General features: G+C 40.2%; 1 protein-coding gene across 4 annotated transcripts; it reads left to right on the top strand.

Moving 5' to 3' along the window:
• The first annotated feature begins 30699 nt into the window (after window positions 1-30699).
• LPIN1 (lipin 1) lies at window positions 30700-79855 on the top strand. 4 transcript variants are annotated; one of them, XM_071440677.1, is made up of 22 exons: window positions 30700-30932; window positions 40461-40661; window positions 41969-42064; window positions 43260-43597; window positions 43955-44074; window positions 45189-45296; window positions 49529-49658; window positions 52032-52341; window positions 53784-53877; window positions 55215-55402; window positions 56309-56402; window positions 58727-58796; window positions 61372-61449; window positions 61571-61663; window positions 62960-63033; window positions 65009-65153; window positions 67836-67984; window positions 69628-69714; window positions 71107-71259; window positions 73112-73226; window positions 75337-75440; window positions 76290-79855. In XM_071440677.1, the coding sequence occupies exons 2-22, from the start codon at window positions 40470-40472 to the stop codon at window positions 76447-76449; spliced, it is 2898 nt and encodes a 965-aa protein (XP_071296778.1). In that variant the 5' UTR covers window positions 30700-30932; window positions 40461-40469; the 3' UTR covers window positions 76450-79855. The 4 variants fall into 4 exon arrangements, with proteins under 4 accessions (XP_071296778.1, XP_071296787.1, XP_071296759.1 ...); XM_071440686.1 differs by lacking the exon at window positions 45189-45296 and having other exon boundaries at window positions 30701-30932; XM_071440658.1 differs by lacking the exon at window positions 61372-61449 and having other exon boundaries at window positions 30803-30932.
• Window positions 79856-144179: the final 64324 nt, after the last annotated feature.

The following is a 144179-nucleotide window of genomic DNA, read 5'->3' as shown; positions in this document are numbered from 1 at the left end:
TTGCAAGGAAAGTGTTCTCTGGTTTACTGAGCTCGGGTTTCTTGCTCTGACTGTGCTTCCAAGAACTTCAGCAGGTAAAATTAGCAAGAGCATGATCACTGCGAAATTATATTCTCTGGAGCTTTGTTGTCTACAGCTAAAATCTGAAGGCAGCTTTTTTTTTGTATATGGCAGAAACCAGCAGTGGCTTCAGCAGTGTATGTGAAGAACAGGGAAAAACTACCAGCTCAGGATGTCATCTGAGGAGGAGGAACATCCAGAGACCCCCATTGGCTCCCCTTGGTCTTGGGTAAGAGATTCTGCCCTAAGGTGGCATAAATAACACTTAAAGCTTTAGAAAGAAGTAACAAGTTGTGCTGTGTGACCCTCAGTAGTACTGAGTATCAGCATTTTTAGTCTCCTGTTAAAGTCTGTGTTTGATCAATGTTTTGGTTATCTCTTCTAGTTCAGCTTGTGGACTTAAAAAAAAAAGAACTGAATGGGGAAAACCTTATTTTGCTTCTACTGTGTATGTCAGGTTCTACAAGAAAACCTGACTGATTCTGTACTGTCTGCCTTGCTGTCTCACTGGCTGTGCAAAGATACACTGTTGAAAGGCAGCTTTTAGGTATAATGGAGGGAAAAGGATATAAAGAACAGTGTTAACGTTTGCTCTGGAGGTCTGCATTAAAAAAAGAGCCAGTGAAATACAAATTTTTTTCTCAGTAAGACTAAAGCTGCCTTAATGAAATACAATCTGCACTGATGCCCCCCTAATAGTGGCTTCATGGTCCTGTGTTTTAAGGTCTGGGCTGATGCCTAATGCTGCTGGAGAGGATGTGGGTCAGTAGAGGTTTCTGGCAGAAAGACAGAGGATGAGTTCCCTCTGAAGAGACTTTGGGTAGAAATAGGAACAGCTCTACTGAATCTCCTGGCACTTGACTAAGTTTCAGGAAAAGGCAGGATGGGTTATAACCAAGGCTTTAAATTACTTTTGAAAAAGCATTAAAGTGGTTTAAAAACAATTATATGCTTTGAAATTAATATTTATGGTTTCATATATGGTTTTCATATATTTTTATAGGCACACACATCTATAATTTTTCAGGGAATGACAATATTTGAAATGGTTTCTAAACATGGCCAGGCATGAATGTGTGTCCAGAACTAATATGTCCTGCAGGTACCCAAGGATTATCTGAGACTTTTGCTTGTTGAAGGTAGAATACATAGAATAAATTGCTTAAGCTAATGATAGAAACATTCATTTAAAGTAGTCTCATATTTGGAGGAACATGTAGGGAAGGTGAAAATGAGCACCAGTTGTTCTCACTATCAGGACACAGCTTTCCTGGTATTTGTGTGTTGGTAGATGCCTGTTTTTTTTGATAGATAGGAAGATAGTTTATAGGTGTTGATTTCTAAATTAAACATAGGTGGTAACTTTCTATTTCCACAGAAAATTCCCTACAGACTGAGCAGAATGGAAGCTGGGTGGGAGAGATGGGACTGATTAGTTCAGTGATGGTTGGAGCACTAAGGAACATCAAGACTATGTTCAATATAAACCAAACTGAGAAGGAACAAAGAAGGCAGGGATTTTATTTTTTTCTTTAAACTTCAAATACCATTAAACTCCTGGCTTTCACCTGTATTAAAAATTAAGATATCCTACACAACACTTTAACTATTGCATTTGTATGATGTGCACTTTAGCTTTAGTTTCCTTCTAGAAATTTCCTTCACATATAAGTCTCTCAAATTGCCAAGTGGGATCCAAATTGCATGGATCCCACTGCTCCTTTGAACAATCTGCTTCACAGTGAATGTGTAAGTTTCATTACAAGCTAAATAAACAGTGTTATTCAGCATGTAAAGAATATCAGATTTCTGATAGAAATAGATGTGCTAAATATCATTTGAAACTGTTGCTATTGGCCTTTAGGAGCTGCTGACTCTGGGCTTCTGCTGAGGACATCAGAAAAAAAGAGCCACTTACCTCTATAGATTTACTGAAGTGCTTCTGCCTATCACTATAGGAGAGTACAGAAAACATTTTGGTCCTTGGAGACGATGGCAGAATACATATATTAGAGAATATTAAAAGCTCATCACAGAGAGCCCCTTCATAAAAGGATTCCCTAGGTACACAAATAAAAACATATGAGCCCCAGGCTTTGAAATGCAGCATGTGATTAAAAATTTATCTGCTTCCAGCAAAAATTTGTTTTTGTAAGCATTTAGACTTCAAACTTCCTCTGATTTATCATGATGTTGCAAGAGGACCAAACAAATATGATGTCATACAGACATTTGCTTTCCCTAGGGTTAGGAATGAGGTTGTACACTTACGTCCTTTCCAGAGGAGGAATAAATAAAAATAACAAATAAATTAAGCATCACTGAGAGTACCTGATATAACATGTGGGGATATTGGTCAAAACTGGGCCTATCAAAACCTAGCAGACATCAAGGAGAACTCTGCAAATTCCTGCCTCAAATACAAGCTTCCTATACTGCCCAAGGCTAAATTCATGTTTTATTTGCTAGGGTTTCAAATTATTAGGTAGCTGTGCTCTAAGATCTCTGCTCAAGACCTTCATGTTCAGAAGAATTTCTACAACTTTCACTGTACCACAAGGAGCATTTGTAAAAACACTCCCTGAGCCACTTGCACTGGGTACCCAAATTAAACAGGCACACTAGAAAATTGTAACTTTCATTTTCTTACTCTACATAAAATTTTTAGGTTCATTTAACCTGAATCTTTTGTTGTGTTTTGAGACCTTTGGGAGAAGCCTTCCAGAAATGCAACACCTTGCTGCAGTCACTGTCTGCTGCCAGTGCTGCTGCTGCAGTTGATGCTGCTGTGGGAGAGGGACTGGAGAGGGACTCCTCAGGGCAAGTTTCCATCATTCTCTTCCCAGTTCCCAGTCCCAGTGACAAACCACTGGTCATGACAAAGCACTGGCACTTCTCTGGGGCTGCAGGCAGTCCTAGATTTACCAGAATTCCAGTGGGGGTAGCAATTTAAGTAGCATCAATTTCTTTGGAAATGGAAGAACTGTATGTTTCTCACTGTGAGGCTTTTACTGCACTAGACAGCTTGAACAGCTGTCCTGGGTATGGCAGAAGGAGCAGGGTTGGTCAGAGGTGCTCTCACCCCACCAGAGCTGTGCTGGCCCAGAGCAGCCAGAGGCAGAGCCCACTTGCCCAGGGGCTGCAGTCCTGCACTTTACAGCCAGGACACCCACAGCTACTCCAACAGCAGGGCTGTTCCCAGCTGTCCCTGCAAATGGCAATGCCCTGGGCTCTGGGACTGCTCCATCCCATGGACCTTTGCTGGGGAAGGATCTCCTCCCATGGGGCCTGATTCCTCCCCTATGGCTGATCTGTACCACTTTGGGCACAGGGATCAACTGTACCTATGCACCCTATGCACAGGGGCCACGCTGTTGACTCTCCTTTTGTTTTATTTTGGTGGCCTTTTTGCAGCCATCTCCTGCATAGACTCCAGACTTTCCAGGGGCAGGAGCATCTTTCCCCACAGTGGCCTTTCCCTGCCATGCCTGGCAGGTTGGCAGCAGCAGCAGGGGGAGCAGGTGCCACTCCTTGCTCCCATTTTGGAGGGCTGACCCTTCAGAGAGTAGAGGATGTATTTTTGCAAGGGTAAATAAGTCTCAACTTCACTGCAGATCTGCTTTCCTCCAGTATCAAGCACGTGTGCTGCCTTCCCACCTACAGAAAAACAAACAGTAATTGAACCCGGACCCTTCCGTGTGGTTCACTCTGGGGGAGCTGACTGCAGGCCAAGTCCTTTTGCATTTTATTTAGGGCAGGTTGTGGGAGGTCATTCTGTATCTGGAGATCATGTCTCAGAGATCATGCCCTGTCTTAATATAGATCTGAAAGTTCAGCTTGGTCCATGGGGATGAAAGGCAGTGAGGGCCATGAGTGGCTGTCAGCTGCTTCACCCTCCAGCTCCTGTCACCTCACTGCCTTTGCACCATAACAATGTGCATGATGAGTAATGCTTTAATAACACTTATTTATCTCATGCTGCCATAAATGCAAACAGAGTGTCAAGCTCTCTGTTTCTGAGTCCCCTACTCTTTGAAGTGGTCTGTGACAACTCAGTCCCACCTGGGTAGGAGTCTGCACCTTGTCAAGGCCACAGTCCAAGGACTGGTCAGCCCAAGTTGAGCTTCAGCAGCTCCAACTGAGCAGCTAAACAAAACCTACTGAGGTCTAGGCTGCAAATGTAAAACACTTTGAAAAGTGGAGCAGATTAGGAAAAACCCAATCCAAACAGACAGAAAGCACAAACACATCTCCAAGAACCAGAGCTGTGTTAAACCCTGAGATTTTTGAAAGCAGTGATAGATATTTGTTTCTTGCTATGGGCTTTTAGATGTCTGCATTAAAAAAATTATCAAGCTGTTACCAGTCATGGCAAAGGTTAAAACTATTTTCAATTTAAAGTCCCCTATCTCTGGGAGGTAAGAAAAAGCTTCATGAAAGCCAGCATAAGTCTGACACTTCATCTTCCCAAAGAGCTTCTGCTCCAAATAAATGAGCAGATAAGGGCTGGGCTGTCATCAGCTGAGCATTTCCCACAGACATCACAACAAGGGGCCATCGTGTTGGTACCTCAGAATGTGTCCCCTCTGTTTTTAATGCACACAAGCTGGGGAGATCATTGAAAAGCCTGCATGGCAAAATGGTTCAGAAAATACAGAACTGTCTTCTACTTCACTTGAAATTACATATTTGAGGTGGGGAATACATTCAGGAAATAGGATCAAGCGAGCTTGGGGATCTCATCACTTTTAAAGAGTTAGAAATAATTTAGAAATTGCAAATGGAGCTGCATATAGAGAAGCCCTGAAGAGACAGGAGCAGAAAGCAAAGCTGTGCTTGCCTGTGGAGCAAAGGAGCAATGAGAAGAGAAGGACATGTTTTACTCAAAGCCTCATGCATGGCCATCCTGTCAGAGCACACTGCCTCACTCCGCCCCATGCTCCTGGTTCAGATGCCCTGTATATTAGAACTGAGGTAAATGCCACCTGGGATTGCAGTTCCTGAAATGAGGAATAGAAGTGACCCCAAGACCTTCCTCAGAATCAATTTTCTCTCTTTTGGTACCAGTAGCCACACTCTTAGGAAATCAGCCACTAATTTTATGAGAATTTACCAGTATAATATCATATATATTAATGCAGAGAGAAAAAGAAGTTCCTGAAACTGTTTTGCCTTTGATCTATGATTTGTATTGTCCCAAATTAAGCTGACAGTTTCTGCTGGGACTTAATCACCATCCCTGAGTTCTTTACATCTGTGCTGGTGCCTGCCAGTGCTGTACTGGGAGGGTTTCCCTGCAAAGCTGACAGCAAAGGAGAGCCTTCACTCAGCTTTGCAGAGCCTCTTTGTGTTCCATCTTGTAGGGATGAATTTTGTGGGCTTCAGTGTGAGTTTTGTTCAGTTTCAGTTTCTCGTGATGCTGCCATGGTGCTCAAGGGCAGGAGGCAAAAGCCTGTTTATCCCTCAGTAGTACCATTTGGAAGTTACAGCTCTTTAAATCTTCACCAAGTACTAAACTGTGATTTTTATCTTTACAGTCCCTCAGGAAGTTCATCATCAGAACCACAGACCACAGCACAAACAGGCAATCATTTACTCTATATTACAGGCACTGTTACCAGGCAATGGAGACATGCCTGCTCACAATAAATTCTTCATCCTCCATTCAGAAAAGCCAAGAAGAGAGAACCTGATGGAGGCATTTATGCATTTTTCATTTTTTCTTGTCCTCTTTTCCTTTTTTTCCTTTTTGTCCTTCTGTCTTCTGAACTTCACAAAAGCTTTGGTCTGATCTTGTAGAAATGCTGGTTTTGTGGCTTTGCAGAGAAATGCTCTGCTATAATAGAAGAGCAAATTGTTCTTTGCCCAACCAGAATGGGGAACAAGGAATTGCATGGCTGCTTCCAAGCAAGGGAGGCCAGGCAGGAAGCAGCCCCCTTTCATGAAGGTCTAAGTCAACAAGGGAAAAAACTGCAAAAGGACAGACTGCACACTGGCAGCTGGTCTGATAAATCTTTTTTTTATTCAGGCCCACTCTCTCTCTGAGTGAACTGTATCAATCATCTAAGAAAGTCTGCTGAGAGGAGAAAGTTTGCAGGATTAGTCTAGAAATTAATCCAGTACACCAAGAATTGCTACTTTTCTTTGCTCCTTCTTTACTCCTTCAGTAAACTTGGAGCCTTTGAACCAAGTGGCAGATATTTGATCCATGGATCAGGTGAATAGTTTTAGCATATTCTTTTTTAAATGCAGAGCTAGCAATGTGTCTACATAGCAACACAGATAAAAAATACAATCTTTTTTATTCTAACCCAATCTATAGTAGTTATTTCAATTAAGTGATTCATTAATGTTATGTGATCTAGGCCAAAACAGTCACATTGTAAAAATATGTAATAAGGAAAAAAAAATTAGTGAGAATAGATGTTTCATAAAGGTTATTTGTAAGAATTTCCTCAAGCTCTTCTGGGCTACAAAATATCCTAAAATTAAAGAAGTATTTTCCTATAAATTTTCATGAACAAGTGATAAGCCCCAGTTCTGCTCTCTCCTGCATTTGCAGGAGTTGTATTTCTGCCAAAAGACTTTTAAAGTGAGGGATTTTTAAATCAAAAGTGCCCTCCAGTGGTCCCACATATTATTTTTGGCTGACACCTGATATGTATCTTCCCCTTCTTAGAAATGAGGCCATATGATATTTAACAGCTTGTAACAAGTAAAACAGATTAAATTGGATATACCCTTTAAAAAAAGGTCAGATAATTTGGATGCATCCTTATATTGAGATATTTTGTATACCTTCTAACCAGTTTGAAAGCTTATAACTTACTCACTTTTAATTTTTTTAATTTCAGGAGTGTTTTTTCCTGCATTGTGCGGGGGTTTTCTCTCTGCTCACCCTCTGCACGTGGTACAGCTTTGACTCTAACACCATCCATATTGCAATCTGCTACAGGACAGAGGTGACCTTTGAAAAGCAAACAATATATCATCAGGCAACTCAAGGGTAATTTTTACTTACACAAGCAATAAGGAATTCAGCATAGCTTTGCTAATAAAATAATTAATTTTCCTTTAAAATCTGGAAATTATGATGGATTACCCTATCTTTTTCTAAGTATTTTAGGATTCCATGGACTCATTATTTCTTGGATATTTTAAGGCAGAGAAGGATCAGGGAGAGGTATAAACTGAGGCTTTGTGGGATTTCCACCTCAGTAAATATCTCTGAGAAATCCTTGGAGTTCAAGGATTTTTTTTCATTATAAGTTTCTGAGCCCCTCCACTCTGCCAGTTTTGCTTAGAGGTTTTTATGAGTCAAAAGCATCTGAGGGGCAGCATTCCTTCAGAGGGACACTTTGGAAATTCAATGGAAAAATACTTTTTAATTAAATAATTTGCAATAAATATTTTATTTGAAAACTCCTTTCCAAAACAATAGTTTTCTTAATCTGTTTTAACCTTATTAAACAAAAACAAATACAAAAACCAAAACCAAAACAAAACAAAAAAATCCCAAACCAAAACAAAACAAAAAACCCCCAAAAACCCAATAAAAAGCCAGATTAAACCTGCAGGAGAGTTTCCCCAGTGGGTATTTAAATGTCCTTCATCATTAATTCCTTATTGGATTCACTGTATGAGTCCTGGTGCTTTTGGAAGGTCAGTGGAAATGCGACAGTCATTGTAAGTGAGCTAACTTAAAGCAGTTACAGACATGACCTTGGATAGAAAAAGTTTGGGCGCTCCTAAATCCCTTCTCCTGGAAATCTAATGTTGTCTGTGCAACAGAGGCCAAAACTTGAATATAAGTGAAGGCAGACTTGACTCTCAGCTAAGACTGAGAAATGAGCCGTGGCTCTTGCCCTGGTCAGAGCAGTGCTGGCCCCAGACAGGATGACAAAGCTGTTTTGCCTCATGCTGCTGGATGAGTTTCAATACCCCTCTGCAACTTTCTCAGCTGCTCCATCTGTTGCAAAGGGATTATGCTAATAACATCTTTTGCAATATATTGCAATATTCACCAGGCTGTGCTGTGTGTGAGCAGGGTAATGCAGTTTATAAATAAACACAATCATACCTTTTTCCCCTTCTATGTGAAAAGTAACACTAAGTGAAAGGAATTTAAATGAAAGAAGATGTTAGCCCTATTTTTCATCAATTTCCCTTCCTGCTTCCCTCCAGCAGCTGTATTAGACTTGTAAAGGACAAGCCCATGAAGATGGGCACAGACCACAGCAACACCTGTGTATAAAACCCATGCTAGAAGGTTAATGTTTTCTTCAAAATTAATACACTTTCTCTCTTTTTCCCCAATAGGACAGCAGGTTATAAATAGTCAGGACCTAATGGTAAAACTGAGAACCAGATAGTTTTCTTTAACTCCTGCTTATGTGACTAACTCACTAGTTTTTTCTTCCTCCCTTGGTCAGTACTGCACAAATCCCAATAGATCAGGAAATAGTACAGAAAAGAGAGCTCTGCCAGGACCTGTGAAACAAAAAGAAGATGGATGGTGGAAGGAATGGCATTTTATCTTGGCATAACTCTGTGACAGTCAAAAAGGTGGCTTATTAATAGTGGTTTGGCAGACATACTATACCAACACTTCATGACTGCAAGAAGACCAAAGCAGGTGTCTAATTTCCTGCAGGCAGCCTGTGCCTGAGGGGTGGCAGCTTTTTGCAGCAGGAGAGGCAATAGTCAAGTTTCCTCAGTTTTCTTGGCAGTTCTGGGCAGCTGGGTAGGAGAAGGAAGCTTCTGCAATAGATGCAGAACTATGAGGATGTTCTGGACTGAGAATTAACCCAGCTCTTACTGCAGGATCCAGACACTTGGCTTTTGCTTGGCCTGGGCACTTGTAGCCTGTAAGCAGGAAAGGACAAGCAAGCAGGACAGCCTGTGGGGATGCAGCCAGCTTTGACAGAAAGGCTGGGAACAGAGGGGGTTAATGGTGAGGGTGAAGCAGAGTTGGAGGGTGAGGGTAGACAGATCCAGGGCCATGGAGACACTGGCTGATGGGGAAAAGGCCTCCCTTCCACACAGCACCCACACAAGCTGTAGGCGAGAGCTGGGCTGCTTTCAGCCCAGCAATGCTTTTCCTCAGCTTTTGGCAGGAACTGGAAGGAGCCTTTGCCCTTCACTGCCAAACACCAGAGACATCAGCATCTAGCCCTCCCTCACATGGCATCTGGGGAAGAAACTTCAATCTCCAGGGATTCCCATAGGTTCCCCGGGGCTCTCACCTCCCATTTTCCAGTGGATTCATTTGATCTCCACCCACAGTGGAGGAAAAGAAAAAAAAGGAACAAAATAGGATGCTGTAGGTTTGTTACATCATTTCAGTGGAAAGATAGATTTGTTTTGAATCCACTGAAGGATTTATTGCTACAGTCCAAAGGGAACAATCCTGTTGGAGTAACTCAGTCCTTGGAATTGTCTCTGTCTGCACTCCCTACAGAGGGAAGTGTGAGCTCACTTAGGTTTCCTCTAAGGTTTGGGAAGGTGTGCAACATGTACACATGGGAGAGGCAGTTCCTCACTTTAACTGGCTTTTCTCAGTTCAGAGCCTTTGAACAGTGGTCTTAATTGCTTGGCAACACCAGTAGTTTATTTTCTGCTTTGTAAATCCTCAGACAAGCATTCCTGAAACCAGGCTGGAGCAAACATACCTCCTGACAACTTGCTGGCCTTATGGTAGCTGTGCATTATGTTCCTGACCCTGACATACATGTCAAACAAACCCCTCAGCTCATCCTAGGCTGCCTACATTAATGATGACTTGTTCCTTATTATATGAATAAAGTTGGTGGCAAGTAGCAGAGAGTGAATGACTGTCCAGACTTTTGAATGGTAAGATTTGGGAAAACTTCACTTAAATGAAAGAGTATTTCACAAAAGAGGCATCCTGTCACAACCTTTTCATTTTGTCCCTGTACAGTGTGTGACAAGTGAGCCCCAATTAAAGCTTCAAAGCACTGTTGAAGGCCAAGAAACAGCAGTATAGAATGTGAGTCTTAGTGAATCTTCTTTTTCTTTATAAAGCCTAGGGTAATTTGATATTTCTTTATAAACTCTGTGATAATTTAATGCTGCAACAAAGGAAGCTCCTTTGACTGCTAAACTGTTTTTCAGGGTGTATTTGCACTTGCTTTCACTTTTTCAATGACTATGAGAGCTTTGCTCGAAGAGAAGTTGATTTTGATGGAAGTGGTATGCTCTAGGTGAGATACAAAAGTAGATCTATCCTGTGAGGAAAAAGGATGGAAAATGTAATGGGAAAGAATAGCAAGCAGTTATGAAAATGATCTTTCCAAGGCAGGTCAGAGTTACATTTAGAGAAGAAAAGTTTGTATTTAAATGCTCTGTGTCATGCCATGCTAAGGAAGCTAAAATGGATCATGCTCTAATGGTGCAACACTCTCTGTGGATTAATTAGAAAGGGAATCCAGGCAATACCATCTTTTCTTAGGACTGTTTAAGGTAAAAAGGGCAGCTCCAGGATCTAATCCCACTTAAAGTGGCCTTGAAGTTAAGGGGAACTATTCTCCCACCTTAAAGTGAGACAGGTACATCTGGGTTGAATATAGTAGGATTCTTACATTAAATATCTTTGAATTAGATACCATGGAGACTCCAAATCCAGTGCTATCTCACAAACACATGCACTATAATACAGCCCAGAGAAAGGATATTTTTCTATTCAACTAATGCCACATGATGAAGGCTGTGGCCTGGGTGAAAAAGGCTCTGAAAAGGTAAAGTCTTGTGTTGGCACCTCAAGTGAAATAAGAACAGCTGGACCCATGTGCTTGCCCTCTGCAGGAATCCCTTCACATAGGAATAATTACATTATGGGCACTGCATAATGAAGTGAAAACAAGGAAATATGCAGGAGCCTGCTACAGTGAAGAGAATATTCTTGCCACCATCTTTCTTTTTGCTGACTACTTAATCTGTGAAGTTAGTTTAAAAATGAATCCTGCCAGTCTGGAGTACCAGGAGGTGTTAATTTCTCACAGAACAATTAACAATCCTTCACCCACTGAAGTCAGGAGAACCTTTAAAGTCCAAAGTAGTCAATAAAAGATTATTCACAAAATGGAGCTTTGAATGTTCCTGTGATATAACTTCTGGGAAAATCATTCCAGTGTAGGTAACAGAAACAGCACTTGGGATCCTCCACTGACTCTGGTGGTTCTCTGATGGCCTTGAATGTGTTGCTAGATGCTGGGGGAGGTTTGGAGGTGGAGGTCTTGTAACCTGTCTCTCCATAGTGTCCTTAAACAATAAAGGCAAAAAAGACAGTCCCAAAGCATTCCAAAGGGCAGCTGGTTGTGCTCTATCAATCCAGCACTGCTTCACCATCAGCATAGCTGCAGTGGCAGCTTCAGGAGTGTAAAATAAACACTTGGGGTTGCTCTACTCTTGAACCAGCCAGCCCTTTGTGGAGCATCCACTGATTACAAACTTCATTCTCTGCAGCCAGGGATCTGTAAAACTTCACCCATAGTACTGCCCTGCCTGGAGAAAAACTGTATGACATTTAACAAAGAGACTGATGGCTGCCAGGCCACTGAGCCTTGTTTAGGCAAAACACTGAAGAAAGTAGGAGGAGAGGCAGAAAACTTCTAAAAGTGTGACATTGTGACATGGCAAAAGAATTTCAAAGCCAATGCTATTATTTTAGTATTAATTCAAGCCCAGTCAAGCCCAAGGGATTATTAACATTTAAAAAACATTTCTAAATACTTTTAAAGCTTTCTGTGTGAACAAGTACTAAATGTGCACCACAGAAAAAATGTTCCTGGCCCACTGCGTTCTGAGATGCTTCTTTCCAAGAATTTTATTCAAACACTTCCTCTTGTTCTGCACATGGTGTTTTTCTTCTAGTCAGCAATGTTGCAGCATATATTGATTGGATTTTATGACTGCCTTCTTCCTAGAAACAGTCCTGAACAATTTGTAGCATTAGTGAGAAAAACAAATCACTTGCAATGAAGAGGCACGCTCCCCTCTTCTTTATTTTCTGCCCTTCTGGACAAGAGCCAGCAGGGAGCTGCTTCCAAAGTCTATTTATGAACATGTGTTTACTTTTGCATACACGCAGTCTTTACTACATGTGAGCCCTGTGTACTGAACCAATGAAGTCAGGAACTGTGAAAATTGAGAAATTCGCTTTCATAACAGTAGTCTGAGTTGATAATGTTTCTCTATTTTATATTAAAAAAACAGAAGCAGAGTGAGGTTAGCTGGGTTGTGCAGCAGAGCACAGACAGCCTGCAATAGTGCCAGGCACAATGGAAGTTTCCAAACTTCCTGACCTACCCCTCAGATGCAGGATTGTTTTTCCTCTTCTGTTCCACTCCAGAAATCTGATCTTGGGACACAAGGTCTCTTCATATTACAAACATACCTATGTTCCACAAAATGACATAAACTTTCTCCCTAAAAAGCTGTGACTAGCAAATCCCTTAAAAAACCCCTACAAAACCTACCCACAATACAGTTTTTTCTGCTGTTAGGAATTTGCATGTGAGGCTTTAATATGTGAATGCTTGAAGGGCTTCAAAGAACAGCAAGCCTACCTTTTTTTTCCCCCTAGATGGACAAAGTGGAAAAAAACCCATGTATATTTTAATTCAATCACACTTGAATGGAGGCTTGTTATGACCCTATCAAGCCTGTCATGAAGCCATACATTAAAACCTGTTTTGCCCATCACTGTTGGTGCCCTTGATGACTCTGGACAGTGACTAATGTGCAAGTACTTACATACCGGTACTGACTTGATGGAACTTCCCTCTGTGGCAAAATTTAATATTCTTTGAATGAATTGCATTCTGATGGGAGGCTTCCCACAAATCAATGGACAGGGGGATGGGAAGCATCACTGGCAGCCTAAAATAGCTATGATACCCATAGGGAAGACCTCTGAGTAAGTCTACAAGCAAACAAAATAAATAAACAGAGAGAATAAAAAGCCCAGCTAGGTTTTACAGGTCAGGCCCAGATGTGGCCATTACCTCCCACCTGCCATGACTTTTATGCCTATGGAAGGAGCTACTGTAGGCAAATGGACAAAGGGTTCAATCATAACATGAAAAGCTCATGCAGCTTTTCAGTGTACAGCACAGTTTTTTGCTGTCATCTTCCTAACCCCATCACCACTCTTGAAATTCATGCCTAAAATTGCACAGAAAACAAATGGCATCAGGGAAATGCCCCTTTGTGAAGGCTCCCCACAAGCTTCTATAAGGTATTTGTACAAGGTGTTTGTATGTGACCCATGGCAAAGTTTGCTAGCAAGCAAAAACACAGTCTGTGCCTGGTACTATTTGAAGAGCAGGCACAGCACAGCAGCAGCAGCTTTGCTCTGTGTACTGCTGGGTGCTGGGAGCCTGGGGATCCAGCGGGTGGCACAAACCCAGTTCCCTCAAGTCTTTAAACAAGCCTGCTGCCAGTTCAGCTCTGCTGCCATACCTGTTTGACCAGAATCCCTCTGAACTAAATCAGGAACTTCTTGATAGTTCCTTCCTTTTTTTCTCTTCAGAGAGTCCTCTGTTTACATGACTGAGCACGTATCTGTGTCTCAGACTGAACATCAGTGGGCTAGGTGAGTTTTGTTTGCTCTGTATCATGAAAACCCAAAATGAACAGATTCTCTGTGGTTACAGATCCTACATTCAGCCAGATCTAGCTCTGAACTCCTTTGCCTTGCAATTAACAATGAGGATCGGGATGACCCAAAGCCCCACCAAGCCTAAGCCATGGTGGAGCGTCAATACTGCAGTTGTGGAGCTCGACCACCCACCAGCTTTCTGCCCCTGGCTGTGAGGAGGAGCAGCCATTTTCACCCTTCTCTGGTGAAGGGCATGTATTGTCCTTCTCTGTGCTCTGGGGAAAGCCGTGGGTAGCAGCTGCCATGTCCAGGGCTGATGGAGAAGCTGCTCAGGGAGGCCTCTGGCTCTGGAAAGGCTGATGCCATGAGGGAGGGTGGGGTGAACATCAGGTGATGTGAATACATCACCTCATGAAACACCTTTTGGTAGCCTAGGGTGGTTCCTAAGAGAAACATTCCCAGGTGCAGTGTTAACGGCAGCCTTTAAAACATCCGACAAAATCAAGTGCCGGGGGGGTGGTGGGGCCACCCCCTCTGCCAATGGCGGTGGCAGCCAAACAGGCCCTGCCCTGCTGAACGGTCTGCGGGAGGTGACAAAACAGCCTTTATCAGCATGCCTTGCAAGATGTTAGATAAACAGCTGATAATTCTCTCTGTGAGCCACTAGGGTGAGGTTAAGAAAAGGGAGGAGCTCAGCAGAAAAAATACAGACCTGGCGTGAGGCTCTTTCAGGGTGTATTTCAAAGACCAGGGTTCCCTCTGTTAACCCAGCCCTGGGATGTTCTCAGTGAGGTTTCTGGCTAAATGAGCAGCTTCATAGTGTCTTACTTGCAGTCCTTAGTTTTATCTTTATTTCAAAGTCACTTCACAGTGTGGTGAGCAAACCAGCATGCCTGAGCTCTCCTGCAGTTTGCAGCAGCTTCAGGACAGAGATGCCATGGATATTCTCACTTTTTTTTTTTTTTTCCTTTAATTTATAGGCTGGATTATTACAAAGCATTCAGTTTACATCTGGATTTCAAAATCATTTAGGAAGTTGATGTAGTACACTGGGAGATGAACTCATTGAGAGCAGCCCTGCAGAGAAGGACTTGGGGGTTCTGGTGGATGAAGAGCTGCACAGGAACTGGCAATGTGCACTTTCAGCCCTGAAAACCAAATGTATCCTGGGCTCTGTCAAAAGGAGCTGTGGTGAGACCGTGCCTTCAGTGCTGCATCCAGATCTGGGGTCCTCAGTGAAGGAAAGACACGGACCTCTTTTTGCAGCAAGTCTAGAGGAGGGACACAAAAATGCTGGAACACCTCTCCTACGAAGACTGGCTGAGAGGGTTGAGATTGTTCAGCCTGGAGAAGAAGAGGTTTTGAGGAAATCTTAGATTTGCCTTCCAGTACTTGAAAGGAACTATAAAAAAAGAGGGAGAACAACTTTTTGCATGAGCAGGCAGTGATCAGATAAGGGGGAACAGTTTTAAACTAGAAGTAGAGAGATTTATATTATATTTTAGGAAAAAAAAATCTGTATTGTGAGGAGTGAGGCACTGGCACAGGTTCCCAGAGAAGCTGTTAATGCTCTGTCCTTGGAAGCATACAAGGCCAGGTTGGATGGGAATTTGAACAATCTGGTGTAGTGTGTGACATCCCTCCCCATGGTGGTGGGCAATTGGAACTAGATGGTCTTTAAGGTCCCTTCCAAGCCAAGCCCTTCTATGATTACAATGCAGGTATCCATGTTTTCAGCAAGGAAAGGACAGGGAGAACACTGCTCACGCTGCAAGAGCTGCCCTGGCACCCATGCTATCTCCAGAGAAATAGAGGCTGTGAGGGCTGGGCAAGCAAGAAGACTCCAAATTGCCATGATCTTCCCACCCTACACCTGTTCCTCTGTCTCCATGTATGCCTTGGGACCCTCGAGCTACCAGAGTGCTTGAGCATAATGGCTCCTTTGACTTTGGACCAGGTTTGAGTGAGGCAGTTAAACAGAACTGGTTCCTTGTTATGCTTCCTCTGCTTCATATGATAAAACTTGACTCTGGCTTCCATATTCTTAAAGTTCTTAAACTGTTCGGTGGTCATCTCCATGGGCAGCAGCTCCCATGTTGTCTCCTACAGACCAGTGGCTTAATTTTGGTAACCTTCTTATAGAAGATAAATATAGACAAGGGTGTTTTTGTTTGGAGTGTTAGAACATCAAGCCATTTAACTAGGACCTCACTACTGAAGTTTCTGACAGAACTCTTGCTAGTTACATTTTTTTTCCCACATTATTTACTGATGTCCCAAGCTTTGTCTGACTAGTTACAACCTCTCCAGGAAAATTAAAGTTGTCAGTGAAATCTGACTTATTTGAGAAGCTAGGAAATGGTTTTCTTACTTTAGGTCACTTAGAAAGGCATTATGATCATGTGGCAATTGGATTGTCATCTTACCTTGAAAGAAGGTGGCCCTCCTTCCTCTTTGTTCCTAAAAATTACTCTGTGGTGGAGATAGCATCTCCTCCCAAAAGGTACCTACTCTGGTTCTCTGTGAAAGAACAGACCAGCTGCTTTGCACTAGACACCCATACTGCAGGGAAAATATAACTCACTTTGGGCATCTCAGAGGCTCCTCAAGGGAAGTAATAGGATGTTTCTATCTGGTACTAGCGGAAATATAGCACTCAATGTGTACTTAACTACATTTAGAGGTGTGATTACTGTAGGAACCTGATTTAAATTACTTGAGTAATTCACAAATTACTAACTTTGTTTACAACACCTGTTGCATCAGTGTGATGAGCTAAGTACCAGTCAGGTGATGTTGTGAGACTGAGTCAGAAGTTTGAGACAGAAGAGCTGCTTAGGTCACCCTGCCCATCCCTTTGCTACTCTGCTGTGCTTCCCTATAACTTGTCTCTGCACTACTTTTTTAAATTCAAAGCATTTCATGTAACAGGGTTTTCATCACCAGTTTCTGTATTTTTTCCCACTGTGAGATTTCCTTGCCCGGAAAGAACTCCTGAAAATGGATTCTCGTTCTGCCTTTATCATAGACTAACAGAATACAAGGCTGCAAGAGACTCAGAGATCATCTGGTCCATCTCTATGCCTAGAGGCAAATGCAACTCTAATTAAAACATTTCTGTCAAATGTGTGTTCAGCCAGCTCTGAAAGATCTCAGCTTCTTCCGGCAAGCCATACCAGAGCTTGGGTGCTCCTACTATTATAAAGTTTTCCTAATGCCTAAATATTTCCTGTTTCTTTTCATACTCACTGCATTTCCATATCTCTCCCAAGGGGGCATGGATTACAGTTACTAGTGCTATTTTTTGCTTGCAATATTTTTATATAAGATGTATATCTTCTCTCTAAGTGAGAGTATGAAATATAGAGTAATCTGTTCTTCTGCAAATATCAGGCCATATCTGTTATCTCTGAGTATTCTGTTTTACTTCACCTTCTATCAGCTAAGAGAAATATCTTCATTTTTAAACATTCCATAATTATTTGGGAAAAGTACAGTTTGGCTTAATGCTAACAGACTGGGCAATATAGGGTCATAAAGACTCTCTTTAGGGGTCAAAGGGCAAATTTTGCTTTGCACCACAAATTAAAGTTTTCTTATAAATATTATTGAATTTCCCCTGACAGTTTAGGAGCATATTATTTATTTTAGACATCAGGAGAGCTGTGCAATAATGTCCACACTCCCAGAAGCAAAAAAAACTCAGGTAGCTTCCCAGGAGATCTGGATCTCTTGGCTACACTGGTGATAGTAAACTAAACAGTGACAGTGCCCATTCTCTGGCTTTGATGCTACCTGGTGTGATCCAGTCACCTCCTGCTATTATTGTTATTAAGCTCCATCAACACTAAAGACCAGTTGGGCTCCTTGAGAGGCCTGTTGGAAATGCTCTATGCTCGTTCCCAAGCTGGGAGCTGCCAGCTGGCTGTGGCAGCACCTGTGCCAAGTGCTGTTTTTCCAGCATCAGGGCACAGGCCAGAGTGTCCCAGTGCCTCCACCTGTGCCTTGACTCTGATTGTCTTGTACAGGAATAGCACTTGTGTCCTATTTCACTAGCTTAAGTGCAAGGTCATCTTTTCCCCACATTAGCTTGTTCTCTAAGGTCAGCAGGGTGCCTTCTGAGGCTAGTACAACTAAAGGAAAGATTTAATGCATTGTGTCTGCTTTGAAATCGTTATTGCTCATATCAGTTTGCCTTTCCAAGACTACTAAATAGGAAAGGCAGTCGATTTACAACAGTCACTCAAAAGAATGGACAAAACATAATTCATTAAATTCTAAATTTTTCCATTAATTGCAGGTCTGAATGAAAGCTCCTTAGGGTTGTTTTTCAAATGTGAGCAGGAACAAGAGATTAGACAACTAAAAACATCAAATACTTAACTGCAACATTAACTGTACTTTCAAAATGTTGGCAGAGATCCTGGAGAGTCGCGTGGTTGTTGCACCAGTACACAAAGAATGTTTTACAGGACTGTCTCTGATCATTGTTTTTCAGAGGAACTGAATGCACAGGCAGCAGCACTCTTGTAAAACTACCAGCTCTGTTGCAACACACTGTTGACTTTTCTGCTAATGAAATGTACTGTTTGCCTGTGGCAGTTCCTATTACGATGTTTCTGAGATTTATTTTTTGGATCATGGAATTTTGATTGTTTTTAAGAAAGAAAGAAAAAGAAAGAAAGAATGTGTATTTGCAGCTATGAAAGCCTGTGTCCTGGGCTGCATCCAAAGCAGTGTGGGCAGCAGGTGAGGGAGGTGATTCTGCCCCTCTGCTCTGTTCTCAGGAGACCTCATGGGGGCTGGTGCACCCAACTCTGGGGCCTTCAGCACAGGAAAGATGTGGAACTGCTGGAGCAAGCGTAGAGGAAGCCACAAAGGTGATCAGAGGGCTGAAGCACCCATACTCTGCAGACAGGCTGAGAGAGCTGGGGTTGTTCAGCTTGGAGAAGAGAAAGCTCTGGGGAGACCTTATGGCACCTTCCAGTACCAGAAGGGACAACAAGAGAGCTGGAGAGGGACTTTTTATGAGGGCTTGTAGGACAAAGGTGAACATTTTTAGTTAAAAAGCAGTTTCAGTTTCAGTTATTCAGTTACATATTAGGAAGAAATTCTTTACTGTGGGGATGGTGAGGCACTGGAACAGGTTGGCCAGAGAAGTTGTGGGTGCTTCAACCCTGGAAGTGTTCAAGGCCAGGCTGGATGGGGCTTTGAGCACTTTAGTCTCATAAAGGTGTCCCTGCCCATGGCAGATGGTCTTTCAGGTTCTTTCCAACCCAAACCACTCTATGATACCTCTTAAACACAAACAGGCACATGCAGCAGGAAAATGCAGTTATATTGAATACAGCATTTGCATACAGCATGCATCTGTATTTCAATTATTAATTTAGCCTGGAAGAGTATTTCTGATCATTTAATTATTGGGGCAACAGTGCCAGTATTTTTATTCTGCTTCTGAGAATAGAAAAGATAGACCACTTGTTAAAATAATGGGCCATGTGGAAAGAGGTCTATTCCTAATTCAGATGCTAAAGTCCTTTGTAATGCCAAGTAATTCAATCAGTGTGTATTTCAATTTCCTAATTTGATAAATGGAATTTATAGTATCTTCTGGTCCATAAGGTTGTTGAGAGACTTGGTAAACTCTGTTTGAACACTGTGGTGCAATCCTTAGTGGAATGTTCCAAGTGCAAGACATTGTCATGAACAGAGAAGGCCTATGTGCCAGACCTCTGTCTTCCTCTGATGGTGCCACCTCAAACTTACTTGTCACATCCCCCACATGAAATTATATCCTAATTACACATGTACCAGAGTGTGTGAGTGTAATTACCAGTGTAATTAACAGTAATGGAACCCTTAAGAACTGGACGTACCAGAACTAGGTGAATTTATTTCTGTAGTGCTTGTTTGCTATTTCTGATTGCTCCCTATTTGTAATGGTTTCATAGTCTTTATTCAAATTGAAGAAAATTCAGAAAAAGTATCATTTTGTACGTTTTCTATTTGCTCAGTAGAATTCCACAGAGTATTCTGGGTGCCATATAACTTGAGAATTATATAGAGCAGAATGTTTTTCCTTTTTTCCTGATAAGCATTTTTGTTTGAAAAATGTTGAGATTTGAATATGAAGGAATATAGGTGTTCTGAGAACACACCACCAGCAAATCTGGCCATAACTTTTCTAGGCAAGAAAAAGAAATCTTTCAAATTATTTGTTCATATCATCATCATCACCACCACTATGTTTATTGATATTGTAGAGTTAGTCCTTACAGTATGAAATTTCACTATAGAATAAGAAGTATTATAAAATGCACTTCAGAATTTTTCTTGAATAACTTTTCCTTTTGTTATTTATTATATGTGTACCTTCATCTCCAGCAACACTGAAAGCTCCTACTTATTGGGTATTAATTAATGTCAATATGTCTTGCAACTGTGGCTTCTTTAAAAATGAAATCACCGTTCACTCCTACTTCTGTGCATTCATAAAGAGGTTGTCACAGCAATTGTCACCTCAGCTGTGGGCTCTGTCTCTGAAAGTCACAGCAGTCACACTGCTGAGGCCCTTGTGCTGCCTGTCTGCAGAGGAATTACTCATGGGATATACTCATGCCTCTGCTATGCAGACCCTGAGCACCAGGCTGCTTCAAAGGGGCTGAAGTGTGCTCCTCTTGTTCTACAGAACTGCTTTTCCTGTCCTACTGGGTACTAGAGGTCTTCCTGTACCATGAAGACATCTAGGGATGATGCCATATGAAAAGACCTTTGGCATCCCCATCCTGCAAAAGAATAAACAGACACTGTTGTGATCTGTGCTTTTTCAGAGCTCACAGAATTTCCGAGTTCTCTCCAGCTCTACTAGCAGAGGACTAAAACCTTCTGCAAAACCCCTGAAAGCTGAGATGGTGGAAAAAAAAATTGAGAAAATTTCTCAGTCGAGATAAAAAGTGAGGATGACACAAAGGCTAACAAAGAAATCTTAGGAGAGATATTAATTGAAGCTGGGTTTCAAGGACCATGATTGAGGCCTGTATATATTAACTTCTGTGCATGGTTAATGAACTACATTATTTTTCATTTTGTTTTGTTTCTTTCAGATTCCGTTGATGAAAGATCCTGGTTGGATTCGAAATGTCTGGACACGCAATCTAAATGTAGGAATTTAATTGTTCATTTGCTTTTTAACTCCTGTGCCTTAGAGCAGGCCCAACTTGAAGCCCAGTGGTCTTTGGTAAAGCAGGATGAGTGTTAATTCTTACCAACTTCCTGGTACCCAGTGCAGAGTGTCCAAGTGTCACTCTTTGGACACTGTGTCACCACTATAATGTGACGTTATTATTCCTGTGAAAGGCTGGGTATCTAGCATAATAATTTGGAAATTTGGCACTTGACCTGGACAATAAGTGCAGAGTGATCAAACCTGTGGCAAATGTGAGATGCAAGACATGTCCCAAGCCAGGGAAAAAATGCCCAGACATCCCTGTAGCTAATCTCCTGGAAGGCAGAGAGCACATCTGTGAGGTGGTGGTCTTGGGACACAGCCATGGATTGACTGAAGAACCACTCAGGAGAAGGAGTGAGAGGGGGAGAACAGCGCTTCCCATACCAGTTATAGAACTGCCACTGCTGAATGATTGGCTGAGGAGGCAAAAGAGGCAGATCCAGGGAACAACCTGATGCTTGTCTAAGTGACTCAGGACTCTATTCCTCAGAGTGACCTACTCTTACGGTGATGGTGGGACAGAGTATTTAGAGGCTGACTTGATGAAATCACAGGTAAGTCCACAGCATTTCTACCCAGCACCAAGCAGAGCTGTGCAATCACATCCGCCTAGCTGAGCTATTGGAGCCACTGTCCAGCTCTGCGTAGGCTTCACTGAGGTATTAGCCTGGGTGGAGTGTGATGTTAGCATAGCTACACTGCTAGCTCATGTAAATCCCACCTGGGGCTTCCAGACAACCTACACAGTGTAGTGTAGGAGATTCTCTGTGCTTTCCAGAGGAATCTTCCTGATCCAGGAGCCTGTGGAGACTTGCTTGTAGCTTGTTGGTGTGGGAGCTGGTTGGCAGAGCCTGGCAGCCTTTCAGTTGGGTCTGGCAGATGTAGGAAGGTATGTCAGCTTCAACAAACTGAGGATCTAACCTTGATATTAGCAATGTCACGTAAACTGGACAGCTAGATAAGCCAAACAGGCAGTCTGAAATTAGGATGGGGTTGGTTGCTGTTGGCAGGAATTGGGTTTGGACATGCAATTCAGTAGCTGTGCTTTGCAGACAGAAAGGTATTTGGGAATTCAAAATGCCAGTAAAATAAACAGAGAAGGAACTCCAGTTAGCAAAGGACAGCATAAAATGTGAAAATTGAACACATGTGAAGCAATACTACAGATGTGATCTTTTCATTCCAAACTTTGGGAACATTCAGATCTGCATTCAGGTGAGATTCTGAAATTTACAAGAACATCTGCTGAGTAACCAAAACATGCCATGCGAACTTGTGATGCAACTTTGAAAGAATGGAGGATAATACATACCTGCAGTAAGATTATACTTTAAGAAGGATCAGGTTATGGGTTATTTGGGCAAAATTTTTAATTTTTAAAAATGTATCAGTACTATGTTTTTTGTCCTAAATTTCTCATAAGCTAGTACATAAATACATTAAGAAGAGGAGGAGGAAGAATTTTGTAATTCTAACCACTAATGATAAAAAAAAAATCTTAGAGATTGTGCAAATAAAAGAGGTGTTTGCACTAAGCTGTGCCAATATCTACAGAGAGAAGTCAGCAGTATGAAACAAAAAGTGAGAAATACATATCAGGCTGAATTTGCCACAGGAAGCAGAATTACACAGAACAAATAACAACTGACCTGGATAAGGTAGATAAGCAATAAGCATGATCCCACGCAAGCAACATGAAAAACATGCAGGGTGAATGAACTGGGCTGTCATCTAGGGCTGCAGGGGAGTGACATCTGATATCACTGGGATGACTGCACAGCAAGGCTTTTTGTTAGTGCCCAATTGCAGTGTGGGGGTTGGAATGGGGAAAACGGTGTCTGAAGAGTTCACATCAGAAGCAGACATGTACCTTGACATGACTCTGACCTACCTGTGGGTATGACTTTGTTTTTTATTCTATTAAATAGGATTATTTTCTTTGTTTTCTGACCAGTCCTTTGTCTCTTCTTGTACTATGGCAGAGCTTGATAAAAGCCACTGCTTTCCTGTTCCTAGCCTTGCTTTTTAAAAAAAAAATCTTCACCTGTTTGGAACAATGAGCAAACCCTTTGCTTGTGTAATACAGAGTTCACTGGCTTGAAGGGGATTATATTGCTCTGTCTGAACTGAGCACCAGGACTGATACTTTCAGACTCTAAACTCACTGGGATGGGAATTCTCTTTGTGCATGATACAACCAACACAATGTGGCTGATGTGTGAGTAATAAAACAAGCTGATGTTGTTTTTGTGGGCAGAAGCTGCTGGCTTTGAGAGACTGTGCATGGTATGTAGATTTGTCTGAAGTAGATATGAAATGAGGGTAGCAGGAATGAGGGAAAGTACCCGATGAATTCTCACATTTGCATACTGGAATATGGAAAGCATACAGGCCACCAGGACAAAGGTCTTCTGTTCCAGGATGTGCTGTAATGAAATGAAATGGAATGAAATGGATTTCCCTAATTTCACCAAAGTATATTATTTCCATAGATTTACACAAAGTCCTTGTTTTAACACACACTTCTACTGTATTTATGGAACAAGGCTAAATTATTTTCACAGTGTGTTAATTCTTGAATGCACCTATTTTCTCAAAACAACTCTGAAACATAATTTTTTAAACAATTCTTGCATGTACGCACAAGAGCTGGTAAGCTTTATTCAAACAGTGAAGAGGGATACATGGAGACAGAATTGACCCATTTATGTAAGGGCAGGATCTAAAGAGCTACATGTAGAGCAGGCAGGCTTGATAATACATTCATTTAAACTATCTTTATACTGGAATAACTAAAATTGGTTCAACTTTCTCAGTTCAGCAGTGAATTACATTTCCTTCTGATGGATTGTTGTCTCTTGAAAGCCATTCAAAACACATCATACTTTGTGACCAGATTACACAGAAATAATAAACACCCCTTTAAGACAGGTGTGTTTCACTTGCAAAAACTGTTGTGCATTTTATACTTTAAGACTCTCTTATACTGATGTTTTCATTAGACTAAAATTTTAATTTTTTCCTCAGCTTTCAACATACTGGCAGAAATCAGGGAAAAAAACTTTCTTTCAAACCACAGACTACAGTTCCTCCATTAGTTAATATACCCTTTGTCACAGCAAATCTAAATTTAATTTTCCAAGTAATTATTTTTAGACTGATGGAGATGAAATGTTGTTTAATTATAGTTCTAAAATAACATTCACTACTCTGTTCAGGGATTTTAGTGCTATAACACTTCTGGAGAGACTACACTCATTTTGACACTGTGAATATTTTGAGGGAAGGATTTACTGAATTACCTGGGACACTTCTACTGCTCATAGAAATTTGAACATGAAACTGACATAAAGTATCATTTTCATGATTTTGCAAGCTAAAAACCAGAAATAAATTACAAAGTGCCTGCTTTAACATAACTGACTTACAGGTTCCAGCTAGAGTTTTATACAAGTTCTCAGCCTAAATAAGGAGAATGATGTGCTCAGATAAAAGAAAGAATACAATATTTACTGATGAATTACCTAGGCTTGATGCAAATAATTAAAGAGAATTTATTGTCTTGTGATGTGCAGGATTTAATTCTGTGCCTCAGCTTGTTCCTTGGATTTTCACACAATTTTGATTATTAAATTTATATATAACAATATATTTTTAAGAACAAAAGAGACAACAACAATAAGATTGCCAGCTGTTACAGCAACCAAGACTGAAAAGATTATTTGCTTAAGCAAAATGTGTTTTTAAACATTGCGATTGTTCCATTTAGCTCAGATTTTGCCTGATAAAAATTTATCAAAAGAATTCAATGGATGATTGTACTTTTAATTCAAAACAAGAACAGTGGCTCAAACTGTAATCACTAAAGTCCTCAATAATGGAATTAAAAGGAAAACACTTCTAAGGCAGATTATCCCAATCCAGAATCTCACCTCTCCCCCCGATTCACCCAATTCAGAGCCTTGAGGTTAAAGATCAGAGAGATCTGAAATCTATGCTGCCAAATTAAAGTGTCTTCAAGTTTGGCACAGAAGAAGGAATGAGGGGACAGGGTGGAAAGATCTTAGGGCCAGAGCTCCCTCATACCTCACTGTTACAGAAAGCTGTGAGAAGAGAAAGGAGGAGCCCTACAGGTGGAGGCACAGGACTCACACTTGCTGCAGAGACTGAACTGGGAAAAGTACCTTTTTAAATGTTACACACAGTTGTTTTTAAAAAAAACCAAAAAACTGCTCTAACCTGGTTATATTGTCACTTCAAATGTTCAAGAAAATTGAGCATTAGTGAGAGAGGAAAACACTAAGTAGCATGGGATTGCATTATCTCACTTTTTTTTACAGCAGAAGTAATAAACCTTTCTTTACTCTGGATGAAGGGATGAAGATGTGAACTTTTGGGCAGTACCTGCAGAAGCCTTCCCCATCAGTTCACTGGTGAGGGAGACAATAGCCATAGTCTTCCTCTCCTCCTGACAGGCTGCTCACAATCCTCCATCTGCCTCTTTCTTGAGGGGAGAGTAAAACCCTTTTCACCCAGTTTATATGACAGCCAGAACTAATTACAGTACCTGGGAGAGTACAGAATTATCTCACTTCAAAGCCAAGCAAATCTTGTAATGCCAAGGCAGGGACAGAGAGCCCCTGCATTCACCAGGAGCCACAGACAGCACAGTCCCCCCTCTACCCTGGTCTGCACAGAAGTGAAGAATTTTTCTCTCACAGAGAAATGTCTAATATGGCTACTTGTATTATAAAACACATTTTAGATACTTCACTTTCTCTGTGGAGTTATAGAATGAACTTCAAGCTGACCTTTATTAGCACTTAATTCTTAGTCCACCAGAAGAAAAAGCTTTATACACAATATGTATTAATTCTCTTATTATCATAAGTGCAGCTGTTACATCTTTGCTACCTACAGTTTCCCAGTAAGGTGGAAACAACACAGTGTACTAACCAAGATGTCCAGTTTTACAATCCCCAAGTGATAGCTTTCAGAACCTATTTGCAAGGATAATTTGATATTGGTAGGCACTGTGGTCTGGAAATTTCAGACATGAGGCTGAGAGAAAAGCAACAAACTTCTCAACAGAAGGAGTTGGTTTCCAAATATCTTTCTCCTCTTTGGGATTAAGATTGCCATTTTAGTTTCTAAGCATTGCAGGTACTGTGAAGAAAAGATTACATCCTGGGAAACAGACCAGCTTTGTTTGAAGTTCTCAAAGTATGTTTTGTACTATTTTGTTCTGAACAAATAATACCAATGATTTTGGTTTGCTGTGCTTTGAAAACAGTATTCTGAGCAGAAGCTTTGCTGGTCATGCACAGATATATTGGACTGATGAAAAGCTAGATTTTGGGCTGGAAAGAATTTTGTCCATGAGAGGATGGACGAGCTTTTTTATGATCTCTCATTTCTTGTATGCATGTGCACTTAGACACCAGTATGTATTTTACCTGAGCAGGATAGAGGTCTCTGTTTGAACAAGCATATGCAGGAATTGTGGTCTTGGCTGAAGAAAGAACATGTTGATGATTTCACTGTTATATCCTTAACCTCACATTGCAATTGCTTTGCTTTATCAGGGCTCAAGCTTTTCTAAGCTTTTTAAGATTATATTTAGAGAGCTCAACTGTGGCTGTTTACAGATTTGGAGCTAAATTGCTTTCTGATGAGATTGGACTGGTACAAGTGTTGCTCCAGCAGGGTTGATATATTTAGCCTCTCTTGTTCCTAATTTAAATACTCCTACACTCTTCTGCTTTGATGATATTTGGATCACAGGACTCAACAGAAGTTTCTGTTTCTCAGTAGCCAAGTATTTTGTAGCAGAGAAATGACTTTTGACTGGGGAAGAGCTGCTAGAAAATAAAGGAAGCATTGAGGTTCTCATGGGTTTGCATGGTTGGATATGGATCTAGAGGAAAAAGAAAGGCTCTTCTGAGAACCTTCATCATCAAGACTTGTTATATTCTGAGAAGCAAAAAAAGACTTGCCAGTGATTCATTTGCTAGAGATCCCCTTTTTTTTTCAGTGAGGGGGAGGAAAGGGCGTATCTGTCACAAAACCAAGTCCAAAAGTACTTGGTTCAAAATCAAGTTTGGTTATGCAATGCACACACTGATGGCACGAGAGATGTTATCACTACAGATGAGCATTTTGGTACATGATCAATGCTTCCTGCCCTGCCTCTAATTCCAGCTGCAACAGTTCCTGGGCAATTGCAATCCCACATTTGATCATTTGACAAAATAATCCTCTCAGTTTTGCTTTTCACTGGTCACTGCCGTGCCTCATTATTGACTGAAACATTATTCTACTTCTGATGACATCACAGTCCTCCTGAGGATGATGTCATCATCTCACCTCTTAACACAGAGGTCAAAGAAGAAAGGTAGGAAATTATGTCAGAAGTGTATTCATTGTGCAACTGTCAGCAAATTATTACAATACTCAGGAACTGTGATGATACAGAAACCAAAATCCCAAAGTTAAAGCTGTCAAACTGCAAGGACCTCAGGGGGACAGATACAAAGCAAAAGCATCAGAACAGTCAAATCTGGCAGCACGTCAAAGTCAAAGGGAGGAGGGAGGGAATGTTTTAGAAATCTCTGCAACTAAGTAAAATCTACATATACTTTTAAAAATTGGTATCCAATCAAGCACTTAGAGGCAGATTAAATGCCAGTATTTACAAGCTGTGACAGCCTGCACTACTGTGCCTTCAAATGAAGGATAAATTGAAGTAGTAGATAATTCAACTTGAACGAAAAAGGAAGAGAAAAAAAAAGGGGGGGAAGAATTCAGTAGCTTATCATAGGCAGCTGTAGGTACTGTATAAAATATCTACTCATGTTAGGACAGAAATTCCTTTGTTAGGATGGTGAGATGTTTAATCAGGTAATTACAGAGTCAGTCAAGCTGCTTTTTTGATGTTTACACTGGAATAAAACTAGATCAACTCTTAATTTACATTATGTGAGCTACTCTGAGTTTATTACCTATGTAAATAATGTCAGCACAACTCCAGAGCCATCTTTGCTTATGAATTAATTATAAATTAAAAGCTAAAAGCTCATCTTTTCTATTTACTGAATGATTTTTACATGCACATTGGGCATTCATCAACAGTTGCAGTCATTCATAACCCAGGTCTTCTGTGCCTGAACATCAACCCTAGTTTTAGTGGGGGAAAAGCCAGACATTACTGCTAATGCACAATGGTTTGAATGGTTACTTTGCTCACTGGCACCATCTTTGCTAGTAAAATCTAGCATCCTAAGATAGAATTGAAGGCTTTTTTCTCCCTTGTGTGGACTTAGATAATTTTTTCTAGGAATCTGTTCTTGGATTTTATTAAACTCTTCTGTGCTTGTCAACTCTTTTTAAACCCAGTTTTATTAATTTAGAAGACTACACAACTCAACTTTCTTCATAAGTGTCTTTTCATGGTAACTATGAGCCCAGATCATAGGCTAGAACTCCACTGTGCCAGAACTGTAAAAACACAGAGTGAATGTGTAACTTATAAGATCTTTGAAACAAGAATCAGAGTTAGGTAATAATGAATTAATGTACATTGACCATCAAAGGAACGGAAAGAAAAATGTCCATGAGCAGGTCCTTCAAAATTTAATGGACAGTTTTACATCAAACCTTGGTAAACAAACATCTGTTGATCAACACAATGCCTCCAGAAAGAAACCTGTCAAAGGTGAAACCTTTCAGGAAGAAAACAATAATACCTCAGAACTTCATCATTCCTGAGTGTGTTTTGGAAATTACACTGTCAGGGACTTTGCTCTTTCTGGGGCTATACTCCCTCTGCCACCTAGTCTGTGGGTAACTCCAGATTATTTTTTAGGAACCATCCCTGACCATACTATCCTCCAAACTCTGAACTGAGTCAAATCCAGAGCCATGACCATGCTAAGGCCTGGACAATATCAAACTACTGGTTATGTCCCAGTGCTTGGTCCTCTAGATAGGACTAATTGAGAACAGTTATGAGCTGAAGTGAGGATTTCAGAATGAGTTGGCAGAGGTTGTTCCAGGGAAGTAATCTGAGGAATACCACTCTGTACACTGGTCACACCATGAATAAGAATAGAGTGAAAAAGCACAGAAGGATGGTGCCCTGTTGTTAAAGGAAGTTCACTGTTGCTGTGCAAGCATTTGGCACTTCCCACATCTTGTGTGTATTGTGGCTGTATTTACTCTGCTCTGTCGGAAGAGAAAACATGACCTTGCACATGGAATCATTTTAAACATAGAGCATTATTCTGTGGGCTATTTTACATCAAGCAGCAGATGGTTGGACATAAGTAGCTAAACACAATACAGTACTTCCAAAAATGAGAACCTAGCTTCTGGATTTCTGAAAGAAGCATGGAAGGGTGGGTGTTGTTGAGACTGTGGAAAGACAGTGTTTTTGATTCAGTATGTTATGATCATATTTTGACTTTAGCAGAGTAGCAGAAGACCATAGTGGACCAATACGTTAGAGGAGTCCTCCCACCTAACATGGATGGTGATGGCTGGAGATTTCCACTCCCTCAGAGGGAACACAATATGGGATTGTATTCTGCACAAATGTGGTGGGCAGAGCACTAGTAGGATCCACAGTCAACACAGATAAAGCTTCTTGTATTAACAGGCATGGGATTATTTGCCAACATTTCTCATTGCCTACTGACTGCCCGCTGGCAGGAGATTAGATATGAAATGCCTGGGAAATGAAACTGCAGTTGTGTATTACTTTCTCTTTGGGAGTGTGTACACCTTTCCTTGTCATGCCTGGGCAGGAACTGTCTTCACTGACTTTTCTGGTCTAAACTGAAGTGTACTCATTAGTGAAGCTGTGCAACCAGGAATGGAGGAGAGAACAAGAGGTTGGGATTGGAGTCTGTGAGTTTGCACCGGGTCCTGTAACTCGTAGCTCTATCTTAGCTGTACAACGACTGGCCAACATGGAGAGAGAGCTAGGAGAGCTATAGAAGGAAGATGTGTCACAGAAAAACTATTTGAAGGATTACGATCTGGTGATAACCTAGAGAAGATTCCACTAAGATTGCTTTGGAGTGTAAACAAAAATTTAACAGAAATGGAAGGCTTAATTACTCTAATTACTAATTATTCTTCCCAAACTTCAGCTGCATGTACATTTTGAGGACTACAACATGGAGATGCTGGAAATCCACCTCTCAAAAACTTTTTTCAGGCCTAAAACTAGCAGAGTGCTTCAATAATGACCTTTTGATGTCTTTTTTTTTTTTTTTGTGGTGTGTGTAATCTTTGTCATCTTTTATTCCTCCGTGTTACTCCGTTTCCTGTTTATTTGTAATAAGCATGGCACCACCCTCTCCTGAGTTCTGTAAACAAGATTTCAAAAAGGCCTGAAGATTCCTTCATCAGTTTGTTTTTAACATGACATCCACTTCCCTTTTTAGCTGTGTAAGGCGGTCAGTGCAAAGAGAGGTTACAATACGGTTTACATACAAGGAAATCACTATCAGGTGGAAAAGCTTTAATTCCTCGCATTTATTTAAAGCGATAAAGCGTCTGACCCTGGCAGACGTGTTCCCGATGGCGATGAATGCCAGGCTCTGGCAGCCCAAGCGACGCCTATCGCGGCCGTGCCTTTGCTCAGCCTGGCCCGAGCGATTCCCTTTCCCGCTCTCCGTTTTTCCCAGCTAGGAACCTGACTCGCCGGGATCACCCCACACCACGGCACCTCGGCCGCGGGATCACCCCACACGAGCACGCCACACGAGCACGCCACGGCCCCGCCCCGGCCCGCGGCGGCTGCGGCAGCTCCGGCCCCGGCGGGCGGGCGGGGCTGGCCGGGCCGCGCTGTGCCCCCGCTCCGCCGCGCCTTCCCCGGGCCCCGCGCTGCCTCCTCCCGGCCCCTCCTCCGGGGCGGCACCACCGGGCGACCCCAGCGGCCCCGCAGCGTCCCGCGGTCGCGGCGCGCACAGAGGCGGCGGCGAGCGGAGCTGCGGGAGCCGGCCCGAGGCAGAGGTGGGTGCCGGGGCTCTGGCGGCCTCTGCGGGAGGAGGGAGGCCCTTCCTCCTCCGGCTGCCCGCGGGCAGGGCAAGCAAGGCCGGGAGCCGCTGAAGGCTGCGGGTCCGTCCGGCCTGGGCATCCTGGCGGGGCTCCGGGCGGCTGCCCGCATCCCCTGCCCGCAGCCCCTGCCCGCCTTTCCTTGCGGAGCCGCCTGGCTCTGGGCAGTGACAGCTGCCCCGGGTTGCTGGGCGCATCGTGGCTGGACACTGCTTTGTGCACGGGGTTAGAGGGAAGATGCGATGCTTTCCAGGTGTCCCTTCAGAGGGAGGTACCCTGCGTCTCGTCCCCCGCCGAGCTGTGTGAGCTGGCCAGTGCCCTTCTATGTGCTGCTGCTGCTGCTGCTGCTTCCCCTTTGGCTCTAGGAATTTTGCTTCTCTTTGCCTGGCAGCTGCTGATGCAAATCGCTGCATTGTGCCCCTGCTTCACTAATACTTTCCCTAAGCCTGAATAACGACAGCAGTAACAGGACAGAGGGATTTAATGTCATAGCAGAGCCCGGCTAGCAGCAATGCAATGGCTACATGGGAAACTAAAGTTTCAGATATTTTGTATTTTTTTGATGTTACCCCCCCCCCCCCCCCCAACAGTTTTTATTTTTCTGTTGATTACAATATCTCCTCTACCTTCAAGAAGCAAGGCTGAAAGCAAGTGTGTCTTGCGGGGAGGAGACAAAACACTGCAATATTGTTACCCCTGTCAAATAGAATTGTGTAGAGGTAGTATCCCAGTCTTGATATTGCAGACCATCTAGCAGATCATTTGTCTTTTCACACATAAAGTCGTAAGCCTTGATACATCTTTTGACATCTTATTTGGCTCCTAGTCTGGAGGGTGTTTAGAAATGGTTTATTTTCTGTGTAGCTTCATCTTTGTCTCTGCCTCTGCTGTCTCAGGAAGCAAACACTGGTAAATGCTTAGTGTACATACATAAGGTTTTGTTGCCATCAGTGCACTGTTAGAAGTTAGATAGGAGAACTCCTATTGCAGTAAAATGAACTTGCTTCCATGAAGAGAACTGGGAAAAAAGTGGGGAGACAGTGAAGGCAATCAGAAGGAAAATGCTCAATATAAATATGTTATGATTTTAGGCATGGAAAGTCATGGAAATAGCTTCTAATGGTTTTAGATGATTTCTGCTTTTCTTATAGCTCCAGGTCAGTAACCTACCTGATAATACCTGCTTACCTAATGCACTGGGGCCTATTTGTAAGGGAGTTCGGCAAGTTTTAGTCTTTGACCCTTTTCCATACCTGAGCATGTGCAGATGCACAGATTTGTTTATCTGTGAGCATATATATACACATAGCAGTCATCAAAACCAGTTGAAATACAGTAAAAGCTTACTTTAAACTCTAAAAATGCAGAAAATATAGATTAGATATAGAGTCTAATGAACAAATTTGTTTTCCAGTCCTGTTGAGAGAAAGCATGCCAAGTCATGTGAAGTGTCTGTATAGAGTAGAACTACTGCTGTTTTTCCACTCTGATTTATGTTCCCTCACTGACATCAGAAACAGTAGCACAGGACAGCACAATACATGACTTACCATATTTTCTCAGCTACTTCAAAAGTTCTTGGTTTCAAGCATCAGTTTGTACTTTTAAATTTGTTGTAAAGTTTGAACTCCTTTATGCAGGGTCAGTCCAAAGGGGTCCAGTCCTTCTGTACATTCTCTCAAAGTGTCTCCATGAGCAGGGAAGCACTGTACAGTTGGGAAGTTAAGGTACCTTGGTAAGTGAGACCAAGGGAAATGTGGAAGGTATCCCAAGAAGTCTCTGGGAAAGAAGTAGACAAGTCTTGAGATACGATTTCAGGACTGCCTGGAATTTCAAGAGGCGCCCCTTGTACTGTGCACTACTGACTCTTAGTTTCTCTCTTTGTTTGGTAGGAGCAATCCTATGGGTGTGTGGTGAGTCAGATCATCCCATTGGTCTAGCTAGAAATTATTTTTTCTGGCTTTAGTGGTGTTACTTTTCAGTGCTGACAGAAGGGCAAGATTTAGGAGAGTGGGGAGGTTGGTGTGGGGACTCTGGTTGTACCCTTCAGCTGGCCTTGAAAGAATTTTTCCTGGACTCTTGGGTACCAGTTTGATACCCTGACTGTGGGGTTTTGGGCCAGTTCGTTTGTTTGAACGTGGGGATTCATTGCAGACAAGTTTTGAGTCTTCAGTTTGAATTTTTGATTTTAGCTGCGCTCAAGAAAATACTCTGTCCTTTACAGGGACTTAATGAAGAATTGCACCAAGCAAAGTTTTAACTATTTGAAATACAGTGCAATACCAGAACCTGAGGAATAGTCATGTCATATTCAAAGTCCATGTCTGTGAGTGGGTGGTTGGAGGGACAGGCAGCTTGGAAGATAAGTTTGACATTTGATCCATTTGACTCTCTGGCTGCTGTAAGAAGTCACAATTTTTGGCACTGGCCTTTGGTAACTTGGAATAGAAGTCAAATAGTTCCTAATAGAATTAAACCCAGAATAATCCCAACCCTGAAATATTCTGGAGATTTGACTGGCAGGAAGCATAATGCTCTTTACTCTGGTGTAGAGCCAGCCACATTCTAAATTTTGCTTTCTGAAGTGGGACATACAAGTGAGCTGCACCTGTCTCCCAACTGACCAGATGTACTGTCAGATCACCTGCAGGAATGTGGTCTGCCCCATGCAGCTGGGACTATGGGGAAGTTTGGAACAGATGTGAGTATAATTGGACTTGGACAGAGTTTGCCCTCCTATTTACAGAACAACCAAAGTCACACTGCTCGGCAGAGTGCTCTGGAGTTCTCCCTCAGCAGCTTGTCCAAACTGGGGTCATGACTGCTTATGGCTCCCTTTCAGGTCATGTGTCCAGGTTTCCTTTCCCAGGAGAAAAGAATATGCAAGGAGAGTGTTTGTCTGTGTCTCACTTGGGTGAGCTTGGCCTGCTGCAGTTGGGATATACCAACAGTGGTAGACCTGCTTGCAACCAATGGGAGCTACACCCTCTGAGATAAAAGCCTCAGTAACTTGCCCAAAGTTACGAGGGGATCTTAGGAAAGTGAAGCTCTAAACTGAAGTCTCCCAAAGTCCTATGCAATGTCTTCATGGCTCCTCTAGAGAAAGTAAACCCAGGCTCTGATTTTACTCTGGAAAATGTACATCTTTGGGGTTCTGCCTGGGCACTCACTCAGAAAGGTAGGGTGGGAATTCGTGGCAGTGACTTTAGGTTGGATTGATAAAGGAACTCACAAATAGTTAAGAAAAGGGCTTTTGAGAGTTCTTAATGATTTTCAGTTTCCTATCTGAAATGGCTTAAAATACTAAGGGATTTGATTGTGGATGATCAATCAGCATTAGTGACTTTACTGTGTGTTGACAGCTTACTAATAAACAAAAGTACATATTTTTAAAAAAATAGAATGATAGTTATTAACAGCTTTTATAGTTAAGAAGTCAACATTACTATGGTTGTTGCACAGACATGAAGGGCTAAGCTTAATTTTGAAAATATTCATCTAGAGAATCTTCATCTGAAATATTTTCTTATCTTCCCTACATTTTTATCATGAATCTTTTTTAGAACATAACCTCTGAAACTGTTTTTCATGGTAAAGAATATGTCAATAGTAAAATTCCATTAGTTGCAGTAGATTAAGTGTTCAGTACTGCAGACAAAACTGAATTGTTTCAGAGTCAAGAATAGAAATACTTGATATGCAGTAAAAGAGTGTTCATAAGCACTGACTTTGAAGTATTATAATTTACTTACTATTTTTTGTAAATGAATAATTTTCTTGAAGGGACCACAGTCTGATTCCCAAATATAGTACAGTCTCTCAAGCTTTATATCTTCAAAACAGAAACCAAGGGCAGGTCAGGGGACCAGATGGACCAGGTTTGTAAAATTGTCATAGTTTCAGTGTCAGCAGCAGAGGTGCAGTGATGTATTTTAACTCAACACTGGCCCATCGATTTTTATCTTCCCTTCACCATTTCACAACATGTATGGAAGTTCTTAGGAGGAAAGTTGATTTGTTTTGTGCTTATGCCCATCACTTCAGCCATGGACCATGGTCTCATCATCATATCAGGTATTAAAAGTGTAACTGAACTATGTGTCTGTATTTTTTGTGGGTTTTTTGTTTGTGCTATGTTTACCATTGCTGCAAATCTTCCTCTCCTGGCCTACAAAGCCAGTCCACAATCATAACCATAGAGCCTTAGAAAAGGGGCTGAAGGAGACCTAAATGTTGCCAAAGCTCATTCTTGGTGACCATCAGCTAGCACCATGTATTCTCCAAAGCTCTGTAAAGCTTTAAAAGAAGGTGACTGCTTCTCAACTGGCCATGGGTGTAATGCCCAGTCCATCTTAGCTCCTTAGCTGTGCCTTGGAATTGCTAGGAGAGTGCTTATTGGCCTGTGTCTAAAAGAAGCAGATTTTGAAATTTACCAGAAGCAGATTTTGAAGTTTGAATAGATTCAGTAGAGATGTCCAGATTGTAATGGTCAGGTCTGTGATGGGATATGCGTTGATTTGCTGCCTTGGGCACAGGCAGAGCAACAGTGTCTTTCCCAAGGGTTGCAGTTGCTTGTTCTTAAACCAGTCCCAGCAAAAGTTTGTCCTGTTTTCAAAATGTTCTGCATTGGAAATTTCCTATCTTCTGGAGGAAGTGTGGTTTACTTTTTAATTACCCTTGCAGCATGCCACCTCAATCCATTGTCTGTTTTTAGAGCATGTTGAGTAGCACTTGCATCCCTTCATAATTTGGATATGCGTGGATATCTAATCTATTATTCATTAATGTTGTGGCACCTGATGAGACACCAGGTATTGCAAAAGGAAAAAGGGGCATTTAGTTCCTATGATTTTCAGTGTTTTATTTTGAAAATTGCAGTAAAGAAAGATGACATTGTAAGGGGAGGAGCTGAGCTATGAAAAAATCCCCAGAAAAACAAGCAACCAAATCCATGCCACAAGGAGTACAATTACTGGTTTTTCCAGTGGAATTAGGACATAGTCTGGTGTACCTGTATGAAAGAAGTGGATTATCTAGATGACAGTGTGTTTGATCTTACTGTGGCATCCATCAGAGTGGGACTTTAAAGAATTATTTATTTTGTTAAGTCAATCTTTGCTAAGTGAATAAATCAGTTAATAATAAGGGAGATCACCAGCTATTTATTTTTTACTTATTTTTCCACATGATGATAAATTCTGAAAAATGGCTGCTTGTCTTTAACAATCAAAAGGGTTGGAAATTTTCTAGGCTTTCTGGGAGGTGATGCTAGTTAGATTTACATTTAAAATTATACTAGAAAATACCTTTAATTTTATAATAGATGCAAAATGTAGAGCTGTGAAACGTCTTCTGGCAAAGAACAAAACTCAAACCATTCGAGAATCCTGACAGAAGCAGTACAGACTGTTCTCACTTGCAAGCTTAGATCAAAGGATTCTGAATTTTCCCAACACGAAAAAATATTCTGTGCCGTGTCCACTAGCACTGAGTATAATGAACAGGCAGGCACTGGGGGTGTAACCCATGATGTAAACTCCTGTTTACTGCTGAAGTTGCTGCTGCCTGGTCAGTAAGTGAAAGACTTCTTGGAATGGCCAGAGTGAAGTATTGCTCCAAAACCACATCCAGTCCCTCTGGGGTTTGAGGAGTGTTGGTTTCCTGGAGTGCTGACATGGCACGGATCAACTTTATATTCAGAGTACAAACTCAGAAACCTCAGACTCCAAGCAATCTCAGCTTTGGTTGGCATGTATAAAAGGTAGGATAGAGGGCCTACAGCCATCAGAGTCTAATTTCTGAACTCTTCCCCATTTTAACTACCGCATCTTTTATTTCCTCTTCCCTACATATGAAAAATAAACCCATTTTTGTAGGTTTCTTGGGGAACTGGGGTTTGTGTGATCAGTCTCCCAGTCTGCCTTTGAATTCCACAATGACTTTGTTGCACATGCCAGGTCCAGCCCAGCTTGAGAGGAATGTCCACTACCAGCTCACAGGTGGAATGTGACACTTTTTTGAAGTGTAGGGGATAAGAGATTTCCACTGTATGGAAGGAAGCTGTGCTGAGCTATTTGGCCTCAGAGCTTGTGGATGGTGTCCAACTTTTCTAATTTGTGGGTATGAAAATAATCTTTGTGTCCAACGACAGGGCAGGCAGAGTAGCTAAGACTTGCTGTGAGCAAGAATAGTTGCAAAATTCTCTGTTTAGGATTTTAGGAGCCCAGCTGGTGTAACTTGTAAAGAGGATGTGTGAGTCCTCATGTTTGGATTGTCTGCCCAGAACTCTCCCAAACAGTGGGGGTTTATAGACTGTCCCAGCAGCTCCTTCTCCGCCAAGGGAGTCATGGCTGTTTTGCACCTAGAAGTTTTGTTACTTCAGCAGACCAAGCATTAACTGGGGTGAGCTATACTGTGTAATTTTGACCTCAACTGTAGCTGTATTTGCATTTAATTTAGCTCCATAAGAAATGTGTTTGTTTTTGTGCTTTACGTTGGAAAAATCACCAGTAAAAACGGAAGTATTTTTCCACAGCAAAGGGGTAATTTTAAAAGTTTGCTTATGTCTGTCACCCTGGAGGCTGAATTTGTGCCTGTGTCATACCAACTTTTTTAAGAGTTTACATGGTGGCCCCCAAGAGAGTTAGGGGGCTAAGACCTTATGACTTAGAAGAGGCCAAGAAAACTAGTTTTATTTATTTTTCAGAACACTCAGTTACTTTTTGAGGGGTATAGAGGAAACAGCGGGGATATTACAAGTCCACAGTGGTAGGACAAGAGGCAGTGGCACAAGCTACTACAAGGGAAATTCAGGTTAGGTATGATGAAGAAAAGGGATACATAGGATCAGGAGAGCAGAAAGGTTGAGAAATCTCCATCCTGAAGACACTGAGGACTCTGCAGGACCAAGGTTGTGGGCAGCCTTGGGCAGATGTTTGGACCAGGTGACCTTTAGAGGTCTGTTCCAGCCTGTCGTTCTGTGACACAGCGTAGGGTGTGGCGTGAGTTTCAAGTGCTGTTCCCTGTGAAACAGCTTGCCACTAGATTTGTATTCAGGAAGGTGATGTTTCTAGTGTATAACAGGAGCCCAGAAGTGCTGATACCAGTTCAGTGCTGGAGAAAGGAATATAATTGCCATGAAGTTTTTGTGTATTGGTTTTTCAGTAGGTGGCACTTTCTGGATGCCTGAATTGAGGGCTGTGCAGAAACAGCCCTCACTTCTCCAAACACTATTTAGGGATTATTCTTCCATTAGTAAACATCTGTCCTGGTTTTGGCTGAGATAGGGGTTTCTTTCTAGTAGCTGGTATAGTGCTATGTTTGGGATTTAGGATGAGAATAATGTTGGTTACACACTGCTGGTTTAGGTGTTGCTGAGCAGTGCTTACAGTATTTCAAGGATTTTTGGTGGCTTGTGCCCTGCCAGTGACAGAGCTGGAGGAGCCAGCCTGAGAAATTGTGAGGGGACACAGCCAGGGCAGGTGATCCCAGCTGGCCAAAGTGATATTCCATACTGTAGACCATCATACCCAGAATATAAACTGGAGGAGGAAACTGGTCATGGGCTGTTGCTTGTGGAATGGCTGGGAGCTGATCAGTGGGTGGTGAGTAATTACGTTGGACATCACTTGTTCTAAATGTTGAAATTCCTTTATTCTTTTTATTATAATTTATTATTACAATTTCTATTACTTTCTCCCCTTTCTGTCCCATTAAACTGTCTTTATTTCAGCCCATGAATTTTATCACTTTCACTTTTCTGGTTCCCTCACCCATCCTGCTCAGGATGGGGAATTGTTGTGAGCGAGTGGCTGTGCAGTGCTTTGTTGCTGCCTGGGGTTAAACCATGACAGCATCTTGTACACTGAATACTTAGAAAATCAGAAAAAAAAAGAATTTAATAAACCAGATTTTTTTAAAGTTAGTGCCTAGTTTTAGTCTTAATCTTTTTGTGGTTTCATTCCCCAGTTGTCAGATGGGGAAACCGTGATTGCTTTTCAGGGACAATGTAGTGATGACTACCATAAATATAGTTCTTCCTTCAGAGCACAGTTTGTATCCTGACCCATGTATTGCAACAGAAGCAGAGAAGAAAGCAAAGCCTCAGTACACACGAAGTAGATGGACTTTTGAAAAAAAACAGAGGTGAACATTAGTTAATTAGAACAGCAATGCATGGAAGAAAACTGCCTTAATTGTAGCATTTCCTAAATTTCTGATTTTTTTTTTACTCTAGTGCTTTCATGGTATTCTCTAAATGGTCTTGTTTATCACTGTAAATCAGTTACATTTGGAGCCATTTTACAGCATCTCATACATCTTTTTTGTTGTTTATGAAGGGACACAGCTGAAAGAGTCTCTATTGTAGCAGATGCTGCTGCTGTGCAGTGACTGTCTCAGGCTCTGAGCTCAGTTCTGTTCTCATCACCATCAATAGGAGGGAGTTTGGGCATTGCCTGCCCTGCAACTGTTACTTTTGTTGATGTCCAGGTGCTGTAGTACAGCCTAGCAAAGAACTTGTGTGTGAGTCTTATGCTCTATCCTGTGTGCACAAGGACTTTGATGAAACTAGTGTCTTGGAATCTGCAAGAGGGGCTGGAAAAATAGTGAAAACAATAGACACTGGAAGTGTTTAAAACCTATGCTGTTCAGGAAGGTATCTGCTTAAATTCACCCATATTTTGAGAGCCATTGAAAGACTTTCTTATCTTTTAAACATGTCTAAATATGCATCTTAGTCATTTCTGGGGGACTAAATATATTGAACAGGACATGTATTAATAATGTGGAAGCAGCAGACTAAATGCTAAATAAATGTAGGAGCAGGGGAAATAAAGCAAAGCACTTCAACCATCAACATAAGTGTAATTTTTAATAAAACTGCAGATACTGTTTGAAAAGGCTGTTTGAAACAAGAACAGTAAAGGTGAATTAGGAAACAGTGTTCAACCTTAATGCATAACTAATGTCTGAAAGCATTATAATAACCTTTTAATGGGAGAAATTGCTGTAAGATGAGAAAATAGACTTTGCCTTTAGTGTGGTACAAAATTGGATACGCTCAAAGCTATTCACTTGCCCTGCCTTAAAAGCCTGTGGAAATACACAAAAAAAGTATTTCTGGTGTTGAGGGCACAATAAATGTTAGGAGGAGATGTTATTCTGGAAGTAATGGATTTCTCCGCAGAAATAATTGGAGTCATTTGAGCTTCAGAGTCTCAAAGTTTGACAGTGGTTTTGAATTGAACTGATTTTAATGAACTTTTGAAAGTTGTTACAATTTTCTGACTTAAGAGGTCCCTTTTGTTTTCAATAGCTCTCTACAAACGTGCTGTGAATAAATTAGGTGGGAAATTCTGATTCTGTGCAAAATTTTTAATTTGTGAAACAGGAGAATACCCCACTGTGGGATTCTCTATCTCTTAAATATCTCCAAAATACAAAGCAGAGATTAAAATCCAATTTGTTCCACCTTTTGCCTTTCAGGTCCAAACCATGAATTACGTTGGACAGTTAGCAGGACAAGTGTTTGTGACTGTGAAGGAGCTCTATAAGGGTCTAAACCCAGCCACACTGTCAGGATGTATAGATATAATTGTTGTACGTCAGCCAGATGGAAATCTGCAGTGTTCCCCTTTCCACGTTCGCTTTGGGAAAATGGGAGTTCTACGTTCCAGGGAGAAAGTGGTAAGAAAATGTGACAATTTTTATATGTCCTGTCTGTGAGTTAACTGTAATAGCATGGAAGTTACTGAAGTTCTTTGTTCTCCTAGTTGAGGTTTTCTTTAGACAACCTTTATAAAGAGTCTGAATTAAGACAAGCTTCAGTTAAAATGGTTGTTACTGATTCTTGCAGTTCAGAGCATAATTTGTAAGACATTGACTATAATAAAAACTAGAACTAGCCATGAAATTTGTAATATTTGTGTTTAGTAAAGCAAAATTTCAAATGTACTAATTTGAAACTATACTAGATTTCATTAGTGACTCACTAAAACCCCTTTCTTTGTTCAATGACATGTTCAATGATAGTTCTGAAAAGGGAGATATTAGTGAAGTAGTATTTTCAGATAATAGAACCTTGAGGTTAATTGAAGCCAGAAAAAAACAGTGAGGATCTTGAAATAAATGTAACTAGGCTGAGTGACCTGGTAGTGTATCAGATGTGAAGTTACCAGTGTGACAGATTATTTTAGAAAGTAATTTTTCACTCAATAGAGTCCAGGTTCTAATGTAGCTAGAATTTTCAGCAGAAAGATCCTAAAGTCAGCATGGACATTGTTCAATTCTTACTTAGATCAGAAAGAAATTCCAATATTTAGAATTGGTAAATGTTAAAAGATATTACTGTGCCAGTGATGTACTGTGTCCTGAAATAGACTTGTAGACTTGTGCAAGTCTCCAAAAAATTTACAGTGAAAATGGAGTTAGTGGCAAGCATGGTTATAATCAAAGAGAGAGATCTTCATGAGAAGAAATGGAGATAGTTAGGGCTGTACAGTGATATGATAAATGTGTGGAAGGAATTTTACATTCAGGAATTGAATGTAGAATTATTTTTCTCATTTGTGCTTCTCATCATGTAAAGAGAAGTCTCTTTAATGAATTTGAAAGACAACATATTAAGACAACATATTAACATAATAATTTGCATTTGGAAATACTTCTAGCACAATTAAAAAATAGGCTATGAATTAAAGGGGCAAATAGATTTGTGTGGCAAGTGAAGCATTCAGAATTGCATTTCAAAAGATTCAGAACTTTATGTAGACTATAAACCTTTCTGAGTAGAGGAGCAAGATATCAATGAGCTGAGCAAGTTAGAATAACATTTTTTAAATTGATTGCTTTGTGAATGGGTAATGAAAGAAAAAGAGTAGGTCAATATTTTCTGTTTATTGTAATGTTTCCTACACGTCTCTGAGAAGCATTTGCCCAGTGCCAGCAGCAGGACTATCTTTCTTTCATATAGGAATATATTTATTTCCTTCCAGGTTGACATAGAAATTAACGGAGAGGCTGTAGATTTGCACATGAAACTGGGAGACAATGGGGAGGCCTTTTTTGTGCAGGAAACAGATAATGATCAGGTAAGAGTCAAAATGACTTTTAATTTATTAAAAATCTGATGCTGGCTCTTCAGAGTCACTTTTGAGTTTAGGAATCTTGTTGGAAAATATGCTTCAATCCATTTTATAGTTTTGAAAGTTTCTGGACAATTTTCTGCTATGGAAATTTAATTCTATGGTGTTACTTTAGGGGTTTTTTTTAATTGCTGAGATTTGAAAAAGCTGAAGATAATCATATAAGTGAAATATGCCAGTGTGTGAACAGAAAAATGCAACTACAGAGTTCATGTGCTTCAAAGTTGTGTGCAAGAGATTAATGTTCAGGGACCTGTTTATTGCAGAAATCTTTAATTTGAACATATGCACCAGACTGCCTGTAAAAGTGCACATGCTCTGTACACATCTGTGCCCACATTAATTCTGGTGCTCCTCATAAACATGATCTCACAACTATTATTCATGTGGGGCTGTATTTAAATGAGGATGTCTGCTGTTGAACTGTGGTTAAATACTGGTCCAAATAAATTATGGTCATGGTAACTTTGAGTAGTTCACATGTAATGTAATATAAAAAAACCTTTGCAGGCATTTCTCTTCATACATCCCCAATAATTTTTTTCACTATCTGGAGTAGGATGAGTGTTCAAATTTCTGTGCTTAGTATGATATTACCAGTTTCAGGTGAGAGTTTGTGAATGTGCATCTCTATACCTTTTTTTTTAAATTTTTATGTGGTAACAGTTATTTGGTGACTGAAAACTGCTGGAACTATTTCCATGAATGTCTAGAGATGTATATATGATTGAATAGTAGGGTGTTTGTGTGACCTAATTATAAACCATTGACCTATCTCACTACTGTCTGTCATCTGTGTTGTGAAGGGGAATTTTATTTTACAGAACGTTCAGGTTCTAAACTAAGATTTTGTTTTTGCTCTGTGTCTTACATGAGATGGACAGAAATGTATGCCGTAACCTGGCCATATTAGATGCCCAGATGATGCTGTATTAAGAATATTGTCCCTGGTTTGTCTAAGGAGATGCAGCTATGGAAAAATTTCCATATGCCATAGGAGAGTAATGAGCATCCAATGTCAAATCCTTGTTATCTTTCTGAGGAGTAACTAACTAAAATTTTGGTAATTTGCGTAGGTTGCTGGTTGTATGACTGGTGAAAGAGCTAACATGTTTTATGATTTGAATTTTTTCTTTTTCAGGAGGTGATTCCTTATCATCTCTCCACATCTCCCATTCTGTCTGAGGGAACTGCCTTAATGGAATCCCAGCTGAAGAGGAATTCCGTAGACAGGATACGAAACCTGGACACCAATGCATCCTCACAAGTCCCACCCCAAGCCCATGGATCCCAGCCTTCAACTGAAACATCTCCAGTCTCTAGCTCTGTGAAAAAAAGGAGGAAGAAGAGGAGGAAGTCAACTCATAAAATAGACAGCTTAAAAAGAGAAGACACACATGGAGACACGTCAGAAGATGAAGACATGTTTCCCATAGAGATTAGCTCAGAGGAAGAAAAAGAGCCATTGGACAATTCAAGGTATCGTCGTGGAATTGAGATATGTAATGAAAACCTGGGTTAATGTTCCAGTCCATGCCTTCTAGCAGTAATTTCTAAGTCAGAACATATGGCTGATGAAGGTGTTACTTGAAAAATAAAGCTTTAGGCTAGAAAGCTATTGGGAATGTTAGTAATTAAAGTAATGAAAATGACATTAAAAACATAAGAATTCTCTGTGGTGTTGTGAACTAGATGGTTTGAATCAGGTAGCATTTCTTTATTTCCTTTTAGTTCAGATTATGTTAATTCTTCTCTGCTATAGGGTTTGTTAGCTGAGGTATATGAAAATTCATTAAGCAAATGTTTTTTAAATGTCACTTCTTTCCCCCGATTTAGGATCCCTGTTCCAGATGTATTTGTTGATGATGTATCTGACATAAAGGCTCCTGCAGTTTCTGTGCTTTCTCAGTCTGCACCTTATGCTCATTCAGATGGAGAATGGTCACCTCTTCAAAGGTACTTTTTTCTGATAGTACAGTTCTAGATAGTACCCTTCTTTTAATTTTTCCATTAGTGTCTTCTATGCGAGTACTATATGAAGTCTCACTAAAGATTTGGATATCAAACATAGTCAGTGACCATTATTAGATGAATACTTTTATATTTTCAATAAGATAGTCTACCAAAACATCAGGTTGGCTTTGTCCTTGATACAGCAAATGCATAGATAAAAATGCAGGTCCATAAATTCTGAAGAATGTTTTTATCTGCTAATGTCACTGTTTGCATATAAATACTATAGAGAGGAATTATGTTTTATGCCATCTGAATGTTTGCCTGATGCACACACCCTGTAAGGGCTTTAGTGAATGTAGGTTTATAAGTCTTCAGTATTTCAAGTGTAATCCTTTTAAAAATTTCCCAGGATAGGAGTTAAATATATTTTTTTAAATGAATATGAGCTTTTCATGTTGCTTTTCACATAGATTTGATATATTTACTGTGTGAAAAGAACACATACAGTAATTTGCTTACTTTTTCCTGTATGTGTATTTATGTGCATGTGAATACCTTTCATGTCAAAACAGAGCAGTTTGGACCTCCCTTTTTGTGTCTGTCACAAAGGGACAAGTTTTTTCTCAATGCATTGCACTATAGTTCCACTTAGGTCTGTGTGTGTGTGCCCCATGCACATGTGCTCCACATCCCCCATGCAGACTGCTGGAGTGCAGCAATATTCACAAGACCTTGTCCTAACAAGTCTTACCTCAATATCCTGCCTCTGTAGTTGAGGGGCAGAGGAAGGGAGTGTGAGGAGATTATTTCAGGGCAATGGCTAAATGGAACTGTTTTGAATTGCATTCTGGAAGAAACATTGTTCAGTGCCTGTAAAGCTTAATGTGACTGGCTTCACCAGGCTGCTGATAGCATTTGTCAATACCCTGCCCTTTCGATGGCTTTTGGAACTGTGTGTTCTGTTTGTTTCTTGATTGCAGTATCCTGGGTTTTGAAAACTCTCAATGTAAAGTCAGCATTTGTGTAACTAATACACAAAGAGTTTATGTTAATCAGCCCTCGTGAATATAATGACACCCTGTCTTTCTTTCTCCCCACATGCTCTGCTGCCCAGTAAGGCTATAGATTGTAAAGGGCAAACCACTCTCCTCACTGTTCCAGCAGACGGAGGCCTATCTAACTCTTGTCCTCAACAATCTTCTCACTTTTCTCTTCCAGACAGGTAGAACAGTTGTCCTCCCTCTTTTCTGGACTGCTTTTTAATCCTTTTAACACCTTATTGCATTTTTACCACACTAAGACTATGTGAACTGCTGTTGTATTTATAGCTGTACTTATTGCTAACCCAGACATTTGAAAGTGACATTGGAAAGCACTTTCTCTGCTTGCTTCTTTGTGTGCATTGAGTAGCAGTAATGATGAACCATGTAGTACCTTGATGAACCATCCATTGAAAGAGAATGGCTGAAACAAAATTATGTCAGTGAAAGCCTGGGTTAAAAATTAAGTTTATTAAGATGATAAAACCCCCCAAAAGGAAGAACTTAGTGAATTCATTCCTCTGAAGACTGACATTTCCATATATCTTTTTACAATCAGTGTATATTTTGATGACATTTTTATCCCATGGTTTTCCTGAGTTGATTGCTTGTGCATAGATTGCTGAAAGCAAAACAAAAACCTCAGAGAATACGTGAGCAATAAAAAATGCAAACCTTGTAATGGTAGGAGCCCTGTGCCAAAACAAAACTCTCTCTAGGCCTTTGCAGTAGTGTAGGATTTCTCTTTTCCATAGATCTAAAAGTGGATACAGAGACTTTCTGTGTTGTCTTAAATTCAAGAAGTCTCAAGATTCTGCAGTCAAGCTCTTTCACTCCATTAAGTCAGTGGAGAGAGGTCACAACAACAAGTAGTAGAATGTGACCTCTGCAATTCTCCATTAATGCTGGGAAAGCTTTGAGTAATTCATCAGCCTAAATTATCTTATTTGCTTATATCAACATAGTTGCCATACTAGATGCCTAAAGCTGTATCAAAATTGATAATCTTGAGGTTTTCCCAGCTTCTAGGTCAGCCTTCTTTAACCTGACCATGTTGCAGCACCAAGTCAAAGTGAGATCCTGGGATGTTCAAAAGTGTTCTCCTTAGTATGCTCTCATGCCAAGGAAGGGCAGGAACACAGGTTAGGATGGAGCAGTGCTGTGCTCTAGGTGGCTTCATGAACTTGTTCTGGAATTCAACTGTCTTACAGACTAGGCAGACATTTAAAGTGCTGTAGCAACTTGTCTGATTGAGGTTCTGTGTTTGCAGCTGTTGAAATAAGAAATGTTTGGTGGGTCTTTCAGCAGTTTTTTTTCCCTCTGTGTAGTAAGGAATGCTATTATGGCCACCTAAGAGGTGCTTCACAGGCTCTCAGTCATTGCTGTGACGTGTGCATGATGTAGGCCTCTTTCCTTCTGATCATCTTTTGTCACAGTTACCTTTTGTCACACAAGACTGGGCTTTTTCTCAGTCATATTGCTGCTTTTTCAGGTATCTCTTTGCTTCCAGTGCAAAACACTGCAAAGATCACTGTAGTCTGTTACTGCAGAACTGCCAACTACAGGCCATGTTCCTTGTTCTTTGTTAGATTAGATTAAGTGCAATCATAGCTGTTAAAGAATATATAGGACTGTGATACAAATATTCAGCATCTGTGGGATGTGAATCAGAGATGCTGATCTAAATACCTGAAGTTTCCCTTCCTTCTTGTGTACCGTTGACAGGATGGGTGGCTCTGGTTTGATTTGCAATATCTCAGCAATCTGTGCAAGGCAAGGCAATTTCAGCTGGGCTGAGTCAGTGCATAACTTAAGGACACAGGAATTACAAGACACAGTTCAGCCCAAGGCAAGCCCAGACCATTGGGCAGCAGTTGCAGCAAGAACCTTCACAGAGCAGAGCTCTGCTGCTTTAACATACCCACATGTGTGAGTGCTTTAAATATCTAAGTGCATTTCTGTACTTTCATTGTGTCTCTGAGAATAGAAATCATAGTGCTGAGTAACAGCTCGGGCTCTTTCCCACTCAGCTGTGTGTATAAGGGAACTGTATTTTCAGGGAAAATTATGGAGAAGACCATGTTTCCTTCCACCTCAAATCTGTTTTCTTACTGCAAAGTGCAGAGGTTCTACCCAAGCTGAAGCAATAGCTCTGTTCTCTCAGGGTGTTTGAATAAGTGAGCTTGGGCTGAGCAAAGACAGATTGGAGTTTTTTCTAGAGAAATAATATGTATCTTGGAGGTTAAAATGTCTGTAGTGCACAGGTTAAGAAAGACATGAAGTGACAAGGCTTCCTTAAATCTAGATATTTTAGGCTTAAAGCAGCAGTAGGAGCATTATTACCTACTGAGATTTTCTGAAGTGCTCAGGCTACTGATTTCCCAGGTTTCAATGGCCTCCAAATATGGAACATACTGCAAATCCTACAAAATTTTCAGTGGAAGATTTAGAAGTTGCTTAAAAACCCACTAGGCAATTTTTTAATCCTTTGAGCTTGAAAATACTTCTAAAATTACACTGTATTGATTCCTTCATCTGTCAAATTATAGGTTATACCCTGAGGACAGATAAAGAATCGAAATTTTTAGGCCCTAAAAAGATGGCTTATAAATTTTATAATTTAATTAGGTAACATAAATATCTCTAGCTAAAAGTGTCCTAGTGTCTGTTCATATTCAATGTGTATTTTACTGCATAGTTGAAAACAGTGAATACTGTAGATAATTAAGTTGCTGTTATTTCAGATGTGAATGTGAAGTAATTATTTTGGTGTGAACAGTGAATTCCCTACCAGCTGGCTCTACAGAACATTGAAAAAGGGAGACTTCATAACACCTCTTTTCACTCGGGCATGTAGGGACAGGACAAGGAGCAATGGCTTTGAGCTGAAAGCTTGGACTTTTGGCAAGAAATTCTTCACTGTGAAGGTGCTGAGGCGCTGGAACAAGTTGCCATGAAAATTTGTGGATACCCCATCCCTGGAAGTGTTCAAGGCCAGGCTGGATGGGGCTTTGAGCTACCTGGTTTCATGGCAAGGTGATTGGACTAGATATAATGAAGACATTACAAACCATTCTATGATTTTACCTTTACATAAATTCCTCATGTTTGATTTATTCTTTATCTTTATCTGAATATACTGAATATCCAGACAAGTTTGGCTCTTTCATAGAACTGTAGAATCACAGAATGATTTAGGTTGGAAGGGACCTTAAAGATTATCTCGTTCCAACCCTCCTGCTATGGGCAGGGATATCTTCCGCTAGGCCAGGTTGTTCAGAGCCCCATTCAGTCTGGTCTTCAGGGATGGGAAGTTCATACCTTCTCTGGACAACCTGTGCCAGTTCCTCACCACCCTCTCAGCTTTTTGTCCGCAAACACCCTCAAGTAATTCTTCCCAGGGCTGCTCTCAGTCCATTCTCTGCCCAGCCTGTGTTGGGATTGCCTCGTCTCAGGCATAGCACCATGCACTTGGCCTTGTTGAACTTCATGGAATTAGGCACTTCATGAGATGGAAGCCTTTTGTTTTTAAGAATGAAAGTAACTCAGTTTGCACCTTTGATTTAGGAATGTTGTGGATTCTTTTGTTGCTTTTAGTTTTTTAATCAGGATTGGATGAGTATACTGAGACAGGTTACGGCTCAGATAAAAAATGCAGGCTTTGTTCAGGAGGTTCTGGGGGAGATTCTATGACCTGTGTTATTCAGAAAGGCAGAGAAGATAATCTGAATTTTTCCTTCTGTTCTTGAAATCAGTGATTCATTATTTGTTAATGACTGACTTGACATCACATTCTTGACTTCACCACATTAAGAATATGCTATAAGCTGATAATTCACTAATTAATTTCTATATATTTATTATCAAGTAATTATCAAAACAAAGAGTTGAACATGTTTCAACTGAAAGGACTCAAATTCTTTGTGTAGCTCTCCTGCTTTTTTCCTTATAAACATCCATCCAATCAATGGTTGAGCTGAACAAGTTAGAAAGGAGTCAACTGGATTTCTTAGATTAAAGTATTACTTAGTCAGGATAAGGTGTCTTGTTGACGTGAGTAATTTCTGCACTTTGCATACATTATTCATCTGCTGCTGGTACCATCCCTATTCTTTTTACCATGCAGAAGACCACAAACCTCCTGAAATCAGGTCCAGTGTTCTTGTTTTATCTCTTTCAGCCTCTTAAATACTACTTCTCTGACAGCACTTACTGAAAAGGGGATGAGACCTCTGAATGCCAGTATAAGAGGATCCTGAACTTTTCAACTATTTTTCTATGCTTTCATACCATCAGTTGGTTCTTGATTATTTCAGTCTTCAATTCCTTGTATTGGTGGACATTAGTTTGGAAAGCATTCAGTGCTTTGTGGTTACTTTTGCTTTTGTAACATTTTTTGTTTGTTTTTCTTTAGCCCATCAGACTCACGTCCTCCTACTCCTCAAAGTGACTCAGAATTAGTCAGTAAACCTACAGACAGAAGTGGACTGAAGGATAATCCCCACATGCACTGGGCATGGGGAGAGCTACCCCAGGCTGCAAAGGTATCCAACATAAGTTCTTTAATTCCTGCTAGCATCTCTTGTGCTTTAATAGGGCATGTGTGCTAAATCTACTGCAGACTGATGAAGAGGAAATGGATCCTGGTTTTATCTAAAATTGCAGTGTTTTATGTAAAATAATTTAATCCTTCTCCATAGGAGGTATAGGAAAGTACCTTATGGCATGGATATTCTCAATACTGATGATATACAGTAGAAAATGAAGAAGTAACTGAGACCCAGTCTTGTAAATGTTAGTAGCTTAAAAAACAGAAAAAATCAAACCCAATATCCTTTGGTAAATCACTCAAATTCATAAATTACCTTAAATGGAAATTAGGTGCCTGGTGTTAGCAGTCAGATTCACAGAAATGAAAATGGTCTGCTTCAGTACAAAAGTATCCAGAGGCACCTGCAGTTCTGTATCTGTGGATGTGCAGACATGCTGTTCTCTTGGCTGATAGGACTGGCTTGGTGCCTGTCTCCTCCTGGAGCCATTTGTCCCAGTTAGGTGAGGGATCTGTAGCCAGCAGCCTTATTTCCAGTGCTGCACAGAAACTGTGGGCAGCTGCCCACACTGCAGGCTGGTCAGGTGCTGGCTGGCTCCTTGTGACAGCTCCTGAGGAGTGACAGCTTTCACATTAGAGTATGCATGTGCACCAGGGTATGAGAGGTAGAGGTCAGGTTTCAGTGGAGTGCTGCAACTATGGGGGCTGGGATAGTGCAGAGTTTGGCACCTCCTGCTGAAGGCTGGCTTCTCTGCAGAAAGAGCTGCAGGAGAGATGGGTTTACATACAGTATTAAGAGGAAAAATTGCTGCTTTGCAGGCCAGGGAAGTGGGCATCCTGTTCAGAAAGAATTCTATGTTCTGGTGGTGGTACCAGAATTATAATGGCGCAATTGTAATTTTTTGTAATTAATTGTCTGTTGGTAATTAGTGAAAAAAGCAGGGGTGGGAATCCAGAATTCTTAATTTCTTTAAAGGAGCTCTGGCCTCTTCTTTTAATATGTCAGTGGTGAGCTGTTTCATCACCTCTGCACCGGTCTCTTCCCTGTGTACATTACAATAAATTTGGGGGCTATTTTCTGTTGTATTGCACTAAGTAGTTTATTTAGTTGTTTTGCACTGGGTTCTTATGTTTTTCTTATGTATTATTGCACTGATAAGTATGTTTGAATCCTCATGGGATTCTCCTCTGATATCACATGGTGTTTCCTCTCCCCTAAAAAAGCCCTGGTGGAAATGGTTTGTCCCAGATTTATTCCTCCCCTCACCCCCTCTTCACTTGTATCCCATTGGCTGTGGCCCCCTTCCTCCTCCCCCCTTCCCCTGAGCTTAAAATCCCCTGGGAGGAGATCCCTGCTCTCTTCTCACCTGTGAAGTCACCTGGACCACCTGGTATCTCCTATCTAGGAAATAAAATAGGACTTTGTTCCCCAGAGGAAAAGAGCACTTTCATCTTCTGCTTTTGTCCTGTGTAGGATTGTAAGGGCTAAGGTCCATTAAGCAAGCTGGATTGGACCTGAACAGCCCACCAGGATCAATCTTAGGATTTTCTGCTCGAAGAGAGCTGATATAAGTGCCTGGGTCCATGCAGGAGTTCCAAATTGGCAGTTGCAGTCTAGAATGGAGGGTTTCCTGCTAGGAAATTTAGCTGTATCTTTCATATAGCAGTCACACACCCTGGTGTGTATTGCAAATCTTACTTCCAGAGGCTTTTCTCTCTGCAGTCCCTGTCTATGTCCCAAGCTATTCTGATCTTGCCATACCTGAACTGAGAGTCATACTTTGGCTGCTGTTGAACTTCATGTAAGAGTTGTTTGTTTGCTATGACATGAAGGTTATAGCAGCTGTGCTGCTGCTGCTGTAGTTCAGCTCCTCTCTGTCCCTCTGTAAGGACACTTCCTGTCCCACACTCAGAGAAGATCTGGAATTGTTCCTATAAAGTGATTTAAATTCTAAATCTGGGGATTAGACAGTGTCCTGGTGCCTGAGACCATCTTGATTGTGCAAGGACTCCAGTCTGCACCCCCTTCTTTTGTTTGTCAGGTTTGCCTTTTGAGGGAAAGCCAGGATCTTCACAGAAAGAGAGGAAGGCAGGGTGAGAGGTGGGATTTGCGGGTAAATGGAAAATGAAGACTGTAGAGCACATTGCAGAACAAATTATTCCTGGCCTCGAAATGCAAATGAATTTTGCACAAACACAGCAGAGAGGTCTTTTGCATATTGCAGTCTCTGTCTCAGTGGTGGCTTTCTGCTGTAGTTGGTCATCCTGACAGTCTGATCTCATTGGAGCGAACAGAACAGGTTAAACTCTGGCTGTTGTGTTTTTTAAGGGCTTTTCTTTGTAGTGATCTGTTAATTTTTCCTCACAGGCCAGTTCTCTGCTCAAAGCAAAGGAACCCAGCATGGCAGATGTAAATCCTTCTGAAAACACTCACTTTCGGGTCATCCAGAGTTCTCCTGTTGAGGAGTTTAACACAGTATCTCCTCTGCCTGCCCTTGGACAAGCAGATGCAGCAATTGCTGGTGAAAGTGAGCCCTTACCAGCTGAGACAAATAAGCCAGAGACAGATCTGCCAGGAGCAGCTGAACCCCCATTGCCTGCAAATGAAGAAATAAAGCAAGCTGCAGCTTGCTCAGCCCAACCGACTGGCAAGATGGATTCCCCTTCCAGAAAGAAAGGTAAAGGTGTTGATCCTGCACTTTTATATGCATGACTTTATCTTCAAATTTCCTGGTGATAAAGCATCTTATTGCCATATAAATTAATCCATGGCCTGAAGGCATTTTCAGATCAGAAAAGGAATAAGCCTTCAAAACCCGAGTTGTGCATCAAGCTGTTCGCATGAGATATGTATTAGAAGATTCTGAAGGTCTGAAGTTGTTGGCAGCTCCGTGCATATGAGCAAGACTACAAAACTTGCTCCATTTGACAGATTCTGGGATTTCACTTCTGTGTATTAGCAGACTGTAGATCTGCTGGTTCACCCAAGTGATGTGTGGCTGGTCATTGTGGAAACTCTGCTGTAGTGCAAAGTAGTAGTATGTCTTTTGCACAATGAGCAGATTTGCCATAAAATAAGGTGCTTTTGTTTTACATGCTTTTCAGTTCTATGTAGTACATATCCTGTCCTGAATATGTGAAATACAACTTCATCTATCCTAATTTCTGGGCTCTATTTCCATGGTATTTTATAACAAGTGAACAAATGTTACAGTCTTCACATGAAATTTATTTGCTTACAAATGTTCTGTTATAGAGCACTGATTATAATTATTCCATAATTATGTAAGCTCTGTATAAGCCTAGTTTGTGCAGCTGCTTTTTAATCAGTAAACATACAAATTTCTTGGCCTCTTCCCCATGCATTCCACTGTCTTTGAAAACAAAAAATGATGTGTTTCTCTGCTTACTATTCAGTGCTTGTGTAGATTTTCTGATTGCTTTTGTGATGTTTAGTGTTGGAAATTGAGACAGTGAGAAGTTGTGGGTTTGAGAATGAATCCAAATTAGTTTTTGACCTTACAGTGGTTACTTATCTAGGTCTACTGGCAACAAGAGGACGGTGGTTGGTCCTAGTGACAGGCCTAGAAGGGGTGTGTTGTCCCCTACAGTGGTGCATGTGCACACACAGCACATCAGCTGTATGTGCTTAAAAGTGAGTTATCTCCATAAGGAGCCAGTTATAGCATGTTAGTGACTATATTTTAGTCTGTTGTTTCCCTTTTTCAAGGAGAGGTGTAAGATTAGTTAATCAAATATTAAAAGTTCTGACTGCCATACTGTGATAATGGGACTATGTAAATACTTAGTAGGTTTTCCTTTTGCTGTTTTCCTCTGCTGACTTCTGATTCACAGTGGTTTTGTCTGGGATTGGGAGTCTTTGGCATGTCTCAAAACTAGTCCTCTGCCGTCCCATTTTGTTAATTCATAGTTTGAACAGTGTATATAAATTACTTGTTTTGAGATTTTTGGCAGTATCATTTTGCACAAATACAGTTCACAAACTGTTATAACTTTCTGGTTTCTTAGTTTTAAAATGAATAGCTGAACAGTAATAACAGCTCTGTATTGTTACTCAGAAAATATGAATTAATAGGTTTATTTCTTCTGTCCCTTACAGACAAACGGAGCCGGCATCTTGGTGCTGATGGTGTCTATTTAGATGACCTCACTGACATGGATCCAGAAGTTGCTGCACTTTATTTCCCCAAAAAGTATAAGTCTTTTTCTTATATTTTTACTTCTTAAAGAGCTCTTTTCATCTTCCATATTTAGATCAAACTCTTCATTGCCAGCCAGATAAGATGCCTTTTTCAGGGTTCAAGCAGAAATGAAGGTAGAAGGAAAGTAAAATTTTCTCGAGAGGAATATTAAAACTTTTGGAAGGTGCTGCATTTTAGCCTGAGAAAAGTGCTTGCAGATGGTTTTCTGTTTTGGTCAATTAAGCATCATATATTGATTGTGGATGGTTATGTAATATACACTGATGTTTGTGAGTGTTAACTCACATGTCCTAGGAGAGTAATTGGCCTTGGGATATATTTATCCCCTGTCCTGACTTATTACCATAAAGAACATATCTTACTGTTAACAGTATTAGCAGAAAATTATTGCTCTAATGTGGCTTTACTGTGGTTGATTCACCTATAAATATGAATGTGAGAAAATAATTTTTGGAAGATGAATGACAGAGTTATATATGAAAAAAACTGCACCCTGAACATACAACTTCCAACTTGTTCTGATCTTTATTGGAGCCTCTTGCAGCATTTATAGTTCTCTTTCAATGTATACTCTAGTCACTTGATGAAAGTCATTGAGCAACAACTAAAGCAGCTTGTGTAATTTACTTTTCTTTTTTTGCTTGCTTAAACTCAGCTGCTGTAATATTAGCATTTCAATAAAGCTGAGAAGGATTAGTTATATGGGGAAAATGTTGGATTGAAAATTTCTTTCTCAAATGCATTCATATAATTCTGAAGTGGAAAGCAGAGTTTGATGAGCTTGAACTTCGTAAGATTGATCTCATCAGATTTTAAGTAGGTATAATAATTTATTGTTTCTGAAAATTTTAATCCTAGTAGTTTACATGTGGAGTGTTTTATTTATATATACATGACACATAAATACACAAACATACACATTGTTTGTGTTTAACTATCAGTTTATATAGTTAGTATAAATATAATAACAAACTTACATGCTTGTTCTTGTTCCTGTGTGGGAATAGTTCTACTAGTATAAACTCTGCTTATTATATAATTATTTTGTCTATTAAGATTATACAGTTTATTGTCTTATTTTCTTAGCTCTTATAAATAAGTGGGCTGAGTTAATTGCAGTTAATTATAAACATGCCTAGTTTAGACAAGTAAGTAGAAGCAATCTAATATTGGACCAAGACCTATATTACTTTGTTTTGTTTTGCTGTAAAACTTAAACAAAAGTTTTTCTTTTTTTTTCCTTTTTTATTCCCTAAGCTTTACTTGTTAAATGGAGTGAATTTGGGAATGAACACATGAAGACTGAATTGCTGATTTTTTTGTTCCAGTGGGGATAATGCCCAAAGCAGGAGCACGGCCGACGTGGGGCCGCGGCCGGCCAGCCACTCTCCGCAGTCTGTCGGGAGCTCGGGTGTTGACAGCGGGGCTGAGAGCATCTCGGATGGAATCCGGGATTTGCCCTCCATTGCCATTTCTCTCTGCGGAGGTCTGACTGAGAACAAAGAGATAACCAAAGGTACGGGATGACCGTGTGAATTGCAGACGTGTGCTGGCAGCTGGGTTTGAGCTTCCCAGCCTGAGGCTGCAGAGCCCTCCTGTGGCTGTGCTCAGCACTGGCTTGAGAAAATAAATACTGGCCATGTAATGATAAACTTCCTAGAACCTCTCATGATTTTTAACACATTTGAACAATCCACTATATATGAAAATTTTTGGAAGTATTTCATTGGTATTTTTACTTCCTGATAGTGCTATGTTTTGTATCACAGTAGTCTTAGTGATACTTTTGCCACTTAGTACAGCATATAGCTAGGAAATTCACAGCTCTTAGAGTCAGGAGTGAAAAAGGTGGTCCATAAATGGGGACATAAGGAGAAGGAGTTGAAAAGTTCAACCTGATTCCTACCCTACCTCCAGTTTCTTGTGTAACATTTAGATAAATCACAATACTTTGTGCCTTAAACTTCTAGTGGCATAATGTGAAAATAAATGTGTTAACACTTGCACTTTCTGCAGTAATGTGGTATCATAAAATCATATGAGCCTGATGCCACACAGACTGCTGCTCACAAGCTACTTATTAAAATGTTTCAAATATCCTGTGATTTATTTGAGTCATACTGTCATCTGAATCACTTGTAAATGACATAATTTTTCTAAAAGGAGATTTTCCTCCCTCGCAGTTCAGTCCCTGAGCTTTCACTTTAGCTTGTATTTTGAAAGGAAAAACACCCAGAAACGAAGAAACCCTCATCTTCTAAGATTGAGAGTCTCTGAACAACTTCCATATTGCAGTTAAATCTCAGTACCCTTGTAATGAAGGTGTAACCAATGTGTGTAAGAGGTGCTGAGAGGTTTAGGTTGGCCCATCCGAGGCATCTATAAATGCATGCTTTACAAATGCAACTTCTTTCCCCCACAGAAGAGTTCTTAGAACATGCAGTAACATATCAGCAGTTTGTGGACAATCCTGCTATCATTGATGACCCTAACCTTGTGGTTAAGATTGGAAATAAGTAAGTATATTTCATATTACTGTTGTAACAAAGACACTTCTTTGTCACTTCAGTGCATTACATCAGTATAACTATAGCTGAAAACCAGGTTTTGAATGTTTGTAGCTTGGATTCATCTAGAAAGAGTCAACTCCCTAGTAAATTGAGGTTCTTCTAGTTACCTTTCCTCCTTTGAATTGAAAGTGAAGAGCAGTTTCAGATGACCTGTTACTGACACAATTTGAATTTCAAGAAGCTGTTATTAAATGCTAATAGTATTCACATTCAATTGACAGAGTAAAAATGAAATACGATGTGAACTTGCTAAGGCTCGCCCTGAGCCAGTTTGAATTACTAATATTTACAGGGATACATCAGTCGGCTTCCAGTCACTCAGTACCAAGCAATTTTTTTGTACATACTGAATATTTTGCTAATATGCCTTTGTGGAGGCATTGCTTTTCAAGATTTGTCAAACTTCACCCAATGAGTATGAGGCTTCCATTTCTGCAAGGCTAAGACATTTTTTTGTATGTTTGTATTGTTGGCAGTGGGACAGTGCTGTGATCTAAGCCAGATGCAGCTTTTTGGGGTTTCTTTAACTTGAGAGTTCCTTGCACCTTGCGAACAGAGGAGAGATCATGGCTTTGTGCTGCTCCAGGAGAGCTTTGGCTACCCTTGGTCACAGCCATGGGTCATGCAAGGCTAATGTACCAGGTGATAGTTTTTATTGTGGTCAGCCTCATACCTGACCTCAGCTCTCTGTGGTCTGAGGTGAGCCACTCATTGCTTCCCTGACACTGTATTTATCTGCCTGCTGAATTTATTGGGAAGAGAGGTGACCTTAGTGAGGACCTTAAATATCATATTCTCTTAATGTCTTGTGAACTTCATCTTCCCTAGACAATGGATACTCTAATTGTCTTACTGTCTGCAACAAGGGTTGAGCCATGTTCAGTGTATAATAACAGGAGCTTGACATCCTACAGACTACAGCCCCTAAGTTTTATGTGGCTCCTTGATGGAAAAACAGTGAAAAAAGCTTGCAGAAGTATGGCTTATGCTGTGATAAAGAGGAATATAATAAGGACTGTAGCTGGATGGATGCAGCCAGAGTGTTGTGGTCAACAGCTCTGTCCAGATGGAAGCTGATGTCCCTGAGGGCTCTGTCCTGAGGACTGATGCTCTTCAATATCTTTGTTAGTGACACAGACAGTGGGACCGAGTGCACCCTCAGCACATTTGCAGATGACACAAAGCTGAGTGGTGCAGTGGAATCAACAGAAGGAAGTGATACTATCCAGAGGGACCTGGACAAAATTGAGGAAAGGGCCCACAAGAAACTCATGAAATTCAAGAAGTTAAAATGCAAACCAGCTGCAGCTGGTTTGGAGCAATCCCAGATATGAGTACAGGCGGGGAGATAACTCATTGAGAGCAGCTCTGTACAGACTAACTTGGGGGTTCTGGTGAATGAAAATCTGGACATGGGCCAAGAGTGTGTTTGCAGCCCAGAAAGGCAAACATGTCCTGGGCTGCATCCAAAGCAGCAGGGACAGGTCAAGGGAGGGGATTCTGCCCCTCTGCTTGCTGAGACCTCACCTGCAGTGCTGCATCCAGCCCTGGGGTCTCCAGCACAGGACAGACAGGGACCTGTTGGAGCGAGTTCAGAGGAGGGACATTAAAGGTGATCAGAGGGCTGGAGTGCCTCTCCTGTGAGGACAGGCTGAGAGAGTTGGGGTTCAGCCTGGAAAAGAGAAGGCTCTGGGGAGACTTCATTGCAGCTTTTTAGTACTTAAAGGGGACTTAGAAAAAAGAGGGAGAGCAACCTTTTATGTAGTAAAAGTGATACGATACTGGGGAACAGTTTTAGATGAAAAATTCTTTATTACTGTAAGGATGGTGAGTTACTGAAACAGGTTGTCCAGGGAAGTGGTGGATGTCCCTGGAAGTGCTTAAGCCCAGATTGAATGGGGCCCTGAGCAGCCTGATTTAGTGGAAGGTGTCCCTGCCCAAGGCAGGTGAGTTGGAATTAGATGATCTTTAAGGTCCCTTCCAACCCAACCATTCTGTGATTCTATGATGACTTGAGTAATGTGTGACAAACACCCTTTCTGCTCAAGGCCTAGCTTCTCTTGCATACCCTGAAAAATGGTAAATAAAATAAAAGTGGTAAATACCTGTGAGCATTCTGTGAAATAAGATGGGTCTGTTATTACTAGTGCAGGTCAGAGTTTGATCTGTGCTTCATGGCTTTAACCTGCCAGGTGGTGAATACCAGGTAGATTGTGAATTGGGGCTTTTGGGGTTACAAAATGCTGTAATTGTCTCCCTTGCATGCCCAGGTACTACAACTGGACGACAGCTGGTCCCCTTCTGCTGGCAATGCAGGCATTCCAGAAACCTTTGCCAAAGGTGAGATTGAACATGAAGGCTGGTAAGAGGAGGAGTTTTAAAAAGTACCACTGATTAAGGGAGGGAAATGGGTTGTACAAGAGAATCTGCACATCAGTAAAATCTACCCACATATAACCATTTGTCTGTCTTATGTTATGGCCTAAATAAGGACTAAGTTTGGTCTGTGAATAGTGTTTGTTTGCTAGGCTAAAGTTATTACAACTATTTTGAAGTAGGAAAACTTCACTTTTATTTAATTAATATGAATTTCAAACATAAATTACATTGACCCATGTTAGTGTTTGCTGTAGCTGCAAACTTGGTGTTTGCTTTCTGTTTTATATCTATACTGCATATATTATTAAATAAATACAAATAAGCTCAGTGAATAAGGTTTAAATACTAGATGAGGAAGGCCTGCAGCTTGCTAGCTTTTTGTTTCTCAGTTGGTTGTTCATAACCGAGGTAGGTAGTGCCAGATAGCTCTATGACTCTGTGTTGGCTTATATAAATGTGCTGAAGAAGTTAGTTCAATGCCACATGACCTTGTGCCACATAGGTGCTCATGACAGAAATACTGTAAATGTATATAAAGAACTAATATCACCGCTACCCCTATTTTGTGTCCTGGTTAGACATGGATTTAATAAATTTTTGAACCTAAACTTTCCTCCTGCCATTTGCAGCACTTCACATGTCTTTGGGATATGTGTGAATTCAAATGCTATCTCTATTGCTATCACTGTAGACTAAAAATTTCTCCAAAGCCCAGAATACTCTCTGCCAGTGTTTCTTTCTTAGTGTCATGTTACCTCTATATGCAGTCATGTACAGCTGCATGGTACCATCCCAGTATAAAATAAATTGAGCCTAAAAATCTCAAATATCAGGTAAACATTGCTTGAATTTCAAAGATGTCACAGAGCCAGATGTTTTGTGCATTACTGCAAATGTTCTGGTAATCATCAAAGGTGGGATTCATCCCATGGAACTCAAATGCCCACAGAAGGTACATAGTTATCGTACTCTATATTTGTTGGGTGCTCACACAGTGTGATTCAGATCTTGATAGGTGCCTCTTGGGTCTTCATTGGCAATAAAAAGAATGTAACTACATTTTAAATTAAACACTTCAAAGCCTGAGCCAGATGTCTTGGGTTTTGCCTAGGATGTGTAAATGGAAAGAAGTGCTATAAAATATTTTTTCCGTAATGTTACAGCAGATGGCAATTCTTTCAACAGCTTTATACTTATGTCATTATTCATATAGGTTATCAGTTGAGAAAAATCTTCTATGTGTAATTCAATGTGCTTGGGTTTTTTTAATGGTTAATTTATATTCTGAATGCTAATAACTTTCTTGAGAGTGCAGTTTTAATTTAGTGGAGAAGCCAATATTTATAGTTTGAACAATCTGTATTTTTGGAAAGGTTTGCTTGGTTTACTGTACCTCTGAAACTAAAATGACTCATTTATGTTACCAGTCATCCTACTGGTTTTCTTCATGACTTGTTACTTAGAGTTTTGATTTGCTGTAGTAATGAGGTTAAGGAATTGAAATACTAAGATACTTGAATAATAAACAGTTTATGAAGTATTTGAAAATTGATGCTTTTGCAAAAAAAATTCACTGATGTTCTGTAAAATACACTCATATGCGCATCTAATTGTAGGCATGTGAATTCCCCCACTAAAAGTGTATAGGATATCTGCTTGAAGTTCTTGACGTGTTTGAGAATCCCCTTAAATCGTTGCTATTGTTCTCAATTGTGGCACTCCATTCTCCATAGCTCCACCTGCTCCCTGTTTTTTTTTTATTTTGTTTGAAAAACTCAACTTTATTTTTCTGTCATTTCTTTTTTTCTAATATACTTTAGATAATATAGTGAAGAAAACCTATGGAAAAACTGAAAAAAGGGATCCATTGTGCCACACATTATCTGAACACAGTCCCCTCTTAATTGCTAAGAGTTTTAGAATTTTTTTAAAAAATCATTAATCAACATCACAGCTTTCTTTTGGTGACCTTACTTGCAATGGGAGCTGTCATCTCAGAAATAGTGTCCAAGCTGTTCTAGGGTGTAAGAAACCCTGTGGCCACTTTTACCTTAATATTTTCCCATTCATCTGTTGCTTCTCTCTGAGTGAAAGAATTCAGCTCCCCTTGTTGCAGTGCATAAGGCTCCAGTCATTATGGATTCAAAGAACTTTTCTACTGGTGTCTAGTATGTAGAACCAATGTAAAGTAGAAAATGTTTATCAAAGAAACTATTCTAACATTTTTAGTCAAGTTCATAGCATGATAATTCATAAATTCATAACTCATAAACTCATAAAAGCTAGTAACTTCTTTACTCTTTGCTAAGCTGGTGATTGAATACAAACTTTGTAAATAACTCTCTTGCATGTCAGTTTGTTACTGTTTTGCATGATGCCTCCTTTAGGAAGTGATTTTTTTTTAAATGTATAATTTGTACTAAATAACTTAGAAATAGCAGATTCTCCATTCTAGACATTATACTAACATCTCTTTATGCTTTTTTTCTTCTTTGATTTGATTTCTTTTTCATTTTCCTTTTAAAAATACCATAAGTATTCATGCCTAAGTTACTTCAGAGCAGCTCTGGATACCATTAGATTTTGCTTTAGTAGAATTTATGGTCCACAGACAGTATGTTTACTTTTATTCTATTTATTATCAGTTAAAACTGTGTGTTTGGCACTTTTCATTTATGTATGTCAGGTTGTCCTTTATTTTGGGCCTTTTTTATGTTACCATCCATTTATCACAGGCAACTGTGGAATCTATAATGAGGGACAAGATGCCAAAGAAAGGTGGAAGATGGTGGTTTTCATGGCGAGGGAGGAACAGCACTATTAAAGAGGTAAGTTTAAGAAGCAAGCAGAGTTTCCTTCTGTTTGCAGTGGGAGGGCTGGAATCTGCATACTCATCCCTCAGAACTTCAGAAGGTAACTTGGTACTCACTTTGACTGAGGGTGTGCACGTTAAACATGGTCTGAGGTCTGGTTTGTTTTGACTTCAGAAAACTTTGGATCAGACCCTACCTGAAACATTTGCCTGAAGAGTTTTGATTTATTTTCATTACACAGATCTGAGGCAGTAGTATCGAATGTATTAAATCTCTGTTTGGAAACCTAGAATCAGAGTTGTGCCACTAATTTAAAGTTTTCACTCAGATTACCTACCTCTCAGCATCTTTCTTTTGATGGTCGAAGAGCAGACATATTTATGAGTAGAGTGAGCTGTAAAACTCAGCAAAACCTAAGATGCCAAATGGACTATATATTGGTTTGAAAATCTTTTTGAGTTTCTTTTCAGAGCGTTAGAAGTTTGTGATAATAATCTTAGTCATGGATGAACATTGGAAAACTAAAAACTCCAAAGTTTTATGTGAAATATTGTTGGCTAATAAAACCTCTTCATATTAATCTATACTACTGAAGCATTAGTACTTAAGGGGAGAAAATTACTTTTAATGCAATTTTATGTTTGTGCCTCTGTCAAGAAGTTCTTTAACCTTGCATGAGATAACCATTGTACTGATCAGTGGGTGTGGGTTTCAGAGCATGAGGTTTTAGTTTTATAGTCGTTTGAAGTTTTCAGGATTTTCTCTGGAAGTATTTGATTATCTCTTGAGCTGTGGTGACTTTAAATGGAACTATGTAAAGCACTATTTAAAAATCTTGTGGAATAACTTTGGTAGTGTTCAGCATCTACTCAAGATAAAAGCACTTTAGCAAGTTTTACTGGATTTAAGATTTAAATGATTCTCTGAAAGGTAATTTGTGGGGGGTTTTTCCTTCTCCCAAGTCGTACTTTGCTTTCTCAGGTGAAATCTAGCTATTTGAGGTGTATGAATTGTGTAGCTATGGAGTTGATCCCAGAACTTCAACAGTACTAGATGTTAAACCTGATATTTCCCTACTTCCTCCCTGTAAAACTTAATTATTGTTCTGAGTTTATAGTTGCAGTTTTTAGTTCTTTGTACTGCCTTTATTCTTTAAGGGTTTTATTTTGCCTACAGACAAAGGAGACAAACACATGTTTGATTTTTACCAAGTCTGTACAAGGCAGAATTTGATTTTCAACTATTTTTCTAAAAACATCTACTTTCTGCTCCACAGGAGATGCACAGCTACTCATACTTTTATTTTTACAGGAAACAAAGCCAGAGCAAGGCATGAGTGAGAGTGGACTTACAGAAGAATCTTCACAGATGAGCAGGGCAAACAGGTACACCCAAAATCATCTGTACCCGAAACAAGCAAGAGTGATCATTTAAAAATGAAAGCAAGTTACCTCAGCTATTCAAACAAAGAAATACTGTGTCAGTGAAATACTTTAAATTTGTTACTCATTGCACCACAGAAGTGCAAGTAGGAGGTCCCTACTGGCATTTCTGTGGTTTGGCTGGCAGCTCTGGGACTCTAATTCCAGCCCCTTGGAAACACACTCTAATTGGAGCAGTTCTCCAAAGCTACATGTATTTCTCTAGAGTTTTTAAGGGAACATCATAGATGAGACCAAGCTGTTGTCAGATCCCAGTTGCTTAATTTTTTTTATTTATTTAGATTTATGGCCTGACAAATTAATTGGTTCTTGCATACTTTGGGAAGTTAAGGGACTTCCCAGAGTGTTTTTCACAGGCAATAGTCATGGTTTTCTGTTGCTTCTTTCCAGGATTGCAGAAGTCTCTTCCTTGTGCCCCTAACAATCACACTATACAGCTGCAATCTCACCTTTGTGGGGTCCATGACATGAGTTTTAGCTTGCTTTAGAGGGATGAGTTAGCCAGGGACAGCTCTCCTACCTTGTCCCTTTTCTGTGCATATGCATCTTAATGTAAAGACATCTTGTTTATGCTGACTGCAGTTACAGCTGAAATGGACCAGATTCAAATATTGCTTTATGCTCATTAAGTGAGGTTCAGGGGTTGCCCTTCTGAAACAAAAAGCTCTCATTCTTTCTGGTGGTCAGCAGTTGGAGTCCAGGCAAATGTGCTGGAAGGAGGATTCCTCATTCTGAAGGAGATTAGCTGTTGTCTCTGTTGCCTCTCTGAGACTGAGAACCAGAGTTAATTGGAAAGGCTGATTTTCCTTTTAAGGATGACAAGGGGTATATAGGTCTGTTTCTTACATGGTTGTTTAAAAACAAAGTTTAAAGTGGGATCAAGAGTTCAAGCAGACTAGATTCTGAAATTGGTATTCTTCTTAAACTTCGTTTAAGTTTTACCGGGCCTTAGAAATCTCTCATTAAAAATTTATTGTTTGCAAGCAAAATAGCCCAAGTGGGATGTTGAGTAAAGCTTTTGAGATCACATGTCACAAAGGATAAGATAGGCTTTTAAACGTTGCTAGTCATGACATGCAGTACCTTGATATTGGGTCAAGACTACCAAACAAACCTCCAGGTGTGATTGCAGTGAAAGGCCAAATATTGATTGTTTTAAAGATCAGATCTGTAGGATCTGAAAGAGTTTTAACTTACGCCTACAGTGATAGGATTTTTTACTGTAGGAAAACATTCTTTCTGAGGAAGAATATCCTTAAGAAATTTCTAAAAATGGTTGTAGGAGAACAAAAGTAATTATTCCAATGTGCATTTAAACAGAATACTGTGAGGGAGCTCAGGTTTTATGACTTTTCATAATTGTATTCTGAACAGGGTAATCCTGCAAATCCCGGAAATGAATAATCCTGTTATTTGAAGTTGCTCATTGAAAGAACTTGAGGAGTTATTTTATTTAATAAAACTTCCACAACCTGCCTTTTTTTAAAATTAATTTTTAGATTCTTTGGGGGAGGAGAGAAGAGGGAAAGAGAAATCCAGCATAGCAAGTGCCTCTTCTTTTGAGAACAGAGGCGTTTTAAAGTTGTAGTATCTAATGGGTACTATTTTTTCATCATATGAGATTTTTGAGTTAATATAATACATTAATTTATATTCATTAAATTTAAATAATGAAAACTGTTATAGCCATTCACTTGCCTGTAACAATCCAAGTTTGAATAATGGGCAATGTGTGAATGAAAGTTTGGTACTTCATTGATATATTAAAACCCATTATATGAATGACCTCCTGTGAGACAGTATTGGTAGCAGAGAATCAATGACTTCTTTGGTGACTCACTGTTAATGCATTTTTAATGGCTACTGAGATGCATTTACGGGCATGATAACATCATTTTCTGTGTGTGCGATGTTCCAGAATAAAAGATGAATCTTCTTCAAGCGATGAAGACCCAAGAGCTGCCAAACAAAACCTCGGGTCATTGCAAGCCAACTCCAGTCATCTCTCATTATTGTCTGGAATCAGTTACAAAAAATCACTTCGACTCACTTCTGACCAACTTGTGAGTTAATTTTACATCCTTGTCCTGAAATGGCATTTCTAATACAACATAAATCTTTACTGTTTTTCAGGCTTCAAAGCTTAATTAGCTCTTACGTCCTGCCTTTAATTCTCTCTCATTATATTTTTCAAAAAAGCCTTTTCCCTTCTCTTTTCTGTATTAAACATGAATGTTGTTCCTTGCAGCAAGTGCTGGGGTTTGGAGGTGGGATGTAATTTAGAAAAATATCAAATTCCAAATTGTGTATTTGTCACCTGAGTAAGTGTATTGGAACCACACCCTTCCTTGTAGTATGTGAAATGTGTATATGTTAACAGGCCTCTCTTCTTGCTCCTTCCTCTCTTTTCCTTTTTTCTCATTTATAGGCAGATAGTCATATTTTGCATAAATAGTTTTCTGTTAGTAATTTCTGAAAAAGCTGCTTTTGAATTTATAATGAGGCCAGGCTATTGATTTCTTTGGAGCTTATTAATTTCTTTGAAGCCAATTCTTTTCCTCTGTGACAGAGGTGTTTTGGCTAATGATGACAAAACTGTTGCAGTTTTGTGTTCTGTACATTTCAATTTGATCTGGAAAAATGGGCTACTATAGGGAAATACTTCTTGTCATCTTAGGTACAGATAATTAATTTTCTGAAGGAAATCCACATGAGACATACAGCATTTAACAGCCCATCACTCACTGCCTGGATAATTTGTAAGAAATGCAGTTTTTCCCAAGAGACAGATGAGACATGTTGGGTATTTTCTGTTGGAAAGAGAGAGCAGGGGTTACACAAATAAAGTGGGACTTCACAGTTTCAGAAACCTTGCAGAAATTAGCTGAAGTTAAAACTTCTCTTAAATTGGTTTAAAAGTGGGGGAGATTCACCAGTTACCCATGAGTTCCGCATTCTCACCTCCTTTTCACTTTTTAGCTAATTGAAAAGTTGCAGTGAAAGATAATGAAGAAAAAGATGCACAAAGAGGGTTAAATTCCTACAGGTCTTGGGAAAATGAACATCTAGCTTCTGAAATAGAATCAAATCAGTAGCCTCTTGTCTCACATGTCACTAAGTGGCACAGGAGACAGTGAAGAGCAGAAAAGTAGGAGAGTTAAGGTTAGTTAGTGCAGGCTGAAGGGTAACAGTTCATGTGGTGTGAGAGGTCTGTTATTTTATGAAAAAGATAAAATAATGAAGAACACAAATCCTCCTAGCAGAGGTCTTAATTAGAGTTTATGGAACTTCTTGTTACATTTCTCTCTGCATATGCATCTTTCTTTCGGAGTGGGAAGGGCCCATAGATGGTCCCTATTCCATAATTTATTACTGTTTGTGAACATTTGGGGATTTTTTTTAATTTACCTGACTGTGAAACAGAATTTTTTTGTTTATTTGTTTTGTTCTGTTCTATAAATCAATTCCTAATATACACCACACAGGGTAAGCCTCTGGTGTTGTCTTTTAGAATACTTCTACTGAAGTTTAGAATACTTCTACTGAAAGCAATAAAATTCAGTGTGACCAAATTGGGTTGACTGGTTGGATGGCAGGTGCCCAGCCAAGCTGCTCTGTCACTCCCCTTCTCAGTGGGATGGGGGAGAGAACTTAAGGTGGATAAACAAAGAGAAAAACAAGTATATTCTCTGCTTCCCACCAGTGAGGGATGCTCAGCCACTTCCCAGAAAGCAGGGCTCCAGCTGTGGGAGGCAAACATTGTAAAATAACAAATTCCCCTCGTTCCTCCTCCTTTCCTTAACTTTTATATCTAAGCTGATGTTGGATGGTAGGGAATAGCCCTTTGGTTAATTTGGATCATCTGGTCTGGTTGTGTCCCCTCCCAGGATCCTGCCCACCCCCAGCCCCTTGATGGGGAAGGAATGTTGGAGAGACAGTGCTGGTGCTGTGCCAGTGCTGCTCAGCAGTGCCCAAAACACCAACACCTTTCGCACTGCCAGTGCAAAGCACAGCACTGTGACGGTGGCTGTGGGGAAGTGAGCTCCAGCTTAGCCAGACCTATAACAATTTCCACCCCACTCCATACCATTTGTATCACACTCAGGTCCCACATAATTGATGTATCTTCTAACTGTTCCATTGTATTTATTTCTCATTATCGAGATCTCCTTACCTACAGATTCAATTTAACTACATTCTTAACCCATCTCTATACCAAACATACATTTCATTAACTACTATCCTATCCTTTCATAGATACACACTACTTTCCCATTCCATGGGCTTCCCCCACCGCTCCCGATCCATGACTTGGGCTCCATTGCATCGGAATGGGTGGTCAGGACAGGAGAGCAGCATACCTGATTGTTGGCACCAACACTGGTCCAGCTCGGGTCATCAGATCATTTCCCTTGCTCCTTGCAAAATTCATTCTTCACCAGTTCATGTCGTTGCTGTTACTTTGCTTTCTGCAGCCTACAATTTACACCACAGATTATTTTTCCTCCAGTGTTAAATCTCCCTGAGGCACATACTGGTTCTCCCTATCCTTCTGAATTACCCCCCAAGTACACCCTGGTCTTTGGCCAAAAAAAATCCCACAAATGGATTTGACTTTATGGGAGGAGAAATCCACACCAGCTTCCCCAGCCAAAAACACCAAAGCAATGCTCATGTGCAGCTTTAACACTGTGTCCATTTCACATGCTTAGGTTGTTGATCACCTTGCTGATAATGTCTTGCAGAAAAGCTTAAAGCTCAAGAATGGCCCTAATGATGTGACCTTTAGTGTTACAACCCAGTATCAAGGCACTTGCCGCTGTGAAGGCACCATTTACCTATGGAATTGGGATGATAAAGTTGTTATTTCTGATATTGATGGAACAATCACACGGTGAGTTCATGAACAGGGAGAGACTTTATATACAAGGATTTTCCTCTTTAGTTTAAAGGAAAATATAATTAACAAGGAGTGTTAATCATAAAATCTTCATATACAAGTGTTTTGGGACGTTTTGTTTCTTGGTTTTGGGTTGTTTGGTTTTTTTTTAATTTTTTTTTAATTTTTACATTTGGCTTTCAAACAATACAACAATCTGTAGCTGAATTCCTCATTTAATAGACACATGCCATATGTACCCATTATTTGTTATCTGTTGGCGTTTCATGATAGTATTGGAGGACCTTCTGCAAAATCCTGACCTTTTTGTTGCATCACACTCATGACGTAGGTAGTAATTAAGAGGAGTAATTAAATATGAAGGAGTAATTAAAAAGAAGAAATGTGAATTTTGTTTTAAATGGCACTCCTGGGGCATTCCAGTCTTAGGCATTATTACTTAGAAGACTAGACTCCAAAATCAATGTCAGAACTAGAATTTGATGGAAAGTTTCAGATTTGTAGCTTGGGTAAAACTCATTAATTTTGGAGTGACTGAAAGGTTTTACTGACTTGCTGGTTTCTATTTATTTATTGTATTTAACACTAGGGAAAACAATTGTGTGTGTAACAGGGAAAACATGAAATAAAAATACAAGCATTGTCTTTTGTAGTGAGATGTTTAATTTGTTTTGAAATTAATTATTTCAAAATCAAACTTAGCTATATCTAATTAGGAAAAAAACAAGGAAAAATAATTTTCAAGAGCAGTCTGTGGGAAATTAAAATACTTGATTTAGACTGAAATTCTCTTCTTCCTTGTGATTTATCCATTGTATGTCAAACTTCTCGTTTGGTGCCAATGTAAATTAACATCTCTCCCCACTTTACTTTCTTAAGCTTCAGTGAAGTGAGTGGGATCTATTTCCTCTGCTGTTGATCTGCCCAGAGTTATTGAATCACTTCAATTTGCCAGTGGATTTGCCAGTGCAAATCCAACCTAAGCCACTGTCTAATATTTCTTCCTCTAAGATGCAAGTTATTCAGGGTGTGGACTTGTTACTGTGTATCTGTACAGTACTTTGTCAAGCAAGATGCTCATTTGCACTATTTGTTATTATAGTGTAAATATTTTTCTATCATATAAAGCCAGAAATACATTGAAGCCAGAATGAATATTTGAAAATAGTTTACGCCTGACCAACTCCTGGCTTAATGTGGAGAAGTTAGTTTGAAGTGAGCTAAAATGTGACTTACCTCATACTTTAAATTTCTCATAAATGTCCATTATGGGTAGGTTTGGTTTATTTAGAAAACATTTAACATAAACCTCAAAAATTATGTTTAGCATTGGTGGCCTCCTAGAGGTCTGAGTGATGCTTGTGTGCTGTGACTTCTGTATTACCTTTTGGGGCACAAGCTTATCCATCTTGGGGCACAGGAGTAATTTAAACAACATGGCCAAGGATGAGCATGTCAGTCTATCTAAAAAGAAAAGGGAAATAACCTAAGTCTCTTCTGATGACAATCAGTTCCTTACAGAATACCTTTTTCCATTTGCAGCTTCCAAGTAAGTTAGTGGGATTTATATTAGACTTGACTGTTATTATAACTATGGGTTTTTTTCAGCTCACTTATATTGTTCTTCATTTATTTAGGTCAGATACTTTAGGTCATATTTTGCCAACTCTTGGCAAAGACTGGACACACCAAGGGATTGCAAAGTTGTACCATAAAGTGAGCCAGTGAGTATTCAGTAAATCTGCATGCATCTGTGGCTTGTGTTTATTCATTTGTGTGTAAAAATTTAAATTTCTCTTGGCTTCTCTTAACCTATAAGGGTGTCAATTTCATCAATATCTTCTTGCTTTAGTGATGCTTACACAGTGTCAATGTTACCTGCATGATATGCAGAGCAAAACCTGCTTTGTGACAACAAAAGCAAAAGCCCTCTATCTGTGAGTTTTTCCTTTATTGCAAGAATGTCAGCTTTTCTTATATATTTAAATTACCACGAACGTGTGAGGAGCCTCTGGTACACATCACTACTCTCCTCTTAGTTAATCTGATTTGTTCTGTGTACTAGAGTTATGCTAAGGTTTGTTTATTGCTTTTTGTTTTACATGGATGATGAATTATAAATTATGGATATTGGAATCTAAATTATGCCAGCGACACTTCTCTGCATGTTAGACAAACATGTTCACAGAAAATACAGGACAGTCTGGGAATTCACATGCTGAGTTTTATGTATAACCTCTGCATTACATTTGGTGGAAATGTTAATTAATTTTTTTAATTGCAGTTGTTATTTCTGTGCCTACCAGCATTATCAGTTGTTAGGGCTTTGATGATCATAAACATAGGGCAAAAAATAGATTTGAGTCATGTTGGTTTTCAAATTACTGAGTTAATTATGTCGTGGCTATATTACAGCTGAACGCCATATAAATGCTTAATAGTTAGATCTAATGACCATGCGTGTGCTGAATACAGTCTGTTTTATGAAAATTAATTTTTCAGTAGGAATTGGAAAGTAAGCTGCTAAGTTGAGCTAATATAAGATAGGATTTCATTCTAACATGAGCAGAATCAAAGGCAACCTGTGACTTATGCCAAAACTTTCATTTCAGTGTCAGGTTAAAGATTACTTCTCATACTGTGTTTTGAAGCTCAAGTTGTTCCAGCTTGAGAAAATGTGTTATTGCTGGACATCTTTTTTTGCAGAGGCCCAAGAGGCAGGAATGCAACACTGTTAATACAACAAAGGCCAATATACCATTGTCTGCTTCATGCCAAATGTTTTCCTCTTTGCAGATGTCTTTCCAGTTAATTCTAAGGACAATGGTTCCACCACACAGGAGTGGAAAGATAACCATAAGGAGTCACAAGGCCTGAGAGGAGCAGAGATAAATGAGCCCTCTTTAGGTGTAATCACTAAATGCAGCAGGGCCAGATTGGTTTTAATTACCCAGTTTTCTGGCATAAATGTTTCTACTCTTTTTAAAATAAGTCTGGGTTAAACATACTGTTAAACAGCCATGATTGATTCATGTAAAAGTAAACCCACAAAATTATCACTATCTAAACACTTGCTTTATTTTTACAGTAGTTTCTTCTTTTATATCTGCTCACAGAAATGGATATAAATTTTTGTACTGCTCAGCACGAGCTATTGGAATGGCAGGCATGACCAGAGGATACTTGCACTGGGTCAATGAAAGAGGAACTGTGCTGCCTCAGGGGCCAGTTTTGCTGAGTCCAAGCAGCCTATTCTCAGCTCTTCACAGGTAATGCAATTTTGCTTTTACAGAGACAGATACTAAGGTTGGTGGAGTCCGAATTATCAGCTTTTTTAAGTGAGAGTGCTTGAAATAATTAAATTATTAATTTTTTTTACATATTGGTGCAAAATTTAATTAAGATATTTTGTTAGAGAAAGACCAAAATTCAGTAGTTACTCATTATCTAGTTTTGCCTAGTCTATATCTTAGGTGTATATTAAGGCACAGCTTTGTTCACTGTTTACCAGTAGGTACTGCTTGGTGACTTCATGTGTTTAACATTGTGTGTTCATATTTAGAGAGAAATGTCCACATTTTTCCCATATTTCTGTGGACATTTTCATAGCAATCATTCTTGCCTTTACCTGTAAGGTGTTCCAGTTGGCATAAGTATATTTTTGTGGAAGGTTATTTCTTGATGGGTTTTGAAGAAATTCATGTGAAAATGAAATGAACTTTCTATATGGCTGACTTCACTGTGGGATTCTGTGAGGACAATGTTATCTTTCCTAGGTGTTGAACTGTGGTGAGTGAATAATAACAGCACAGATTATGAATATTGTACCTTCTGCCTAATGCAGCGAAGCATGTCAAGTGATTACTGAAAATATTTTAAGCTGTTAAAAGCTGCTGTGACAAGATATATTTCATTAGAATTTTTAATGGAAGGTTGTTCAGATGTTCTCCTGATTGAGTGACATGCTACAGGCTGTCTTACCAGCCACATTCTAAATATAAGAAACCATGGAGGTATTAGAGTGCACTTCTCAGACTGATTAAGTAATAAATGCAGTGAAGGGTAGTTACTGCTATCTTATGCTCCTTGTATCTAGAAATACCTTTAAAATGATACTCCTTTTGGTATCTTGTTTAGACTAAGGAATGCCCATCTTTCAGTGTACACTATTGTAACTTCTGAGGTGTGTGGGCAATAAATTTACTTCACTGTTTTATCCATAAATTTAATCCTTGTAAGTTTGAGATCAAGTGTATGTGAGACTGAGGAAAGGTGGTTTTTATTCATCTTTTGCACATTCTCAGGCCTTGATTTATACATGGATCCAAAGGGTTGCTTTACTCCCGTGACACTTCTGTACTATTCAGATCTTCCTTGACATTTGTGTTGGTACTAGGATCTTGGATTCTGAGCTTCTTAAGTGTTTTTGTGTCATGCTGGCATCTTCCTATGTTATGGGAACTCCAGACTCTGCCACCTGTTCACTCCTCTTGCCAAGAGAAGTTGTTGTGAAAGGGCTTTTGCCCAGAAATGAGATAACTCCTGTGTTCATTAATGAATTCTCTATTCTGCAAGAAGCAGCTGAAGAGAAATAGAAGATTCCTTTATTCCTTAACTTTTGCTAATCAGCAGTGGTGGTGAATCTGACTCTAATTGTGTCTTAACAGGCTGAGGTGCTTCTAGCACATATGGTGATTGCAATCGTTTTAACAATAAAATCTCAAAAAAAAACCCAGCACCATAAACAATGAGGGCTAATATAATCTATGAACCATTCTGCAGTTCTCAGGAGGCAGTTTACTTGGTGAGAGTTTATGTCTCATAAGGATTGATTTAGCAGCTACTCCCTGTAATCCAGTATCCTTGCTCAGTAAGCCATCATTGTAATGTAGGCTTCAATAGAAGTTACCTTGTTTCAGAGGATTTATTTACTGTGCCCATTATGTAAGCTTGGGAATACTGTTTTGTTTTCATGGGCAATCTGACTTCTGAAAGATTTATTGGAGAAGGGTGGATGCTATGCAGTAGTATCTAGCCAGGTGAAAATGTTGAATAAAGAAGATAAAATGGTTTGTGGTGTATTTCATGTGTACTTATTCAGCTTCCTTTTTATCGTTTCAGGGAGGTCATAGAAAAGAAGCCAGAAAAATTTAAAGTTCAGTGTTTGACAGACATCAAGAATTTGTTTTATCCTAACACAGAGCCCTTTTATGCTGCTTTTGGAAACAGACCTGCTGTAAGTAATAGCTGAATTTATTTCTGTTGCAGAGAACAGAAACATTGCTGTTATTTCGTGGTTGTGTTGTATTAGAACCTAGAAGCTTTAAATGAGAATTAGGCACATTTTATTAGGCCCTGTACAAAAGAAAGTATTAAGGTTCTTCCTCAAAAATACCATGATGTAGGATTCAGAGATGGAAGAGCAGCAAAGTAACTAGGTTATATCTGCATAAATTAGCAGTTAAGCTTGTGTAGAAACAGTAATCTCATTTTAATTCACACAGATACAGTGGCAGTGAGGTAACTGTGGGCAGACAGGAAATATTCCAGATTAATATTGGTGGGATTTACACTTCTCTAAGTACACTCAAATAACCTTGAATGTCCCATCAAAGTCAAAAGCTCCTATTTTGTATGGAAAGTGACATAGAAAAGGATATGTCCAATATGATATATTGGACATAGAAAAGGATGGAAAGTGATATATTAGACATAGAAAATGAAAAACAGATCCATCACCTTTTGGAAGACTGGATATTTGGGCTATAGAAAGCTCCTGTCCTGGACCAAAGAATGCTGTTAAGAGAAGGAAACAGTCTCATGGGCTTGGGCTGAGGACCCTGGCATGTAATTACCCCTTCTTTAAAAGCATTTTGTCAGAGCTTACAGAGGTCCTCACTATCCCATTGCTGTATTGAACTGTTATATTATAGGCAGCTAAGTTTCCATTATCAAGGCACCTTTAAACATATGATTATGAAATAACATTTTAAAAACTTCTGTGATGTTGTATTATGGATAATAACTACCTCTAGTTCCATTTTTTTTTGAACCTCAGGGAAACATGCATTAAAATAATGATTTTATTTCAATACTATTTTAAGTTAAACAGTAAGTTACTGTTTCTGAAGTAATCACTCTCATGCTTGCTGACAGAGTGCAGGCTTGAGGTATGCAGTGTGCCATGGGTTTTGTATAGCTCAGGATCACAACTTTCTCAGTTTTCTGCTCTGGGTTTTCTGTTGTTTTTCTATTTTTGTTTTTTTTGGAAGTTGGTTTGTTGTTGTTGTTGTTTTGTTATGTTTTTGGTTTCAATTGTTTTTTCCAAGAACAAACTCAGGGAAATTTCTGTACACATGGGTGTTAGAGGTGTAGACATTGTTTGGACTGCCATGATGCTGAATTCTTGAAGTGACTTCTCTTCACTTTTGTTCAGTTACTTAATTTTTTTGAACAGTCTTAACAATATAGAAATAATAATAAACTTTGTGGTTTCATTAACGTTCCAGTTTTTCACCATCTTGGCTTTTGAAACCATGATTTATGTTAGCAAAATGGAAATTGGTTTTGCTCTGATCTTCTGGGAGATATTTTCAATTTTGGTTTTCTCAAGCTTTTCTTCAGAGCAGATCAAAACTTATTTATTGTTTTCTTTAACAATATGAATTTTGTAGAAGACATTCTTAATTCTGACTTCTGATTGTACTTTCCATAGTTGTATCTGCATTACCTGCTGTGGCTCACTGCTGCTGTTTTAGCATCTATATCTTGCTTTCCCTTCATTTTCCCTTGTTCTGACATGGAGTATGCCATATGAATATGCCACAAATCTGAACTCAAGCTAAGTGATGGCTTTGGTATAGACATATTTGTTATGAATTTTGTCACCTTGCCCTTAAAAAATAATTCCTGTTTTATGTGTTGGTTACATTTTAACCTCTGTACACTGTTGTAACATACTTGGTACAATGCACACAGGACATGAAATATTCTCTGAAAGAAAAATGAAGGTGTTAATGTGCTCTTACACCAAATGTCATTAGTTCTTTACTGAATGTTATTATTGTGTCAAGGGAAGTTAACTGAAAAAAATGAACATGATTTTGATTAACAGTTTAAACTGAAGTGGCAAACTTCTTATCTAGCAGGAAATTGTCTGTTTCATGAACATTTCATTAGATTGACCTCATTTGTAACATAATGGAGAATTTCAGGCACACAATAACTAGGTAAATTTAGTACCAGTTCTGTGTAAATATGTTCTTTTGTGTAATATATTACAGCAAGATTACACATGATTTTGCAAAGGCAGAATCATGATTTTTCTTCTTTTTTATTCTTTTTAGGATGTTTATTCATACAAACAAGTGGGGGTTTCTTTAAACAGGATATTTACAGTTAACCCTAAAGGAGAACTTATACAAGAGCATGCAAAGACAAACATCTCATCGTAAGTAATCTCTTATCTCTAACACTTCATGGACTAAATTCATTTACTCTAACTTATGACTCAAGTTGCCCATAGATCCATTCGATTTTAGTAATTAAGGATTCTTTAGAATACTTCAAACCAAACAAAAAAGATTTAGATTAAAATACAGACTTTCCACTTCCCTTCAGCTAAACTGACAAAAAGAATTTTTTTTATATTTAGTATAATAAATTCCATCTACTTTATTCATGTAAAAGATTTAAAAATGGATGATTTAGTCTGCATAAAAATGAGACTCACTAGTGTGCTGATTCCATCTGCCTTTTCCTGGCCTTTTCAAAATTTCCTTTTCCTGGATCTCCTATCTAGAAGAGCCAGAAAACAAAATCTGAAGAGAGGGTCAAATGCTCCCAGAAAGATGCTTAGGCACTGTTAACCCCTAACACTGGAATGGCTTTTAGTAATTTTAAGCGTTGGTGTCCTTAATTGAAGGATATGTGTATCAAATATGAATAATCAGTTGAGCAGGGAGCTGCTTGAGCCAAGCTGGACAGAAGCAGAGAAGCAGAATGTGGTGCTTGAATATTTTAGCAGATGATCTGGGTGTAAAATGGCATCTGTTTCTTACCAGGTAAGTATCATGTGTTAGAATGAATGGATTAGAATGAATTTCTTATCCTAACTGTGAATCCTTTCTGGAAGCTGGGCACCAAAATTCAATTTAGTTTTATTCCTTTGAGGAGGGTCACTTGTCCATTTTGTCTGTTTGTAAATGTAGTCACGCCTTAGTGATTGGGACGTTTAAAAAGTTCAAAATAAAGATTATCTGAAATGGTTCAGCATTCTATTTTTTTTTTTATTTTCCAGCTATGTCAGACTCTGTGAAGTGGTAGATCACATTTTCCCTTTGCTGAAAAGAAGTCATTCTTCAGACTTCCCTTGTTCTGACACCTACAGCCAGTTCACCTACTGGAGAGAACCTCTGCCACCATTTGAAACTCAGGATGTACATCCAGCCTCATCTTAACCACGTCTCCAAATTGTTGGTCTCACCTTAAAGACTGGGTTGGCTTGTGTTGAAAGGACATCACTTGGCTTTTGCTGTTGACAGTTCAGTTGGAATCTGTGAAGTTGTGAGCATTGTATTCTTCTGTTGTGAGCAAACTTAGGAATGCTTTTTCATACTTAGGTTTCCAGACAAGAGGAGTCTTGTTAGGAATAGGAGTTGCTTTTCTAGGTCCTCTCCCAGGTCCTCAAATTTTGCCATGCACTTTCATTATATAAGGTCAATTAAAAGTGCAGTGATGTTGAGGTTGCAGGTAAATATGCCATAAGGTTGTAGAGTGATTCCACATCTGTTCTGCATCACTGAAGCCATCTTCCATCCTGTCAGAACCCCTTGCCAGTAAGGGAGCTGAAGGTGCTCACCATTCCTGACATTATCTGGTGACACAGACAGGGATTACAATCTATATATCAAAATCCTTCTCTCTGAAGGAGCAAATGATTCCTCCTATCTTCCCTTGCTTGACCAACAACTGTTTGTTTAAGAGTTAATTACTGGTCGAGGTCCTCAGCAGATGTAAATCAGTGTAGCTGTCAAAACCAATTGAGCTTTGTTTGATTGATTCCAGCCTGTTTTGACATGGGACACTTCTGAGGAAATAAATTATATGTATTCTAAATAGAAAGTAAATGAAATAGGATGGCCAGATTCTTCCAGTCTTTCTCAGTTTGAGAACTATCATACTTTGGGAGTAGCTTTTTGGATCTGTATGTGTTCTAGTGGAAGATACAGGCCACTGTGGATAGTGCCCACCTTACTGAAGTGGGTGATTTTCAGTAAACACATCTTTCCTACACGCAGTGTGCTGAGGTTGAAGATTTTTTTACTGAGCCAAAAATAGTAAGGATTTTATCCAAATGGAATAGTTTTGTTTGAAATATTACTTTGGTTAAAATGTGAATTCTGATGCTGGCGAATGACGCATCTCAGGTTTTTACTGTATGGATTTTTTTTTGCTTTGTTTTGTATCACAAAGAATGGATACTTTTAGTGCAATTTACTCTCCTTTAAGATAATGAAATCTCCTTTTTCTCCTTTTTTTTCCATATTTATCCAGACACAAGCTGTAGATATTGCTTTTGACAGCCTTAAGACTGAACTGTGTGCACTAAAAGCAATACTGTGGATCAGTTGATAACATTTTCCAAATGGTCTGCCTTTACACAATGTGGTACTTAAAATATGGACTCCAAGTGCCCACATGCCAAATGATTTCAAATATGTTGTAGATAGGAAAGAATTTTTTTTTTCCTTTTGGAATATACTGAAAAGTCTAATTGTTCTCTGAAATGCTGAAAATGGCATCATGGGCTTCTATGTACATTGTATTTCAGTATGACTACACTGGTGGTTCACAAGCTGTGGTCTCTGCCAGCTTGTGATCTGAGGCTATGGTAAGTGTTTTGCAGCTGCTTTGTAGTGTTTTCACTTAAGAGTTTATTAACAGGAAGGCAGAGTGGTCCAGAAGAAATTTTAAGATGTGATTATGGTTGTTTATCACCCAGAAATTTGGAAATGGCTGCTCTGTATCGCATTTCTTTTGTAACAACAAATTCTGGTTTTGCATGTCAAGAGTGATAGCAGTGTAGATAGGATGGGAACTCTCTGGTAGGGTTTTTCTAAGTTTAACTACTGAAGACTTTATCTGGGTTCTAAGTGGGCCGATTTATGATTTCTCTGTGCCTTCAATAGTAATGAGAACAAGTGCAATGCTTTACATAGCTGCAGTGTTCAGTGGAGAGCCCTCCCTAAGTCTTCCTTTCACATGAACGTTGCTACTTCAGGAAAGGTAAATATCTGCTTTGGACATATCAGGATTAGACACAAAGAGGAAGAAATGTGTGTTTGACAAGTGTTTGACAACCCAGAACTGATTGTGTTCTCTTGAAAGTTTAAAGAAAATGCAAATATCTTTTTACTTCAAGGTGTAAGAAATATGGGGTGGATTTTCTGAAAGACAATCAGTGGGGATTGCAGATTGCCAAACTGAGATTGTTGCATCTCTAAATATAGCCACACTTTCCTTTAATTACCTATTAATACTTGTCATTAATGATTGAATAAATTGACAGATGTACTAGCTGCATCCTATTTAAATTCTGTTTTGGTAAAGGCCTATTTCAAGCCATTTATTATATAAAATATATAAAATAAAACTAACTGTTCTCTTCAGTGAGAGGCTGTCAGTTTTGTGGTTTTTATCCTTAACAGTAGTTAAAATATATTTTCCCTAGACGGTACACACAGCAACTCCCACCAGAAAAGATGGTCCCTGAAAATTCTCCACAATTAAAGCCTGTGATATATTTATTTACAACTTAATAAATGGGCAATCCAGGGTTGTTTCTTGCCTTTAGTATTTAAAACCAAATGATAATGTGAATAAGGAACTGTTTTAATTGTCAGATTGTGGCCACAGTGCAGTGCTGGTACAGGTAACCCTGAGGTGCTGCAGAATCTGTCCCAGAGTTTTTCAAGATTTGGTTCAACAGGGTTATGGTTGACTTGATCTAGTGTTGGTATCCATCTGCTTTAAGGCTGAAGTTGGACTTCATGACCTCCAGGGGTCCCTTCTGACCAACTTTTCTGTGATTCTGTGACGTTCAGAGCTTCGCTTCTGAGTTGCTGCATCCCCCTTTGTATGTGAAACTGAAATATAGCTGAACACTGTCAGGAATGTGTGTTGCTGTAACTTTTATCAAATTTACTGACAAAAAAGACACTTACATGAAAATCAGGGGTTTGACCTGCTAGAAGCATCACAATACTTTCCAGAACGTATAAGACATTTTGATTTGGTAGCTGAATAATTTTAGCATAATATTTAAACTGCTTTGTTAATTCATGTAGCAGAAAAATATATTAAAAAATGCTATTCTTTCTGTGAAAGAAAAAAAATCAACCTTGCTTGCAGTGTAATGCTGGTTTTTGTTACAGAAAGAATATGTTAACATAAGTATGCAGACACATTAAATCACGGTATATTCTATTCACACAATACACAGAAACTAGAATATGCAGCAGTAAAGAGGGACTAATGTTTATTTTCTTGATGCTGATGACCACACCACTCTAACTGGGTCATGGGAGGGAAAGAAATGTTGTACTTGTGACATTAGTTATGCTGAACATAAAATGTTACTGCTGTAATTTGGGGAAGGAGGAGAAAGAGGTATTGGATATTTTCTATTTGTAGATATGGTTTGTTATTATTTGAAAACCTATTTATATACAGTGTTTACTCTGTATATGTATGTGCTACTGCAGTGATGAAAATAGTTTTAACACTTCATTTTGATCTGCTGAATGCAAAGAGTAGAAATATATATTGTAATAAAGGCAAAAATAAATTTTTTCCTGACTTTCCTATTTTTCTGTGTTCTTTGATAATGGCAGAGTGCTTTTGCAGAACTGCTGAATGTGTAAAGCATGGCTTTTGTATCTCCAGTCTCCACTGCCTGTTTCTTACTGGGGCTATCCAGTGTCACTTATATTATTTTTGCTGTTCAGCTGCAGTGTTTTACCCAGAGCCTTTTAAATCTGTAAGAGTTTACTGAGGGAGATGGGACCAGGATCTGGGCCCTGGCTGTTTTGGGACATAGGAACAGCACCTTGGAGCCAAGAGCAACCAGACGGGAACTGGAGCAAATCAGAGCAGTCAGGAATCCTACCCCAGCCCAGAATTTTTGAATCTTCCTTTTGTCTAATTCCTAGTGTGACCTAAGCAAAAGCTGTCCATCTGTTTTGAATGGGGATGCTGTCATCCATCCATGGCAGTGAGACCAGATAGCCTGTTTTGTGGGCTTCTCTTTGACACAGGCCATCCTGCTGGGGAAAAGCCAATAACCTTTTTTCCTCCTGTCCCTGAGAACACAGTGGTGCCTTTTGCTCCCCTGCCAGGTTTGCTGAGCAGCCTCACTGCAGTACAGTGATACTGCCAGGCCTGTGAGTGCTGGTATGGAAACAAAGATGTTTGGGGTTGATAAGGCTCTGCGGCATCTCAAGTTCTCTGTTAAAAATACAAGAGCAGCTGTATTTGGGCAGCCTGCAGTCACTGCTTCTTCAGTCTTCTCTATCTTCTATATGTCTCTGCCTTGTATAAACATTTACCCTGGAGCTCTGGAGACAGACTTTGAAATGAAGGTACCCTTTTAATTAAAAGTCAGTGAAATGGTGCTTTTGCATCAGCAAACCAAACTTTATAAGGACGCTCTCATTGCTCCTGGAAGACCCCATTGACACTGAAGACACAGTAGTCTGGGGGAGGAAGCTCCTTAGGAGCAAAGAACATAAAGTGGTGGGGGGGAGGGGGGGGCATCTTTTGATGCCATGGGAAAGGTAGGGAATATTTCCTGAATGCTACATTTTCATCCTTATAAATAGCCTTAATTCAATATGCATTGCATGTGCCATCAAGTACCTTAGGATAGTTCATTGCCAGAGTCAGAAGATGGTTGATGCTAAGAGATAGTGCCTAAAAATATCACTAATGTAACTTGCAGCTCCTTTATGAATGCATGAAAAGGTGAAGTCTGAGGGTTGTTCTTAGTTTTCTTTGTTTTATGTTTATTTTTTTTCTTTCTTTTCATAAAACTCCAGCAAAGTACACTGGTGAAGGGAATATACTCACTGTGCCATGACCTCAGGTAGTCTCACTCTTGTGCTTGCAGTAAAATACAGTCCCTCATTGTGTTCAGTAGCATTTTGGAAATAGGCAATCAAAGGGCTACTTGTAAATGGGAGCCAAGAGACAGTGCTGAGGAATTACAGCTGTTGGATGCTGTGGGAAGAGACCTTCATCGAGACCTTTACAGCCATTGGGAAATGAGAGAGAAAAATAAAAGTAAAATGAGAATTAAGTTTTTTTCTTTTTTAAGGGGAACTAGAGAAAGGGAACAAAACCAGAACAAGTGGCCAAAAAGCACCTTCTTGTTCCTACCCCTGTGCTGACCCTGGGTGGTGCTGGGTCAGGCACTGGGCTCTGTGTTGTGCCCCCTGCGAGCACAGCCTGAGATCCCGTGTGTCTGTGCTGCACAGAAGACATCAGAAGGCCCTTTTGGCTTCATTTGCCAGACAGAAGAGAATAATATTGAACAAAAGGAATTCTATGCTCAAGTGTCCAAGGAGTACTGCTAACAGCAAAACAAAGTTGCAATTACAGCTAAATTTTAAGCTTATGTAAGGACTAGGACTTCTTTATTATTTTTTCATGAACTTGGGAAACAAAGCTTTCACCTGCACTATCTGCACCTCAGTGGTACCATGCATGCATCCTCTTAATATAGCTTGCTTGTGAATAAATACAGACATCATCATTTTTCAGCCTATTTTAGCAAGTGTTTAACTCATCCCTCCCTGAGCTGAAACTTATGCATATTCTTAAACACTTTGCTGGATTAAGCCAACTAATTCCAAGAAAACTGTGTACTGGAGAGATAGAGTTTCTGGGCTGAAGAATTGATCTGACTTTACTAATTGTTACCCTTGGACCGGTTTTTAGCCTCCAGCACTGTCAGGTGTTCTGCCTACTGCCAGCAATCTATTTATTGATACAGGAAATCCATTTTGCCTTGCCTTGCTTTTAATGAGTTTTGCAAGCAAGTGGCCCCTTCCTGTGACTCATTCTGTGTTTTCTGAGCAGGAGATTGTGGTTTTAAGTTTCACATTGGAAAGTAACCGCTGTGTCTGCTTTCCTTGTCTGCTGGAATCTCAACAAGAGGAATACATTTTGGAACAAAGAAATGTAAATGGAGTAGAACAGTTCATGTTTCTTTGCAAAATTGTATAAACATCCTTCTTTTCACGACAGTTAAAAACACTAGTGAAAAGTGAAAATAAGTCAAGTTTTAAAATAACAGCTTTATCTTATAACATTACTGTTAACACAGGCAAGAAAAGATATTTCCCCTGTTATCTCAGTATGTGTTGGCCCTTCGATTTATAGGCAATAAATATTTAAAAATTAAACAATGGAGGCCTTTCTCTAATCTTACTGACACAGGATCAGCTCCATTAGCATCTGGATGGCTGCTCAGATATGCACAGCTATGATTGCAGTCTGAAGTCTGAATAGGGAGTGCTACAGATTTCCATCCAATTCACAATCCATTTCATCCCTTCAAAATACTGGAGGCAAGGAGGTAGGAGATGTAAATGCATTTGTTTTTGACTTTTGCCAAAATATGGTGGCGGAAGGAGAGAATGCTCAGCAGGCTTAGACCGTTGGCAGTGAAAACTCAGATTTACGTTAAAACCAGCCATAAATACATCAAAACCAATGACCAGGACAGTTTCCATTCCCCATTGCTAGATACAACTATTTATATTTCAAGCTCGTGGCTGTCTCTGCAGATAAATTGCTGCCCAGTAAAGGGTAGGGATCCTTCTAGGCGCCCGCACCAACGGGCTCGCTTGGCCGCTGTCCAGCTGCCTGCCTGCACACAGGGGACTGCTGGCCTCTGCTGACCTCTGCTGACCCTCACACTGTGCCCACACCTTGCCTGGGTCAATGCTGGGGGCCCTGGCTGAGGTCACAGGCAACTGTGTGCCGGGGCTGGGACTCATGCCCTGATGCTTCACTGACATGCCTGTGCTGTACCTGGGAAGAGCCAGGTACAGGGCTTGGGCCTGGCAGTGGTTCCTTTCCCCATGCATGTCCCAGCTGACTGGCAATCAGATATTGGGAACTCTCTTTCCAGAGGCTTTGAGATGAGCTGAGCTCTTCCTATGGCTTCAGGAGGTGCTTCAGTTCATCTGGAGCTCATTTCAGTCTCAAGAGGAGGCACTCTGGTCCTGAACTGCTTTGAGCCTCTGTCTGCTGGGAGCCTGTGCAATATTAATGTGTTAGAGAAGCTGCAGTTCTGCAGCAAGGCCAGAAAAATCTAAAACCTTTGTTAGCAAAGGCTTCTTAGAGATGAAGTGTGGAAAACGAAGTGCTTAGAAAAAAACAAAAAACAAAAAACAAAAAACCCCCCAAAAAACAAACAAAAAAAACCCAAAAAACCCCTGGGCAAATAAGTACATTGGGAAAGCAGAAATTCAACTGATCATGCTTAAAATGTGACCTTCCAGTTACTCCTCTCAATTGTCAAGTTCAAGCTGGCAGAGACAACAGCTGGGAGCAAAAATGTGAGGCTCAGAGAGTGAAGCAGCTTTATTGGGAGTGTACTGAGAGGAAAGAAAGAGGAAGGCTCCATATTATCCTACACCTTTCTTGTAGACATCCAGATATTGTGTAAATTGTTTGAATGGAAATGAACACATTTCTATTTCTCGAAGTATGACGGGGTGGGGTGGTTTTTGGAAACATTGTTTTGTGTCAGTAACAGATTGTTTGGAGTTACAGTGACTTAGGGAGCAGTTCAGCTGTTCACACACACTTAGCTTTCTCATGCACAACCTGAGAGCCTCCACAGGTATTGCACTTCTCTGCAAAGCTCATTTCTTCTCTTGCTCTGCACTGCATTTCTGCACATCATTGGCATGGGATCACTTCCATTTATTTTGACCTAGTAAATTCTTGTAAACGAGCGCTGTGGTTTTAAGGGTGGCTGGTCTGATCTACTGGGTTTTTTTACTGCCTAAACAAAAAAGCCACTTTCCCTGTTTGTTCCTTCTGATTCTCCACCCCCAACCCCTCTCTGTACTCCTGGGATTTTGTTCTACATTAAGGGGTTACATGGTCTCAGAGGGAAGAAGAACCTTATGCTTCTAAGTCTTATGAAACTGTAAGCTCAATTTCACTATGGCCATCCCAATTCTATACTTGACCTCTTTATTCTTACAGTAATCATCATATAATTGTGGGCAGACCTTAAAAGTGACATTCCTGGTGTCCATCAGGGAACTTGAGAGCATGGGATAACTGCATTCAGATGAGAACCTGAATGGTAACATACCATGTGTAAAGAAATTGCAGGATCAAAACCAGCTGCCAAAAAGGGAGAGACAAATACAAATGCAAAAACCTGGAGGCAAGTAAGGAACTGGATCCAGTCTATGCCCTGGCACAGAAATCTTGTGTTGACTGAGTGAATCCTTCACTGTGCTTTGTGCCTTATGTCTCCATGCAGAAGGAGGGGACGATGGCAGTTCCTCTGTCCCAGGCATGCCCTAAAAGAAAGGCTTTAATGCCTAGAGAGGTTGCTATGTGAAACTGAAGGACCGTGCAAGAAAGGTATTTGAGCCACCAGCAGTGGCTCAGCTTCTAAACACCTGACAGTCAAGTTTTATCCTTGCTGAGCAAGAGAGATGGAAGAATACTGTCTCCATTTAATGTCAGGAAACAGAACATCTTGGTAGCCCCAGTAACATCAGCTTTTGTTTCCTGAGTCTGTTGTCAGGGTCCCAGGTGTCAGCCTTCAGTTTGCCTAGAACAAGGATTGAGAGGAAGCAGGTAGCTCGGGGCAGATCCTAATTTGTCAAGTAAAAGCTTCTGGCCTTCAAACTCTTTAAGACTAATGCCTTCTGATAGGGTGGTAGCCTGTAGGATGCCTCATCATCATCATGTGGTAACAGACCACCTACAAGTAGAGCTCAACTAGAAGAAGAGAACCATCTACCAGAAAAACCCTGAAAAAAAAAGGTATTGCAGTATAAGGCTATTTGGATTTGCTGGAAATGAGCAGTGGATTAGGCTGGTGCAGAGAAGCAAATTAGCATTAGTCCCTGTAACAGAGAGCAGTACATACCAGGGCATCCTGGCTTGTGTGAGCTAACATTTGCTCTTGGGGTCACTGCCTGATGTCTGTTTGCTTGCTGGTTATGTCCCAGCTAATTTTGCAATGCGAGTCTAAATCCTTCAAACCGCACATCCAGTTTGTAATTTAAGCCTGCATAATTTTATCTCTCCTTGCTTACACCCACTGTCTCCTGGTTTATACAGGCCACTGCTGGTTTCTGTAAGAATTACTGCATTGATTGATACGTGAAACAGGAAGGTAGGATGTTTTAATGTGGAACAGTATTTAGAGAGATGCAGCATCTGTGTCTAAAACGAGAGATAGTTACAGGGTTAGACAAGTAGGCCATCAATTACCGGAGACTGAGGTTAGGACCATCTGGCTGTTTGAAACAACACCAGGTGTTAGCAGAAGCAAATTTCCTGTGTTGCAACATAGGAGCGGCAGGCAAGAAGCAGCCCTCCAGAGTGAATCTCAGCCACAAAAGAGGCCGCTTCTCATTTCCTTCTTCAGGGCTGTCTTGTGGGAAAAAATCACTCCCGGAGCCTGACACACCTGTGTCTCCTGCTCCGGGCAGTTCCCAGCCCGGCGTGGGGACCCCTCCTCTGAGGAGGGCAGAGCAGGAGTGGTGCCCTCACAGCTTTGGGGTTTGCCAGCTCCTGGCTTTCAGTCTCAGCTGCAGCGTGACCCTTGCTGAGGAAGCTGAGCACTGAAGTCCTGGTTTGTGTATCCAGGATCCGTGGTCCCCTGAGGCCCTCCAGGCCCTCCCTGCTGCCTGCTACAAGGTATCTCCACCCACCTGCATCCCTGCCTCGGTGTCCCTCCCCACCCTGAGCTGTCCAGCAGCCAAGGGACAGGCAGCCAAGGGTGGGCTGATTGCTGGTGGAGTGCCAAGAGGTGCAAAGAGATGACTGTCACCCACAATCTGCTCAGCAGATGAGCCATTTTCAGCTGCCAGGGCTACTGGCCTGTAGTTTCAAATAGTCAGTGGCTTGGTATATGCAAAAATTATTGTTGCATAGTCCAAGTGTATGTTGTTAAACCTGAAGGAGTTTCTCATGTGGTTGTACTGCTCCAAATTTTCTCATGTATACTTGAGAATACTATTATTTATATTAAAAGGGAGAATAAACCATAATGTTAAAATTCATCCAACTTAAAAGTTACATAAATATCAGGAAGCAATCTCCCACTAAAGCTGTTCTTACTGTACTAAACTTCAAGTGTAGTTAAGACTTGATGGAGGCTCTGGCAAGAGGCAATGTCCAAGGCAATTATTCCCAGGAGGCATCCCGACTCAGCAATGTCCTCTCACAACAAGCAAGCAAAAGGTTAAAATCCAGGTAAATGCAATCTCGGTAACTCACAGCAGAACTTTAGATCAGTTTTTCCTAATTTCTATTTCTGTCACAGAGACAAAGCCCTCACAGGTTTATTTTAAACTTTAATTATTATACTTTAATTATCAGAGGTACAGAGGGAAAACCCCTCTGATTTGGTTATAAATGCTAAACTTACATGAATTCCTTGATAAAACACTTCATTTAGGCACCATAGCAAAGGTTGCTAAGTGACAGTGATGCATTCTGTATCAGAGCACTTCCAAACCCCTATTGCTGAGGAGAAAATGAAATAGCTGGAGACAGCAGCACACAGGCAGGGTGGGAGGCTAAAGGGCTCTGGCTTGTAAGCAGCCTAGGCCTATGTATTTTTAGCTACCTATTTAATGCAGGCTGATTTTCAGAAGCTTTGAGCACTTATGCCATCCCCTGAATAATGGCAACAGTGAGGTGTGCAGGTCACTGGTACCCAGGCACTCTCATGAAAGGGGATAATAAGGTGTTAGCTCCGGCAGGATTTGAAACCATCGGCTATTATGCAAATCAGGAGGGCTCACACTGTTCATTAAAATGCAACGAGATGAGTGTTGACCTAGGGATAACATTTCCAAAATGTCCTTGTGACAAACAGGGAGGTAGAATTTTGGCTAGTGAAAATTTCTAAACGTCGCCTTCAAAGAGAGCATTTGGTGGGCAATAGTGCAGATAACAGCAATAACCATTCCTGAAAATAATGCTTTGATGGAAATTCGTACTTTAAAAATTATGGAAAATTTCAGATGTCTGGTCAAAGTAGCTTCCTACTGATTTACCTGTGAAAGTAATTGGTATGTATGAGTAATAACCTCATGCACGACCTTCCATATGGGTAAGCAAAGACTTATTAAATTCAAGAGGTGTAAGCACATAAGTCACATAAGACCTGCCTATTTTCAGGAGCAGAGTAGTAATTTTTGTGTTCCTTTCTTTGGTGAAACATTTTTTTGTATGTGACTATTTAATATTTTGCATTTAGGAATAAAAAAGTAATACTTATTTTAATGTTGTGCACTACAAATACATATTTTAGTCCTTAACTCTTTAAAATGCTTTATAATTTTTTACATGACAATCTGTCAGTAGTTGACTTGACAATAATTTTACTTTAAAAGGAAATCTTATTTGCAAACCAAATAAAATGCTAACTTCTAAAACTAGGTGAAAATGAGACAGAGGCTTGGTTTGACTGTTAAATGAATGTATAAAATTAACACACAACCACAGGTTTCTAAGATTGGGCTAGAAAGCAAAATATCCAGAAGAATGTATTGGCTGAATCTATCCAGGACACTTTCTTTGAGTGTTTTGTGTGGCTAGGTGCCTATTATGTATTTCTCTGTTCTCTTTAAAGAGATGCATCCATCTCTTTAGCATTTCAAATTCCACTCTCTTCCTCTGTATTTTATCTTTACCTTCCTTATGAGCTGCCTGTTTTTCATGCAAGTCTCAGGACCTGTTTCTATTTCAGAAGGACATGAGATGGGGATGTGTTGACCTGATCCCTCCCATATGCCCATCTCTGTTGTCAGGAGCCTGTGCTGTGGGGTTGTGACAGGAGCCAAACAGCTGCTCGTGGCCCCAAGGCTGACTGCAAGGATTTCACAAGGACTTTACTAACCCCTTGGAAACTGATGGGGCTGCCCCACCTAAATCAACCCTCAGCCTGTCCAACAACCGGTCTTAGCTGAACAATGATGCACTGGGTTTGTGCAGAGATATGGCATAGCATCACTTTGCAACAACACACATAAAGTGACCTTTGTAAGGCCCTCATATAGGAGTCAGATGACTGGTTTCCTTTGCAGCTCCAGCCTGGCTTCACACTGTCTTTCAACCCTGTGCAAGAGCATTCAGAAAATTTGGCCACAGAGAGCAAAAATATTCTGCTAAGAGAAGTGGAGCCCAATCCAGCTTAGGTTTGGCTTCAGTCTTATCTAAGCTGCAGGGTGATGGGTCTGGCACAGACCTGTTGTGCTGGATGAAATGTGGATGCTTGGGCAACCTCCACCTCTTTGGCTTCTTTTGTCACTGCCCAGCACTGTTCTGATGGTGCAAGGCTGAAACTTGCATGTTTGACAGAGCAAGGCCCACCTGCCAAGCAGCTCTTCTGCTTGGTCAGGTCCTGCAGGCAGGTGATAACTGGGCTGGCAGTGGTTGCTCCATGGTAGAAAAAGTCTGGCCAGCAGGGATGTGAAGCTGTTGCATCCTGAATGAGCTCCTGCAGTCAAACTGCTGGTGCCCCAAGAAACACTTTGGGATATTTAAATGCTCCAGGCAGTGCTGAGGATGATTTTGGCTTCTTGTCTGTTGAGTCAGTTGCTGGGGCTTAGGAGCCAGGGGGCTGTTCCAGGTACACCTTTGGGCTAATGCCTAAACAAGTGCTCTGCAAGCATTCCTGGGAGGCTCTGTGCAATCCTGGTGTACCTCCTGCCTTTCTGGTCTGCAAGAGAGGATAGAAAACTTGAAACTGGGGTCTGTGATAAAGCCTCATTGGTAGGAGTAGCCAAAAGAAACCAGAGAAAGAAATATTAACACAACTGTCTTTTGATCTGACTGAAAAATGTGTTCTCAAGAATAATATGTGAGAAGGGCATCGGAATTTTTGCCTGTTTAAAATTTTCTATTGTCTTCTAAGGAGCAAATACTTTGGTGTATATTTTGTTTAGCTGGATTCTTTTGCTATGATGGTCTGTCTACACTGACTAAGTTCTTGCGCTAATGGCTCCATGATGCTGCATTTCAAGATTATAATACATTTATAGCCCACTGATTAAAAAATTTAACAAAATAGAAGCAAGCAGCTGTATAAAAGCCAGCTATTAGCTGTTATTAAATAAAAATAATTTACAGCTTACCACAGTCAAAATGAATGAGATTGACTCACTCATGGGCTTTAGGACATTTTTTCTAGTTTTTGTTTTATGAGTCTGTACATGAAGGATGTTAGCTCAGTTGGAGATTTTTTCTTTTACTCTATGCCAAGGTTTTCAGAAGTGACTAATGACTTTGGGTGCTTAACTGGAAACATTGTAATAACGCCTGAATTTCAGAATGGCTGAGCACCCATCATCTGAAATTTAAGTCCTTTTATGGTCGTTTAAATTCAGCTCTCAGGACTGAGATCCTCTAATTCATCAGGAGCTCTTGAAAAGCTTAGAAGTTATGGAAATATATTAAAAAATTTAAGATGCAATTTCCTCCTTAAAAGCCTTCCCACGCCAAATTTTCCATGTCCCAATATGTGTGGAATTAGAAGAAAGAAATTGGCAATTATTGAATACAATATGCTTTGAGTTTATGATAGAGAAAACATTGTGTTCATTTCCTTACCACAGTGTGGTAGCCCTGCTTTTCTGATAAATTGTGATAACCGTAAACTTGTTCTTAAAGAGCGTTGTGTCAGTTCTCTAGATCTTCAGCATAAATCAGTGAAGTGGTTGAGGAAATTTAGCCTTTTTTTTTGCAAAGCTGGACACAACTTTGTGGTCTTATTACTGGGAGGAATTAGTCATCATTACATAGTAAGCACAACAGGCTTGGGATACCCAGGAATGAACATCACACACAGGATGACAACACTATTTCATAGACTTTCTGGGGCTGTGCTTCCAGAAATCCACATAACCCACAGTTATATAGTGGGCACATATTACTTTCATTCACATTGCCTTTTCAGATACCAAGTCAGATGTGTCTTTGATATCCACTGGTGCAAATTACCACCAGTTAAATTATGGCATCTGAGACCAGGTGGTCTTATCATTTCATTGCTCACTGGGAGGTGAAGCCTTCCCTCAGGTAACTGGAGAACTCTGGCTGATCATCTCATAAAAACCAGCTATTGCATCAGGCATAGAATAGAAGGAAGTGAATCTCTTAAAGGAATTGTAACTGTAAGCTTTTACTCTGTTCAGCCAGGCTCTTACCCACAGCTTAGATTAGATCTTATCTTTTTATGCTTCCCTACAGGTTTGCTCTGTCTCCCCATTTTCCAATAAACACTCTCAGAGACCACTGGGCAATTACTGAGGAAGTCCCTGGGAACTTTTCCCAGCACATCTGATCTGTGGCATGCATGGTCTACGGGACTTGCCCAGGATCACATGCTCCCAGACACACAGGGCACATGGATGGCTGTTCCCAGAAGTGGATGCCAAGAAGCAAACTAGTGAGGGGCATGGGAACAACCTTGTGACTGCAGCCCATGGCAGCAGTGGGAGACTGAGAGCTACAGCTGGACTGTGAGAAATGAAGCAGCATGTTTGGTCATGAAGTGAGAAACCCAAATGCATGTCTAAAGCATACTGGGCATCCCTGAGCACCCAGACTTACAGTGACAGTGCTGCACAGAGGTGCTGCAAATCCTTTATCTCTGCCTGACTGACTTTTCATTACCTGGTCCTGAGAATTTAGCTCCAGGCAAGGACAGAAGAGTAAGTGCTTCTTGGCATCTTCTATTTTATTTTTATAGGTTGTAGCAACTATGATTTCCTCCAAATGCTTTTCCACATCCTACTTCTCTGACCCTGGCCTGTAATCCTACACTTATTCCTGCACTGGCTCATTGCCTTTCCAGTCTCTGTTTTCTTATAATTTGAGCAAGTTCTCTCCCCACTTTCAGCCAGGTGACTCACTGCCTTTGTGGAGGACACACTGGAGAGAGCTTCTTGGGCCTTTTTTGGTAACAGTTTGTTTTATTTCTCCTCATTCAGATGACCCTACTCCAGTCTGTTATATTGAAATCCAGCAAGTCACATGGGAATCTCCCAGTGTGCAACCCCAGCTGTGGCCAGGATCTCCAGGACCTTGCTGCCCTCATCAGTTCCTCTTGTTGGGTAGGCTCCACTCTTCCTGACTGTGCCAGATCCTCTCAGGTACAAGGTCTGACCAGCCAGGCCTGTTATGCAGCTGAGGCTGCACTGTCTATAGTGGCAGCACACAATTATAGAATCACAGAATATCCTGAGCTGGAAGGGACCCACATCAAAGTTCAGCTCCTGACCCTGTACAGGAGAGTCCCAAGAGTCATACCATGCATGTTTTCGGCTTTTTTCTTCTGTCCCAAGGATCACGAGTGATTTTTTTTTTTCTTTCCTCCTGTTCTGCATCGTCTGAATTACCAGCCTGGCACTTGAAGTCCTCAATGAGGCAGACACAACAATGCCAAGGGCAGCCTAATGCCACATGTCCCTGCATTATTCCCCCTTCTCTCCCTCCCTTCTCATGATGGGATGTGCTGGAATGGTTGCAGGAAACATAAGAGAGAGGAGGGTTTGTGAAACCTTCTGGCTGCCCAGCTACCCTTCAGCTGAGGGTGAGCAGCTTGTGCTCCTAGAGATACCCAGATGCCCAGAACCTTCTGTTCGTGGTACTTGTCCTTCAGCTAAAATATGTGATGTCTGTTTTAATAAGAGCAGACCAGCAAGGTATGTATGTCAGACATGATGAGTTTTGGGACCTGAGAGATTTGCAGGTGTAAAATGAAGCCGATATTTTTATTTTTTAAATTAAATTAGTCTAACAGTTTGGACAACAGCATTGCACAAGGGAGAGTAAAATTGACTCTACTTGTACTCAAGCAAAGCTACTTTGTACAGAGTTAGCATCCAGACTGGGTAGAAAATGGACTCTGCAAGGAGGGTCTGAGAGATAAGGCAGGAGGTGTAACCAAACCAGCAACTTATTGCCTGGCTCATTACTGGGGAATAAGGTTTACCTCACTTACAAGGAAGGGAACAGGACCCTGGAGCTATTCCAGAGGAATGTGACACTGTGGTCTGCACTAAGCATGGCTTGATATGACCTCTAAACCTCCAAGGCCACATGTGCAGCTGCTGAGGAAGCAGAAGCTGCACTGGTGAGCACCGTGTTACTGCAGCCCCACTGGCAGTACCCGGGGCAGTGAGGTCCCCAGTAGAGTCACAGCTGCAGGAAAAGCCTCTGATACTCCAACCACATCTCACCTTGTTCCACTTCTGCTGCCAGAGTGATTTTGGCAGCTAACTAGATGGTTTTGTAGGTCCCTTCCAAAACAAACCTTCCTATGGTTCCATGATAACACTTTGTCTTTTCTGTCTGTCCATCGGTGGCTGTGCTGTGCTGACAAACAGCACAAAGGTGTCTGCCTGCCAGCTCTGACAACACAACGTTTTTGGGACGTTCCCCCCCAGCTCCATCCCATCCTAGACAGCACCACCCCCGCTTCCAACATCCCTCTCAGGCACTCAGGCGCCTGTGCCTAATTGAGGCAGCGGCTGGTTTTAATATGAGCTCGGGACACTGTTTTGGGTTTTTTTTAGGTCCTGAATTGCTTTCAATGGGATGGTGCATCATTCCCCCCTGAGCCCGGCCCGCAGTGCCGCGGGAGTGGCGGGACAGCCTGTGCAGCCTCCAGAAGATGGTGCCCTGCTGTTAGGAACAATGCTGCGAGCACAGTCATTCCAGTTCACTGGCACAATGTCACACAGAACGCTTTGTGTCTGTCAGCACATTCCTGGAAGGTCACAGTGAATGATGAATGCTCCTGTGTAGGAGCTGAGGAGGGTTTGGGTATTTTTTTCTTCCCTCTTTTTTCTTTTTTTTTTTTTCCTTTTCCCCATGAATTGCATCACTTGGCAGTCTCTTGGCTTCATTCATTTGACTCCTGTGGTTACAAACCTTTCCCAATTGTTGTGAGCCTGCTTCCTCCACAACCCCTCTGTGGCCAAAGCAGGATATTCATGACTGACTGCCCTGGAGAAGCTGGATGACTTCCAGCCACTTTCCACAGCAGAGTTGCTCACTTCCCTCCCCCTGAGGGCTGAAATATCCTGTGGTTCTGGTTAGCTTTCTCTCCGGATGCACATCAGCTAAAGCATATGCATCATCATGTGATATCCAAGGTTGTTTCAGCGCAGCTAATTGTGACAGAGGCTTTATTTAGATGCCATGTATAAAAAGATGTGTATAGCACTCCAGTGTGAAGTCAGAAGGATATTTGACTTGATCCTGAATGAAAAGCTAATTTTAACTGGCACATAGTATTGGAGTTCTCCATTGAGCTTTGCACATATGTCTAAGATGTTTAAATAATTCCAATAAACTATGATGTCATCTTTGTAGCTCTGTTGCCATTTCCTATGATTTGGTTCATGATTTCTTTCCACTCTGAGTTACTAATTGCTCATGAAGCTTGTGCAATTGAATGGGGCTCCTCTATTTTTTCACACCCCCTTCCCCCATACAGAAAACACACAGACCTGCTAGTTTTAATTGGGGAAAAACACCTACAGCTAAATTCAGCATTACTTCTCAATGGGAATTGACCAGCACTTGAGTAGCAGTAGTCACTTGGCACAGTTCAGCCAACCCCACTGAGGGGGATTTTGTTGGCATGGGGAGTGTCTGGATGGGAGGAGGGGTCTGAAATGCCAAAGGGAAATTGAATGAGGAACACCTGCAAATGGTGCTCACAGGCCTGTTCACAGGCTCATGTGGGCACACATTCTCCTGATGGATGAGGATGCATTCAGTGGTGTGGACATTTAACAGCCTCCAGTACCCCTGCTCTTGTTTGAATGAATGCAGCAGGTTCTGAGAAGGCACCACTGGTTCTCCAAGAGTACATCTGTTGAGGACTCATTGTCTCTGGAGTCATCTGGCAATGTCTGTACTCTTAAACTCTCTCCCTGGCCTCCAAAACAGGGTGCCTGCATCCAGCCTGGCCAGTAAACAGTCCCTGGTCTAATGCCTTGGCTGTGCCTAGGAAGTGGTTGGAGGATGCTGGCAGGCCACGTTCAGAAGTGGTCCTGGCACTGCTGTGGCCATTCTCTGGTGTAGATGATGGTGATCTGTCCTTGTGTCCTTGCTCTACTGAACTGGCAGGCTGGGCAGATTCCTCTGGGCTGTACAGGGTTCACCTGTAGAACTGGGAACCTTCATTTGGAAATAAGAAAAACATCCTTTAGCAGGAGCAACTAGATGGGGCCGAGATGGAAAGTTAGTTCTGGGTGAGGAAAAGTGTCTGGACTTCAATAAAAAACTAAATAGAGCCAGAGATTAAAAAACAAAAAAGAAAAACACAACAACAACAACAACAACAACAAAAAAAACCAAACACGGACCAAATGAATTCTTGGGAGTCAAAGTTTGTGAACAAGGACAAGGGCAGGATATTATATTTTCCAGAAAATGGCACAAAAAGCACATGTTGCTGCAAGTTCATTGGCATGTAGGGAGAAACTAATCAAAACTTCAAGGGGATTTTTCAGCAGCAACAAATAAGGACATTTTGCAAAAGCTTTGGTGAAGACAATCAAATTGCAAAATGTAATGGCTGCATAGTGCAAAATGTGGGATGAAAGGAAAAGAATCCTGAGGATGTTTCATACGCATTCATCAGAACTTTCAAGTTGTTGAAGAAATATCAGGAAATAGAGAAGCAGAGGTTTTGCAAAACCTATGAGTAATTAAAAAAAATACTTCAGTCAGAAAAAGAAATCAGAACTTGTTTGGGTTGATTTTTGTTTCATGAAATCCCTTGGCTATTATTTCCCAGGTCTGCATTTATGGGATCAGGTTTCTTTATCACTTCCCTTTGTGCAGATCAAGAATTGTTCCATATACAGGCATACAAATATCACCAAATCCTCTGGGCAAGGGTCACTTCAGATCCAGTGAGCTCTGTCAGCATCTCTAGCAACCTGACAATAACAAGAGGAAGCAGGTTGGCCAAGAAACATAACAGGATTGAAATCAGCTTTTTCTTTCCTCTTCAGCATTTCTTGGTGTCACTAAAAGGCGTTGCTAGCCAGACCCTTATCCCTGCATTGCTCTATCAAGCCATGGGGTCTGCCCTGTGTGCCACTTGTGAAAAACACAAGGAAGTACTGATGTCTGCAGGGCTTTGGATAAAGGGCTGGAAGCACTTTATGGTGTGAAACCACATCTGCAGCGTGTTCCAGAGGTGTGGCAGAGGTCCATGCAGACATGACATAACCAGCTGGAGCAGCCCAGCTTCACCAGAGGCTGTACATGCTCATGTAGAGTGCTGGGTTTTCAGCTGGTGGCTGTAAGTCCACTGTGTCTGCTTTTCATGGGTTGGCTATAGCTCTCTCTATTGTATCTTCCCAAGGATGGGAGATTCTCAAGTCTCCTTGCCAACAGGAACTATACACCCAGATCCTCTGAGGGGGAGATTACAGAGTGACAGAATGGATACGGTTGGAAGGGACCACAGTGGGTCATCTGGTCCAACCTGCTTGGTCTAGCAGAGTTATCCCAGAGCACATGGCACAGAAATGTATCCAAAAGGGTCAAAAATATCTGCAGTGAGGGACACTCCACAGTCTCTCTGGGCAATCTCAATCTGTGCACAGTAAGTGCACAGTAAAGTTGTTCTTCCTTATATTCAGGTGAAACTTCCTGTGCAAATGTATATGTGTATGATGCCAAGTGTACAAAAAGCTGTAAGAAGGGCAATGGTGCTGTCTGCACCTGTCTTCCAGACCTCTCACAGAGATATTTGTATAATTACTCAGAGATAAGGACTACAGCTCATCTGACTGCACATGAGAAGAAAGCCTGCCAAATCTGCCTTTTCCATCTGTCCAAGAGCAAACCTCAGTGTGCCCTGATGCAGCCAGAGGAGCCTGTAGCAGAGAAGATAAGCAAAAGTAGTCTGCTGTCATTCTCAGTGCAACAGGGCTTGAGTACTCATGAGTCACTGTTTGCTCTCACCCCTGATTGAAGGAAAATGCCTCCTGATATGTCAGGAACTTGAGAAAAGTAAGGACTCTAAGGGTCTTCTCAAGGTACTTTGATGTGCACACTACACCATTTGAATGACAGCAAAATTGTTATCAGCATCTGTAGGGTGACACCCAAATGCACTCATCACTGGGATGAGGGAAGGAAGGATTACATGCCCACACGTGTATGAGGAGAAAGGGTTAGAACTTCTGGAGTTCTTCAAAGTAGGTGGTTTGTTCTGCCTGCTGGTGTTTGACCCATGCAAATAAAAACTTCCTGTGTATTTTGGCTTTTGCAAAAGCCACCTCCATACCAATGTTCTGAGCACTTATTTGGGACTGAAATCTCCCCTACCACAGACAGTGCACCTGGAGGTTCCCTGGCTGTCGTGATCTGCAGTGGCAGCACAGATGCCTTGGAAAGACAGTAAGACTTTCTCTGCTATGGTCCATAACCAGAACTGGCACAGGAAAGCAGCTTGGAAGTTGTTTCCTCAGCTTCTCTCGCTGAGAGGATGCAGATGGGCAAGGATAAACATTCTGCACATGTGCTATGTCTTGCTCTTGGGTGGTGTGGGACTCCTATGTCCTGACTTCTTCATGTGTTTGTCATAGGTAAAACCCACACTTGGTTTCAGTTTTGTTCTCTGAGGCCCTGGGATGGAAAGGCCAGGACACTACAGGATGGATGTGAAAGCTATCAAACATGATTCTCAATTAGCAGTAGAGTAAATCCAAGCAAATCCACTATTGAAGTCAACAGGGGTCTTTTTAATGGCTTCATCTGGGCTTGGATTCTTACTCTAATGGTGTGCCTATGCAGGGCTTGAGACTAGGATTCATCCACATAAATATAGGTATTTGATGAAGATGTCTGAGGTAGAAGGGTACAAAGAGACAGATGTAGTCAGGCAGCGGGTTAGACTCTTTGATTGAACCCATCCCATGCTGTTAACTGTGAAGAGTCAATAAAGGAGCTTAATCTTCTAATTTGGTGCCTTGAACAGTCCCCAAACCCAGTGGGAAGAACAGGTACCTCAGTACCCAACTGAAATTATTACATAATAATAATGGTAAAATTATTACATAATTTTCCCATGCCAAATTTACAAAGATGAGGGTAGAAATGTGCAGGTGTTTTTGGGTCTGACTTAGGGACAAAGGAGGAGTATAATAAATTAGAAAAATTAAAATTAAAATACAGGTTTTTTTTTTTTTTGCTTTATTCTAATGTTGCTAGAATGTTAAGAATTTATTACCTGAGATAAAAGACTTAATCATTACTAAACCCTTTGGCAATTGTTTTAATAACATTAATCAAGATGAGCTCATTTAGTGCTAATAGAGGTGTTTTAAGTACTTTTATAGGATTTTCACTGAAATTCAGAATTAAATAATTGGGCCATTATTCTAAAGTGTTTTCGTCATCCCTCAGGGAAGTCTCAGTATCCTGGATTTCATCTGCTTGGTTTTATTTCCTCTCAAGCATTAATTCTGATTGCCCTTGACAATTTTGAAGCACCTCCTCCCAGTTATAATTTGACCCTCTTCTGGGCACTCTGAGGTTGGTTGCCCCTGATAATCTATTTTGTCAATGCAGTCATGGACAAGAAAGATTTAAAACACCGTGTAATTAATGTGATGATGGATGATGAGACAGGAAGGGTGTTGATTGCCATTGGCTAAAGGTTCTGATGAGCTGAGTTTTTCCCAACACCCAGACTGGATGAGCAGTTGGCTAATTAATTGCCCAGCTCCACCCAGTGTTTCTCTAAGTGAGCTTAGTCTTTAGGGCTGTAGCCTTTGCAATCTCCCACACATCGGCAGTTCTGAAGGCATTATGGAAAGAGTTATGGACTTAGGACACCTGCCTGAATTTATGCTTTTAGTGCCAGCTGGTGCACCCAAATGTATCTGGAGCACCCATCTGATGGCAGGTGTAAGATAGAATGTAGAATAGACCTTTGCCTTCCACGACAAGCAGTTAGATGCCATGAGTGATCTGAAACAACACTAAGTGTTGTGGGCTGCTTCATTGAGCTCTACGGCTGCTAATTCATTTGAGTTTAGGACTCCATTTATACATTAACTAGGTATCTAGGCTGTCACAGTCACTGGAGATCTAGTCAATGGCACCCAGCTCATCACTTGGCTGCTTAGCCACAATCTCTGGGCAGTCAGACACGTTGAGTCATCCTCCAGACTCTGGTGAGTGTATGGAGCAGATCTCTACTAGCACTGTGAATCTGGGTGCCTCAGGCTCAGTTCTGCTGACTGAAATGAGATGCCTAGTGCCATGGTAGATGCCCTAGACTATCTTGGCTGGCCTCCAGCTTTTCCTCCAACCAGGACATCTCAGGCATTCTATGGCACCTAAAAAATTGCAAAATGGCTCTATATGGGCACCAAAGTGCTGCCTTTTGTCACACAGCAAAGGATGCAATGCTCAAAGTCATTTCCATACAAATGCTAAAACCCTCTGAGTCATCTGTAAATGATACATTCATTTATATGACAGTCATATTGGAAGGTTTTATTTGACCTGGTCGAAAAATTTGTATCAGCCATCCCCGATTTTGATAATCGTAAGAGATGTTGCCATTTCAGTCTTACTCAGCAAATCTTACTCACATACCTAGGCCTCAAAAATGACAGTAGAGGTTAACTGTAATACATTTAAACATGAAATAGTGCATTTTTTTTCATATTCTTAGACTTTTCATAGTTTTATGACTGCTGTTTTCTATTTTTTTCTCAGAATAACTGAAAGTTTCTTCCTCTTCGTTTCTACTACTAATTCAAAATAGTACAGGCTGGTAGATATATGAGAGAGTAAAAAGTGGAAGAAAGCATTCTTACTTTATATCTTGTCTGGAAAATAAGCACTGAAATGTCTTTGAGAAGATTATCTTCAGTGCAAATATCTTTACTCCAATCATTGTATCAAGCACAATAAAAAAACTTAGATTACATGCATCAAAACTTCAGTTCCATAAATCCCATTTTCCAACACTTTTTGTGATAACAAAGATCAAATTCTATAACCAAAATGTGTGTATCTTGTATAATATACATTTTGTTTGGTTTCAGCATAATACAACAATACATTTAAGATAGACAGATTTAACAATTTCTAATTTTCCATTCACAGAAGGAAGTTGAAAAATTACATCAAACAATATGACTAAGAATACTTATTTTCAGGATAGCTTAGTCATTGTGTAGGATCATTAAGATGTATTTTTACTGTGTAGACCATCTTTATTTTTGTATGCTTTGTGATCCTACAGATAGGTCTCAGGTCTTGCAGCACACATTGGACATGGCTTATGATCACAAAGAGCAAACATATAAGGAAATCAGAATCCAGGTAAAAATATATGACATGTATCCTTTTTACACTTATATAATTATAATAGTTCAATCCTCTACAAAACATTGATGCATTAAATTTTCATTTTAGGAGGTTACACTCTGTGCACATGGGTGACCTAATTCTGTTGCAGCTGACATTTACATGTCTCCACTACAACTGCATGCTACGGGTCTAACAACACCCACTGCATCCAGTCCTTGAAATTACTTAATCTTCCAAACATCTAACTTGATTTGAACTTAAGCTAAGCCAGAATCGACTAAGGATTTCAGGATTTCAGCTGCAGCAGGTAGCTTATGAAAAAATGAAGCTGAAAAGTTGACACTTCCCGTGCCTTTATTTCGTGGCAGTGTTGCACTAAACAACAACTAAACAAAAGCTGGAATAGCTATGCCTGGAAATATTAGTTGGTCATAATCTGGTGGGCCAGAGCAGAGGAAAAGCAGCTTGACTAATTGTAACATTTTTTTTCATTTAATAGCTTCAGAGACTCCATTGTCTAGTCTGACCTCACGTGGAACAGAGGCTTCACCAGGTGGTTCCTGCACAGTCTGAACAGTTCTTCCCTGGGCCATAGGGAAACTCTCCAACCAGCTCCTTGGGTGAGCATTACCTCATGCAATGTATTGGGCTGTATCCTCAGTTCATTTTACCTTCTTGTAAATCCTGAGAAGTTTCACTTGGCAGCCCAGGGCTTACATGAATGAAAGAGAATTCAGAATTTGGTTCACCCTTCCTCACAATATGATATCCAGTGAAAACTTTTCTTTATTCTTCTGGATAAAAAATGTAAGATACATATTTAGATAATGTGTACATCACTTTATTCTGAAGTGCAATGTTTTGATGGAATCATGGATGTTGAGGTAAGTGGCCCCTTGGTCCAGTCATAGATTTTGGTGCTGTTTAGATGACGAGGAAGAATCTTCAATATTTTTATTGCAGTTTATAGATGTGTCTGACCTTCTGCCTTTTACATTTCATCCCTAATATTGAATACTGAATCCACCACTTCTCATGTAATCAGAGAAAAACCTCCAAAAGACTTAATTTAAGAATCCACCATATCACTAAGCAGCTATTTTCAAGCACTTTCAGAAGCTCTGTGCCTACCTCCAGAGAGGAAAAGAGTGAAAAGAATGACATTACACACTGAAAATCCTTAATTGTAGTTAGATTACATATTTATCCTTCCTCCTAAAAGCAAAACTAGCATATTTTAAATACAGCTAAATCTAATGTGACAAGAAATAAAACAATTCAAGTGTAGCCACTATTCTAGGTAGTATTCTGATGTTTAGAAAAACTGCATCAGTGCATCTAATTATAACTAAATAAGAGAAAAATGCTGTTATACTGTAGTCAGCTGGTAAAAGAGGGGCAAGGACAGCTAATGTCAATCAGGTCACTGGGTAGATAAATCTGGGTTTCTGCAGCCCAAACTTTTGGGACCTATATTTGACTGAGATCACCTGTTTTCTTTGACACACTTATTTGCATACCTGTATCTTGCACATTATGTTGCAGTTCTTTTCAAAAGAAAAGGATGTAGTTCCTTTAAGGCGTGATTCTAAAGTGGGTATATGAAAATGATCCATGATGCTATTATCCCAACCACACTTCCCGAGTGATACTTTCTAATATCAGAAAAATTTGTTGCCATAGTGACTGGTCTGACCTGAAACAGTTCAGTTGATGCTGAGCTTCCTTTCCCTTCCCCAAAAAAAGGAGCTAAATATAATCTTTTGGAAAGGCAATTTTTCTTTTGATTAGTTAATGGCAATATCTCTCGACCTGTTGTTTGTGCCATATTGGCTTATTAACACTCTCAGTTAGAACAAATGGAGAATTTAAAGAAAAGCGAGCTTGAAAGCAGGCTACAGTTTTCACTGAAAATTATCCTTGTAAAAAGATGCTGTGCCCACCCATCTCAGGTTACCATCTAATTAAGCTTCTTCTGAATGGAAATGGAAAGTTCAAATGTGACATTAAAATCCAAGAATTCCAGTACTGGGTGAATTCAGCTTTACCTGCCCACAGATAAAGTGGACAGTGGCATCTTAAATGTTACCTTTGATCCTTAGTAGCTTAGTTAATTTGCCCCATCATCAGCATGCATTTTACTTTAATCCTCTACTGGATTAAAAGGTGACCTTTGCATGACCCTCAAGTTAAGAAATTTTTTGCTGAAAATTTTCTTTCCTTTGAAAGGGATGCTGAGAAGGCAGAAAAGCCAGGAGTGACATCCTTCTACAGCTCCAGTAGCAGCTGGGACATGCTGCATTAATGGCAAAACAAGGGCTGAAATCCAAAAAAGGCCACACGTGCTGTGGAAGGATTTCTTAACGAGTTTTAAAGGCCAAGAATGAAAATCACAGGGCCCATAATCAGCACCAACTATGACTTCTCTGACTAAGTTTTCTAGGTACCTAGGGAAAGACCAACAGTTTAGTGTTTTCCAGCTTGCCTAAGGGGCGTACCTGGGGTTCCTAAGGGCGGTAGCTTGAGGAAGTTTATGTATATAACCTGGAGGTGAGGGCAGTGTGTCTTTAGAATGTAGACCAGACAGATTGCTCAGACTTCCTATATTTCTGAATTTATATTTTTTAATAACCTCAGTTATTAAATATTATTAAATATTTAGCAAATTCTGTTCAGGGATATCAGCTGCAGTCCAGGAGTGGAGTTTGGGAAAAGGATCTTGGGACCTTTCTTGCCAACTGCTTCAGAATGAAGCAGCATTGCCCACTGTAAAAGGATATTGGGCCTCTTTTTCCTCACCTCTCCAGTAACCTCTCATAGGTCATCCTTCCCACACTAGCATCCTCCTACTCCTGACTTAGTACTTTTACCATCATGTTCCAGACTTAGATTTCATCTTACTTTTTCTTTTTGGCTTGGGGCTTTTGCAGGTCTGGTGCAAGTGATGTTCTTACTTTCTGACAGGATTTCAAACTGAATTTTACCCTGTGCTTTGGAGACAGACTTACTGGCATTTACTGGTGTGCCTTTTAGGAATCAACTCATCCAGTGTGTGGGCCTCCAAGTCTGAACAGGGACATGAGGGTCTGAATGGAGCACAGTGAGCTCAAAGAAACACAGGAAGTGTCCCCAGGTCTCTTTTTGGGATATGGTGTATGCTAATGTTGGGAGAAGCAAGTAACTTGCTCTGTGTTCTTGGCACATCATTTCACCTTTCCAAAGTCTCTTTCACAAACACCAAAAGGGGGCTCATTAACTACTGCTCAGAATATGTCCACTGAAACAATGCCTGAATAGAAAATTAGGTTCTTAGCTGAAAGACTTTGATGAAGAACTTATGCATTGCTGTAAATTTTCCCCTTTTGGATGGAAAAATTCTAAAGCAGAATTGTTTGGCTTTCAGCCATGTTTAGCTTACAAGATTTTTGCTTTGCTAGATCTTTTTTTTCAGGAAAAGATCATTCTGAGCACCAATATTTATATAAGACATTTCAGAAACTAGCAATGAAAAATGATCTTGAAATGCAAGAAGCAGTAGTGTTACAAATGGGAGCACCAGCAAGTGAAGATTTGTAGGGAAAATAAAGTTTTTCAGTATATCATCTTGTATAATTGGGGGGAAAATATGGGGATGTAAACCCCTCCTCAGACCTCACTAACTTACAGAAAGGTCCTAGCTGGTAATAAAGGGCAAAGAAGTATGCCTTCAGCTTCTCCAGAATTGCTCTCCAGAGTCTCTAATTGCTCTCTTTCACACACACAAACATACACAAACAAGTTTTAAAACCACTTATCTTGAACAGGTCTGCAATCTGCCAAATACCATGTTCTCTGAAAGGTTACAAAGGAACATGGGATTCCTCTTACCCCAACAAACTAACTGACTTTGACAGCTAAATTTCCCTTTAAATATGTTTAGAACTTCCTTTATATAGAAGTGTGAGTCATTCTGACAGAACTAATTTGTACTGAAAAATGAATGTGTTAAACTTATTAGCCATTCAGGTTAGAAAGACTGTAAACAGTAGACTGATGACATTTGCACTTGGTGTACTACACCCTGTGTGCCTAAAAGTGAAATTATAAGAGTCAGTGAAAGACATGCTAGAAATTGTAGAAATTTGCTAGAAATTGTATCTTAATCCTTTTCTGCTCTTGACTCAATGTTTCCTTGATATTTCATTTTCTATAATGAGGGGAATATGTATGAAAGAATGGGCCTTTTTTAGCAGCACTGTATTTATGGCAATTTATTCATATTTCCATCAGAACTAAACAACAGTGTACAGCAGTTTGTTGGAGTTAATAAAACACTCCACAATAGACAAAAAGATCTGTTTGAGTCTGAAGACCCATAAAGTGATACTTAAGGAGATGTTGAAGTTCCAGCCTTTGTTTAGAGTCCTTAACAGTGTCTGAATCTGCCTTGGTTTCTGTGCTAAAAGCTCTCCTCACTTGTAAATAACAATGAGTGGAAAGGATGTGGTATTCACAAAGTCAAGTAAGAATTACTTGGGAAATCTCTCAATCTCTCTTTGTTCTCAGGTAAGAAAATCTCTCCAGAAGGTAATTCAGAGGTGAAGCCTATCTCAGGTGCTCACACTCAATGTTTAGTACTGTTGGATGAGCTCCGGGTGTGAGAGGACTCCTCAGTCTGGCCTGCACATGCCTCTGAGCTGGCTTGTCTGGGAGAGCTGGCAGGTCCTCCAGGCAGGGAAAGTCAGGCAGGAGTGTTCATGAGTCCTCTCCTAGCTCAGAATCTTCTGGCTGTACTATTGGATCAGGCACTTAGGACTCCAGCATTGCAATGAGGGAGCGAACTGTGTGAGTCAGCTTTTGGCTTTGAGTGGTCTTCTAGATTACTAACAGGGACATACAAAACTGGAAGATCAGGTTTAAAAATGCTAGAATTGACTCCTCTGTGCCCTTCATAATCAAAGAGTGGACAAGATCTTAGGGGGTGAGAAGATGTGCTTATTGTGCTGTGATCTGGGATGTCTTTGCAAACTCGTTGATGGCACTTTGCATTCAAATCAGCCATTGTTTCAGTGGGTCAGGCACAGTGTGGGAGCCACTCGCTAAAGCTGAGGCTAATCTTGTCGATATAGACCTTTCCCAGTCTCCTTTCTTCAGCAACTAGCAGTTGAAGAAGCTTTAAGAAGCCTAAGCATATAATGTAGGGCACAGTATTTCAATTTCCTTCATGTTTATTTAATGAAAAATTCTCTATTGCCAAACAATTGAAATATGGAGAGTATTGGGAGAGATCTGTAAATTAGAGATGTTTTAAGAATTTGCTTAGAAATCATAGCCTTGTCACTCATACTTGAAAAAATCTTCATAGCTCATCATCAAATCCAGCAAGAATATCTGTAGTCAGGAAGGAAATGTCTGCTGATATTATTTTCTAGTGCTATGCAGACCCTCTTCATTTCTCTGGATTGTGTCAGGAGTGTGAAAGAGAAGATAATGAGAATGAAGATTCCCTGTCAAATAATAGCACACTAGAACAAAAGAGGATTAGGGGTGTATGAAAATGAACACTCATCTGATCTGAATGTGCCAGTTCTATGAACCCTTGTATGGCTGACAGCTTTGGTGTGATGTACTCTGCAGAGGACTTTGTTTTTCTTCCTTTGCGGACAAATTTCTGCTGGGAATCTAATGCATTATTATATTCCATGGCAAATGTTTGCAGCCCGTGGAATGAATAGTGAAAATCAGTGACTCATTTGGAGCATTTCATCCTCTTTGTGTGTGTGTCTCTGTGTGTCTGTGTGTCTGTGTGTGTGTCTGTGTACTTTCAGAACTGTTCCATGTGTTGTGCATCACATTTGCCATCAGACCAGACTGCAGCTCTCCAAAGGCCTCGAGGATTAGGACTCCTGTAAAACCATGTATCAGAAAAAGATGCAATTTTTTATACAGAAAGAGTACAAGCACACCAAGCTCATGTAGAAGTACAAAGAAGAATCTAGGTATTTTGGATATATTTTCATTTGGATATGACTATCTTTTTGGATAGAGCTACAATAAATTATTAGTTTCATATTTTTACTCCAGTGAATCAGAAAAGATAAATCCAAGTGAATCTTAGTGCTCTTGTTGCCCTGGGAATATAAAACTGATTTCATGTGGTGCAGCCTAAGATAGATTGTACCAGAAAACAAAATGAAACCAAATATCCCACCCAATATCTAACAACCCTTAAATGAACATTTCTAGGGCTGCAGATGCAGAGATTTAAAAAATAACAACATACCAGAATTAATGTCATCTGTGGTTTTCCATTCACTTTCTTAGGTTACAATATTGAATTAAATAGTTACATATGATTTTTCCCACTTTGCCAGGGGGGTGAATCAGACTTGTGCTGTGAAGGCATCTGTTGTCTGTTAAATCCCCTGACTCATTTGTTGCACAATTTGGAAGATGTGAGATGAATGAGGCAGGGGAGAGCAGGGAGAGAGAGAATTGTCTGGTGGCTGAGGTAGGTGGATGTCACTCAGGAGAATTGGATTTCATCCCTGCCTCTGACACAAAGATCATATGAGGAACTGCAAATCCTTTAAACTGCAAAATCTTTTAATTGTTATTTTCAGCCACAAAGAAGAAGATTGATCTTCCCATTGCACAGATATGGATTTCAGTTCCTTCATGGACTTCCCTGTTACAACCAACCAAGCTTTTTCCGGCCCTCCTGCTTTTTCCTTGGTCTAGAGAGCATATTAGAGAGTTGAGTCCCCTCAATTCCATGCCAGCACCTTGGCCTTTACCTTACAGGGTCTTTGGCACTTCCAAAGCTTGGGACAGGGCAGATGTTTCCTGGAGAGGTGAGGATACAGACTGTACGCCACAACCAATGGAGGACCAGTCTCATGATCTTTTCCTCAAGTTTTGGGAAGTAAAGAAGATCAGATGCTGTTCATATTCAAGAGGTTGGAGCTGATGTCCTCTTCCCAGCAGTGCATTTGTGCTATCCCATGGAGGTAGCTCAATGCTTACCTGCATGAGAATGAACTTGGCTGCTAGATGTAACATGGATGCTGCAAATTTCACACATGTATACTAGCAGGGGATGAGACATAGTCAGGAAAGGGGCTGAATGGAAAGATTTTGAGCTGAGTTTGCAGATCTGAGGATGGTTGTGTTTATATTTCTGCTCTTTAAGCAGAACTCTTGTTGTAACTTGTTTTAGTACTATTCCAGTCCTGTTACAGTCCCATGCCCAGCTCCTCGCTTAACAACATGGAAATCTCAGAAAATTCAGGTGTGTCCCATGTGGGGATTCGTATCTTTCCCTTTCCCAAAAGATTTCCCTCACCAAATATTCATTCAGCGTTGGTCATCCCTCAGACTTCTTTCCTTGACCTTCACTCCTCTGCACTGGCATCCAGTTTTGGATGCAATGGGCTGCTCCTCCCACCCTGTGGACCCCTGAGCAGTTTCTTTGCACACAAGCAGTCCCATCTCTTTCCTCAGCATGACTGTGGCCACTGCTTGGACCTATGGCTCACCTTACAGCTCCTAGGCTCCAGCCCCTATTCCTCTTCCAGGCTTCCCATTGTGCTGGATTCTTCCCAAAATAGACTTGAGGACAGAATTTTTAGTGGGGCATGCAGCAATAGGATAAAGGGTAATGATTTTAAACTAAATGAAGGCAGATTCAGACTAGACACTAGTCACTAGTAGAGTGGTTTTTTAATGAGAGAGATACCCAGAGAAACTTCTCTGTAGATCGCTTATCCTTGGAAACATTCAAGGTCAGGTGGGACAGGGCTCTGAGCAACCCAACCTAGTTGAAGATGCCCCTGCTCATTGCAGGGGGCTTGGACTGGCTGGCCTATAAAGGTCCTGTCCAACCCAAACTATTCTATGATTCTGTATTTCCATGGATTATCCCCAGTCTCTATTCCTTGACAACACCTAGACCTAGAGTTCTCCTTCAGAAGTCACATTTTTCTACATACTTTCTTTTCCTGACAGCTTTTGTTCTCTTCTTGTCCAAGAGGAGGCAGATATCTCCCTTCTCTGCAATGCTCTGTTTCAGCAGTGGGTGGGCTGAGAGTACAAAAGATATCAGTTCCCTGGGGCCACATCCAGTGCCCAGGACTGCTCCAGCTCCAGACATTCGGGGACAGCCATTACAGAGGAAAACTGACTTCATTCCTATAACCAATTCTGCACAATAATATTTAAATAAAAAATTCTTTTTCCAATGGCTGTGAAGCACATATGATTCAGCATATACAGAAACTGTAAGGAGCTGGGACATGCTCAGTGAAGACAGACTGCCTGGGGATTCTGGCTGTTAAATTCTGGCAAGTCTTTATGAAGTATGTGCAAACTACTACTTGTCAAAGACCTGCACATTTTTAGGGTGCGCATGTATTTCACAGAGAATAAAAATGAGTAAATGAGGTTTATCCTTAACAAAAGCCACAGTCTTCCACCACACAGGGCTCCTGCAAAACACAGAATTCCAAAGCTTTTCAGCAACATTTTTTAAAATGTTTAGCAGGTTTTTTTCTTTTTTTTTCTTTTTTTTTTTTAAGTCTTAGCAATTTTTTAAAAAATAAGGTAGCATGAGAGATGACAAGTGTGAAATCTCAAAAGGTTTCTCCAAACTTCAAATAAAAACCTGGTTATACAGAATGAAATGTTAGGCAATCTTAGCTGGGATGAAAGGATAGATATACTGCTGAAGCACAAATGGACCTCTTATGTAGGTTCATGTCCATTATTGGACATGAAAAAATTGTCTTAGAAGTCAATTAGACTCTCTCTAATGCTTGTGCTCAAGCAATCTGACTAAGACTATATAGGCATGCAGATACAAACCAAATGCCATCCCCAGTCTTCAGTGTCTCTTTTAGGAGTCAGATCCTTATTCCCTTGTTCACTGAGAAGTAAAACACCTTAAAAGGAATGGAAAAAGCAAATATATGGTATCCTGCTGCATTCACCAAACTTCAGTGGTGGTTTAGAGCCTCTCAATGGCAGAGCCTGGCCACGTGCAGCCTCTGGAGGAGTGGCACCGCCTTTGGCATGTGCAGCTGAGTTCTGGGAAGCCACAAATGGGGCTGTTCACATCTGTCTGGCTGTGAAGCTCATCTGAGAGGAAGAGGAGAGGGAGATCTCATAGCTCTACCACTAAGTAATTTTTGTTATGGAAACCTATTTTTAATTTGTTCCATACAAATCTTGGGAAAATGAACCATTCAAGAAGTTTATCATAATTCTAGTCTAGATAAACAGCTCAATAAAGAATGGAAAATATGTATTTTGTCAGAAGGCACCACTAAAAATATTCACATATGGCAATGATTTCCTCAGAATTCAACAAAGGGTTGGCTCAGGACCCCTCTCCTGTAGATACAGATCAGATTTATCACTGCGGTAATGTCACCTGACTAGTTCGATGTCTAAGCTATGAGTCAGTAGAGCAGAAAGACATAGATCTCCAGCATGTACAGTATTTATCCTCTCCTTTTCCACTCACTGGCACTGATTTTGTTTTTAACATTATTAAGGAGTGATTCTTCATAGCTAAGGTTACAAATGAGTTTGTCTTAAAAGTTTGTTTTGGCTGCTTCCTACAACCTACCCTGCCACTCCAATGCTACAGGACCTTGGAGACCATAATCCCAATGAGAACAAGATAATCCATCTTTTAAAAATGTGAATCAAATGGAAGGCTCGCTGGATTCCACTTCTCAGAAAATGAAAGTGCTCCCACACCAGAAAGAGAAGTCCTCTTTGTTTTGCTGCTTTGTCCATCTTCAAGGAATTAGCAGAGACTTGCTTTATTTCTCTGAGGAAAATTCTGGAGGTCTCCCCATCATCCTGAAAAGAGATCTCCTGTTTTACTCATCACAATTTAAAGACAGACAATTGGCTAGAATAAGAAAAAACCAAAAAAACAAAAAAACTAATAAAAAAACGTGTCAGTGTTAGCTCTTTGTAATGGATGAGCTGAACAGACTGTGGATTTGAGCTCTTAAAGCCTGCCAGGGCAGTGATGTAGATATAGATCCACAATTTTTAAGATCTGTGTGAAGAAGATGATAAGCCTAATAAAAAAATGGGACTAACTAAACAGAAGCTTTCAACCTGAGGCCACTGAAGTTGCAGACTCTTCTGTTGAGGCAGTGTGGCTCTGTATGTGCTGTGCAGCTCTGTGCCCAGCATGGTTCCTGCTGGGAGCAGCTGGGAGCTGGAGGAGGAGCAGGGCAGAGCAGCAGCCAGATCCTGCAGGGTCCATGTCTGCTAGTCAGGGACCCCTAGCACCCTGACAGCACCTGACTGCTCCTGACACATACCCATAGCAGCATCCTCCTGCTTTCTCTTCTGAAAGAGACTGTCAAGTGTGAGGATAGCACATGGCCTTCCTCTACCCCATCCTTCCCACACGGAATTGAAAACTTCTCATGTCTAAGACTGAAGTGCCTCAGTGCTGAGGCAGGTCTGAAATCAAAAAAACTTTAAATCTCTCTCTTTTGTTGTTGTTGTATTTCCTTTCACCTAGCACTGCCTGTAACAGGCAATTTGAGAGGGAAATTATTTTCTGATGTACCAGTATTTATACAAAAACTTGGTAGAAATTGTAGGGCTTAATACACATACATCCTATTTGTCATGTACATAAAAATTGGCCATTGTGGTAGATGACACATAAGTAGCTTTTTACTGGATTGGTTTCCCTGAACATCATGGAGGGCATCCAAATTCAGTTTAATGTTTGAATATTTTGGTTTAGTTTAGTATATTATTGTCACAAGCTGCAGAGATCTCAGTCTAGGCTTGCAAAAAGTAGGGTTGTTGTATCTGAGGGCTGCTCAACCAGCACAACCCTCACATGCACCCCCAACACTTCTACTGACATACCTGGGACATGCCCCACTTAACAGGTGCAGCTCATAGGCAGCTTTTGCATAAAGTCACAGAGAATTAGGGCAGAAAGTATTTCAGGAAACTGTATATTCCAGCCTCCCAGGCCTAGATCACCCACACGTTTGACTCTTGTGAGTTATTAATGTGACCTGTTTCTAAAGATGCCTCTCAGCATTCCCAGGCTGTCCATTACACCAGGCTCATAATTTTTGTCTTGCTTCTCCTTTGCACTGTCTTTAAGCTCATGATGCTGTTTTCTTTCCTGTCCCTGGACACAGAGAAAAGAATACTCCTTCCTCTTTGCAGCTGCTTTTCTTTGTTTGAACACAGTTGTTCTGAGACTATTCACCCTCCTTTCCAGTCTATGCAACTACTTTTTTCATTCTTTCCTGGTAAACCTGGTAGGCAAGGTCTGACACACATCTTCTGCTTGAAGTAGATTAAAAATCTTGGACATCAGTTAAAAAGAAAATAACATGGCACCACCATTGTGATGGGGTCAGCTGGACACTGCTCAACCAGAAAATAACTTCAGTTGACTACTTCAGATGTAATAGATTAATTGATATCAAATGAGGCAGCACTAGAGATTTTTAGCTCAGAAAGTGTTATCCTACAGTAGGAAGATTCCCTTTGCAGAAGTGAGAAATGGACACTAACATCAACATTAGAGTTGAAACTAGTATAGCTGAGCAATATCAAAAGATAGACCAATTCAAGGCATGTACCTGTCTTAAAATAGTGAGCTTTAGAAATGAGGAAGCATTATTAACTACTCTTCCTTGCCTTTGGTTTGTGAGCCTGCAGGAATAACATAACATTTCTAAGATATCTCCTGGAAGCCTCTGTGAAAGAGACTGAAAACTGAGATACTTGTCTAATCACTTGGCTCTAGAAATAGAGTCCTTGGGAGAACACCAAATGTTGTAATTACATTACTAGCATAGGTGTCATAACATTTTGTTTCTTTCTGTGTGGAAAATGAGAAATTTGCAGTTGTTGATGAGTTCTTGGATAGGAAAAAGGTGATTCACCCAGGAGCCTGAACAGTCTTTTCTCAAACATCAAGGCTGAATCATTCCTACTCATTGCTGTGATGGATTTCAGGTTGTTGAAGCAATTGTCTGACATGAAGCCAATTCACATTGCAACACTCTGTGCCATACACAGCAGGCCCAGGGGCATCTTAAGATTTGTCTAGGCATAGAATCAGCAGAATCTAAGCTGAGCTGAAACATCAGATGGAAATGAATCCTCTGAGGGATATTCCAGCTTATCATTAACTTCCACCAAGTTCACTGTGAGATGTCAGAACCATCAATAGTTAACATGAGAAATATCAGATAACCATTAGTGAGTATTTTTGGGCATGTGCACTGGCATATCAGATTGCTGCAGCACTAACTTAAAAAGATGTTTTGCTTGCTATTGATTAGAGTTTGGAGGAGGGAGAAATACTCAAGACAGAGCTACAATTATGTGTGATAGATCTCAAAGTAGCTCAAATATTTACTTAATACATGATAATTTAAATGAATTAGACATTAGTTTATAATTGCAATCAAAATGTGTTTTCCCTAAGACTTTAGCTGTTCTAATGATTCTTTAAGTGTAAAGAAAAGCCTGCTGCTTGATTGAAACATGTCCAAAAGACATCACAGCTGACAGGAACTTGAATTGGTCTTCTGCATTCATTTCTGATAGCAGAGGCAACAAAATCTGACAGCAGATGTTAAGCAGGCAACATTTCTCTTTTGCTCCTAGGAGCAGCTGACAAGAATCTGTAGCCTAACTTAAAACAAATAAACAAACAAAACCACTACCACTAAAGTGGTCCAATTAAAACTGGCTTACTTCTTTCCTTGTAGAAAAATATAATTTAAAAACTCAGCAGGGGCAATTAACTTGTCCTGATAATTTGAAGAAGTGAGTCCTTAGATATTTTGAATTGCTTGACTAATTTTAATATTTCTGTTCTCTCTAGTCTATTATTCCTGCTTGACAATTGTGTTTAACTGTGCCAGAACAATCTACAGCTCCTGAAGCTAAGGACCCTGGCATTGTTTTTTCCTTTTAGGCAGGAATATATGATCTTTTTTTTTACCTCAAGAGCCTCCTGAACCACTCTTTGAGCTTGAGTACAAATCTCTATTTATCTCTCAATTGTACAATGATATATTTATAATCATCCACTGTAAAATGAGTTTACTTCTAAAGGGGGGATTAAAACCTCTTGTCCCAATCCTGGTTTACCCCAATAACCAGAGCAGTTGATGGCCTAATGGTTAGAGTTTTTAGCTGTCAGCAGAAGATTTTGCCTTCATCTTAAGATATCTTAAGTGTCTACACCAAGGTGTCTATTTGTGCTGGAAGAGTCTAACTTCACTGATAGTCTGTGGAAGGACAGGGCTGTAAGAGAAGCCTAATTTAGATGCCCAGCTAGTACCTGCCTGCTATAGGGTGCACTGAGTAGCCCTCCAATGACTACAAAGGGAACTTAGGCACCTCTAGCAGACATCTACTTTCATTTAGGTGTCCTATGCTTGAGTAGAACTCTACCTAGAAGGCTCCAGTCTGTATTTTGGACAGCCATGGAAATGGCTGGAAACCTCTGGAAATCCTCTAGAATATGTATGCACAACATCCATATGGACTTAGAAGACATGATGCAGGCCATAGGAGAGAACTCCATCTTTTTGGAGGAACAGCAGCAGTGGCAGCAGGCCAGGTAAATAGCACTAGATGCCCATGTTTGGGCACATGAACTGAGCAAGAAGGATGGGATTTCATCACCCAGGTGTAACTACCCATCACTTTTTGAGACATCTTTTGCCATTCCAGGGATCACAGATGAGATGAAACCCTTGTGGGAGGCATACATCCTTCTGAAGATATGGGCAAAACTCATGAAGAGTTACTAGGTGCCAATGTCCAGGGAATCAAGTCCTAGTCTGAGAGCTGATTTAGGTAGGTTAATCCCAGTGTAATTCCCATCTGGAGAAGGGACAACTATAGCCAGGTTTCATTCTGGTCCCCACCCAGAATGTAGTTCCTCAGTCCTAGGAAGAAGGGTTTAACACACATCCCTCTCAGCATCTCCTACAGAACTATTTGCAAAGGCTCCCATCGAGGGCCAGCTCTCTGTGGAGCCTTTTCTTAAGCATGATTTGTCATCATCTGCTCTGTGGAGCACACAGAGGCATCCAAACTTGGTGCTCTTTTTACTCTGAGATTCAAGAAAAGTGAGGCTTTTTTGTTCATTTGCTTATTTATGTACTGCTTAGGATGTAGCTTCATCTTTCTGGTGTCCCAACCACAGGCACAGAATTACTGCATTGACACAACCACAGTTAATTATTATGAATAGGGGAAACCATGGTACATGAGCCACAATGAGCTTGTACATGGAGCAGACCACACTTCTAGGACCAGGAGATCAAAACCAATTTTTGAGTCCATACCAGAAATGGTACTGATTTAATTTACAGTAAATTAAACATCTGACTTTGGTTAATATTTTGTTATTAGAAAGACCTGTTCCCAGAATCCTGGGTATTTTTTAATTGCTGCAAAATATTAATTAGCAATTAGTTTATTAGTCAAGACCAGAGTAACAGTGACTACAGGGTAGAGGACGGTTTATTAATATTTTTCTCAACTAAGATGGCAGAGATGTACTTGTCTCATGGTCCCATATTTTTTAGGCCTGGTTCAACACCTTCAGAATATGAGTTTTGTCTTGCAACTAAAACCAATTTTTCCTCACCTAAAAATATTTGAAACAATGCAATTGGATTTTGGTTGCAATTGCAGCAAAACATTTTTATTTAGGAAAATTCAAACATTATAAATGATCCAAAACAGATTTCAGTTTTCACATTAAAAACGAAAATCAAATAAAAGAAACACCATCTGGCAGATATATAAAAATCTTGAAATAATTTACACTCTTCCTCCAGGTCCTAAGGAAAAGAAAAATACAGCTTTTTTTCCTGGCTCTCTCTTTGTGTTTTCAAGATGTCAGCACTTCCTTTTGGTTGCAGTGAAAGACTTTGAGTCTCTGAGCAGCACTGAGCCTGGGACAGGGATGTTAAGGATGCTGCCCTTGGTAGAAATCTCCTTCCTTTGTGCCCTGGGTAATGTCAGAGCACAGAGCAGCCAGGGGGAGCACATGCTGCAGCTGGCAGAATCCTTCAGTTATGGGTTGTGCTTCTGTCCTGGTGATGCCTTTAGGTACATCGCCCCATGAGTTCCTGCAGGAACACTGGATCATTACCTCTTCTCTTAGCTCACCCACTGCCCTGGAGCCGCAATTTACAGCCCATAATGCCTGCACTTTGGTAATGGAGTGACCCAGACACATTAAATATTATTATTATTAGTGTAGAGCATGACCATATGAATAAACTCAGAAAACACCCACTTCATTCTACAGTGACAGATCATGCATTCTGGGTGATTTCTGCATCCCAGAATCATTGTCTGTAAAAAAATGATGACCAATAGCTGTACAGTGAGCTATTCATTAAAATGCCTTGCTTCATTACTCCACTACATACCTTCATGTAATTCCACTCCAAAAAACCCCAGACAACCCCTAAACCAGGGTTGCACTCAAACCAGCAAAGCCTGTTTAAAATCTATGGCTAACAGTGCATCCTCAGAGCAATTTTGGGATGGTATTCATGCTTCATTTAGCTCTGCATTTTGCTCTCCAAGATTTCTAACGAACATACTCAGGATTTAACAGTTTCCTTTCCAGGAAGGAGTGATATCAAAATAAGAAAATGTTAATATTCACAAAAAAACAATGTTCAGGCTGACCTCTTTAAGCAGCAAGCCTCAGGTAGCTTTCATGACAATACTGCTAATCTTGATTTAAGTGATCAATTTAAAATATTTAAATTTTGATTGTAAGTTGGATAAAAATGTCTTTGTTTCCCATATCTGTTCTAAGTTAGCAGCATATTATCACAACTGAAAGTTGTAATTATGAAATCATGATGAGGATGCTGGTCTGAAAAAGCAGGGGGTTTGCATTGTTCTACATCCCTTTCTTTGCCTGTAGAGACTGTACTGAACAGTGATTTATTCCATTGAACCCATCTGAGGCATCATTGCTTAGAAATGGTAAAGTTGTATACATGGTTGTCTAGCACACTGTGCATACACAAAACCTAGAATATTTTCCATTACCGATAACAGTAATGCTCAACAAATGAGCAGTGAGTGTTGGGAGTTCTCATTCATTCACAATGTCCTCATGAACCAAATAAAAAATCAATCCTCTTCCTCTAATGGCAGTCACATAAAGGAAGTGTTTAGGTTCATAATCAACAATAAGAAATACTTCTTTACTGTAACTATCATCATGGACTTTTCATGGAGAAGCCTAATTCAGTGTGCTTTCAGGGAAGAATATTTGAAATGAATATATGAAATGGCAAAAAATGGCTAAACATGGCCTTCCTCCCTTTTCTTCTTCAAATGTACATCTAGAAATTTCTACGGCTAGGTCATCATATGAATTTTGAGTAAGACTATAGCCAAAACCTCTGATAAAAAAATGCAAATAGGTCTTCAGTGACTTTATTTAAAATTATTTAGTGGAAATCTGGGTTAGGGCATATCAGACCACAGTAAGTATATATGAGAGTCATGGCGAAGAAAATTCCAATAGTTAAAAGCCTGAATTAAGGAAAATTCTTAATCTAAATGTCAGTAGTAAAAATTCTAAGCCTAAGGTTACACATATGCTCGTGTGTCTGGTTGAATGAGGACTTTGGGTTTATATTTATAGGACTGAATTTCAGTTATTTTTTCCCATCTTTTTGTACAGTAATAAATAGCCACTCAAACTGATATTCTCTCCACTCTCCATGTAAATGTCAAAACATTTTTCTTGCAGACTACAGAAAAATTATGAATATTAAGAAGTTACTCAACTCCTAAATGATACACAAACCAAATACCAGTGAAACTACCAGTGGTCAGACACCTAACAGATTGTGTTGTTATGGTCCATGCAGTCTGCCTTTGTGGCATATCATTTACATGGATGATTTTGTAAGAACTAACCTCTGTGAATCAAAATGAGAGGACCATCTAATATTAATTTTTGTTCAGTTTAGCTGAGGTGATCTCACATTCTCCAATTCCATTTCTGTAAGTACAGATGATTAAAAAAAACCACTGCAGATAGTGACAGAGAGGCATTTTCAAATTGTTCTCCTTTGGAAAGGCAGAAACATTTTTGTTTTATTTTTTTTTTTTCTGTTCACATCTGTCATCTCAGTAGAGATGATGCAGCAAAACAAATATTCCTACTCATTTGATTTCTGTGGTCTAATATTTGGCCATGACTCCCTGGCTAACTCCTGCAGAGAGGGATTCCCAGCTAGTCTTTCAGTGAAGCACAAAATTATTCAGTTTTGGTGTGATCAGACTGGGTGCATTCAGTCTGACATAGCTAAACGCAAAATAATATGAAAGTCAAGAGAATATTAACAAAGGTTTGGAAAAAGAAAAGTCATATGAACTCTTGGACAGTCAAAACTGCCAGGATTCCATGATTCAGCACATTTTAAATAATGCTCAAGCTTTCATACTATTGATTTACTTTTCACTTTACTTTTTTGACCACAGCCTGCAGCACATAATCTATGGGATTAAATAGCTCTTAGTGGTTCAATCATTTGGATTTTTGAATCTCTGGAAGATTCAAACTGCAGAAAATCACCAACTTCAGCTTCAATTTCCCACCTCTGTTTCTCCAGGAGGATGGAATTTTTTAAGAACTGAAATCTTGTAATTGTTTGAAAGATCCTTCTAATTTCCATTTGTAGTATATAGATCCTTCTAATTTCCTGGCTAGAATATACATGTTATTAACCAATTGCTTGGGAGGAGTAACTTCTAGCACTAACAAAAACCTAAACATCAGAGGTGTGTTAGGATTCCAGAAGCTGGGACCTGTGCTCTTTGCAGTGCTGCAGCTCCTTTGAAGCTGTTCATATGACTTGCACCAACCTCAGTAGTGCCATCCAGCACACAGGAAAACCAAAATGTGCTTATGACCTGACTGAAGTCCAAATTACTTGTTATCAAGCCTCATGAAATGTCATGGCTCACTGAGATCTCAGGAAAGCATATTCACATCACAATTATTATTCCAGCGAGAGTGCCACCCTTCCTAGCAGACAGGCAAAGGACTGGAGGGATGTTGGCTTGAATTGCTCCTTGTTGATACTGGTTCACCATTCAATAAGGCCTCCTTTCAGTAGAGTTCCAGAGGACAGGAGAGAATAAGATTGTCAGGGCATCCCTGTCTCTTGCTTTGATAAATTACATTTTTAAATAAAACTGTGTGGTGAAGAAAACAAGCTAATTCAAGATATCACAGAACCAACATTAAAGAAATGTTCCTTTTGTGCAGAATAGCTTGATCAGATGTCTGACTGCAGGAATCCTCTTCAAAAGCCCCTCTGGGAGAGAGAGCCCTTACAGCCAGGGTGTCACAGCCTCCTGTGGCGCCTGCAGCCTGCAGCCTTGGGGCACAGCCAGTTTGGTCACACAATTCTTCTCCCCAGACTTTTCTTTGGAAGCTTCTTCATTGAGTAGAGACTAGAATGACCCCAAATGCATCAAAATCAGTACATAATTTTAGCTCTACTTATTTAACCTAGCTTCCTGTCCATAATTTGACGAAACAATTTTTTAAAGAACGAGAGCCCAGCAGCACTCAAGCCATAAGAAAGATATTTGCTTTTAAATTATTTTATAAAGTGTCAAAATACTTGTGAAGCGATGGGCATAGTTTCATACTTTAAAAATAGAGAGTAAACCATGTGGGCAGTTTAGCAGAACAAGAGCATGGTATGAAGGAGAGATGATAGAGAGAAATGTACTGCTCATGAAGCATCTTTCTTGTTGATAGAAGCTGGCTAGTGATACCAAGTAGACATATGTCTGGATAAATGGTTAGCATCAACATATTTCACTAGTACTTAATTGACATATCATTATCTAGGCTTCTTTTTATATTCCTTTGCTGTTAGGGATGGGTCCTCTTGGAAAGAATTTCTATTTTTCTTAGTGCTGCTTATTACAGTAGGGGAAAGACGAGTCATTTGGCACCTTAACCTTTTCCAATTACATGAACAGCTCAGCCTTCCCATTCAACCAGGGAGTGAGAAGGGGCAAGAGAAAGGAAAGTTATGAGGCAGAAAGTGGAAAGTTGGTAAGGGGTGGAAAAAATTGCTTAGCTTAACGGATGTGGTAGAAAAGAGAAAGAAAAGGGTTTCTCAAAGAAAAGAGACAAAACAAAAGGTTTGAAATAATTTAATGTCAAAGTTTTCTATTGTAATTTCAGTGAGGTATTCAGATGCCATGGTGATGAGTACAGCTGAAATATCTAAGCACTCTGGGATAGAATATATTCAAACAAAAAGGATAATTAAAATAGTGCTTATTTAGAGGAGGGATAATGTCTCAGTTCCAATGCAAATGAGCTTAGTTAAAGGATCACTTGCCTTTTTATGAAAATGAATATTGAAAGTTTGATGAGAAACTTGGGAGAGAAACATTCTGGAAGTCAAAGCAAATGCAATCACTACATGCAAATGAAATCAATTAATTTTAGCAGCCATGTATGAGTGTAAATGAGAAAATCAATGATTTTCAAAATCTAGTAATTTGATAGCCATTAGTCTCATTAGACTTCCTTTTTAAAGCTTAATTATTCAAAAATACAACCCGATTGAAGTGTGGCTTAAAAAGGACACATTCTTAAATTAATTACACTAGTGATTTTGCCTGCAGCATGAGGATACAGTGCCAGTACACAGCTATGTAGATAGAAATATGTGGGGGTTTTTTCTGTATTTTGATGAAGAGTCCAACAAATCTCTGCAGATCACCTAAACACCTATGAAGAAGCATGTGAGTCAGCCCACTGAAGCCCGTGGAAGACATATTATTTGTACCTTATGTGGATCAAGTCCTTCATTTCAGGAGAGTTTTGGTGAAGAGTCCAAGCAGAGCAGAGAGGTGACCCTGTGCAGAGCTGGCCAAGCAGCACAGCACCCTGAAAGCTGTGAATGCAGGCACTGACTTGCAGGGGGGTCACCTCTCCTCAGCTGTCTCTGGGGCAGGAATTTCTGCCCATCATCTTCATAATAATCTCCTGGCAGCAGCACTTACCCAGGAAATGGTGCTGTGACATTTGTGCTATTTGTCAATCTGGAGAAGATATAAACAGATTATGACTGTAAATTTGGTGGTTTTGAGAATTGTCTGTGAACTTGATGAGCTATAAAGACATCTTTAGTCCTAAATAGCACAGTATACATTCTCCCCCCCTTTTTCAACAATTATAGATAGAATTTATTGTTTGCACACTTTAATTTTATAAAACGCCTCTTTTCTGAGGGTAAGGTGCTGGTCTGGTTTAGCTGAATTCATCCCACTGAACCCAGACACAGGCTAAAACAGATGGCTGCATCCAGACTGTCAGCCAGCCATGGGCCTTGGCCTTTGCTAACTCCAGAACTGTGCCAGTGCACAACTGGGAATTGTTTGGATGAATTCTGCCCAGCTCAGGATAAAATTATGCCAAGGCATTTTAAAAATTTGTCAGCATTTACAATGAAGTTTGTATTCTCAGGACACACCTTGGCACCTATTCATTTATTAGTGCTGATGAACTTTACTAAATAAATTATTCTCAAATTTAAAAATCCATTTCTCCTAGGAAGAACTGTAATTATCCAGATTCCTAGCTACATTTCTTCACCCTGTGTGAAGATATGACCTAAGGCATTTCTGAGGACCATGTTATGATAACTCACTCCACTGCAGCAACACTTGCCTATTGCCCCTCCTCTGTCCTCTTCCACTCCTTGCAGGTCTCCCCTGACTTCCCTCCTCCGCTCTCACCTCCTACTCAAAATAATCAAGATACAAGGAAGATGTACTTTTAGAGGCCAATTAAACACAGCAGGGCACCAGCTGAGATGAGGAGCTGCAGTGAGTGAATTTAAATCAAGCTGTGGTTTCTGAGAGATGATCTCTGTACCACCACTGGAATATTTGTTAACAGCGGCAAAGGCTTCAGGCGGATCTGCACATCACCAGGGAGGCCAAGCCTTACTCAGATCATTGTGTGACCCAGAGCTGTGAGTTTAAAAAAAAAAAAAAGGAAAAAATGTTTAAGTTATAGCTTGAGAATCACAAACATGTCTGCAAAATTTTGTACTGAAATCTTCCATGTGACAGGCAAATGAGGAGCAAAGGAGAAGGAGGCACAGTTGGCTAAATCACAATGTTCACATTTATATAACTTGTGATTGTAACAGCTCAGGATTGCAGAGGATTTAAAAAATAATTCTCTTTTACATAAGGCAGCTACTTTTCAGTAGTGGCATTACCATCTCATGTCTATACTCTCTGCTTGGCAGAGACAGTTTTCAGACACCACTGCACTGAAGCAGAGATGCTGTAAAAATAAAGGAATCAGCACAACCCAATGGATTTTATTCTAGTCACAACTTTGACAATAACTCGAAATTTCAGCCCCTACCATAGAACATCCCCCCCAGCTCCACTTTGCCATTCTTTCACTGCAAATCCCTTGATCTCCTGTGGTGTGGGTCAGATCAGGAGAGCTGTGTGTGCTGCTGCTGCACTGCCCCTGACCCCGGCGTGAGCCCCTGCTGCTGGCCAAGGGCCAGCTCTCCTCTGCCCTGCCTTTGGGCCAAAGCTGCATCTGTGCACAGCAGAGCTGGAGGGTGGCTGAGGAGAGGAAGTAAATAATTCATCAGCTGTCTCTGCAGCACAGAGCTAGGAAATAAAAGATCTTCTCTTCCCAAATATCATCAGGTCAGCTGGCAAGAGGAACACCCTTCAGGGTTATTCATGATGCCTTATGGCATTGAATACAGTGGGAATTTTGCTTTTGTCTTCTGTGCCAGCAAGCTGAGAGGCTGAACAGACATGGGATTCTCCAAATTAGTGTCTCAGTTTGCAGTTTGCTTGACTCTGTCTCATGGTGAAGGATGTTTTATGCATTACATGTCCTGCACTGCCCATACAGAGACACATTTACTGTGGGCTGCAGATAGACAATGGCTTTCTCAGACAAACAAGAGAAAATGAAATTGTAGTGGCATCTCTTTTCCTGTCTCCTGTGATGTTTGCAGGGCAGGAGTCATGGCAAGGGAATGTATTTCCAGAGCATGGACTGTCCAGAGCTCTATGTTCAGATGCCACCAGGAGGCTCTGCAAGTGCACAAGAGTCACAGCAGGACTTTAATCAGCCACAGCAGAGCAACAGAGCACTTTGCAAAATGTCCTAAAGACTGAGCATGTGTCCCTGTTAGTGCCCTACCTAGCAGTAATAGCAGCAGAAGGATTTCAAAGTTCTGCCTCTTTCCGCAACTCTGCCCTTAATAAATGATTAAACTCTGCACTTACTATTAAGTGCTGGTGGAATTTAAATGGGTTGCAGTGCCCAAGCTTGGCTTCTCCTCCTTTTTGGAAGCAGGGCTTAAGACAAGCTTATAAAACCTGAAGAAATGCAGCTGTGACTAATTCTTGGCTGCAGCTGGAAGGAAGAGAGAAGGAAGGCATAAAGGGCAAAAAGGGTTTTCTTGAGCACTCTCTCTGGCCTGGCTTCTGTCTGCTTATCCTGCTGAAACTAGACAAAGTGACTGCAGGGCCCATTCCAACAAGGTCTACAGAGAACCTCAGGTACATGGCCTAAGAGTTATACGAACTAATAATATGAATAATAAAATTAAATACTATGATTTCATTCTGCAAACGATTTGGAGACATAGTTTAAAGGAAAGACAGAACACAAAGAAAAATTGTATTGCACGGAATAATTCTTTATGAGCTTTTTGTACTTTAATATGGTATAAAATTCATATTAATAGGTGCCATTTTTATGAAGAAATTTATAGCCAAAATATGGCAACTTCTTTGCTGTAAGAAAGTTAAATTTGATGATTTCATTCTTTTTATTTGCATGGATATTTTGGTGTGAAACAGTGAATTATTTAAACTTGAGACCTTTTATAACATGTGCTCTTTTATTAGCCACTTTGTTCATGATCAGTTTTTCTGTGGCATCAGTAAAAAAAATGTGGTATCTGTCCATGGGCCAAAATGACATCTGTACTTTTTCACTAGCATCAGCTGAAGAATGTGTAGCCTAGAGACACAATTAATGCTAGGCTGGCCTCTTCCCCAGATTAGTGGTCTCCTATGCATAGCTTTATATACCATATGTGAAGGGCCAAATTAGTCCCACTTGGGTCACACTTTCCTTGATCACTTCAAGAACTAACTCCATAACAGTGGGTGTTTGTAGAGATGTAATTTTCCATGACTGAACTGGTACTTACCTACAGAGGGATTTTTCCATTAAACATTCTGTCTGAGATGTTGGGACATAAAATACACCAAGATACATTTATTAGTAAAAAAATCTATCAATATTTAATATCCTTTCTGAGACAAAAAGTCAAGGTGTAAAGGCTGCTGCTATTTTCCTTCTTTGGCCAGGGCTTTTTTTTTTTTTTTGTAAGAAAGTACCCTAAACTGTATTTGCATACAGATATGGGAAGTTACCAGCTTTCTTCATTGTGGCTTCAGCAGGGTTCCTCAAGGGCAAGACCAGAGTTCTCCTACCTGGCTTAAGAGGACATTGCCAGGACATAATAACTAAATGCAGTTAGGCATACAGAGATTACTGGGCATGTGGCAAATCCTGATGTCTTCTTGGGTAAGGGATTCTTTCCACTCTTGTTATTCCTACCCCTGGCAACTCTGCTCTGGGACTGAGAATTAGAAAGTAAGAGAACATTCTGGGTAGTTAGCTAAGTCTACAAGTGCATGGGAATGTTACTATATATAAGCAAAACAGAAAAAGAGCACAGTATAATCATTTAGGCTGGGAAAAGGCCTCTAACATCAACTCCAACAGTCAACCTAACACTGCCAAGCCCACCACTAAACTACATCCCAAGTGCTACATCTTCACGTCTTCAGGGATGGTGGTTCCACTGCTTCCCTGGGCAACCTGTTCCAATGCTTGACAGCCCTTTCAGTGAATAAATTTTTGCTAATATTAAATATAAACCACCCCTGGTGCAATTTGAGATAATCTCTTCCTGTCCTGTCCTCTCTATTACTTGGGAGAAAAACCTGATCCCCACCTGCCTACAGCCTCCTTCCAGGCAGTTGTAGAGCGTGATAAGGTCTCCCCTGAACCTTGCTTTCTTTCTCCAGGCTAAACACTCCTGCTCCCTGAGCCACCCCTCACTGGGCTTGTGCTCAGACCCTTCACCAGCCTTCCCTGGACACTGTCCAGCCCCTCAGTGTCTCGTTGTGAGGGGCCCAGAACTGGACACAGGATCTGAGGTGTGTCTTCACCAGAGCCAAGTACAGGGGCACAAGCACTGCCCTGCTCCTTCTGCCCCACTATTTTTGATATAAGATGGGATACCACAGGGCCTTCCTGATCACCTGGGCACACTCTGGCTCAAATTTAGTAAGGATGATAGGGCATGAAACAAGAGAGGAGATGGGAGTTTCCTAATTTGTACATTAGAACTTAATTTGTAGTTCTCCTCTCATCTTCTTTGCCTCTGAACCAGAATTCATGCCCATTTGTTATGTGTTTTGGTTGAAAGTGACTGAAGGGATTATACTAGAAAGAACTGTCACATATTTGGGTTACATTATTTTGCTTATGTGCATAGGATGCATGGGCTTTCCTGCTGTTCATGTGAGAATCTCAGTATAATGTTCTGATGAAACCTTAGGTACATTATTTTCATCACATATTTTGGAAGATAATTTAGAAAACATTTAGGAAAAAGCACACAAATGAATCAAGATATGTTTCTGTTTTTGTTTTCTGCCTCTAAAATCTAAAGGCAGAATAAATTTAAAGTATTAAAATATTACTAATACTTTAAATATTAAAGATTTACAGTATTAAAATATTTACAGTATTAAATATTACTATTTTACTGAAGAACAAAAATATTTTAAAAAATTTGAATCTTTGAAATGGTTTAAAGAAGCATCATAAACATTAAAAATCCTGTATAATAATGATATTTGGTTATTATTATTATTATTATTATTATTATTATTATTATTATTATTATTATTATTATTATAGGGTGTGGATAGTGGGTGTATTGTTTTGTGTCTTTACAATACAATTTATGTCTTCAAGACTCGATTGTTTTCCAGGAGAATTTTTGACTTTGTTATTTTTTTATGACTCAGCAATGGGATAATTGCAACATATGGGGAACACTTTTCAATCTTAAGTGATTTTATGTAGTCCTAAGGTAGATTTTTTGGCTTGACAACATGTGTATGTTATTATATACAAATTTATAACTCTTCTGATTATTATTAAAATTTATGGTAAAAGAACAATTATTTGAAGACCGCTGTCCTGTGTCAAAACACCATAATTTTCTCAAGCACTAAAAAGCAGTGCACGCTGGTGAAGCATGGTATCAAATCTGGGACATAAACTGATATCCTCTTTAGAGGCAACTAGAAATCTGTTTTGTGGTAGAATCATGAGGATGGTAGAAAATGAGAAATAGTAAGAGGAAAACCATGGAAAGTTATTTCTTGAACGTCCATCATTTAGAACAGGTACTGTAATGTTAGAGAGAAAACAACAGAAACCTTCCTTCCAAAATTCAAAGGAAGATATGAATTTATTTGTTATTTTGTACCATCCATGTCCTTAATGATTAATAAACAGCTTTGTCTCTAGAGGAAGAAATATAGCTACATGACCAAATCACTGCCTTATGCTCTTGTTTTTTTCTGTGATTGGTTCAATCATGTATGTATTCACCAAAGTCATTAGAGCTGCAATGACAATCAGAAAGAGGAAATGGTCTCCATCTATCATCCAGTTTCTAACAAGAAGAGGTAACAGACCATTTTAGTTACAGTGCATTAATGCCTATTACTGCCCTAATGAAGATTTGTGTTGCTTTCCCAAGAACCTTGAAGCTAATCTTCGATTTCCTCCCAGCTTTCAAAGAAACACCAGTTTTCACATGACTTCAGCCTGTTGGAGCAAACAAAGAAATATTACTCTGACCATTATAAACCATAGTTTCATCAGGGAAATTAATATGAAAAACACAAGGTAAAGTCTAGTTATTTCTGTGGCTAAATCCTCTGAGTTTGGCAAGCACTGACTGACTCAATCCCTTTGATTGTGCCCAGACTTTTCTCCTAGCAGCTGTATCTATACAGCTAACACATGGCTAGTATTAAACCATTGCCTATGAAACTATTATCACATATTCAAGTCTATGTTACTGTGAAATATTATAGTAACCATATGGCCATTGCACATCTTGCCTAAGCTAGATTTCTACTAACCAGGCTCAGTATTATGTCAAGTACCTTCATTCTTACAGTGTAACACTCAGGCTGCAATGGGAAATCCCAAATGATCTTGGCTGATGACTTTTTGTGATTTGTCACACGCCATTAGAATTCACGTATCTCATAGTGAATACTGTTTGGGAACTGGCTCTCCTTTGAACAGTGTTTGCTGTGTTTATCCTGTCCTGGTGAGATTAAGTCCCAAAGGAGCTGCGTGCAGGGCTGATTTCATGTCCCAGAAAGAAAGGTATGTCACAAAACCTGCTTTTCTGGTGTTCTATGTGACTGCTGTCTTGGGCTGGACACAGTTAACATGCAGACATGGGACTGAACTTTCCCTTACTAATGTGGGTGTTAGCTCACCTGTCCTCTCTAAATAGTGGGTTCAGGTTTTCTCTCTGGTTTTGCCTCCTATAGAACCGGGCGTTTGTTCAAACTGAACACCTATTCAAATATCTTGCTCTATCAAACAACCTCAAATGTCTGAGGCTCCCAACACACGAAGAGTAACTTTCCTGAGTTTTTTTAAAGCATCTGTTGGAACACATTCATCCTTCATAATTACTTGACATTTGGACACAAAGAATTCTAAGGAAAGGAAGTACCTTAGTAGACTTAGGAACATTTAAATGCATCCTAAGGAAAGACCAACTTGAGTGTTATTTGAAGAGCTTTAATTTTGTTGGCAAGGCTACTGGGAACTAAGAAAGCCCTTTACACTTGGAAACAAGTTTGCCAGACCATTTCCTTTGCGTATCTTGTTCTGCAGAAGTAACAGAATATTCCATTCCTGCATATTTTAATAATGCCAAGGGAAAAGGTGTATCTGGAGTTAAGGAAAGCAGCTTTCTGACCAGCCTGTTTCTTCCTGTTCCCATGGTTTATGTGTAACGGAGGTGACACACAATTCCTCCTTCTCAGGGAAAGGATATCTGTCACAAAAAGAAGTTCTGTGCTCTCTGAAAGATTGACCTCTTTTACAGCTAGCTTGGCAGGTGTTTGTTTTAATTTTTAGACATGTGACTTGCAAAAATTAAAATGGGCTGTAGGGATTTGACCATCATTCTATTTTACATCTGCTTTCATCAGCATAGCTCCATGACCTTGATTCATGTTGGCGTGAATGAGAAGAGAATTGGGCTCTGAGTTTCCATTTTACTATGCAGGAAAACTAACATTATTGTAAAGTGAAACAGTTTAAGGATACTGTGGAGTATGTCTATATGGAGATATAGATCAGGGACTTGGATTAACATATGGCAGTCAATTCAGTGCCCAGTAGTAGGTATTTGAAGAATAAAGAACTTAATTGTGAACAGCTGTTTCCACACACTTAATAAAGTGTGCACGGCCAGTTCAAGCTCTATAAAGTGTAAAACATAGTTTTATAAAACACATACTGGGACCATGCACATTTTTCAGAGAGTGCATCAGCCATTCTGACTGTTAAGTCCTGTCTATCTTTTGATTTAAAAGGCAGATCCCTGTAAATATTTTTCTTGGGTTATTTCTTTTTTTTTTCATAGCATAACAGGCTTGGATGACACCTTAATATTTGTAAAAAACATGGCTATTCTTATGCAAAAGGAGCACTAAGTTGTTATTCTTATCATAGGTGTCTTTCCACCTCAACTATTCTGTTTTGTGATGTTAAAAGGAGGAAAGGATAGTGGCTTTAGGAATGGTTTTATTTCAGCTTGGATTATGGCTTCAGAACTACGAAGAATGTCAGTATGTCAGGGGAGCCTGGAGGGATCAGAAATTAATAGTATCTAGTTAATCTGCAACTTATCAGCAGGACCTGAGAGTCCTGGGCACTAGAAATGACCCACAGATGTCATGCATTCAGCTGTCAATCCCATGCTTTGCTCTGCACTAATGATGATTAACAAACACTGAAGTGTGTGGCCAGCCAGGGAGGTTTGAAGGGTCTTTGGGCCATGAGTAACTAATGTCTTTTCATTCCTGTTTCAAGTGCAAGAGTCAAGGGGCTGAACAAAGGCCCATTTCTACATTGTCTGTGCTCTAGAATTGGATCTCTGCCTCCAGTGGGTCTCAGCTCTGGTCCTGCAGTGTGGTCACATACAATTCTTGTTTTCAGATGAGTCCCTCCAATGTAGCAGGTCAAAACTGCAAGCTGATACACATTTTTGAATCACTTCTTGATTGCAAAGAGCAGAAATTATTCTACCACTTCCTTCAGAGGCTAAGGACTGACTTTAAGCTGGTTCAGGGCAAAAGTGGAGAAACTCTGCAATGGATTAAGCAATCAGAGTAAGACAGCTGGGTGAGAGGAGGCAGCTTTATGGAATAAGTTGTACTACAAGTTTTAAAGGTATTTTGAAAATTAATGTGATGTAGCAGCAGTTTGGTAAAATTAGACTAAACCCACACCTCAGCAATAGGTTTCATAGCAGGAATTTCCACCCATTGAAATAAATCCCATATAGAGAAAACCTTTCTTAAAGTTTACACATCCTGAAATGCATAAACATTAGTTTACATGAATGCACAGTGTTCTGCCAGTCAGCACCAAGTTCATACAAGAAAAATTAAATAATAAAGAATAAATCAATAAAGCATGGACAAATGAAGATCAAAAGGATTTTAAAGAGTTTATAAATTTCTTCCATTCACTGGCCAGTACCCATGCTCCTATTTCTTCATTTGGCCTTTAAGCCCGGAAGAACAAACTTGCACCTAATATAAATAAATGAATAAACAAAGTGGGAAAGTTTTTTCTTGTTATTTGAGTTCAGCCCTCATATGTTCAATGTCTAAGCAACTAATGCTAAATGAATATGAATATTAGCAAGTACAAAGTCGGGCAAGGTCAGTAACACTGAAGGACAATTACTTGTTGACATTTCTTAGTTAAGTGGTCACGTGCATGGCTCTTTGAGCTCAATTATCTTTTACTTTAGACTTTTAGATGCAATTTACTGTGTTTATTTTTAATAACAGATGAGAAAACTTTCCCAGTTTCCTGCTCTTGATGTCTTTATGCAGATTTTTAAGAAGCTTGAGCTCTTCAGCCCTGCTTTCTAGTGAGGCCAGAGGGCTCCGAGCTGCCGCAGGTCTCCAGAGGGGACGTGGCACTAGAGGGCGATGCAGACACACACTTTTGTCAGCATTTGTGTCTCCATTTGTTAGAAAGCAAAACGAGAGGAGCAGCAGATTAATTAGAAAGTTCTTGAAAGAAGGGTTTGCTACTGCTCTGTCATCCCTTGCCTTCTGTTCTTATACCTTCTCTCTGGATTCTGCTTGTTAAATTTTTGTACCCTAGGTCCTGTGGTAGTTCTCCACATTCCTCCCTTCTGTGATTATCACTTTTTGCCCTTCAGCCTTCAAGTGATCTGAAACATGTGTGTCCAACTCCTAAACAAAACTACTTTTCTCAGGAGTCTTCCTTCTCTTTTTCAGTCCTTTCTTTTTTGCTCGGCCTTTCCCTAATCCTATTCATTCTTCATCTATCTTTCTCTTTTGTCCATCCTGTCCCTTCCTCAAAGAATTGCTCCCATTGTACATCCTGCCCCAGCCTGCACTGAAAAAATGCAAAAGCCATGAGGATGAGCAAATAAGAGTATGAAGCATGTCATCATATGTGCCAGTGATTAAGACAGAGGAAAGAAGAGGCTGGATCCTGATCTTTGTGCCTAAGGTATCCATCAATGGTGTAGTACACAAATAATTCATGAGTAGGTACCATAGTCAGGCTTTCCTCTAACCTGGGTAAGTGTTGCAATACTAAACTCCAGTGTCATGTAGCAAAGCTCCTTCAGGAATGGAATGTCCTTAACTGGTCCAGTGATGATCTGAGGAGCAGGTTAAAACAGCTTGACCTCTGTCTGAGGGAGGCTGAAGGTTGGACTGTTCACTCCCTAGCTGCTAAGGTTGTGGTATGAAATTGGATGGGGTCATAGGAGACCATGGATAAGCCTGGAAGCTCCTGAATGGGCAGGGAACTGAGGAACCTGAACTCCAGAGAAGATGTCAGAATACCCTGCATGGACTTTCCCCATCTATCAGCTCAGGGCTGCTCTGTGTTCCCACAGTGTTCACTGTCATGTGTCAAGGGCAGATGGGATGGAGGAAATTGTTTTCTCTGCTGTGTGCAGGCAGCTGCCAGAGGTGCTCTGGTGGTTGGCAGGCAGGAATAGTTTGTGCCTGTGACTGGCGATGGGAAGCTGTGCCCCTGGCTCTGTGTGCAGAGCCCTGGTGCTAGCAGCTCTCCTTTTGAGGCTGCCAGCTTTCCTTGTTTTGAAAGCACCACATCCCATGAGAAATGTTGTAAACTGTGCTGATTAGGGCATGTGGGATTAGTTGTGGGTTAGGCTGCTCTCAAGGAAAATTTCTTGCGATGCATATAGGCAAAAAGAGAGCTGTCACTCAGTCATCTTCTTCAGTCCATACAGTTTTTATTATCCTCCCATGGCTTCTCTAACCTAGCACTCTAATGACTTGGAAAAACATCCTGGATTTGCTACTTGAGAACCCTTTTCTCATTACAGAAGATTCAGGATTATTCCAGGGAAAAGGCAGTCTGTCTGTAGATCTGTCAGCCAACGTGCAATATTCTTTCTCTAGAAACAGACATGCCACTAATCCCCCACAGGTGACTCCAGGCTAGACATTGTCTCCATCCTCATAACTTTGTAAAGCCACTTGAAATAATGTGTGAGGGGAAAATGAAAAAGAGAAATGAGAGGGATGTGGAAAGACATGCCTCTAAGACACCATAACTTTTTAAGATCATGCTGAAAATTGCATCAATGGACACCATTGTCCTGCAAATGGATGATTCATCTTGCATTTGCTTTTTATGGCTGCATACCACCAAATGTCCCCACTTGCTCATGTAGTGCTGCCTTCTCAGAGCCTTATGGACATGTTCCCAGTTGCCATGAAGACAAAACTAGCCAAATGACACAGTGCTCCCAAACTCAACAAGATTGTAAAGTGGACAGGTCTCAAAAGCATCGATTTTTAATTTTTGAGGTGACAAATGTTTCCTCTTCCTCCAGAAAAAGCAATCTTTCACCTCATCACTGTGGGATGTGATTCCAACTGTATTTCCCTGGAAATGACATGATGACAGGAGGGTATGTGATGGAGAATGAGAAGGTATTATACAAACACACATTCAAATTCATTATCAGACAGTGAGACTGATGACTCAGAGTTAGAGAAAATGAAACAACCAAAGATCATGTCTCAGTCAGTGCTCATAACAAACTTGAATTCCCATTTGCACAGCTCATATACATGGGAATTACATTGCATGCTTAGAATCAATTTGCATATGCTGTTTCTACTCAGTCACACATCAAATAATGTATTAGGAGTGCATTTTAATGCACTGTATTATCATACAGCTTGAAATGCTGTCTTCTGTTAATGTGCCTTTTGAGGGCTTTGTGCATGCATGTGAGTATGTTCTCACTTGCTCCCCCCTCACTATTCCTGTTAGCATAAGGTCCTCTACCTGAGGGACCAGATTGAAAAGAACTTGGGAATCAAGGAGTTTGGTAGAAGTAACAGATAAATCTGCATATTTCAAGCTGAAGGTTTAAATCCCTTCTTTGGCATTGGAGAATTATCTAATATACAAGCAGATTTCAGAATCTGGGCCAGAGGCCCTGCCAAGGCAGGATCACAGTTGGTCTCCATTTGGCCTTGTCCTCCAAAGAGATCCAGGCCCTTCATTAACTGCAGAGCAATGATCTCAGAATGGCCAGCCCAACCAGACCTGCTTTGACAGTGTAATGTTTTTGCTGTGACGATTCACTAGTTCTGCATTTGCTAAGTACCAAAGAACTCCAGAATGTGCTGCATCATTAGCTGATTTTTTTGATCGCCAATAGTAAAAACAAAACATGGCAAATATATCTGCATTGTGTTTTCAGTGATTGGAAAAGTAAAAACCAACCACGTCCCAAGCTATGCATCAGTTCATCAGATTGACTGAGCTAAACAAAACTACATTTTGAAGTTCAGCCTTTCTCTTGCTATAATTTCCTGGTGAAAAACTTAGGAGTCAAGGAGGGGTTACCTTACTTTCTATTCAGCTATTTTCAACAGCCATTCTTCCTCTCCTTCCCACAAAGTGCTTGGAACAAATATTGCCTCATGTGCCTAAAGAGATGCTGAGAGCCACACAGGCCTTTTCAGCTGTAGGAAGATGGTAAGTGATGGAGGTGGCTCTAATGTCATTCTGTGCAAGTGCTCCTTATGCTGTCCCTTCAGTGTTGCTCTCCCCAGGACTGTGCTGTTATCTTGTTCCTTTCCCTTTCCTCCTCTTCCTGGGAATGATGGGTGAATTTACACAGGCACCTGTACATCGTGTCTGTGCACTGTACTCTCTTCTTATCACTGTGTGTCAGAATTCCCAAGTGGCTCAGCAGTAAATTAAAGAGTATTTCAGAGATGCAAACTAAACTGTGCCAGGACCTGTTTTCTAGCTAAAAAGCCAATAGGCTTGTCTTGTGAATTTGACCAGTTTGGAGTCTGAATAGATGTTCATCATCTCTGGCTGTTAAATAGTTTGGCTATTAAATTGGACTTGGTATGGATTTTATTGTTCCATCATCCATGAGTTATTAATGATCAAAAGTGATGTGCTAAAAGAAGTGGTGGTTTCCATTAAGATTGTGTTATACCAGTGTTTACAAGATACAAGCTTGAGATAATTGTTTCTCTTTTTGGCTTTGTCTGAATGTTTTTTATGACTTGGACTGAGTTTAAATATTTGATGTATGCTAGGAAAATAGCAAAGAGGATCACATCAAAGGAGATGAGAGAACCTTGGTTGTTCCAAAGATTACAATAGACATTGGTATCTTTGAGCAGTTAGCAGGCACCTTTAAAAAGCACCTGACTGTAGAAATTTTAATAATAATATTCTATTGTACCCTCTAAAATTTTGTAAATCAATAGTACTTTTGCAAAACAAACATGTCATGGTTCTACTGAGAACCATCATGTCACAGTTTAAATTCTCAAATACTCTTTTCTGTATAATTTAAATAATTTATATTAGTGTGGGTCCTCCCAGGGTATACAAGAAATACTAGTTATTCTAGACAGAGTGGAATTACAACTTTATTGTAAAGTTACTCTGCAGTCAAGGTCTCACCCTAGAATAAGACTGGATTTCTGCAATTCCTAAACTGTTATTTAAGCAGATCACATCTCAAAAAGGTAATTCATTATGAAATGACCTGAACGGAGCACAGTCAACTTATTGTGTATGTCAACCAGTTTCTTAATGTAGTATTCTCTCATTATTTATATTATTTTCATAAGAAAAGTTCTAGTCTAGGTCTGCATTTTGTAGTGCTTGATTCTGGAATCATAAAGACTATTATTCCAGAATAACTCTATTCCAGCTCTAAAGAATTGCAGAATTAATTTATATAATCTACTGCTTGAGTGCATTAAATGCCACAATACACAATATCAGAGTATCCTTCAGAAGGAGGGCATGCACAGTAACACTTTAAAAATCAGATGACATACACTGACTGTAGACACTGTATTCTCCTCATTTTCTCTTCTGTACTGGTGGCTATTTATGTGGATATCATATCATGGTGGCACATTCTGCCCCCTGACCTTTAGGGAATAAATAAATAAATAAATAAATTTCAAACATGGTTGCAGAATTTACTTGAATAAGTCAAGAATGGTGAATATTAACTATTACTGGGAAATCCATTTTAATGCATTGAAGAAAAGCTTCTATGAAAGACAGCCTGTTGACTGTATATAATATTTTCTTTCCCACAGGCTGAAACATATGGGGTTTAACTGCTACACTAGGAACAACACATCCATACTGCACATTTGGCACAATGATGTGAGCAACACTGAGCTAGGACACCATCAAGGAAGATGGAGAGTGGTTTCATTTAAACATGAGCACACAGAGATGTGAACAGCAGGGCTAAAACATCAGATGTTTGGATAGAAACTGCTATGGGAAGGCAATGCCTTTGCTGACCCTCATTGTATTAAATACAAGAAGAAGGGCAAGAGCTCTGATGGGCCTTGTGTTGGTGCTGACCAGGGCAGATCCTATTCATGAGTGACTGGAGGAAAAAACCTAAAGGAGGATGCAAAGCAAGACCTGCCCTGGGAATTGCTGTAATTACTGCTTTAGCAAGTTGCTGAATTCAGTCCTGTGATTCTGGCAAAGATGATGTTGGCAATTTGTTCTCCTGCAGTAACATGTTCAAGCAAGAGAGCTTGATGGCCATTAACTGATGGGAGAGCATCTTTGTGTGAATGAATCTTTCTGAATGGGAAACAGGAAGGAAAATTCTTCTAACTTAGGAAAAAATGAGTCAGAAAAAGGTAAGATACTTTTCTGCAGAAACTGGAAAGTGTTTTGAGGAAGGAGAACCCCTATTCTCCAGAACTGCTGCTGATCTGTTGAGCAAGCTTAGGGAAGTAGTGTAGGGTGACCCTTCATCTACCTCTGTTCTCTTGTCTGTGCAAGAACAGGGCCATCAAATGAAGCCACACAAAGAAAGGTTCAGAAGAAGCAAAAGGAGATGGTTCATTAAGGTATTTGGGAAAGCACTGTTTATTTTAAATATGCATAGGTGTAAGGGAGGACTGAGAAAATTAACAGAAGAGAAATTGCTTCAAAATACTTATAAATGCCTCTTATGGAAATGTTTATTGAAAACAGAAAATGCCACTAGTTTTGCATTTGCATGAGCAACAGAAGGATGTTGTCAGGTGTATCTGATGAGTGAGAGAGGGGATGAAATGGGGCAAAGAGGACTCCTGTGTCCCAGGAGGGCCTGGGAATCCAAAGACCTCTGTTCAGGTGAGCACAATAGTCCTTGTGGACACTTGCATTTTTTGTGGAAATGGTGGTCGCAAAGAAGTCTAAAACATGGCCTCTGGAGTTGGCCAGTGCATACAATCATTCTCCACATCTCCCACATGCTTCTCCTTGAGTATGTATGGTTTTGACTAACACTTTGGGAATTCTACCAAATTTACCAGTGGATCATATAAGGTTGAATTAGATTACATATCTGCTGTAGAATTCATATAATAGGTAAGTATCATGATGCCTGATTTTAGAGTAGGACTCTGATTTTCCCTCCCTTTCTTAGGCTATAATTGTATAAACTTAATTACACATCCCCTGTCTTTAAGAAGTGAATGCACAGGAGAGCTGAACACTGTATTTTTGATCTGAAATATTTGATTACAAGAGGAAAGATTTAGGGACAAGTGATTGATTTTTCAAAGATGCAGGTTCATTTGAACTGAAACTGTTATTGAATTTTAATTGAGATAAAGCAGTTACATCTTACTGGTGGGTTTTTTGTTGTTTTGGGTTTTTTTTGTTTTTTTTTTGAATATGCACAAAATAGAGAAATGCTACAAATATCCAGCTTTTATTTTAACATGAAAAACACCAAACAAAACCCCAACTCTACCAGACCCTTTATGTCCCTCTCTTTAAAAAATGAAATAAAGCATCACATTTTTTTTCTCTAAAAACTCATTATGCCCTTAAATAGTGTTAACTTAAATATCTAGAGTTACATAAAAGGCACCTGCAACATGAAAGGCAACTTTAATATTTTTCCCCAAGACTTGCATGTGCAAAGGAAAAAAAGGTTATTTATTTAACCTGGAACAGAATGTTTCTTGGAAGACTGATAATTTTTAACAGAAAGCAAAAGATTGTTCAGATTTTGCCTCTCATAATTGTGGATTGTCAGTGTAAAGATAGTTAAGGTCAAAGTTTAATGACCATACAGATTCATCACCAAATGTTTGTTTACCATCCTTAGAAGATTATGTCTGCTGTTCTTGGCAAGTCATGCCACTTTAATACACATTTTTCTCTCCTCTCAGAAATTTACCCCACCCACTAATGAGCTATTAATCAGAAATCAGTGCACCAGTATAAGTCAGTGGGAGATGAGATGAAGATCTCTGGAGACACCTTTCATCCCATTTTACTTCTTTTATGGGGCCTCAGCTTCTTTTATAACAGCTCACTATTTAATAGCCACTGTCACTTTAGCCTGGAAGTTCAAAAGACCTATAAATTCCTTGACACAGCTTACCTGTCACAGAACAGGAAGGCTACAATAAAATATGATAATAAATTAATAATCAATAATAGCTGACAAGGTTTCTTCTTGCTCTCCCCTGTGATCCAGCTTGTGCAGTTCAACCATTGTAGGGTTTGTGTCTCACAACAGAGGACTGCAAGGCAGAGCTGGAGTTCTGGGGTTTTCTCCTAAAATGACCTGTAAAGACATTTTTCATGCCAACTCAACAGCTCAGACTGTTATTTCATAGCTTTAACCTCTCTCTATTTAGATTCAAATGAGAAGACCCAGAAAAGTGAGAACTCTCTTCATGTACAACAGCCTATTAATTTAGGAACCTGGTTACAACTGCTTGAACATCAAAGGTCTTATTACTGTAATTGACATAACATTTAGCCAATCTGTAGACAATGAATAGCTTCAAGTATGTGGTTGAAGCTAGGGGGTGAGGGGTTATTTTTCCTAAGGAGGCAATGAAAATACATCTCAGCACATTCTCTTTTGATCTCACCCAAATGTAGAATAGGTTAGACATTTCTGGTTACTGTCCTGCTTACAGCCACCTTCCATTTTTTGTCTGAATACAGGAAATGTCCTCTCCTGATTGTGGTCTTAGGATCTAATGATGATGCAGAAGTGGATCAAGGGCTTTTTCTGTGGGCTCCAGCAGGAGGCAAAAAAGACTGCCCAAAGCAGTCTCAAGGTCAGCCTGGGAGTCTGGGCAAGGTTGGCAGTTCAGTACTCTCCAAACAGCACAAATGCAGAACTCTTCTTTAGATATGTGAGTTAAAATCAGTTTCTCTTTATCACTGAAACATCCAGCACTATATTAAGTAGAGTGATGAATATCTGTTGCACAGACTTCATTTCCTCCCTCTGATTTGTTTTGCACTCATCAGTACCTAAACTGTATTAACTAAACAGCCTCAGAAGATTTCCTATCCTGCTTTCTTTTTTCAGAGAGCTGTTGGCATGCTGGATCCTGCATACCTACCTGCCACTGCTGCCACTGTCATGTCTTGGAATGATAAACACTGCTCTTTTCCAGCAGGTGTAGGGACAGCAGTTAAGGAGTGGGACAATGACTCATGAAACATCAAGGTGCTAAGAGAGATCTTCAACACTGCCTCTTTCCAGCTCCCATGGCTGCTTTATACCAAAGAGGTGTCATAAGACCTTTCCTTGGCTTTAGTGTTCCACAAGGTGTGAGTGATTCCCACGAGTGAATTCAAGCATATCACTGGAAGAACTGGATCACAGAATGGCTCTGTGGAAATATTTTCCTGTAAGATTTGAAATATGTTATTTACTACCTTAAAAATAAGGATCAACACCATTCCTCATTCCAGTAAAATCATTGAAAGCCTCCTGTATAGATGGGTGCTGTATGGTTTCCATATGAGGAGGAACATTTCACCATCTAATGGTTTGATCAAGAAGACTGTTGTTCCTAGGAAAGGTGTCTAAACCAGATTATTTCAGTTGCTGCTGCTAATAAATGAGGGCTGCAAATCCATAGAAAGTGATGGCAATGGCTACAAGTGAGATTAAAGCTGAGCAAGCTAGAGGTGTGTTTTTTGCCAAGAGAAGTTTATGGTGAGTGGTAGAACATAGGGATTATTTTTTTAAAAAAGGCCTGTTGTCTGCATATGTGCCTCCTATATTAAAACCAGAAATTCTTCTATCTTATGATGATTTTTTTGAACAGTCAAAAGCAGAGTAAAAAATATGTTAGAAGTGAGTTTGAAGGCTTCAGAAACAATGGCCCCATGGTTCTCTAAATGTTAGCAGTGCTGTTTTTCTCTGCCTCAAATTTCTTAATTAATTAAAATGTTAGTCTGCATGATACAATTTGTTCAAGTAATTTGTGCTGAGTTAAGAAAATCTTCAGCTTTATTGTAATAATTAATTCAAAGAAGAGACTTATTATTTTGTTGAACATTTTCTTCTATGATGGGAATACTTAATAAGTAATTAAATGTTATCACTGCTATTAAGAGCACATTGATGTTATCTGATCACCGTGCGTGGGTTTCTGCTGGAAACACTGCGTGTTTCCAGAAAGGTGGAAGGAATTGCAGGCGCCCTGTGGTGCTCCACAACTCAAGCACACCAAGGTCTGGACTTATCCCAATGGGTGCTCAGTCAAATGCTAAATTTCAAGCATAATATTGCACATTCCCACATTTACAGTTGTGGATACTTTGAGTGTTTTTAGAGGGAGCTAGAACATCTGTGCTCTCTAAGCATCAAAGACAAGACCCAAGATAATAAACTGAGCTGAGCAAGACCTTGTTCTCTGGCTCCAAGGCCAGAGCATAAGGTAGCCATGCCCATGCCATTAAAGACTCTCCTTTTCCTCTACCAACTGAAATACTAACTCAGCTACTGGAAAGGTTTAAGGTGCATGCCAGTGCCATAAACAAGGCTGAAAGACCACTAACTGTCTGAAAATGTGCCAGAGTCATGCCAACAAACAACAAGGAGGGATTTCTGTGTTCCCTTGTTCGTACCCATGCCCTATTACTGTTTCCTTCACAACCATAACTTGAATTAGGAGGACTACATCCCACCTGATTAATACAATGAGTCTCACCTCTCTAAAGTCACCATGCAATAGATTATGAGTTACAATGTGCTACAATTGCTTGTAACTTCAGAAAGTTAAAGCTTCAGAAAATGGTATATGCTGCAGCTGCACTGGTAGCTGAGCACAATAACCCAAAGGAAGTGGCAGTTTTAGGATGCTGCTGCTCCTACAGGGCAGGAAGACCACACTTTTATGCTTTCTTTGGCTCTTGATTTTTCCCACAAGTGACTCTGAGAATTATCACATGTTCCTTCTCTGCTTGGTTTAAACTTTACTTTGAATTATGAGGCATTGTGAAGCCTCATTCTGCTCTTTTTAATTTCACCTGATGCGTTTCTTCTTCCAGCTGCCTTTCTAATAAAATCCCCCAATAACCCTCCTGACATTTATAAAAAAAGAAACAAACGAAATGTTCTGGCTTATTTATGATCATTCACTCTGTGCTGGTCCATTGTCATTCCTTGCAGGGTTGTATGTGAATTAAACTGTACACTACTCAAGACCAGTGTATTTAGACAGCTACTCACCCTGTGCTGAACTTAAAACTGCAATGTTAGAGTCTGGGTTGAAGCCACACAGAAAATCTGGCCCTTAACACTGTTTTAGAGTGAAAGATGATGTTTAGAGAGCAATGCTGAGACATTGGACTGCCTTCTATATATCCAAAACCCAGTTTTACAAACTACAGAAACTTTTATTATTTGAAATTACTCCAGCCAAGAGTTACATTATTGATGACATAACTTCAACACAGACAGTGGCTTGAACATTCCCAGCTGGAATTCCTACTCCCAGCAGTCAGATGTGAGGCTTATGTAAAGATGATAATCACCTCCTGACTGCTGACTTTTCCTATCCACTTAGTAAAGTATGTTCCTGCAGGGCCTGAGTTAAAACCCATGTGAAGTTTATGGGACACTTTGTACTGATACTTTTGAATGTTGCATCACTTGTTTTTAATCTCAGGCCATCTTAAGGCGTATTTTTAAACTAAGCACCAAGAGCCTTTACCTATAGCTACAGCTGGAGTGACAGAAGCAGCCAAATAACCACAATGACATATTTTGTACCACTGACTACAAGTACTACTTTGACCATAGGTCATGACTCATTGGAGTCATGTGAAACCTGCCACAGTGTGCAAAGTTTACCACAAGTAAGAGGATTTTAGGTTTTAATTTCTTTGGCTAGCACACTCCCACAGTGAGTTCCACAGCATTCAGTGGAACCTTGGAAATCTCAGCATCCAAGTCAGCTCTTCCAGGAATCAAAGAAATTGTTCCAGGGAGTCTAAGTATTTGACCATGAAACTAGTCTGACTCCCCACTTAACTGTGACTAGACGCTCAGGATGTTTGTACCTTTGGACTATGATCCACAAAATAGGCCATAATAATCAGCCAGCTTACTGCTTTGAAAAAATTTCCTTCTGAAGCCTGCCTGTGTTCTGGGATGCTCTTTATGCAGTCCCTTTATGGCAAAGCAGTAACAGGGGGGAGTATGGCCCTGAAAAATACAAGTCAAATGAATTACATCCAGATTGCCTAATGCCTTTGAGAAGTCACCATGGAGGAAATAGTATATTTTAGGCTAGTGTGAGAGACTGTAAAGAAAAACATATTGCTTACATTGCTTTTATATGCTGTCTGTCATACTGCATGACAATCTTTAATGCAAGAATGAATATGAAAGTTTTCCTTTAGTCACAGCAGCCTTCATTCTTCATGCCTAAATTCCAGTGACTCTCTGAAGTCCTCAAGAAAATGTCTTAATCATAGCATGCCTGTTTATGCATCATGGTATTACGTCTGGTATGTATCATGGCATATCTGTTTTAGGGTGAAATTGCCTATCAGTACTGGACATCATGAACAAATGAATAGACAAAGATTTCAAAATGTGATCCCCAGTACAAGACATGAACCTCTTAGAGTGGGTACAGAGGAGGGCAAGTAAAATGGTGAGAGGGCTGGAGTATCTCTCCTATGAGGAAAGGCTGATAGAGCTGGGATTGTTCCATCTGGAGAAGATAGGACTCTGTGGAAACATTATTGTGACCTTTTAATATTAAAGAGAGCTTAAAAGAAAGATGAAGAGAGACTTTATATTGAGACCGGGACAAAAGGGAATAGCTTTAAATTGAAAGAGAGAAAATTTAGATTGAAGATAAGGAAGACATTTTTTACTGTGAAGGTGGTGAGACACTGGAACAGGTTTCCCAGAGAAACTGTGGATTCTCCAACCCTGGAAGTGTTTGAGATCAAGTTGGGTGAGGGTTTGAGCAACTTGATCTAGTGGAAGTTGTCCCTGCCTACTACTAGACCAGGAAATTGACTAGATAATATTAAAGGTCCCTTCAAACCCACACCATTCTATAAAATTTACACTGCTTAACTGAAATGACCATGCTGCTGCTGATCAAACGATATCAGTTTACATTCTATTATTCCTGTTACCTTTTCATGTTCTTTGTCTCATTCAGAGTATTTGAGATGTTTTCTATTAGGTATTGTTTGTATAGCAATTGGTGCAATAGGGCCAATTCTAAGTAAGACAGAAAAAATTATTAATAGTCATTTTAGTGTCAGACAAGGTTTTGAAGTAGTTACCCTTGACTCTATTTGGAAATGCAGGAGCAAAATTCTTGTCCTGAGTAGACTGTTTGCAGTCACTGGCCAGCTATGAACATTTCAGTCACACTGGATGGGATTCATCTCACCTAGTCTAGAGCCATGCTGCAATTATAAGTACATCATACAAGCTGGTTATGTAAGCTGCATCTATTCCAGTACATAAATTGAGACAGGCACTTTTTTATTTGTCATTATTGGGAAGCGTCCCTGACTAGCTCCTGAAATACACCCAGACTTTGTTTTGGAGAGTGCTGGCTGACCTGGGTCAAAACTACACCAGGGATCAGGCTAAAAGTTAGGCAGTATGGACAACTGCGTGCCAGAGGATGAACACATACACTGGCTTTAAAGATGTTATTAATTTAAAAGTAACTGGAGGTATTGGGGTGGGATAGGCACTTCCAGAGGTCAATTCATTGCATCTATTGATAATTGTTTACAGCAGATGGAATTCAGCTGTCATTGGAGGTATATGTGCTGACTGGAGTGAGGCCCTATGGAGGAGCTTAAATGTCCAGTTTAGCATAGAAACATAAATTTCTGTCCATTGTTTCCTATGCATAGATGGCACATTTAGTGCCTTCTGCTGAAGTTTGATACATACAGCCCATAGCATCTCCATACCCTTCTGCAGCAGCACCTGCCAGACAAGCAACTTATTTCCAATTGTTCTAGAAGCACGTTTTGGGAAAGAGACTAGTGGTCCTCAGGAAAACAGCAGCTCTGGCATGAGATGAGGTCTGTGCTTAGCAGCAGTTGTAAAGTAAAGATAGGCACAACACACAAACAGAGAACAGTGCAAAGGGAGTAATATCAGAAGGAGACATAAGTTAGATTCAGACTTCAAATGTGATATTATATATATGTAGTATGCTAACTGAAAAACTGCAGAATTGGTGTGAAGTGATGGACTGCACAACTGCATAGAAGTGGGTGTGCATGCAAAGGTTTACTTTTTCAATGTAAATGTGCTTTATTTCACTCTTGGTGAGTTGCATGTGGATATCTGCACTGTATAATTTACTCATGTGTTTTACATTCCTCAGTGATATCAAGTAAATTCTTTGGTCAACTCCTATAAACAGTGCTTGAATCATAAATGAATCAGACATCTCAGATGGCCATTAAGCTTGTGCCTGTGGAAATATGAACGTTTTATATTTGCTGGCATGTGGAAAAGGTCATTATTTATTCTTCCTAGCCAGATAGATGTATGAAATTTTACTTGCTGGAATGATTCCTTGGCATTTCCTAATATCATGGAACACGCTAAGTATTTCTTTTTTTAACAGAAGACAAAAAGGGAATATGACTGTGTTGCAAATGTTAGTTGGAAACAATTTGAAAGAGAGAACTAAATGTCCATGTTTATCCAGGAAAGGTAGATGGAAACTTGGAACCACAAAGGTGTTTTCAACTGAGGAGGTCTGTATGATCCATTAAGCACTACTGCATCATTTTCTCAAAAGACTGGGGCCTCATCCTCTTCCTCTGGAAATTAATGGCAAATCTCCCATTAACCTCAATGGGAATAGAGTCAGGTCGTAAGCCAAAACTCTTCTCCTCCCCAGGTATCTAAAAGGAGCTAAATGATTAAAGAACTGCTTCTAATCCCTCTGAAACTGATTCTAATGTAAGAGGTGGAGATCTGTTTTCCATGAGACTGACTTCAGTGGGCAGATCTGTTGATAAACTTATGAAAACCAAGATGCGTTTTGTCCATGGCTATCCAGGGAATAAAGCATTCAATGAGAACCATATATTAAATGAAATTCTTTTAAATTCTGTGCTTTCTGCTTGTGAATAGGTGAACATAATGACAAACAGCCAGAAAAAGTCTGGAAGTCTTGATAGCCATAACATCCGCTACTAAATCCTTCACTGATTATTATTGGGAGTGGTCTCACTGAAGCATAAAACTTCCCATTCCAGAAGAAGGGGCTCTGTGGTAATAGATCTTAATATAGTGGCAGAATCTTGGGAACTGATTCAGATTTTAGCTGTGTTGAATTGCTCTCTGTAGAAGCCTTTTATTTTCCATTAAGGAAGTAGGGATCCTGGAGGGTTGATAGTCTTAATTTAGCTTTGTTAAGAAGTGAGAGTTCAGTGGAATGACTGTATTAGTGTCATCTGAAAAATGAAAAAAGAAAAAGTGAGGAACTATATTTTCTTGAGTAAATATAAAATTCCTTTGTTCACCTCATGCACCGCATACTTTTTTTTCCCAGTCTCCTGCTGATTTTCCCTCTGTGCTTAAGACCCAGGTGGCATGAACAGTCCAGGTACGAGGGTGACAGCCTGTTTGCTGGGATACGAGCTGTCCCACGCCAAGCGCATGCCCAGCACAGGAGAGACAACAATGCTGTGCTGCCTCTGAGCTGTGTGCCAGCTCTTGTGGCTCTTGGAAGTAGTGCCTTGTGTAATCCCCCAGCTGGCAGCATCAGGTAGACTGGTGGAAACAGGCCACAGCATCATACCACAGCCTGGCACAAGATGATTTATAAAATAACACAGCTGAAGAAGAAGAAAGAAGAAGAAAGAAGAAGAAAGAAGAAGGAGGAGGAGGAGGAGGAGGTGCTTTTTGTAAGCATTGAGGTTCTCAGACTGGAATTCACAGATTTTAAGGTCAGAAAGAATGCTTAGGAACTTCTCACATGGCCTCCATAATAACAGCCTTGAGGACTACACAGGCATTGTTTAATCCATCTTGTATCTTAAAAAAGAGATATCTATTGTAGATAAAATACTGAAAGTGTGGATTATTCTGATAGGGCAATTCTATTCACTGAGTATATACCTTACAATGTACTCTAAGAGATAAAACCAGAGGTATGGGAATGTGATTCTTGATCTTGTTTTTTACTTGGTATAATTTTTCTCTTTTTAGTTAAAAATCTGACT

Source organism: Agelaius tricolor, unplaced genomic scaffold, assembly GCF_023055355.1.
Source record: "Agelaius tricolor isolate 1412-34295 unplaced genomic scaffold, bAgeTri1.0.p SCAF_1, whole genome shotgun sequence".
Lineage (NCBI taxonomy): Eukaryota > Metazoa > Chordata > Aves > Passeriformes > Icteridae > Agelaius > Agelaius tricolor.
This window is presented reverse-complemented; position numbering and strand designations above follow the sequence as displayed.

What these genes read in the sequence shown, in the direction of transcription:
- LPIN1 (XM_071440677.1), top strand. Translation starts at nt 40,470, where the DNA reads ATGAATTACGTTGGACAGTTAGCAGGACAAGTGTTTGTGACTGTGAAG. An exon ending in TACGTTCCAGGGAGAAAGTG is followed by an intron (nt 40,662 to 41,968) that starts GTAAGAAAATGT and finishes ATTTCCTTCCAG; the next exon opens with GTTGACATAGAAATTAACGG. An exon ending in GACTCACTTCTGACCAACTT is followed by an intron (nt 65,154 to 67,835) that starts GTGAGTTAATTT and finishes AATGTCTTGCAG; the next exon opens with AAAAGCTTAAAGCTCAAGAA.